Source organism: Polyodon spathula, chromosome 25, assembly GCF_017654505.1.
Source record: "Polyodon spathula isolate WHYD16114869_AA chromosome 25, ASM1765450v1, whole genome shotgun sequence".
Taxonomy (NCBI): domain Eukaryota; kingdom Metazoa; phylum Chordata; class Actinopteri; order Acipenseriformes; family Polyodontidae; genus Polyodon; species Polyodon spathula.
In genome coordinates this window covers 4563852-4708030 of record NC_054558.1, presented here as the reverse complement: position 1 = coordinate 4708030, position 144179 = coordinate 4563852, and the positions used below count along the sequence as shown (strand labels likewise).

At 42.6% G+C, this 144179-nt stretch overlaps 6 protein-coding genes across 12 annotated transcripts; 3 read left to right on the top strand and 3 right to left on the bottom strand.

The window, feature by feature from the left end:
• Positions 1-6381: 6381 nt before the first annotated feature.
• Positions 6382-25749, bottom strand: LOC121300022 (monocarboxylate transporter 5-like). Of its 6 annotated transcripts, XM_041228359.1 has the most exons (14): positions 25562-25746; positions 25179-25265; positions 24636-24701; positions 22806-22961; positions 22527-22681; positions 17515-17633; positions 16657-16768; positions 15797-15929; positions 15371-15514; positions 14649-14810; positions 13147-13773; positions 10012-10223; positions 8456-8549; positions 6382-6938 (listed from the first exon to the last, which is right to left on the bottom strand). In XM_041228359.1, exons 6-14 carry the CDS (start codon positions 17517-17519, stop codon positions 6727-6729), a joined length of 1701 nt encoding a protein of 566 aa, XP_041084293.1. In that variant the 5' UTR covers positions 17520-17633; positions 22527-22681; positions 22806-22961; positions 24636-24701; positions 25179-25265; positions 25562-25746; the 3' UTR covers positions 6382-6726. The 6 variants fall into 6 exon arrangements, with proteins under 6 accessions (XP_041084293.1, XP_041084292.1, XP_041084289.1 ...); XM_041228358.1 differs by lacking the exon at positions 22527-22681; XM_041228355.1 differs by lacking the exons at positions 17515-17633; positions 22527-22681 and having other exon boundaries at positions 25562-25747.
• Positions 25750-36250: 10501 nt separating this feature from the next.
• On the bottom strand, positions 36251-38001 carry LOC121299460 (ragulator complex protein LAMTOR5-like). The gene is made up of 4 exons (XM_041227169.1): positions 37861-38001; positions 37554-37615; positions 37288-37405; positions 36251-36576 (listed from the first exon to the last, which is right to left on the bottom strand). Exons 1-4 carry the CDS (start codon positions 37893-37895, stop codon positions 36516-36518), a joined length of 276 nt encoding a protein of 91 aa, XP_041083103.1. The 5' UTR covers positions 37896-38001; the 3' UTR covers positions 36251-36515.
• An 8792-nt stretch (positions 38002-46793) lies between these two features.
• On the top strand, positions 46794-50165 carry LOC121300349 (prokineticin-1-like). The gene is made up of 3 exons (XM_041228911.1): positions 46794-47014; positions 48166-48291; positions 49457-50165. Exons 1-3 carry the CDS (start codon positions 46940-46942, stop codon positions 49574-49576), a joined length of 321 nt encoding a protein of 106 aa, XP_041084845.1. The 5' UTR covers positions 46794-46939; the 3' UTR covers positions 49577-50165.
• A 27505-nt stretch (positions 50166-77670) lies between these two features.
• LOC121299504 (protein Wnt-2b-A-like) lies at positions 77671-92856 on the top strand. Its single transcript, XM_041227255.1, has 5 exons — positions 77671-79159; positions 86976-87196; positions 89835-90112; positions 90445-90709; positions 91336-92856. The coding sequence occupies exons 1-5, from the start codon at positions 78963-78965 to the stop codon at positions 91563-91565; spliced, it is 1191 nt and encodes a 396-aa protein (XP_041083189.1). The 5' UTR covers positions 77671-78962; the 3' UTR covers positions 91566-92856.
• Positions 92857-99746: 6890 nt separating this feature from the next.
• Positions 99747-122972, bottom strand: LOC121299991 (suppressor of tumorigenicity 7 protein homolog). The gene is made up of 15 exons (XM_041228301.1): positions 122780-122972; positions 121375-121457; positions 120697-120862; positions 120210-120264; positions 119771-119886; positions 118001-118079; positions 117558-117712; positions 116800-116897; positions 116428-116542; positions 115017-115089; positions 114121-114223; positions 108120-108270; positions 107657-107749; positions 107326-107465; positions 99747-100461 (listed from the first exon to the last, which is right to left on the bottom strand). Exons 1-15 carry the CDS (start codon positions 122946-122948, stop codon positions 100366-100368), a joined length of 1692 nt encoding a protein of 563 aa, XP_041084235.1. The 5' UTR covers positions 122949-122972; the 3' UTR covers positions 99747-100365.
• A 3290-nt stretch (positions 122973-126262) lies between these two features.
• LOC121300103 (F-actin-capping protein subunit alpha-1) lies at positions 126263-140007 on the top strand. Of its 2 annotated transcripts, none has more exons than XM_041228505.1 (10): positions 126263-126525; positions 135832-135895; positions 136190-136241; positions 136451-136514; positions 136861-137067; positions 137474-137553; positions 137782-137860; positions 138408-138479; positions 138701-138763; positions 139727-140006. In XM_041228505.1, the coding sequence occupies exons 1-10, from the start codon at positions 126487-126489 to the stop codon at positions 139865-139867; spliced, it is 861 nt and encodes a 286-aa protein (XP_041084439.1). In that variant the 5' UTR covers positions 126263-126486; the 3' UTR covers positions 139868-140006. The 2 variants fall into 2 exon arrangements, with proteins under 2 accessions (XP_041084439.1, XP_041084438.1); XM_041228504.1 differs by lacking the exon at positions 126263-126525 and adding an exon at positions 129678-129788 and having other exon boundaries at positions 139727-140007.
• Positions 140008-144179: the final 4172 nt, after the last annotated feature.

Genomic DNA, 144179 nt, shown 5'->3' with positions numbered 1-144179 from the left:
GACCTGATTTCCAGTTTCGAGGATCAGTTTAAATGTTACGCCTTTTTTTTTTTTTTTTTGTTTGTTTCTGAAAATGGAAGGAAGAGGAGTTCCTGATTTGATAGCAGTTTATTTTAAGAACCTTTTCCCTTTTTTTTTTTTTTTTTTTGGTTTTCAGTGCCTTTGTTTTGTCCGATTGGCAAGCCTGTTCCCTTGCGGTGATATTTCAAGTTTGGAAAGTGCATGCACCCTGTCGGTGTTTTTCTTTTTTTTTTTCCCCCCCAGCCAAAAAGCACATTATCAGTTCATGTAATATCACCAGCTCCTTGCTAGTAATATTGTCCTTTTTAGTGAAAAGAAAGTTGCACCTGCTCCTTAGTCGCTGTTCTGCAGGGATCCTGGTACCTCGGTGTTTGCTGTTCCCTGTGAAATGTGTGATCTCAGCTGAAGTTCCTGGGCTGAGGTTTGTACCAGCAACACAAAAAAACACAAGAGGAAGCCAAAGCAGCATTACATCACCCTGTTCTTCAATCCTTGCTTTACCGTCCTAGCTAGAAGTTAACCGATTTGTCACCTAAAGCAGTCACCTGGAGGCGTCTTGCGTGCAGCTTCTGAGCTCCTGAAGTTCTTGCCTAACACAGCGGATCACGAAATGGCCTTTAACAAGAAGATGGCTTTAAAGCAGTGTTTGATTGTGTCCTGGAGGAGGATGGGGGCTGTTTTAATGCCTGCAGGGTAGTGTGCGGGCTGGAGGAGTTTGTGGTGTCAAGCAAGCAGCCAAAGGTAAGGTAAACAAGAAAAGAAAACTCCTAATCAAGGGGCCTGGGAATTAAGATGGCTCTTGATTTTTTGCAAAACTGCGACCTGAAGATCTTCAAATTTTAGTTCAGCAGAAAAGGTTTGAATTTTGACATTTTAAAAAAGTGTTAATTGCTAGCTTTTAAAATTAAAAGCTTCTAGTTCCAGTATGTGGGGCTGTGCACTGAAACCAGTAATATCAGCTGTGCCTCAAAACACAAAAACGCATCTGTAAAAACTCAGGTAAGAAGGGAACTTTTATAAAGCAAGCCTGCACACCTATTGCATAAGGTTACTGAAATTAATTTCACTTGTGTTTTCTTATCGGTGCTTAATTTAACTTGCATTTGTAATGTGTTTTCTGAACTTCATAACCTCTGACGAGGCACAGCGGTTTACCTCCTCCGTGGCTGAATGCGCTCCACCATTGATTGTTGTTATCACGCAATGTGTGTTTTGCACATCGAAAACAATCCGTTTAGCAGCACGTCCAGGCAGGTCTGTATCTAGCAGATTAGCTGGGAGCCAAACAAACCTATCAGGACGTGTGCAAACTAAACTGTGAAAAGTGCAGGAGCGCTGTGCAAATAACTGATGCCTTTCAAAACGTGGGCGTGTAATCTGTCTCAATTTAAGAGTCACATGGTATAGGTATGAAACATTGAGATTTCTTTATTCCTGTTACTGTTTAGACTCAATCATTTTCAGTCGCCCTGGTGACTTTTAAACCCCTCAACTGATCTCTCAAACGTGTCTGATCTCTAGATGCATTAAAGTGTAACCATTCAGCTGGGCTCAAGGCAGGTTGTTGCAGGGGGGGAACAGATTAATGTCTGCACTCTGGTGTATTTGGAGATTAAACAGAGCGCTCTTGATCCCACGGGTGCTGTTGGTTATGAGAAGTAACCAGAAGCAGAAAATGATTAATTTACATCTAAGCAAAGTATATTCAGGATATCTAATGATATTTCATACCTCTCCTAAGTTTCTCATCAAGGCTTTGACATCACTTATTAATTATTTGGTTAACAAACGTAAGTTCCAGTTTGTGTACATTGTACTGACCCTAAATCTCAACACAAGCCATCGTAATCCATGAGAAGATGATACTGTCTATAGACAGTAGTTTAGTACAGCACAGCAGCTGGCTGCTTGAAGAATAGCCCCCTGTTTATTTCTTTTATAAATCTAGTGTTTAAGGGAAAGTTAAGAAATGTGTACAGTATGTGCTCTCAACGCTGCGATGTTTTAAATGCATTCGAGAGGAATTCCCTCCTGGGTAGTTCCATATGTTCTGCATTGTTACTAAACTCTAATAAGAGCAACACCATTCAGATCTGTTTTCATGTAACCTCAGAGTGCCAGTAAATGCATAGGAGTACGACCCTGGAAGTCTCAATGGGATAGGGTGATCGATCAGGGAGGTGGTGCTTTCTTTTTTAAATGTCCAGTTCCACACAACCATTTGAAAAGTTTCCCTGTAAGGGAAATTCACTTCTAAAAAGCTTTTCTTCCAAGGCCAAAAAAGCAGTCCCACAAGAATTTCCCCGCGCACGGAGGAAACTCTTGATCTGATTATGAGACGTATTCTATTGTAAGTGCACAGTCCCTTCACACTGCAAGGGCAGATCATTTTCTGCTATTTTATTTTTTGAAGCACTGCTTTTAAACCAGCAATCTTGTCCTGGTGTTGGAGAGACTGTGTGCTGGGTAGCTCCACAGAGATGCAAAATGTTGGTAGTGGTTGTATTTGGAAAATGAGTCAAGAAACCAAGATTGCCAATTGTTTTGCTGCTTTAAAAGTATGCCATCTGAGGGTGGTGAAGGTGCAGTGTTGGTTTACTTCAATAATCCTGAACTAAAGTGCCATCCCTCCCTCTCTATTCAGTCCAGGGCTGGTGCAGAGACTCCCCAAAGTGTAGGCAGCTTATTTTGCCTCATGGTGCGGTAGTCTTGTGGTGGTTGCAATCCGCCAAGCTTATATTTGACCCATGCCTTCAGATGTAAAAATAATATGCAGTAACCTAGCTTCACATTTTAAGTCTTGCCCCCTGCCCTGTGCATTCTGTGCTGGATTGAGAGAACTGTTTTGGGGGTGGGACTCGAAGGGATGGAGGCTCTTATCAGAAGTGTTTCTCATTGCGTTTCATGTTGTGCACTAACTGCTTCGCAGTGTTTATTTAACGTGCTTTTACTTCCAGTATTATAAACTGGTCTATTTTATGCCGAGGATGAAATGAGCTCCTGGGGATTTGGCTGGCAGGAGGGGAAACCAGTTCTTCTGTTCATTTTGCTTTAGTGCTAAAGAAAGCTGCCTCAGCATATTTAAATACGCAGTGATTTCTGCTAAGAGGGGCTCCATTAGTAGCAAGCAGTTCAGTGCATTATCTGTTATTCTTAAATATACCGCGCAACAGTAAGCGGGTGGAGAAGAAGATAAAGCCTAGGGCATCTAGCCAAGGGCATCTAGCCAAACACAGACAGCTTTTGATGATTTTTAAAGAGGTTTCCATTGGGGGGGTCTCTCACAGGATATTTGTTGAGTAATGATCCTTCACTGGGAGCCCATGTAGAGTAGTTGGTATAGTGCTGGTAGGATGCCCAGGTGAGTGGCAGGGAATGGGAAACGGAACCCAGAATAGCTTAAAGCAAACAAGCAAGGCTGCCCTCATGTTTCACAGGGTGTGGCTGCAAGTCATTCATCTTTCAAAGGCTTGCAGAGCAACTGAGAGCAAAGGTTAGTAATATACACACCACGTTTCATCAGAGTTGGGTAAGTGGTTCTCTACATGCATACTTTTGTATTACAATGCCTTCTGTTTTTGCTGCCCCCGACTGCCGAGTTCTGCCGGTCTCTGTGTGCTTGAGTTTATCACAGCAGTGCGTTCACTTTTGGATTTTTACACACTATAGCAAATGTTTGTTTGTTTTCTCCAGGGTCTTAACTGCGCTGGACCGGTCTTCCAGATAGCCTGACTGGATCATTGAGAGAGTTGGGTGAGTACACGCTCTCTGTGTCTAATGAAGCCATGGCTCTTTGTGTTTTAATCCCAGGGTTTCCTGAACCCGAGGTGCGATGGACACAGTCTGGTGTCACTTTCCATTGTATTTGTAGATGGCAATATCCATTTTTGTTCTATTCTTTGTATGAAAGTGTTAAATAGTGACGTTTTAGTTACGAAGGAAGTTGAATTTATCCGATTGACTTTAATATTTAATAAAGTGTTTTGAACAAAATAAGTGTCTGTTTTGTCATTACATTGTCGAATAAAGGCTCCTGAGGTTTATTACTAAAATAAATGATCGACGACTCTGGCATACTTAGCAGCCTTCAGCAGTGTCCTGAAAAGGACAAAGGGAGCCACCAGCAAGAAAGGACAAAACAATAATTTTCTACATTTTTATTGTTTCCTTGGCATTCCTTTAATTTCCAGCGCTGTGAACGCCAGGTTAGACCAAAATCACCCCGGGGACCATTCCAGACAGGAAATCCACGCTTTTTGGAACACAATAATGGCAAAATTAACAAATAACAGCCAGCCCTGTATCCAGGACCATCTCCAGTAGAGTGACCACATTGAAACCCTGTATTCAGGACCATCTCCAGTAGAGTGACCACATTGAAACCCTGTATTCAGGACCATCTCCAGTAGAGTGACCACATTGAAACCCTGTATTCAAGACCATCTCCAGTAGAGTGACCACATTGAAACCCTGTATTCAGGACCATCTCCAGTAGAGTGACCACATTGAAACCCTGTATTCAGGACCATCTCCAGTAGAGTGACCACATTGAAACCCTGTATTCAAGACCATCTCCAGTAGAGTGACCACATTGAACAAGTCCTGTGTTTACTTCCCAAGACTCCTGGATAAAAAAAAAATAATACAAAACACCCCTTGTAGACAAATGGCAATTTCAGTTGGTTACCTAAGTGGCAGATCAAATTAGGGCTGACTGTTTATCTAGTGAACATTATTAACATTTGAAAAAAAAAAAAGTTCCACACTGTAACTGGTTAATATTCATAGGCGTGTTACCCATTTCAATAATCTCATACACATTAGAGAACAGTTTGTTTTTGCAATATTATAGAATGCACAAGTTACATTGTAAGGGAGCCTGTGTTTGAATCAAAACATTGGAGGTATTTATAGGCGTTTGACGGCATGACAACTACTTGTTATTGTTTATATTCAAATCCATGGTTTATTCTTACATGATGTAATGGTGTTCTGTATGTGACATCACTTTTCCATATATCTTTAAATCTATATTAATTCTAATTAACATTATTTTATATAAACTTATATTTATATTATCATGCAATGCTGGCTCTGAGGATCAGCCTTGATATGGTCTCCCCAGCGCATCAGCATGCACAACTTATATAATAATGGCCAGAAGATTGTGATTGAGTATGGCTGTCTCTTAAAAAGTTGTTACAGTTCACCAGTAGAGGGCAGATCAAACTAAGGGATGACTTGGTCTGCAACTTACAAAACTATTACTACACTGGCCTTCATAGGCTGCAAACATGCAGCTGGAGGTACTTTATTTGTGTTTTTTTTTACATAAACTCACAACACAAAAGTAGACCCAAAACATTCTAAAATAAGCCAGCAACTGCACGTTTGAAACGGCACCCAGCAATTTACAGCTTCAGCTGTAGTCGACGCTACAGAGGGCTTGTCCGCCAATGGCTTTCCAGTCCATGGCGCAGCTCCAACAAAATGTTCTGTGCACAATCATTACAAATCCTATACTAGAATAACACCCCCATCTAGAGTTAATGCAAAATAGATATCAAGTGCAAATATTAGTGATTGCTGGGAAAGGGGTGGGTCCTCTCGTCCATCCCCCGCGGGTCTATGTAGTGCGAGACCACAGTGTATTCTAACACATTTAGGAATATCCTGTAATCATTCGGAGACGTGTATATACTGTCGTTAGTACCAGACTTCCAGTATAACAAAATATATAACCATGAAATATATCTTGCAAAGAATCATTGGTAAGAATTATACAGTTGTTGGTCTCTTACACACACACACAGTAGTAGTATGTGTGAGTGTATATACCATTACTACATCATCACTGCCACCCTTCTGCTGGACCAAAGATCATTTGATTCTTGGATTTTGAAAGGGAATTATCAATTTGCATTTGCAAAGTAAAAAATAGGGTATTCGAATGCTGAAAGCAGAGTTCAGACCCAAGTTCAAGAAACACGTCTAGTTAGAGATTCTTGTTTCTGTGGTAATTCCTACCCATTCTATAAACCAGTCTCCTTTCCCTTCCCATAATAAGCTCCAGTTCCAAATGTGCGCTGCGCTGCTTCTGCAGCAAAACATACCCCTCGTCCCAAGAAGAAACTATAGAAACAGCAAGGAATATCAGCCAATCACATGTTCAAATGATCAGTGCATCAGAGTGTGTTGATGGTGAATCTTGTGTTAGTGCTGTACAACTTTGAGCATTTCAGACATAGATATACAATCCACATGCTGATGCTGAAAATGCTTCATAAAATCACCCCCCCGGCTTTCATTAAGGCACTTTGTAACCCTATACCAATGTCACTGTCACAGCGTGTAGCACTGAAACGCTAATGAGTTTGAGCACAACTCATTCAGAGCAAACTAGAAGCAAGTTGCCCTTGAGCCCAAAACACAAACATTAGCGTTTAAAAATAAAAATAAAAGTGTGCATTTGGCTCAAACTTGGATTATAGCAAACAATGACAGATTGTCAAGATGTTCTTCTTGCATTACAAATTCTTGAAGAACGTAGCGATGGCTCTCGAATGCAGCGCGGGTGAAAGAAAGACCGCTTTTAGTTGGCCTAATCGTTGCACCAAATCCCTTGGTTTAGGCCAGTTCCCACTGGGTCTATTCGGCAGGTCACTCTCTCCCTTGGTTCTCCAAAGAGTTCAGTCTCTCGGTTTGCTAGGGCCGTGCCAGTCCATTGTGCGCAGCCTCTGAGACGAAACTGCCGTTAGTCTTGCAGTCTGTTTCCCTGGCCACAGCCTCCGTTTCTCTCTTGGCTTTCCACCTCCGTGCCAGTGGCTCAAAGAAGAGGGAGATGGAGGAGAGAAGGTAGCAGGCACCCGCCAGGTAGAAGGAACAGTCATAGGTCTGTGTGTAATCATACAGCCAGCCTGAAACAGAACACAAACCACAGGCTTTAAAAAAAAAAACGTAGTACAGCATTCCATGTTAGAATGGGAAATGTCACGTTTTTTAATGTGTCAGGTTTTCGTTAAGTATATCCAGAACTACAAAGCGGTGTGTAATTCAATATGTTAACGTAACATTATTCAGCAGGTTTCATTTGACTTTACCTTGCAAAATGAGTTAATTACATTAAGGTCCAAGCATGCACACACAAATAGATTTGTCAGCCCATATGGTATTCTGAGCACATGATGACTCGACAGGGGAAAATGTTGAAGAAATGTGCTCCTGTAGACATGCTATTTTTAAAACAGCAAGAAAAAAAAAACCCTCTAAATTAAGTTACATCTGAAACGTTTCATTGATTCCCAGATAAGGTGCTGGGGTGGAACTCAAATCTGCACATGGATCGGTCTCTGCCAGTTGCAAACAAATAAGGTCCCCTGGGCGCAGTGTGTTAAAACACATGCAGCAGAACAATTGAAACCTTAACAGCTTACTGTATTGCAAGAAGGAATGACATTTTTACCTGTGCATTATCATAACTGCTACAGCTACGGTCAAAGGTTTTGCATCACCCTATAGAATTAACTCATTTTGCTTCATAAAGTCGAATGAAACCTGCTGGATAATGTGATGTTAACATATTGAATTACGCTCCGCTTTGTAGTTCTCTGCTTTTGGCCATAGCTGTAGAGGGGTCCGGATGCCTACAGATGGCTTCATGCTAGAGGCAGAGCTATTATTGACGTAGACCCCCATCATGGCTGTGTTTTATTAGCTCTGAGCCTGTGGCACAGTAACAGATCCTCAGTGCAAGCTCTTTACAAGCTGGGAATCTGCTCCTTTAACAAGCCCTGCAGGAAAGCAGAGAGGCTTTGATTTTCAATCTTCTCTCATATGAACACAGCATCGAAACACATCCATAGTTATTTCCAGGAAGCGTTCAGCATGCTGGCTTGGATTGTATCCACATTTGGCATGTACGCAGGCAGATGGGGAGTATGAAATTCCTGCAGGTCAAATATAGGTTGTTGACATGGTCAATTTATATTACATTACATATTCAATTAAAGACGTTTAATAACAGCTACAGCCAAATGTTTTGCATCACCTACAGTTTTAGGGTTGAGACATTAAAAAAAAAATTTAAAAACTTTATGAATTTAGCTCTTTTGTTTAACATCATGTAATCAGACATTAAAAAATGATACAGCAAAAGTCTACCGAACAGTAGAAATAGTACAGTATTTTTTATTTTACGGTTTCATTTGACTTTATGCAGCAAGATGATGTAATTCTAGGGGGTGAAAGTGTTGGCCAGAGCTGTAGTTCTAGTGGTACACTTTCTTGAAGTGCTTTTAGTTTAGCCCCGAGTGTTCATTAGATATGGACGAGTTACATGCTGTACACAGACAGACTGAAGAGCAAAGTATTTTAGGGGAGGAGATGGAAACCTAACTCCGCTACCACGACCCCAGGGTCACGGAGCTCCACTCACCTGCAGTGGGGGGTCCTGTGAGACAGCCGAGCCCCACAAAGAACATGGAGAACCCCATCGAGCTGGCAATCCGGTGCACCCCAACCAGGTCCACCTGCACGGAGCACAAACACGCACCCTGCTGGTCACACCACCACTCTGCAGCAGCACCCTCAATTATTTTGGTATGTATCACTTTCACTTTGTAGAGCTGATGTTTTCTATTTTCAACTAAGATGCGCATATTAAGTTAAAAGGTGTCTTTCATTACTATCTGTTATTTTCCTATGACTGACATGCTTCCATGTCAAGTGCTTTCTGTCATGTAACCTCTTGAAGCTGACTAGAAGTGTAGCATTGAAGTCTCTGCAATGAGCAATCAAATAAAAATCCAATTCACCTTCACAGGAAAGAGCACCTGCTTCCTACAGGAAAATGTGAGCCTATCGACTCAATCCAGTTGACTGGAAATGAATCTTCAGCTCAAAGCAGTTTACACTATGCGGAGTGTGTCAGGGTCAGGCTCACTATATCCTATTGACAATGACTCACGAATAGGCTTTCACTGTTTGATGCCGTTATTTCTTTTTTTACAATGCTCTTAACTTTTGTTCTTCAAAACAGGACCCAGTGTGTTTCGTTAGCTGTTGCTGAATTATCCAGAGGCTTTGATTGATGCTTTATCTGCTCTCTCCTGCCCTTTGAAGTGAAAGCCTGCTTTTGTCAGCACGAACAGCCTGTCCTGCAGAGAACATGTTCCTATACAAACAAATCCAGATACGAGGATCTGCTGAGCAGGTGCGTGACACAAGGCAGATATAAAAGTGGGTGGGACCAGAGTTTCTAGGGTTGGAAAGCAACGCCCTGTCAGCTGAGCTGCAGCAGCCAGCCTCCGTCAGTGGAGTGATCAGACAAGTCCTTATACAACTCCACTGGAGGAGCACAGGGCTAAAGAGACAGGGAGTTTATAGTGGGACACTGAGACGGCTTTAGTGACATATGAAACATCAAGACCGCCCCACGTCTGGACTGCATGTTCAGACAGCTGAGCTTCCAACAGCGAGACTCTGTTCCCTTCACAGAGTCCTGTTACAGGGCCCTGACAGAGATACCCAACACACACACCCAAAGACACAAATATTCACAATTACAGATATAGACAGCTAGAGAGCCATACATAGATCCGCTGATATGCGAATGGAATTTTTTTTGCAGAAAGATAGAAATAGGCAAGGAGAGAGCCGGTTCACCCTTGCAGCCTCCTGACATGACGTTGTTACTGCCTGACAGGAACTGCTTATGAACAAGCTGTACTTGAAGCTGCTTCACTTTCTATTTAAAACAAATAAATAAACAGACCGATCAAATACGTGACACTGCAGATTCATGAAGAAGTGCGATCCGGGAGAAACGAACAATCTCACTTTGTTCCAAATTGTTTAGCTCGACCAAATCACACCTCCAACCAGTCATAATGTCATTTATCAGCTGTTAAACCTGGAGTCCAGGTTGAATATCACAAATAAACGGTAGTCTAACCGCAGGTCACAGTGGGTTAATAGCCAGGCAGAGCTCACCAGGACTGGAAGCAGCAGGGCCATGTAGCCCCCACAGAAGATGGCGTAGAAGACAGCGTAGACCATGAGCTGGCTGTAGCTGGTTGCCAGTGGCGACAGCAGGTTGACCAGGCCGCAGAGGATAAGGTAGGCCTTGTGGTAATGGTACTTGTGGACCACGTTCCGATCGGTCATCCATCCGGACACAAGCTGGGAGACGGTCTCGGTGATACCTGGAAGAGAGAATTCCACAGTCAACTGCTGAACTTCTCCCAGCCACTCAGGGTGGACTGAAGAGCAGCAGCAGTGGAACGTCTAGCGCAGGGCTTGAAAACCCGCCCTACCCACCAGCTCTGCTCAAGACAGGCCAGAGCAGCATCAGAGGCAATTTGGAGAACTGAGGTTTGAAACCTGCCTGGCTGGATGGATGCTGCACCTTTAAAATAAGAGGCAGCAGTACGGGCCAGAAACACTAGACACAACGGGAGGAATTGAATACACTTTCAAAACCACACTGCTGGAGCCTCTGTGCTCTTCCTCTGAAACTTTCACAGCTGCAGACTGTCTAACTGGAGATGGAGGGTTTATTTGGACTCCCCACATCACTAAAATAAAATGGTTCAACACAGAGCTGGGTTATGAGGTATTAGGGATCCACTGATATTAAAATAGACTGCGCTAGTTAATTACTAAAATTGTATTAGCCACAGGTATTTTGTCCTTCAAAACCCTAATGTGATGTTTATGTCCAACTTGAATAGGTTTGGTATTTACTCCATTGTAGAGATCCAGAGAGGAATGGATTTGCTATTTACTTGCCAAGCTGAATCTGGGTCCTCTGCTCTCTTTTGCCTTTAACTAAAACGGTCCAAGTAAATGTTACAGACTCGACTGTGCTGTTGCAATGCCAGAGAGACAGGGCCAGTGGAGAGAACTCTGGGTTTTCGGTAATGCAGATGGGCTTCCACACTGCAGCTTCAGGCAACCCTTCACTTAGTCCACTCCCAGTAGGATTGTTTCCAATAGGATAGAGTGTCAGGGAAGTGAATGTGTCGGACCCTGGCACCGACAGTGGAGCTGCTTAGCTAGCTGCTGATCCAGTGCAGTTTGCACCTTAACCCAGTTATGGTACTGAAGGAATTGAGAGCCTGCTGTTCTCACAGTGTTAGAATACATTTGAGAGCGACTCAAGCATCACGAGAAGTGACCATTTGGATCCAACCTGATCAGTGAAACCCTGTTTCCTGCACCTCATTGCAAAAAATAAATAAGTTAGCATCCTTGTATTAGTGGGACACATACGTGGCTTAAAGGGTTAATTGGGCTGGCGGAGAGGAGAAGCAAGGGTTCCACTGAATTGATCTCACTAATACTGCCTCCTGTTAATTCAGTGAAGACAATGCAATTCAAGTTGAGAGTGGTGCAAGAGGGGCAGTGTTTGAACTGCATGGGTTTATAGACAGTCCTGTATGGTTTGACTGCTGTATGTGCCTTGCTTAGTTCAGCTTTGACTGGACTTTGCGTAGTAGGCAATTAAAAAAAGCAGCAGGGTCATTATATAAAGTTCTACAGGTTTTTCCCACCTCATTCTGAGTCTACTGGCAATGCTGCTTCTCTCTATATTCCCAGTCAGTTTACTAACCTCCAGACTCCCTGTGCCCGTGTGAGCAGAGGCGCTCCGAAGCGGTTGCCTAGCAACCGTGGAAGGGAGTCAGCAGTGCCCAAAGCTATAGACTGTTTACAAACCTCTCTGCCTGGCAGCGAGGGCTGAAAGCAGCCCTTTGAGTCAGAGAGCGAGCTGGTGGGAGCGCGGAGCCCCCTGCTTACTGAAACGCTCTCTCTTGCACACAGACAGCTCATTGTGAACACCTCCCAGCCCTGGGCTCACCAGCTTCTCAGGATAGCCACCCTCCCCCTCCTAGCCTGTGCTGTATGACAGGACCCCACAGGGCTGGCCCTTTCATGCCAGTTGGATGGCACTTGCCTTTAAACTCTGTCAGCAGAGCTGGCAATGGGCACATTGCACTGGGCAGCTGTGCATGAAATATTAACCACCTCACATGCTTGGGCACAGTTTTGTCTCCCGTCTCCATAGCGGCAATCTTCAACAATGGATTAGTGCTGCATGTAGAAACATTATGGGAACAGCAAAGCAAAGTGCACCAATGCCCATCTTTTGTTCCCCATGTGGAACAGTCTCATCTAGCACTTACAGATTCATTCAAAGGTTTATTCAAAAACAAGCAAGCGCTTTTCTTTTCTTTAAATGTCAGGCCTGCACTATAGTAATTATTATCAGTATCGCTTGTTTCACATTTAGCATTTTTGTTTTGAACATTTTTCCTGTTGCTTCCACTGCCCAGCTCGTAGACTGGGGGCCACTGCAGCACTGTAAAACCATGGCAAGGCAAGGCACAATGATGCCTGGTATAAGCAATTGCAGAAGCCAGTGGCATTGATCGAAGCCAATCTCGACCCACAGAGCTGTTTCTAACTTGGAACTACGCTACACTGCTGCAGGCATGCAGAGACTCAGAAATTCATGCATTTTATTGACAAGAACAGGCTGTTGGATTTAATTGAAATGTTATACAGCGGAGAGTGTCCTCAGGGATGTCACATGTGTACTTGGCTATATCTTGAGAAGAGCTTGCCCGATTGAGAGGGTAACCGATACGGGCATTCTTCTGGACAGGTTGTTTATGGTGCCCTGCCCGCCTAAATAAATGTGAATAGCTATTATACCACGCAGAAAGGTTCCGACAAGGTGCCAACATCTCAGCGTTTTCAACGAACCTCCCTGTAAAAACTAGTTACAAGATTACTATACAATCATTAAAAGACAGTTCCTGGATTGAACCAACCTAGGATCCCCTTGCTGTCAGAAGCACTTTACAACAATGAATCGCAGTTCATTTGAATAGGCAAGCAACGCATCTACCTTACTGCGGCTCATCAACACAGAGCTTAAAGCAGGGAGAGAGACACTGGCTGGGAGATTGTGTTGAGTTGAAAGAGGCTATCTATGCGTAGCGGCTCTCCAAAACCAAAACCAACACACTTGCGACTTAAAGTCTACTGGTACGGCTCTTTGGCACAGTGGTAAAGGCTTTTCCGTTAGGCGAGTGGTAAGGAACTCCTTTCCACTTCACTCACCCGCCACCGAGATGATGAAGGAGGCGTCCATGGGGTCAATATCGAGAGTCTCAGCCCTGGCAGAGAGATGGAAGTAGGGGATGAAGTAGGCAAGCTGGCTAAACACCACAGACCAGGTGTAGATGCAGAAGAAGGGGTCCTTCAGCAGGGAGAAGTCTAAGATCTTGCTAGCTTGCGTAGGATGCTGTGGGTTTGCGTTCCCAGCCAGGAATCCATTGGCATTCTGCCCCAGGAACACCTGGCTCTCTTCTGAAGCGAGGTCTCTCTTTTCAGCCTTGCAATTGTTATTGCTGACGTTCTCGTCCTGCCCAGGGCTGCCACTCGGGCTCAGCACTGGGGTCCGGGGGAGTTCGGGGTCCCCAGGCTTTTCCGTGGCAGGGACGACCCAGCTGGTCCCCGAGGTGGTACTGTGGGAGGCGCTGCCATTCTTTACAACGCCGCCCCTGTTGAGGCAGTTCTGAAAGTGGACCTGATCTTTGACCAGTCCCTTGTATTCACTGGGAATGTCTTTCTGAATAGACGGGGGAGGTGGGCTCCAGGGTTCACTCCCCTTGAGATTGATTGGCCGCAGCAGCATCGCCGTGGCAACTAGGTTGAGCATGAGAGCACTCAGGATCAGCAAAGCTCCTGAAAATAACAATAAAAAAAATAAAAAAATACAATAGTTATTCGCCAGATCAGTGGAAAAGACAGCAGAAATCTTAAATATAATGCCCTTTGCCCATATTTGAACAGTCGGATTAAGCCCACGCTATAATATGCGTTTTAGAATAAAATACTTAACAGGCTTAGTTCCAGCAAAATGGGTTATATGGAACCTGAATTTATTTAAATTTGGCATGGCCTCAATCTGAACAACACATTGGAAAGCTGGGCCTCTTACTGAAGCAATATCAGCGTATGAAACAGTGCAGAGAAGCACACGAGAAGGAATTCAGCCCTGGAAAGCAGGACCGTAACCATGCTTTTGCTATTCTTGAATGAATCAGGTTGATGACAGGGATGTCAAGCCACCCGAGCCCTGATCAATACTGAATCGCAGCAGACAGCAATGCGATCGATTCCATAGCTAGTCCCACCCAGGACATTGTCTTCCTCGGGGCAGGGCAATTTGTTTTTCTGTGAACTTGGCTCTGCCTCAAACCCCACAGGCGCTGTTGAAATAAGGCTCTGTTTGTCAGCTTGTGGTGGATCCTGAAGATCCTTTAGCACCATTTCAGTACAAGTCCACCTCAGTTCATGAGGGTTAGAACTAGACCCACCCTCTTTTTCTGTACTATTTGCAACTGCCTTTTAGCTACAGATTGTTTATCCAATTGAAACGAGACAGTTGCATCAAACAGTGATGTCACTGCGCTATATGGGGGTACGTCCTCATCACCAGGCAGTGACATCATTGTGTGGTACAACTCATTTTCGTGATACTGACACCTGACTGGTATTGAAGGCTACATCTTGGAATCAGCTTGGGCAGTTTCACTGTGGCACGCTTTGCCCCTTACCTTGCCAACCGTACTGCTCCAAAAGCAGCTGGGTGAACGGTGCCAGGGCAAAGGTCAGGCCCATTCCAGAGCGGCCGATAGCATAGGCCGTCGCCAGCCTCTTTTTGAAGTACCGCGCCGTCATGACAGAGGAGGCCTGATACAAGAAAGAGAAGCCGATGCCTGAGGGATAAACAAAGGGAGGGGCGACAGGGTAAGCATGAAAGAGTCATCCTTGCAGCAAATATTTCCAAATGATTTGCTTAAAGGAGTCCTGTCTGTCTTGTTTATTACAGCGCTACGGTCGTGCCTTTTTAAAGATGTCAAAACCAAACTACAGAAAGCTTCATGTCAGAGCTGACCTACACTGCAATTCTGACAAGCTGTTCCAATGCGATACCCGTTCCTCCTGTTCTTTACCACCCTCACTCAGCATGCTTCACTGACCTGGGTGCTCTTCCTCAGAAATAAGGCTTTTGTTTTTCATGCTAGGTCTGTAACCTCAGTAAATGCAGACTACTTGCTGGTTTCACAGCCTTGGGCTGCTTTACCTAAAATAACATCAGTTGGTCTGAGGTTAGCGATAACGGGGAACTGTGAAACCAGCCTAAAAAGGTTATCATGTCCAGTAGTAGAAGACAGTATAAGGATAGTTTCATATGCTAAGATTGGAAAACCCAGTTTTGCTATGCGGACCGTTCTCTTCAGCAGAAAACTGAACTGGCTTCCGTTACCATACTTACCTACTATAACCCCCATGCTGACGCAGAGGAACACAATGCTGGTAGCCAGGAGGCTCAGGAGGAAACCGGTACTGACCAGGAGAGCCCCCACGATTGAGGCCCAGCGGTACCCCAGCTTCCCACAAGCCACCGAGGCAAGAGGTCCTGAAGAGGAGCAAGAACAGAGTCATCATTGTGGGGACCACAGAGGAAGAGCGATACTAGAGCAGGCTTGGTCATGGAGCAGGGAATGCTGGGACAGTACTAGAGCAGGCTTGGTCATGGAGCAGGGAACGCTGGGACAGTAGCAGGAGTGTGCAGCTGAAATGAGAGCGAAGGGATTGCCACCAGCATGGGAAACACAGTCCTTTGCACTTGAAGACGGCTCCATGTTTCAGTTCAGTGAACCAGCAGGTGGGGTTGAAGACGGTCTGGTGATTGACTCACCGGCGGAGAGGCGCAGGCAGGACATGATGGAGCCGACCCAGCTGATCTGCTCGGAGGAGCCCCCGAACGCGTCCTGGAAAGCCACGAAGAAGATCCCAAAGGTCTTCAGACTGCCCATCACCAGGACATTGACCTGCAGAGCAGCAAACCACCTCGAATGACATGGAGCAGGCAAGACGGGCTCCCACACAGCCGTCACAGACTCAACAACAAGATAGAGAGAGAGAGAGAGAGGGCAAGGGGGGCTCCCACACAGCCAGCACCTTGTCTGTCTGGAAGGGGTAAGACCAGGGCACAGCCAGTGGTTCCTGTTTAAAGGGTTTTTTTTCTGTCATGTTACCTAATTTATGTATTATTGTTTTAAAAGAGCCAATTCTACATTAAACTACAAAGCCTAAATGAACCACAGCCATAAATGCACACTGTATAACAGGTAGTCATAATGGATTAAATGAAGTTTGGTATTCATTAAACTTTTCTAGACTGGAATAGCTTTCTTTAACAGCAGAACAACTTCGTGAATATGAAACTTTATTTTTGTCATCAAAAAAAAAAAAAAATCTTTAAAAAACTCAGGTTAAAGTTTTTTGAATAGGGCTCACAGTATTTATTAGGGAAGTATAGCGCACCTGGACTATAGCCTTTACAACCAGGACCTCCAGCTGTCTGGCCTGGACCCTGGAAACTGATCTGAATCTCTGGAGCTGCTGGCTACACTCATCCTAGTGTTAGCAGGTTAGAGGGTGTACAGGTGTGCTGTGCAAAAAACATGTTTTAAAATCATGAGTTCCCAGCCCTGCCTCAGTGTGTAACTAGCTTGACCCTGTCCTTCCACGACCCCACGGTAGAAGCAAACTTACCAGAAAGCAGTGCACCACGATCATCCAGCCCCAGCCTCCATCCGGGGGGTCCACATAGCGAAGCACCTTCATCTTCGTCTCACACAAAACCATCTTGTTCTGCTTCCCTTCGCTACGGCAAACCAAGCAAGGCACAATGAGAACCCAGTGAGCTTCGAACACACAGCACAGGACATCACCGTGACTGTGCCTTACAAACCCAGTCACCCCTACAGGACATCACCGTGACAGTGCCTTACAAACCCAGTTACCCCCTTCTGCGATGCTCTCTGTCTTACTGGTTTAATCTCTTTTTAAAAGCAGCCTTGTTACATGTTTTCAAAACAGCAACGAGTCGGGATTACTGGTGGATTTCCCATCGCAACAATGTCATTCTTTCTCAGGGTACGTGCATTGTACAGAGACAGGCTTGGTCTGTGCAGACGCAAGGAGAACACCCTGCTGTACTGAGGGAACTCACACCTTGTTCTTTATCTAGTGTCATTTGTATATAGTGCTGTTTGTAGAACAGAGCTGCCAAATAACCACTCATATTGGCTAAAGGCTTCTATTCAAATATACACAGTGTTTTCAATACTAAGTTCCTGCTTGCTAGTGCTCCCCTTTCAAGTACTAACGAAGCTAATCAATTTAGCAATGAATTTAGGGGCTTAAGCCTCTGAGTTTAGTTTATAAGTGAATCCATTTTCTATATCATATCAATTAACTTGATTGTTATTTTTTAAATACAGATTACATCAATATTAATATTATTTGCTCCTAAAATGCTTAAACAAAAGACATTAATAGAGCAACGTTGCAATTGCTACTGTCGTCCACCAGAGAGGTGCCTCTCCCGTATTAAGTGTCCCGACTCACCTCATGCCAAGTCTTATAACCCCAAACGAACCCGGTGTTTATTAGTGTGTTTGCCAGGAACATGGAGTGAGACTTGCGTGCTAGTCCGGTCACTGCTTTAACCGCTGGCAATGCTCAACCTATAAAGTGATGATCAAAACACATTTCTGTACACAAGCTAGAAGTTATATATTACACTTTTTTTTTTTTTTTTTTTATGTTTTTTGAATGATCAAAGTCTAAACCAGAATGCGAGGACACAATCCACCCTGGTAACTCTTTTAGCTTATATTTCAGAGACTTGAGGCAACATGTTCACTCGATCAATTCATTTGCTATCAAACATATAATGCAGCATGCAGAAGATGCATCTCCCCGTGTCTCCGATGGGGGGGGGGGGGCTAGTTGAGAGCAATCAGCTGACAGGTGCTTCTATATTGACCAATGTTTTATGAGCAGCAGATTCAATGTGATATGGGCTATTCTAAAGGACAGCACACAGTGACACAAAAGCCACAATTTGAGACTAAAATGCTGTTGGCTTGCCTTAAAAGCATAAGATGCAACAAAGGAGACCACTCAGCCAATGTTCTCCTGGTTCATTAAGGACACTAATTATTCAGTGTCAAGACACATGGCCTGCTGGAAAGCTGCCTGTATTGGATTGCCGCTATTTAACTTGATGGCTTTTATACCTAGTATAGCGTTGTCTGCATTGAAATGGTCTGTAATATCCCCGTTATTCTGTATTGAAATTGCCGGCACACCCAATACCAAGCGCTCCCTATTATCTGTATTCAATGTGCCGACTCCGAAAATAAACACAGACTTAAACAGACAACATAGGAGTAATTGCAAAGATAACCACTTCAGATGATATCTGGGTAGCCTAGGGGCATTTTCATATTGTAACATTCCATTGGACCCCCGCGTGCTGGTAAACACGGCCGTGCCAGCGTGCCAGTGTGAGGGATGTGTTCCAAACCCACTGCGGTGCCATCGCCGGCAGTGTCGGGGTACGGCACTGCTACCCCAAGACTACACATGTTTTCTGCAAGAGTCCTTATGGAAATGAAGCAGCATTTATGTTCCTTTCACACGAGTGGGTTTAAGCTGCAATATCGAGGCCCTGTAACCTTGGGCCTTGATGTCCCTAAAACAATGTGTCCGTAATCTGCTCCTCCATAGTTTCAATGCATTTACTCAAAGCGGCATTTAACCAAGCGACTGCCTTAAAGAGAGCCTTTAAGAGAGAAGATTGTCCATTACTGCCGCGTTAATCAGCTCGTTAAAACGAAACATGACATCATCCAAAATAATGACTTTAACGAGAGCAACATGACCTTGTGTGCACCCGGGACTGTGCTACGGCAAAGTTAAAGATTATCGGTGCTCAGTTTAAATTTAACTATATCTGTGTCTTATTTCTTGGCATTTCAAACCATGTCTGCTAAATCCATACAACAGGTTGGACGTGCATAAAATTAGTCAAAAGGTGGCAGCTTCGTTAATCGTACATTTCTATCATTTATTGGTATAGTTTAGATTAGGGTTACAAATCATTCTCTCAAACGGCAGTTTTGGAAATTATTTTTCCTAAAAGAATTAAGCTGCATTACCATTAAAGCCTTTCATGACAGCAAACCTTTAACAGAAGAGTAAAATACGGGAGAAAATCTGCCCCTGGAGTTGACTGGGAGAAGTGTCCAAAAAAACAGGAGAGTCCCTGGCAAATATGGGAGAGTGGACAGGTCTGCATTAATGAATAGTCTTCCTAAAATTAACAAGTGGTTTTCCCATAAAATCCACAGCATCTTTTACCGACGCATCTTTTCAGCACGCATGCCCTTACCCCCACAACTCTGTTAACACGACGGAAGGAAGTGTCATTTACATTTCGTTTGCATTGCTAGGCACAGCAGAGACACAGTGCATCTGTTCGATTCTTGCAAGGTGTGTTAAATGCAAGCTTTGTTACACTGTAGCGAATATGCATTAGTGATGCACTACAGAAATATTCTGCAGTACAGTCAGTATGCCAAAAATAAATATTTAATTATGCTTTTAGGACAATGAACACAGTGAAGAAATCGATCACTTCTAAGTGTCTCTGTTGCTGTTTGGGAGCGGTTCCCTACAGAGAGGACATTCCTCTTGCTGGCTTCCACACCCAGACTGGTTATGATGACACAGAGGTTTTAAATGAAAAATATTGTTTTAAAAACACACACACCCTACACACACGCACATGAAGGGACGCTAGTCTAGATGTTGCTAGAAAATGTAGAATGAAATCTGTTGCTTCTATATTGCTGCTTCAGATTTTGTATTAGTAGTATTTACCATTACCCTCTGAATTTGGTAATTTTGGCTTGAATGTTTTGTTTTATGTGTGTAAATAAAACTAAATTGTAAACAGAGAAGTTGAAATGTGATTATTGCTGTAGTTAATTTTGTTATTTTCAACAGACTTTCTAATTTTGCCAGGTGAGGTTTGTTTGCTTTTTTCTCTACAGATCAGTAGCTGTAACTGCAATGTTCAAACGCCACAACATGTGGGACTCACTTTGTGCATTACTGTTAAGCTCTATCAAATGAAAGCCTTTGAGACAAAACGGCAAGTGAAAACACATGAGACTATAATGCCAACACAACACTGTGTTTAAAACTGTTTATAATAACAACCCCCCCCCTCCCCCAGGATTATAATGTTTTAATAAGTGTATTTCCCATCATCCTGCTGCTCACATATGTAACTGAGCTGGATTGAGCAGTGAGCAGGAGGATGATGGGAAATGTAGTTCTGAGAGGTCCATGTGGGTACATGGGGAGCCATCTTGAGGCAGGGAATGCAATTTAACTTTAAAAAAGTGGTCAAAAATAAATAAATAAAAAACACACCTTACACAAACAGTTGTAGCAACACATGGGAACATGTAACACAATAAAATAAAAAAGGTCCTTATGCACCCTTTAACTTTCACTGTGAATGAAGAGGCTTGCAAACTAGCATTATGAGGTTGCTAAAGAATAAAAAAAAACAATTAAACAGGTCTACTGGCGCCAGAATTTAATGTTGCTGGTACCCCAGAATTGCAGCCCTGAGCGTTGTGTGCATGTAACAAACACACTAAATCTCTCAGCAGTCCGGGTGAGTGTGGGGACCCCTAAAGGGTGGGGGCCCCAGGTGGCTGCTTCACATTAAGGCCGGCCCTGCACACACATTATACAAAGTATAATGTATCAATACGAGAAGACCGCGGCCAGCGACGCTCCCTGCCAGGTTTTATTTGACGCTGCTGACACTTGCTTGACTCTGACTGTACACTTCCAGCACGTCTCCAGAAGCTGTACCAGATACCCTTCTCTTGTTCAGACTTGTCCCACTCTCTACCTTCCCTGTGCAGCAACTGCATCCTGGCTGGCTTGTTTCTTCTCCTGCCACGTCTAGGATGCCATCCCCGATCCGTTTTGACTGGAGTGGATTTCTATACAGCCAGAGCTGGCTGCCAGTTAGGCAGAAGCTGTTAAGTGGATTAGGAGGGAATGAATCAGGGCTCTGTTTTGCTGCAGCTCTGCAGAGTACATGTGCTTTTCACAGGGGGGTGGGGCGCTTTGAAGAAGGCTGGATGGGGTTGAGGAGGGGGCAGGGAGAGAACACAAGTGTTCCCCTCTCATTTAATGAATACCAGCTTGATACTGAACGTTCCTGGAGCTGCAGTGGAGTATAGATTGTATACGCCCCCTTACCCCAAACATGCTCTCCTGCCTCCCCCTGAAAAACAAGCATGCTGGGACACTGGCTTATGCGATCTGGAATACTTGTAGTTTTAAGTTGCTGTTGTTGATTTTTCTAAATTATTTTTCCTAAACAAACTACATTCATGACCTTCATCCGGTTGTATCTTTAGAAAACTAGCAACCAAAACCCCAAAAAAGTTACCAAGCCAGAAATGAACAACTTGGGTCTTTGGAAGTAGTGTTAATGATTTTATTTGTTTTAGAAAGAGTTCTCCTTCTAGATCTGAAGTCAGTTCGGGCTGCCCCTGGCTGCTGCTGCTGCTGCTGCTGCTTGTTGGAAAGAGTTAAACGTTATGAGGTCAGTTCAACTCTTTATCCCAGCCCTTATAGTGAAGTCTCTGCTGTTGAACATTCCAGTCCTTTGGTATGTAATGAATGTGTGTGCTACCTTTCTTAATGGCTCAGCAACAACACCAAGCCGAACTGAATAGCACCCAAAGCACACAGCCAAAGCTACACTGGAGTGGCTAAGGAACAAAGAGGTAAATGTCTTTGGAGTGGCCCAGTCAGAGCCCCGACTTAAATCCAATCGAAAATTTGTGGCATGACTTGAAGATTGCTGTCCATCAACGCTCCCCAAGGAACTTGACAGAGCTTGAACAGTTTTGTAAAGAAGAATGGTCAAATATTGTCAAATCTAGGTGTGCAAAGTTGGTAGAGACCTATCCCAACAGACTCACAGCTGTAATTGCTGCCAAAGCTACTTCCACCAAGTATTAACTCCGGGGTGGGGGGGGGGACTTATCCAATTATGATCTTTCAGTTTTGTATTTAATATATAATTTTTTTCTCAATAAAATTTTTTTTTCCCTTAACAGTGTGTAGATAAGTGGAAAAAAATCCTCATTTAAATGCATGAAACTCTGAGCCACTGACACAACAAAATGTGAAAAAAAAGTTGAAGGGGGTCAAGACTTTCTATAGAATTCCCCCAGAAGTGTCAGTTTAAGTATGTGGAAAACTACAAAACAGTGTGTAATTCAGCATGTTAACGTAACGTTATTCAGCAGGTTGTATTCGACTTTACGAAGCAAAATGATTTCATTCTATAGGGTCGTGCACAACTTTTGGCCATAGCTGTATATTAGACTTCTGTTTAAAACATAAATTCAGGACGGTTCAAACTGTAATAAGTATAATTCACACACAAAACCTGTGACAAATGTCATGATTCATCAACTTTCTCTTTTTTTTTCATTGAAATTACTTTAAAAATAGTTAATAAAAGTTACCCTGATAACTTTGTTTTTCCTTGGTATGTTTTGGAAGCTGATAAACAATGCTGTCATTCTCCCTGTAGTATCCCCCAGTGGACATGCGTGTTCTGCCTGTCCTCAGCCCCACACGACGACAGAGATCAGGCACAGCCCGTTCTCTTTAGACAAACCTGCGAGGAACCCGAGCAGAGGGGAACCTGTTTCAACAGGCAATCTGAACGAAAACACAACAGTGCGGCAGCTAGCACCTTCCACACACTGCAATACACAGGAGAGCGTCTTTAAAAGACCTACCTGTTGTGGTCCTTCAGGAACATGGTGCGGCGTTGCAGTGGATCTGGAAACTGGACCTGCTTCAGAGTTTCTTTTCTTTGTATCCTCTGAGTCAGAGGCGATGTGGAGACAGCTCTGATCAGCTTTATGACTGCGGCCCCCTGGGATATCTGAAAACTAAAGACCAGCAGTGCAGGAGCAGGGTTACAGTGCGCTGCTGGAGGACTCAGCCAAGTGAATGAACATCAATATGAAAATGGGACTTCAGAGGGAATTTTAAAGGAGGAGATTAGTTTAAAAGCTTGCAGGCTTGCACTTGTTGGGTTGTTTGGGGCTGGAGCTTTAATTGGTTCAGCACAAAGTGATGGACTGGAAGGGTCGTCTCTACAGCCAGCCCTGGCGTCTGGGAGTCAGTACAGGTAGAGCACTGAACTAGCGGAGGAGAGCGGAGTGCTACACTGTCACTGTCAAAATCAAAGCCCTGGCTTCCGTCTCTGCCCCAGAAAACCTGGTGAATTAGCAATCAGCTCATTTACAAGGACCCATGGAACAAAAAAAACTAGAGCAAGTTTATGCTGTAGTACAGTCTCCGCTGAGCCGAACCACTGAGACCAGTTCACATTAGTCACGGAGACCCATCTGTACCCGACTGAAGATGCCTGGTCTTTAGTGGGATGTTTTTGATACTTGTATGCCATCAATAAATCTGCAGTAGACGTTGTTTTCTATAGTTCAGTATGACATTGAAGTTTGCTGTGGGCATGCATTACATCAGTGTAGCTCTGTTTGGATTATAGGGCAGACTGGACAATATCGGCTCGGATTAGTGAGATGTGATTTACAGGTCCCCCCCCCAAGTCAGGGGCAGGCAGTTCTGCGACGACACCCCCCCCCCCCCACCCCACCTCCTTCAAGGTACATAATTGTAATTGTAATTAAAGGATTGAACACTGGGAAGTCTCTAGTTGGCCCAGGCTGATTTTTATTTTGAATGCTGTGCTTGTTATCTTTCCACCTTTAACCGCTGTCCAATATCTGCACCTTTTAACCTTCGCTCCCACACCCACTCCCACTCCCTTCCCATGTCCTGCGATCTGCAGTGCCAAAGTGGTTGCCATATTATTGTAAGGGCCCTGTGTGGTGAGGTTGGATCCCTGGCAGGATTTTATTAAGCTGAGTTGGAATTAATAATTTGGAATTCGGGAAGACATTCCGATTTCCACTCCCCTTTGAAGGTGTAATGAATGAATCTTGAGCTGAGTAATGTAGAAAGTAATGCACCCTGTTAGCTGCAATGTGAGCCCAGACGGAACAGTCTTTTCAGATAACTCAGACTGGAAATGATCCCGTTAACCCTCTGTGCAAGGCAGTCTTTTTCCACTAGGAACCCCATTTAGCTCAAGGTAATTAATGCCGCTGTAAAAAGGAGCAGAACGTTGGAACCCACGTGAGTTCCAGGGATACACCCGGCGGATTCTTGCAAAGCAGCAAGCGTGTCCCGCTACAGTAAATCTCACTGACCACCCACGCAGCTGCATCAAGTAAGGGATGAAAAAACCCTTGGGCAGGTTCACGCTAGACTCTGCCCTGAGACCCAGTCAGCGACCTGAATAAGAGTCACCACGAGCATGTTGTCATCAGACAACCAGAAAGGAAAGTTTCTGCATCGTCACTTACACTTATAAAACACGATATTCCTGTTAGTGTTAAAACAGTCCCTTTAACTTCACCACATTGTGCCACCCTGTCGTAACCCTTTCTATAACTCCACCGCTGGTCGTGTGAATTATTTTCAATTAGTAGATTTGTCTATTTTTTTATGGAAAGAGAGAAGGGGAAAAAAAAACTTACCAAAAAGTTTGTACCGCGCATGAGCCTCCTCTTGTCCGCTGGCCCAGTTCTCCTGAAACAACTGCGCTGCGTAAAAAACACAAAGACGCGATCATTACAAACACGATCAGCTGAGTCACTCCAACCCAGGCGAGGATCTCACACAGCCATTAGACAGGTGAGAATGAAGCAACCACGCACAGCTGCACTCCATTTATACGAGACTTTCCAAAAAACAAAAAAACCTTCGGAAAGCGGTAACTGGCGCGCAGTTCGCCTCCGCACCGCAGTGTTGAATGGCAGGGAGCCGCATTGCGAGCTGCTGCAATAATCAGACACTGTTAGCATTGATGGTCAACCATCTGTTTTAAAAGTGCATAATATTGTTTTGTACACTGCGCTATGGGATCCCCGTCCTTTTCAGTTTTGCCACAACTCTGTGCTGTGCGTTCAATAGACTTTGACGATCCTTTTTTACGCTGTTTGCATAAAATAATTAAACATTCCATGACTTGACAGAAGTGAAATTGAATTCAGCGACCAGATAATAAGTAAAACACATACGTGCACTCAGTCAAGTCGGCTTAATTCCTCCATATGCCGGGTTCCTGCAAGTAAACTCCATCATTCACAACCAGACAGGGCGAGCTGCTGCAAAACAATGTTGTTGCGCTGTATAAACAAGACTTCAACTACGTATTCCTATTGCTTTATTCAGGTTTTAAATAGACTGACATTATTCTAGTATTGCGTCATAATAATAATAATAATAATAATAATAATAATAATAATAATATATTTAATCAATAAATGAATGTATAGTCAAATACTTGCCATTGCAAACGGGTAAAGCCCATCCACCTTTCAATGGACATGCAGGAGACGAGTACCTTAACAAATCGTATATTCTTTTTTTTACAAAACCCAAATATAATTAAAAAACGCACCTATCTACTGTATCTGTACATATTTTAAATGTGGTTGTGCTGCAAACCTCTCTCTCTCTCAAGTTGCAAAGCGGTGCTGGAGAGCTTGGGATAAGTGTCCGCATCGTAGCCCGTGTATGTTTTTTTAAGTAGTGGTGGAGATGCGGAACTCTCTTTCCTGACTGGGTGGTTAAGTTGTTGGTTTCCTAAACATTTACTCAGGAACTCCATAAATGCAGGTCAGCTTGACAGCCAGGTTTGTCACGTGACAGCGACATTTGCATAAATCTGAGAGCAAAAAAGAAACCCCGTGTCAGTAACCCCGATTCCAAGTGCAGTTTATCTACAGTGGTATAAATGTACCATTCATGGCTTCGTGAACGCATGCTGAGGGCAACGTAGTAGATACATGGAAAAAATATATTCTGCAAAGTTTTACAGATAATTTACACGGAGTTTGTTAGTTTTATTATTATTATTATTATTATTATTATTATTATTATTATTATTATTATTATTATTATTATTATTATTATTATTATTATTATTATTATTATTATTATGGCAAATGTTAAGTGCTTATTACGACTAATGTTTGCCAAAAACGGTTTTGTTTATTCATTTATTCATCAATTTTTGTTCAAACAGTTAACCTGACACTCCAATGAATGGGCAGAATTGAGGTAGCTGCTATACAATGAATGGGCAGAGTTGAGGTAGCTGCTATACAATGAATGGGCAGAGTTGAGGTAGCTAGTATACAATGAATGGGCAGAGTTGAGGTAGCTAGTATACAATGAATGGGCAGAGTTGAGGTAGCTAGTATACAATGAATGGGCAGAGTTGAGGTAGCTAGTATACAATGAATGGGCAGAGTTGAGGTAGCTAGTATACAATGAATGGGCAGAGTTGAGGTAGCTAGTATACAATGAATGGGCAGAGTTGAGGTAGCTAGTATACAATGAATGGGCAGAGTTGAGGTAGCTAGTATACAATGAATGGGCAGAGTTGAGGTAGCTAGTATACAATGAATGGGCAGAGTTGAGGTAGCTAGTATACAATGAATGGGCAGAGTTGAGGTAGCTAGTATACAATGAATGGGCAGAGTTGAGGTAGCTAGTATACAATGAATGGGCAGAGTTGAGGTAGCTAGTATACAATGAATGGGCAGAGTTGAGGTAGCTAGTATACAATGAATGGGCAGAGTTGAGGTAGCTAGTATACAATGAATGGGCAGAGTTGAGGTAGCTAGTATACAATGAATGGGCAGAGTTGAGGTAGCTAGTATACAATGAATGGGCAGAGTTGAGGTAGCTAGTATACAATGAATGGGCAGAGTTGAGGTAGCTAGTATACAATGAATGGGCAGAGTTGAGGTAGCTAGTATACAATGAATGGGCAGAGTTGAGGTAGCTAGTATACAATGAATGGGCAGAGTTGAGGTAGCTAGTATACAATGAATGGGCAGAGTTGAGGTAGCTAGTATACAATGAATGGGCAGAGTTGAGGTAGCTAGTATACAATGAATGGGCAGAGTTGAGGTAGCTAGTATACAATGAATGGGCAGAGTTGAGGTAGCTAGTATACAATGAATGGGCAGAGTTGAGGTAGCTAGTATACAATGAATGGGCAGAGTTGAGGTAGCTAGTATACAATGAATGGGCAGAGTTGAGGTAGCTAGTATACAATGAATGGGCAGAGTTGAGGTAGCTAGTATACAATGAATGGGCAGAGTTGAGGTAGCTAGTATACAATGAATGGGCAGAGTTGAGGTAGCTAGTATACAATGAATGGGCAGAGTTGAGGTAGCTAGTATACAATGAATGGGCAGAGTTGAGGTAGCTAGTATACAATGAATGGGCAGAGTTGAGGTAGCTAGTATACAATGAATGGGCAGAGTTGAGGTAGCTAGTATACAATGAATGGGCAGAGTTGAGGTAGCTAGTATACAATGAATGGGCAGAGTTGAGGTAGCTAGTATACAATGAATGGGCAGAGTTGAGGTAGCTAGTATACAATGAATGGGCAGAGTTGAGGTAGCTAGTATACAATGAATGGGCAGAGTTGAGGTAGCTAGTATACAATGAATGGGCAGAGTTGAGGTAGCTAGTATACAATGAATGGGCAGAGTTGAGGTAGCTAGTATACAATGAATGGGCAGAGTTGAGGTAGCTAGTATACAATGAATGGGCAGAATTGAGGTAGCTAGTATACAATGAATGGGCAGAGTTGAGGTAGCTGCTATACAATGAATGGGCAGAGTTGAGGTAGCTAGTATACAATGCATGGGCACACCTGCCTACATGCAGTGAGTTAATACGCAATAGAATGATCACTGAAGACTAAATAGCCGTGATACCAGTCAAACTGCACCAGCACGTTTCAACAATGCATGCTCTCCATTTCCTCTTTCTATTAAACCTCTTGCTATAGGCGCTACGTTAATCCCGCTTAATCCCCAAACCTGCTCTGTTTAGTAAGCGAGCAAGGGGAGCTGTGAATTCATTGCAATGAAGGCAGAGTTCAACTGCCCCAGAAGCACGATACTGCATGTGTCTCCCAAGTAGATCTAAATATAGACGCGTTTCAAATGGCAAACACTCACTTGGAGAGCGCTTCGGAGACCTTGGGTTATAATAGGCTGCTCGTGGTTTGCTTCTAGTTCCTTAAATATAACAGTTCATTAAAGACTGGAGTAAAATAGACCCCTTTCTATCCAGCATAAAATACGAGGGAGAAACACTAAAAAAATAGAGCCCCAAAGAAGAGGGCTGGAACCAGCTGGCCAGTATGCTAATGGAAGCTCTTGGATCTCCTGTGAAGTTTGTGGCTGCTGCTTCAGCACATGTTCACATTCATCGCGTTGATAAAGCGCCCTGGGCATGGTGATGCAAGGCTAAGTGCTCTTGCATTAAGGCGTTAGCCCCATGTGATTCACACAATTTTCAGTATCGAGAGCGCAGCGCCATAGCATCCATTCGACTTCCACATTGCTGAGCTTTTAACATAATGGGATTCAAACTCGAGTTCTGTCTCAATGCTTGAGGAGGCTCAGCGGTCCAGTGGTTAGAGAAAGAGACTTGTTACCAGGCGGCTCCCACTTCAATCCCAGCTCGCTTAACCTCCCTGTGCTCTGTCCTTCGGGTGAGACGTAAAACCGAGATCCTATTGGAAGTGACTCTGCAGCAGCAGCAGTTGTGATGCACAGTTCACCCCCCTAGTCTCTGTAAGTCGCTTTGGATAAAAGTGTCTGCTATATGACTAATTCATATTATATGTACAGGGAAACCTGAGATTAGGAAACTCTCCTAAAGGTAGTCCCCGAAACTCAGTTAATAAGGGTAACTTTATTGGGTGTGTTCCTGTTTCTGCTTTCTGGAAAAATGTGCTCTTGGTGATGTGGAGTAAATAGATTTGAGAATTTAGCCCACTTTAAAAAAAGTGTGCGTTTTTTGTTTTTGAAGCTAATTTTGCAACTGGCGCAAAAGCTTATCTTTGATTTCCTCCATCGCAAATTGAAGCCTTGATCCAACAATGTGTTGAGCTCAAAAAAAAAAAAAAAAAAAAAACCCTGTATTTGTATTAGGAAATTTGCCAATAGAAACGAAGCATGTGGGATGTTGCAATTCCTCTGGTTGAAACAAACACCTGAGCCTGTAGGGGTGACTTTTGACCTGCTCTTAAAACAAACAAATATTTTAACAACATCCTGGCCGCTTCTTTACCCCAGAAAAGATGCACTACTGTATTTATCTCGCTTCCTTGAATCGATCAATGCTAGAACAAAATCACATGTGGTAATTATAATGCAGCGGCACACACAGTTAAAGCTTGTTGTAGCTTTTAGATGTAAAGGATTCAAACAGCGGCGTCTGATCTGTGTTTCCACCCAATCCCACATACCCTTCAAACTAATAGTTGATCAACACATGCCTCCCGGACTCACAGGACTTCAACGACACTTTTGTGAAGGGTTGTTTTTTTTTTTTTTTTAAAGCACCTTTTTGAAAGCTTGCAATCTATGATGTTTCAAAGACGGTTAGAATCTTTTTGCAACTGTTTTAGAGGCAGTTTTATTCTATGGGTTTTTCTTTCAAAGCAGCGTATAAGCAGATGTTCATAAACACTCTTTAAAAAACAGTTTAAAAAAATCCTTAAAACTTTGCGTAAAGTTTTCTGATTGGGATCCACTATCTCACTCCACAAAGGAATTCCAGTAAAAGTTAGGTGAAAGAACAAAGATGAACCAATGACATAAAACTCTGTATCTATACATGAAGAACAAAGAGCAACACACATTAAAGCGCCAACACAACAACAAACAAACACAAAGTTTCAAAGACTAGGGTTTGCATTATTCTTTATCACATTACACAGGGCAACATTAAGCTTAGTGTGGTAACAGACCCAAGGGTCAAGGTTAACTCAAATCCACAATCTGCTGAACGTGGTTACCCAGTTACAACAATCAGCTCTTCATTTAAGAGTGAAGTCCAGCGCAAGCCACGAGAAAAGGATAACAGCAGAACATGAGAAAAACAGGATTAGACAAAAGTGTTAATAATTCAGTAGTCAACTCGAATGATTAACACAACTGAAACTTAAAAAAAGTCAAATCTTTAACAAATGATACATGTTTAGTACCCCCCCCCCCCCCCAAAAAAAAATGTTGAGCAGGTAACCAAGACAAAGAGAAATCAACCAATCACGTTACAGATTTATTAACGTTCCAGTACATCTTATCCTGTGTAGAGATGTCATCCCATGTGCACAGCAGGTTGTTGTATTAAAGCAAAAACTTAAAGCAACAGCACTTTCGTATGTTGAACAGAAGTTATTATTTTGCTGTTTGGTTCCTCTGTGTGTGTGTGCACTGGTTATTATTTTGCTGTTTGGTACCTCTGTGTGTGTGTGCACTGGTTATTATTTTGCTGTTTGGTTCCTCTGTGTGTGTGTGCACTGGTTATTATTTTGCTGTTTGGTTCCTCTGTGTGTGTGTGCACTGGTTATTATTTTGCTGTTTGGTTCCTCTGTGTGTGTGTGCACTGGTTATTATTTTGCTGTTTGGTTCCTCTGTGTGTGTGTGCACTGGTTATTATTTTGCTGTTTGGTTCCTCTGTGTGTGTGTGCACTGGTTATTATTTTGCTGTTTGGTTCCTCTGTGTGTGTGTGCACTGGTTATTATTTTGCTGTTTGGTTCCTCTGTGTGTGTGTGCACTGGTTATTATTTTGCTGTTTGGTTCCTCTGTGTGTGTGTGCACTGGTTATTATTTTGCTGTTTGGTTCCTCTGTATGTGTGTGCACTGGTTATTATTTTGCTGTTTGGTTCCTCTGTGTGTGTGTGCACTGGTTATTATTTTGCTGTTTGGTTCCTCTGTGTGTGTGTGCACTGGTTATTATTTTGCTGTTTGGTTCCTCTGTGTGTGTGTGCACTGGTTATTATTTTGCTGTTTGGTTCCTCTGTGTGTGTGTGCACTGGTTATTATTTTGCTGTTTGGTTCCTCTGTGTGTGTGTGCTGGTTATTATTTTGCTGTTTGGTTCCTCTGTATGTGTGTGCACTGGTTATTATTTTGCTGTTTGGTTCCTCTGTGTGTGTGTGCACTGGTTATTATTTTGCTGTTTGGTTCCTCTGTGTGTGTGTGCACTGGTTATTATTTTGCTGTTTGGTTCCTCTGTGTGTGTGTGCACTGGTTATTATTTTGCTGTTTGGTTCCTCTGTGTGTGTGTGCACTGGTTATTATTTTGCTGTTTGGTTCCTCTGTGTGTGTGTGCACTGGTTATTATTTTGCTGTTTGGTTCCTCTGTGTGTGTGTGCACTGGTTATTATTTTGCTGTTTGGTTCCTCTGTGTGTGTGTGCACTGGTTATTATTTTGCTGTTTGGTTCCTCTGTGTGTGTGTGCACTGGTTATTATTTTGCTGTTTGGTTCCTCTGTGTGTGCACTGGTTATTATTTTGCTGTTTGGTTCCTCTGTGTGTGTGTGCACTGGTTATTATTTTGCTGTTTGGTTCCTCTGTGTGTGTGTGCACTGGTTATTATTTTGCTGTTTGGTTCCTCTGTGTGTGTGTGCACTGGTTATTATTTTGCTGTTTGGTTCCTCTGTGTGTGTGTGCACTGGTTATTATTTTGCTGTTTGGTTCCTCTGTGTGTGTGTGCACTGGTTATTATTTTGCTGTTTGGTTCCTCTGTGTGTGTGTGCACTGGTTATTATTTTGCTGTTTGGTTCCTCTGTGTGTGTGTGCACTGGTTATTATTTTGCTGTTTGGTTCCTCTGTGTGTGTGTGCACTGGTTATTATTTTGCTGTTTGGTTCCTCTGTATGTGTGTGCACTGGTTATTATTTTGCTGTTTGGTTCCTCTGTGTGTGTGTGCACTGGTTATTATTTTGCTGTTTGGTTCCTCTGTGTGTGTGTGCACTGGTTATTATTTTGCTGTTTGGTTCCTCTGTGTGTGCACTGGTTATTATTTTGCTGTTTGGTTCCTCTGTGTGTGCACTGGTTATTATTTTGCTGTTTGGTTCCTCTGTGTGTGTGTGCACTGGTTATTATTTTGCTGTTTGGTTCCTCTGTGTGTGTGTGCACTGGTTATTATTTTGCTGTTTGGTTCCTCTGTGTGTGTGTGCACTGGTTATTATTTTGCTGTTTGGTTCCTCTGTGTGTGTGTGCACTGGTTATTATTTTGCTGTTTGGTTCCTCTGTGTGTGTGTGCACTGGTTATTATTTTGCTGTTTGGTTCCTCTGTGTGTGTGTGCACTGGTTATTATTTTGCTGTTTGGTTCCTCTGTGTGTGTGTGCACTGGTTATTATTTTGCTGTTTGGTTCCTCTGTGTGTGTGTGCACTGGTTATTATTTTGCTGTTTGGTTCCTCTGTGTGTGTGTGCACTGGTTATTATTTTGCTGTTTGGTTCCTCTGTGTGTGTGTGCACTGGTTATTATTTTGCTGTTTGGTTCCTCTGTGTGTGTGTGCACTGGTTATTATTTTGCTGTTTGGTTCCTCTGTGTGTGTGTGCACTGGTTATTATTTTGCTGTTTGGTTCCTCTGTGTGTGTGTGCACTGGTTATTATTTTGCTGTTTGGTTCCTCTGTGTGTGTGTGCACTGGTTATTATTTTGCTGTTTGGTTCCTCTGTGTGTGTGCACTGGTTATTATTTTGCTGTTTGGTTCCTCTGTGTGTGTGTGCACTGGTTATTATTTTGCTGTTTGGTTCCTCTGTGTGTGTGTGCACTGGTTATTATTTTGCTGTTTGGTTCCTCTGTGTGTGTGTGCACTGGTTATTATTTTGCTGTTTGGTTCCTCTGTGTGTGCACTGGTTATTATTTTGCTGTTTGGTTCCTCTGTGTGTGTGTGCACTGGTTATTATTTTGCTGTTTGGTTCCTCTGTGTGTGTGTGCACTGGTTATTATTTTGCTGTTTGGTTCCTCTGTGTGTGTGCACTGGTTATTATTTTGCTGCTAGGTTCCTCTGTCTGTGTGTGTACTGGTTATTATTTTGCTGTTTGGTTCCTCTGTGTGTGTGTGCACTGGTTATTATTTTGCTGTTTGGTTCCTCTGTGTGTGTGTGCACTGGTTATTATTTTGCTGTTTGGTTCCTCTGTGTGTGTGTGCACTGGTTATTATTTTGCTGTTTGTTTCCTCTGTATGTGTGTGCACTGGTTATTATTTTGCTGTTTGGTTCCTCTGTGTGTGTGTGCACTGGTTATTATTTTGCTGTTTGGTTCCTCTGTGTGTGTGTGCACTGGTTATTATTTTGCTGTTTGGTTCCTCTGTGTGTGTGTGCACTGGTTATTATTTTGCTGTTTGGTTCCTCTGTGTGTGTGTGCACTGGTTATTATTTTGCTGTTTGGTTCCTCTGTGTGTGTGTGCACTGGTTATTATTTTGCTGTTTGGTTCCTCTGTCTGTGTGTGTACTGGTTATTATTTTGCTGTTTGGTTCCTCTGTGTGTGTGTGTACTGGTTATTATTTTGCTGTTTGGTTCCTCTGTGTGTGTGTGCACTGGTTATTATTTTGCTGTTTGGTTCCTCTGTGTGTGTGTGCACTGGTTATTATTTTGCTGTTTGGTTCCTCTGTGTGTGTGTGCACTGGTTATTATTTTGCTGTTTGGTTCCTCTGTGTGTGTGTGCACTGGTTATTATTTTGCTGTTTGGTTCCTCTGTGTGTGTGTGCACTGGTTATTATTTTGCTGTTTGGTTCCTCTGTGTGTGTGTGCACTGGTTATTATTTTGCTGTTTGGTTCCTCTGTGTGTGTGTGCACTGGTTATTATTTTGCTGTTTGGTTCCTCTGTATGTGTGTGCACTGGTTATTATTTTGCTGTTTGGTTCCTCTGTATGTGTGCACTGGTTATTATTTTGCTGTTTGGTTTCTCTGTCTGTGTGTGTACTGGTTATTATTTTGCTGTTTGGTTCCTCTGTATGTGTGTGCACTGGTTATTATTTTGCTGTTTGGTTCCTCTGTGTGTGCACTGGATATTATTTTGCTGTTTGGTTCCTCTGTATGTGTGTGCACTGGTTATTATTTTGCTGTTTGGTTCCTCTGTGTGTGTGTGCACTGGTTATTATTTTGCTGTTTGGTTTCTCTGTCTGTGTGTGCACTGGTTATTATTTTATTATCTTGGGAGGTCTGGTAGCAGAGATGTTGCTAATATACTTTGGACTTTCTTAAATATCGTTATCAGTGCTACAATGCAAATCTCCCAGGCATGTTAGTTAAGCCCAAATACCAGTTTTGTTTGCAAGTGTCCAACAAAAGGGCGCTGTGAACTCACTTCCCCGCTGGCAAAGTTCAACTATCCACAGACGACTACACTGTGTATCCAAGCAGATCTAGAGACACAAGAGCTGAACACACAGCACATGGAGGGCCCTGTTTCCAAAGTGCTCACTCCTTTCTTAAATGAATTTTCAAAAGGAGAAACATTCAGCTTTCTGTTACAAAATGGAAAAAGCCTTGAGAGTGCTGAAGAGAACAAACTTGATATTACTAAGTTGTTCGGTTCTAGTTTCAGAACGTAAACAGTTCTTAAATATCTTAGCACTGCTGCACAGGCCCATCTCCCACGCTGGCTCTTAACGAACCCCTGCACTAGAAAGGGCTGCCGTGCATGTCAAATATTACAACAGCCACAGTGAAAATGCAGCTCTTTGTATTCATCGCCATCTTCCCAAAGCTCCTTTTTTGTTTTCTAAGGTTTCCAAGGCAAAACAAGAGATTCTCCCCTGCAGGCCAACTCAGATTTCCAAAGAACCCACAGCAAGGACATTCATGAAGTAAGAAAGGACCCATGTTAGGGTAAGAAGCTCCTGAATGGGGTTTGGCATCACTTGCAATCGCCAGCAATTAAAACAGCACAAGAGGTGGGGATGGAGGTCAAAGTGAAAATGCTTTAAGTATCAGAAATAAAGTGACTTCCACGATTGATTTGAAAAAGGTAAACCGCACTGCAAATACATACAAGTGTTGCAGTAGTAGTAGACCCAGCTTGGACCAAAAGCTGAGAGAAAACTGGTTTCCAGAAGTGTGACACAGTTTAATTATATATCTCTATATATATTTATCTTAAACTAAGCAGTTAAACATTGGATCATCTGTTTTGTGAAGCAAATCACTCAGCTTCATATAACTTATGCACCCCACCTGTAAAAATGGCTTGGACTGGACGACACTATCCTGGATAAACACCCAATACAATAATCAATAAAGAAAGAAGTGGGTCTGGAATGTACTCCAATCTAGCGGATCTCGACCAGGTTGAACCTGAGCTGATTCCTCTGGGCGGCACGGCCACAGGCAGCTCTAGCCCAGCCGGACAGGACTGCTGCTCCCTCTTGTGGTGAAGGACGAGTTACTGACCCCATTTCACAATTCCCTGGGGCAAAAAAAAACCCGAACTGCTCAGTGCAGGCGTGGGATACAACTTGCAATACATTAGCCTGGCTTTCTTCTGTGCCAAGCAACCTCCCAGTGCTGTGCAAACTGAACACCACCCATTCAAATGTGCAGTAAATGTAAAAGCGGGCAGAAAATAAACCACACTGTTCCTGAAAGGGATTCTACATGTTTTTATTATTATTATTATTATTATTTTTATTTGCAGATGCATTTCTTTATATTAGCAGTATTGTACCTCAGCAGAATAATACAGAATAAAACTAGCAGTGTCCTGATAAAGCAGTCCTATTCGTAGCATGTACAGAACAGCACAGCAATGCTTCAATGACCATCACTCTGAACAGCACCTTGTTATAAATGGCCAATGTGAAATTTCATTAAATTCATGCAAGTGGTTCTCAAGATAAGAATTCAGCTGTCACTCGCCCAACCAATCACAAGCCAGAACCTATGCTTTAGGAAGGCACTGTGACCAGGATTCTGAAACCCTCGTGAGCTTCAGCTAAGGACTGTCCATACCAAGTTCGATCACAATGGCAACAGCAGCTCTCTAGATTCACCATGAACACAAATGTAAGTATGAACGCATGGGAGCCTCCAGGAAAACATTACTGCAGCAACAAGAACACAACACCACTCGATCACAGAGAGCGTAAGATTGCATTTTACAGGTACACAATTCACACAAACACGTACGCTGAGGAGTTGTTTAAGGGGTGGGAATAAGGCTCCCATTGCATAGCAGTTTGATCCATTCCTGGTTTTACTCTGAGTTTAATAATACACACCTGAGCTTGTTACCTGTACACTGCAGCCTATCAAGCTCGTATTAAAACCTGGAATGGGTGAAGCTGCTGTGCAACAGGAGTCTCATTGCCAGCGCTGTATTATTTTTTCCTTAATATCATACAGCATACCTCAGGGTTTACACTTCACACCTTGTTGTACAGCACTACTAACAGGTACAGTATACTACAGCTTCTAAAGGAGAAGCTCGCGGACAACTTGCACAACAAAACCTGCAGGAGTGAGGAAATCCAATGCAGACAAGAAACCAAAATGCTTTTCTGCTTCGAGACACGGGAGGATTCTCAGGAAGACATCTTGTGCACTGCTACCGTGATACTGTCGTGTGTCCGGATCAAGATATTCCTGCACAAGGAACAAAGGATTTTTGTTAGCGATATGTAGAGGAGCTGAACAGATAGATTGAAGAGATAATCATGAAAAGATACGTTGCTACTGGCCCTCAGCCAGCCACAGCCCCAAACATTAACAGAACATAAACAAGCAATCACAGAACACTCTCTCTCTCACACACACACAATATCTTGTCTTTAACCCATGACATCACAGGAGAGCAGAAATGAGTAAACTCTGTATCCGTTATATGAGAAGTGGGTAAACGCTATATTGCCCAAATTAAAAGTTCCTCTATCCAACTTTGCACCAAGTTTCAGGAGGTTTTGTGAAAATGTGCAGAAAGTTACTGCAGTAAAAAAAAAAAAAAAAAAAAAAAACTAGAAACGCCATTCCCTTATAATCCCAGTATCCGCTAAGGTGCCAGGGATTCCTGTACAATGTTATCAGAGGGGAAGGGGGGCACACAAAACGGTTTTTCTTCCTTTATAACACAGCTTGAAAATGTTGTGCATAACTGCTGCTGCTGCTGCTGCTTTTGGCAGTTTTTCCTTTCCTGTACGAAGGGGGAGATTTGCCCAACCTGCATCCCGGTTTTAGCCACAGCTGGATCGCATCAACCGCAGAGGTTATCCTGGGATCACCGCAGTGAAACGCTCTGATGAAATCCAGCTGTGGCTTTTCCTGGCGGGGGCCCAGGTTGGCAAAATCAAGTCCTGTTACCCTGCATCGGACTCCAGGCACACTGTGGGGCAGTCTGTAGGATCTCTGGTGAGTTTGGCAGCGTGCTTGGCCAGCACAGACACCACACCTCCGTGCTCATCAGAGAGGGACCCGCGACCTAGAGGAGGGAGGGAGGGGTGGGGAGGTAGAGGGAGAGACACAGATACAGAGAGGGGGAGAACAGAGAGAGGAGACACGCATTAAAGAAATGCTTCTGTTAATCTTACATTGCAAGCTGTCAGACGATCTAACTGCTCGCTACTTACAGCCCAAGTTGTGTCCCTGTGCGTCAGTGCAAAGAACGCCGACCACCGCAGGATTCTTCATCCTGTGAAAGAACAATGAACAAGAAAGGGGTTTCACCGCGGAGTATTTACAACCACATTTTATAAGATCAGCATTTACTATTATTATTATTATTATTATTATTATTATCATCTTGTGTTTACCCAAACACTGTTCTTGTTACATTAACCAGGACATACTTATCCAACACTTCACGATAACAATATAGAAGTCATTTACGGTCTAGTGTTTATTTATTTTTAACAAGAGAACACGTTTTAAACTCACGTGTCGTCCAGGTGTTGTTCTAAAGTTGACTCCATTGCCCGCCTGTTGCTTTTATATCTAATAAATCGGGATTGCGTTTCTTTCCCCCGCTCCCTGTTCCTTGGTTTTGTAACTAGTCAGCTGACACGGCTACACGTGACCGAGATGGAGCACTTGCATGGACGGGGTCCTGCGAGGGACGAACTTAGCGAGTCCAGGAAGGTCTGTAAGTAAATATATCCTGCACTGATACATTTTGGAATTAATATTTACAACCTTAAAGATCTGACATTTCTATATTATTATTCGATACTATGGTCATTTATGGTCTACTCTAATCTGTAACACTGATCTTTTAAAAAAGGACAACAATAATATTCTTTGTTTTTTTAATAACTCGCAGGACGTCCACAGGAGGGCGGTGTTTGCAGCTACACTGTCGGATTATGATGCGGTGTGCTGTCATATGGGCAACAAGTAAATATTTCAAGCTTGTAATGTCACACCCAAAACAGAACAGTTCAGAGTTCTCTAAACATGAGTATTATGCATAAGCAGAGCCTTCGGGGAGTCATCATACCATTATGGTGTTAAACAGGGTAATTATAATGATGACTCACAAGAGGTTCGTGAATATATCAAATGCATTTATAAAGGTCATAATGATGATGCATACTGTAGAGTGAGTTATTGGCATGGTATTGTATTGTATTGTGTAGACAAAAGCGAAGTATAGTGGCTATTGTTGCTGAAATGTGCACGAATCCATTCTCGCACCACGCGGTTCATAAAGCGGGGTGCACGGGGTGGTAACTCTTTTAAACCCTTATCAATGTACATTTACGCATCCTTATATCACAGCGGCTCCCACAGACCAGACCCCAGAGTGTAGGATACGAGTAATTGAAGTCGCGGACATTTCATATTCACCTTTAGTTAAAATAGTGTATATTATTCGAAATGTCAGGGAGAGACGCGGGCTGTCAGGGCTTTGCGGCCGCCCGCTGGCGCGCAGGTTTCGGTAGATTGTATGAGAAGGGGAGGCTTGATTGAATTCTAGATTTTCAAATATGAAATTCGATACTCGTAATAATCAAGTCGCATCATCGAGGTTGATGTCAAATGTGTTATGTGATCTCAACCGTAACAGAATGACAAGTTTAAAGAGATCCTGCAATCATATATCTTGTGTACAAGCAACCGCGCCCTTGACATGGTCTGATCGTGCGCCTTTCTCGGCATTACTGATAAAGCCGTCCTGCACACACTTAGATTTACCTTCAAAGTCCCCACAGGGAAATCTGCAAGAAAAAAAAAAAAAAAAGCATTTTGGCGACCCCTGCTGGCGAAGGCAAGCATTGCTCTCACGTATTTCTATGTAAATCTATTAATGCGCTTGTGATGTCATTTGCTACATTGCTAATAATGAAGTTACAATAAGAGTCCTTTCTATGAAACCCTCCAGGCATCACCGTATCGAGTCTGTCCAATTATATCACATGATTCTACTGTCTTGTACATTATCTAATTTTATTTCTTCTAAAACTACAAATTGTTGTTCATTCATGTTATGGCCATTTTGTGTGTGTGTGTGTGTGTGTGTGTGTGTGTGTGTGTGTGTGTGCGTGTGCGTGTTAATATTTATATATCACGATACTATAGTGGTCTCTACTCCAAAAAAATACTGTATTGATACAAAATATACAATTTATTGCCAGTATTACAGTAAACCACATTGGGAATATATATATATATATATATATATATATTATATATATATCGATATATTAATATATATAATATATATAGTATAGCAGACTCTGTAGTATTGTCGTACAGTAGTTAGGTATAGGGTCAGCAGACTGTGCCTTGAGTCTCATTACTATTCGCCTTGCGGATATATAGACATTTATAGGGGGAGTGCTCACCTTTAATGAGATTATTGACAGATTAGTTTGCCCAGCAGTCAATCATCTGAATCATCCAAGAGACACTTCCCCCTCGATCTGCCAGGAACACCGTCTATTAAACTGAGTTAATGAAGCCCAAGGAGCTTAAAGAATGGGACTGTTTGAATGAAACAGTGTTAGTGAGGAAGCGTTGCAATAACATCCCCCCGTTTCACACTGGTAATATGCACACTTCATTTCCATACACACACACAGTTTCTTGTTTTGGGCCTCTGCTTGACTGATGGAGGTGGTTGTAAGAAATCCATCAGAAATGTTGCATCACTTTGCATTTTTGTAATGAGAGATTATCCTGAGATAATGTAAAAGAGAAGTCATCAATATCTTGAATTCTAATTACTGAGAGTTCTGGATTTTGAATCAGAGAATTTGCATTTCAAAGGGATTGCAGAATGAAACGGAAACAAAGGCTTGTTTAATGTTTCACCTTGAAATACATGATCAGGGTGCAGACTGTTCCGTTAAAGGGGTCTGATTTCCCTCTGGGCTTTTCAGTGAACACAAGCCTTCTTTAATCGCTCTGGACATTTAACTCTGGCATTTTCAAAGTGTCACACAAGAGCAGCAAAATCTCTGTTTGTGTGCCTGGCAAATTAAACCACGCGTCGTACAGCTGTAGAGCAGTGCTGATTGCTGAATTTAAATGAGCTGAATCGTTTCATTGAAATATTAATTTCTCTCTTTGAATTTTACCTTCAGTGCAGAAATTAAAAAGTTCTTTTAAAACAAGTCACAAACGGACAGATGGATTTCTGCCTTTGCTAACATTTATTTGCTTGTAATTTAAATGTGGATTTGGAATATTTTCAAAGACAACACTATAGAATTACAAGCTGCTGCTGCTTCCTGTTACGATATAATTTCCTGGACGGTAGGTGAAATCATGTCAAGTGACCTACAGCGCAGGAAATGATTCCGCTTCAGGAGTTAAGCTTTGGTTTTGTCTGGATTTTTCTTGAAACAGCAGGATATCCATAAATAAACAGTGAAAAGCAAGCAAAGACCACAAAGATCTTCCACGCATTGCTAATAAGAGGAAGGAAAATGGATTTGAAACCCTCCTTCAAGAGAAGAGAATCTCCATCTTTAGCCTCCCAGAGTAAGGGCATGAGTTATAGCCTGCCGGATGCATTTCAGCAAGGGTTAGCATTATGGTAAAAAGGCTGGCGGATCTGATTTACAGGAACATCAACCATTCTGCTGCTAAACGTAGCCAGACTGTACTGGATCCGGTGATGCTGGGTGACTAAGCCACTAAAAACAGCTATGGGAGTTCCATCAAACTCAAAGACTGTCATGCAGACAGTCAAGCTAATCGGAACAGGCACTGAGTGCTTTCCTGCTGGCTGCCTAACCCAGCCCGGTTTATATCAGATAGGTCTGATGCATCTCACAGTAAATTACGCAGCAGCTGATGTACGTAATATAAATGATACCCTTGAAGGTGTTTTTGTTTACCTTTAATGGGGTCTGCGTGGTGACCTGGTGACCTCATATTGTGTTTGTTATTGTGCTGTTGTGGGTTAAGGATCAGTGGGAAGGGATTCTTAACCTCGTTAAATAATGTGCCCGAGTCGCTTGGCATTGGAAAATGCCTCGCTTTAACCCTTGCATTGCCAGGGTTTGCTCAGCACAGGAGAGGAGGAGTGAGTATCACTTTATTGCCTCAAATGAGAAGTGGATAAACTCCTTTTACCCGCATTGCCTCTGCACTACATTACTGGATTAGCCCATCTGGGAGAAACAGACCGCTGTAACTTCCTATGATGTAAAGACTCTCCTCTAATCAATACCCTCTTTTTGAAAAGGGCTTTTCTGTTTCCAGCACGACATCCTGGAAGGTGTTGCGTCTACCAGAGAACACTGTCTTTTTTTATCAACGCTGTGGAATCTTGTAGGTCATCTGCTCTGAGAGAATGCATGCCTTGTTCATGACAGACTCGTATCAGTGCTGTTCGCTGTCAAGCAGTGAAAACTCAAGCCCTTTGTGTTGGATGCCGGTGCCCCATTGTGTCGACACTCTCCGATCTCTTATCAGTGTCCAATAGGATTATCTAGGAGTTTGCTTTCACTTGCAGCTCTGATGCATATTCCTGTTGTGTTCATCTTAACCCTTTACCATCAAAACCCATTTTCACACAGCCATCCATCACCACTGTACAAAATACTACGAGTTTAAGTGCTCAGTGGCTGTTAGGAGTTTAACTTGTAACCATTAACATCCTGTAATAGGGAATGATCAATGAAGTAAGACATCGTGGAAGGGGTGGAGTTCAGAAATCCCAGTAAGTCGCTGTCTTGGTCTAGCGCAGTGGCATGGGGTCCCTTTGACATTCATTAACCCTATACAGCAATGCCTGAGGGAGATTCATGGCTTCCTGCAGATATATAGAATAAAAAGCTACCAAAACACCACCATAGAATTATACTGTTTACCCGGGCGCTCATTTTGCTGGCCAGCATGTTTAGCGGACAGTACCTCTCTTTAGCAGATAAAATGAAATTACAAGCGATGAATAACGGCTACTGCAAAGATTGGTCAAGTTGATGAGTGTTGAAATGGATCAACAAGCCATTTTCAGAGAAACAGAGACATCAAGTCGGCTGCTTGAATCAATGCTGCGAGCCTCGGATAACCAACATAAATAAAGTGAGCTTACAAGAGCTTAGTTATGTATCGATCCCTCAACATATGAGATAAGGATTATGGGGGGGGGGGGGGGGGGGGGGGTAATCTAAGTTAATCTCTTAGGCAGAGACCTCCAGCACCGGCTGTTAGATTTCATTTGAGTTCTGTGTGACTTTGCAGTCAAGTTCTGCAGGTGAATGCCTTGTAGAAACATTTGAACAATACCTCTGAGATGCTATTAAAAAAAACGCAAAAGAACACCAGTTTGTTAAAACGAAAAACTAAACAATTTACCACTACCAGTCCAACGATGTCTAATAGATACTTTAAATTAGAACTCAATACCATCTCTCAGCCACTGCCAGATAAAAAGACTGACTGCATGGCGCTAATGAAATACAGATAGACACACGGTTAGCCGGAGGGAAAGCTACAATTTATTTCTTCATATTTTACCACAAGCAACCGATTTCTGATATAGAATCTGCCACCGCGGTGTAAAGCAATGAGTCTGTCTGCTGACACCGCTGGAGCTCCAGCAGGGCTGACGGCACAGACTGAAAAATCTATTACACGCTTTCCCGGCCTCGTTAAGACGTGTCTAAGGTGTGAAATACATTCTTCTACTCTATTGGCTCCTGAGCCGTTTCATATCTTTGTGAGATTGCACTATTCGTTTCTAATGCCCTTTCTTTACTTTGAAAAGTGTACAACACTCTGGAGCAGTTTGATCTCTAGTGCAGCCACGCTGTGACACTCTTTCCTTCTGCAATCTCCTTTAAACTCAGCGTATCAGGCCTTTGTCGATTGCTATCCAGCCCTTCCCGATATGCAAACGACGCTATGATCACTCACACCGTGTCACAATGTCAACCCCATTCAACCACAGACTCTAGCTGTGCGGAGTGACTGATTTCCTTCTCTCCGAGTGCGCTCCGCTTTGCTGATGCTGCAGAAAGGGAAGTGTAATTATAAAGCGCGGCGTTGCACAGATTCATCAGCCTGTGGACAGCCACACATTGCTTTGCTGACGAACCACCTGCTAACAACGGTTCCCAAATAAAGAGCGGTCTTCCTTCGAGGAGCTTTTTCTATTCTGAGGGGGAAAAAGCTAAACCGCCAGCCAGGGCTAGATAGAAACAGCAGATTAATATTTATAGCTGCATGTATAATAATGTTTTATATGCATCACACCATGTAAAAACATCCTGCAAAAAGACTGTGAGTTGCAATTGAGGCGAGACTGATCTCTGTAGAAAATAGGTTTGAGGTTAAACAGTAACAACACAGCGACCGTGCAAAACCTGCGATCTGAACTGACAATCTTAATGGCTTTCAATGGTTGCTCCACTTTTCATAGCTTTGCTCCAAAATACAATTTCATGAGCCTTTTTTTTTTTTTTAACGCAAAGCAATCACTTTCTCCACCGACGCGTGTATCTCATTATCTCAGCGCACCTGGCTCTGAAGTCCAACATTCATTCTGAAGAGAGCCGAGGCGTCTATTCAGCCCCACTATTTTCAATCTGAAGAGAGCCTGGGCGTCTATTCAGCCCCACTATTTTCAATCTGAAGAGAGCCTGGGCGTCTATTCAGCCCCACTATTTTCGTCCTGTTTTATGGTGGTTTGAAACGAAGAGCCAGCTGTAAAGCAGGGTTATCAATGTAAATCAATGCGGACTGTCCACAACGGCTTTCCATTCGATTCAGAAATCCCAAAATGCACTTTTAAATGATTTAAATTTCACAATTTCCGAAGCTAGTTACAGGGATGTTCTGTTAAGACTCGGAGACCTCTCAAAGATTGATTGATTTAATATCTGCCAATAAATACTTCTTAAATGCCATTGTGAGCCCAGGTCTCAGCACACCCTGGCCTCTGACATATTTCAGAATAGTAAATAGCGATTTTATTTCCCTTACAAACTAAAGCTGTGCTAACGGAGCTTTGGAATAGCTTCCAGTCCTACGAGGGCTCGGGTGGATGTCTGTTCAAGAACCATGGTGCTAAAACGCATTTCAGCGGAGCCTCTTCACCACTCTCCTGCCCTCGCGTCTTTTCATGAGACGAGAACAGCATCCATTATTGATTAATGTTTGGGTCTTAACATAAGAACCTCGCTCCAGTAAATGAACGAATTTTGAACTGAAAAGTGCTTGCAGAGCCTAGTTCATTTACCTTGCAGTGAATTCATTTAGATAACCGGGTTTGGCCCCTGACGCTCATGCCTCTTCTGTCTCTGTCACGTGTTATTAATAGTACTAATATTTGTCAAACGGAATGAATACGAATTCTTCAGTATGAAAGACTGTAGGTAAAGGGTAAAGTCGGGCAGACAGAGACTGTAAATTATATTGCCGCTGCCTCTGGAACAAGCCCGGCATAGCTAATACTGTAAAAGCAAAGCAGTCTATTGTTAAACAAATATAACTGACCCGAGGGCTGCACCGATAGAGATCAGATGTGGAGTGCAGCGCTGTGTAATAATTCAATAGGTGCATTTCAATTTGGAGGTTGTGTGGAAAATGCAAAGTCCTCTGGACCGCTACAGCCTTTGAAATGTCATGCGGAGGTGTGCAAACGTGGAACCTTATTAATTCAATCAATTGAAATGAAATGCGTAAAGAGGCATAACCATGCATCACCGAGGAGATGCCGCATCAGAGCTTTTGTACCGTACACACCACAGGTTCAGATGTCTGTACACTGTGTATAGAGTCTTCAAGAGTGAAGTGTGCCCGCCCCTGGCATATTCCCAAGCCAGGAAAAAAAAAAAAAAACACTTTTTAATGCTGTATCAAACGTCCACACAGCGCTATCCACTCCATCTTCTTCAGTGCACTGTCTGTTCTGGGGGTTTGAAATAAACACTATTGCAAAAAAAAAAAAAAAAAATCGAAAACGGCTGTAAATCTAAAACTTTTGAAGTGATGAAAATCACATTTTCTGTTTCATGCATTTCTGCCAGTAAAAATGTGTCAGACCACAGAATCCTAGGGATTTGCCACGGCTGAGGTCCTCTCAATAGGTCTCATTTGCACCGGGACATTCCGAGGCTGTATATATTATACTGAATCGCATGGCAGTTAGAGCCACTATGACCCGCTCTTATTCAATCTGTGGGAAGCAGCTGTCAACAGTTTTGTTGAGACTGATGAAATTAGCTGAAGTTCGTTTCTTAACCCCCATCTATGACTCCCCGACACTGCATCACTTTAGCTCTTCATACAACTAAAAGAAGCTGCAGGACTGAGGCTCTGGCTGTAACTCCTTCAGACCCTGTGGTCCCCTGTCAGTGGGGTTTCACGCATGGATTTAGCCTGCATATGGGAGGCATATAGCTGGAACGCTGCTATAATTGAAGCAGACTCTTTCTCCATCCCTCCGCTGCCCTGATTAAGCATATGAAATAGTAGACTGTCTTGCAGTAGTGGTCCTGCAGACGGCAGCCCAGCGGCTGATGAATAGTATCATAGAGCCTCAAGCCTAAAGAGACGCCGCGCTGCCTAATTCCCAGTATCTATCACCTCGCTTGTCAGAAACCGATACATCATGCAGGGCAAGGAGGCGAAATCCTCCATGCAGGCATTTAGGAAGAAGCTGTTGGGTATTTCAACCATTACCAGCGACATGCTTCAAAAAAATAAAAGGCAGTGTTTAGGAAAAGTGTTAGATCGAGGGCACAGATCATTTTTGCTCTCTGAAGAATGACACATAGATTCAATAATAACCAGCATGTGAAAACAATGCAACCAGTCAGGGGTCAGGCACTTGAGTAAATTTAACCCTAAATACACATTTCTTTCTTTTTAAATTAGGGCTTCATTAAAGATTCAAGATTGAGAGCACTGGACATTTTTGCCAGCTAAAAAAATGAATGCATGGCCAGAATTTTTCTTTAAAACCATCTGAACTGTAAATACAGTTTAGTTTCATATGCAATCCACCTGTCTATCGACTTGTCTGCACAAGAAATACTCTTTCAGATCATAAACTGAGAGTACAGGTCTGCCCGTCTGTCTGTCCGTCTGTCCGTCTGCCTGTCTGTCTCTCTGTCTGTCTTCAATGACAGACAGACAGGCAGACAGACAGACAGATAGACAGATATATAGAGATTTAACTTAAAACAAAACTGGATTTAGAGTAACAGTCATGTGGTTGTCTGTCTGTTGACCTGCTATGCAATGTCTTGCAATGTCACTTCAGTTGGCCTGATCTGTCAATTTCTGTGATCATCCGCAGAGCATCACATCACCAGTTTAGAGGGAGGGGCTGGGGGGGGGGGGGGTAGATTAAATACCGAGAGAGCGGAGCACCCTGCGATCGCATCTCATTGAGAGAAGAACAGGGAGAGAGAGAGAGAGAGAGACAGAGAGAGAGCGAGAGAGAGAGAGAGGGGGGAGACTGGTCCAACACATCCAGCTTGAGCATCCCAACAGAGACTGAGCAGCACTGGGAGAGACTCTCCACCTTCCAACAAGCTCCTGCCAAGGTGCTGCAATGATGAGGATCGCTCTGCTATTCACTTTCCTCTTGGCTTTACTCCCTAGCACCAGGTGTGCCGTGATCACTGGGGTAAGTACTCTTCTACACTGATAATGATCCCTCCTGAGTTTACAAACCCGCACCTCATGTGTGATTCTGTGTTGTCCTCATGTGTGTTGTCCTCATGTGTGATTCTGTGTTGTCCTCATATGTGATTCTGTGTTGTCCTCTTTGTGTGGTTCTGTGTTGTCCTCATGTGTGATTCTGTGTTGTCCTCTTTGTGTGGTTCTTTGTTGTCCTCTTTGTGTGGTTCTTTGTTGTCCTCATGTGTGGAAGACTGGAAGAGGTTTTAGTTTTGGATTGTTTCAATTTTTCAAGCTGTTATTGCATTTTCTAGAGTAATGTATAAATAACATGCACATACATACATACAAGTACGATATATAAACTGATGTAGGCTGATGTACACCTGCCATATAAAATTTAAGGATATTGTACTATTTTATTACAAAGCAGAATTGGCACTTGATTGTGTATAATAAGTAATAGTATATCAAACTTATTTTATGTGTTTGTTTGTTTTTCTGATAGCGCTGTATCAGAGTAAATCAATAGGCAGGAAACGTATGGTGCACTTTTTCAAGCTAGACTGTTTTAAAGGGACAGAGGTTTTCCATAGGTGTAAATATTTTTTACTTAGGAAATCTATAATACAAAGCATGTAAAGCATCACAACTTTTAATTAACTGATGGATTTGTATTTATTTCTCATGTAACTGTTCTATTCAGGGATGCCCTAACTGCCTGTTGAGTGGCAGATCTCTGAATTGGTCTTGTTTAAAACCACGATCACTATGAAGCGCAGGGCAGAATCCAGGCACACCCTCTCCTCACCAGCTCAGTAATGCACAGCCAGCACGCGCTGAAACTGTGGGGTTGCCTTTCTCTTCGTTCACAACCTCAGCGCGTGACGATTTCACCATTATTAAATTGTGCGAACAGGGAACACATTTTATTTTCAGAAATACTGACAGAAACTTCCAGTGCCGTTCGAAGACTTTCAAAAAATACTTCATGTGGAGACTTGTGTCAGTGCTCTTTTCTTCCTGAATCTTTCTCAGCTTCCCTTATAAGAAGGTTGTAGAATGAATGTGTTTCCATATGCTGTGAAAATGTCTGGGTGTAATTTGAAGAACTACAGGCCTCCTGTAAGAGATGTGTGTGTGTGTTTGTGTCCCCAGGCCTGTGAGAGGGACTTGCAGTGCGGACTGGGCTCGTGCTGTGCTGTCAGCCTGTGGCTCCGGGGTCTACGCATGTGCACCCCGAGAGGGAGAGAGGGGGACGAGTGCCACCCCTTCAGTCACAAGGTACGGGCAAGAAGATTTCATTCTAGTGAAAAACAGCTTTTATTTTTATATGAGAGCAGCTTGGTCTGAAATGTAAGTTATCGGAACTGTGGCTTTGTAAAAAGTTTTCTCCAGTCTTTAATTAAACTCGAAAAGAAAAAAAGAAAAACACCTTTAGAAAAAATGAAGACGCAAAACCGCTTGAGAGAGCTGAAGAAAACCTCAGTCAAAAAAAAATCAGAGTTAATCAGAGACCGGTGGAAACGCTGGCAGAACACACATTACAACAGCATCAGTTCTGCCCTGTGCAAGTGGAGGAGGTCATTGACCCAACATCAGAGGCCAGATCTTAAGTAGACACACATTCATTTGTCTGTTATTATATTCGCCTCAGCTGTCAAAGTCAAAGATCTCATTTTATTCCAAGCCGGCTGCTTCAACAGGAGCCCAATCAGCACCGATCTCTGGTGTGCTTTCAGAAACGCTGCTGATAAACAGATATTGAGCAGCGAGAGATTCCCTGAATAATACATCACTTCCTGGCAGGGATTAGAGTTCTGTGAAAAGAAAGTTAATAACAGCGCTGAATTTCCCAGGAGAGCCTGGGTCTGCCGAGCTCTGGAAGCCTCGTGTTTATTGTGACTGGGCTGAGTGGCAGGATTAGACAGGCTCTCAATAATCTCTGGCTTTAAGGAGTAAACTTCTGTTTGGAAACTGTGGGTGTCATCTGGTTGAGTTACTCCAGACATTTTAAACAATGTGTGTGTGTGTGGTGGGGGGGATCTAGGAGATCTATAACTTTACCCTTAAAGATAATTGAAGCAATTACAACATTTGGCCACACGGAGGCACTGTGCGCCATAGTAAACATTCAAGCAAAAATGCACTTACATTAAAAATCTATTTGAAATATCCATGTTCCCAAAATTATTAATATTAAAAAAATATTAAAAAATTATTAATTATTAATATATATATGCAAATGTATATGCAAAAGGCAACCAGGGATGGAAATATGAAAAGATTTGCTGCAGATAAACTAAACCTTGGTGTGAAATGTGAAGAGCAAAATTCCAAAGGTAAAGTCAATACAATCTAATGTAAACATGCTTTTTTTGCTGGTTGGTTTTGTATATCTCGATTTCCGGCTGGCATGACATTGTTTTCCTCTGCTTGCTAATTGCAGGTGCCCTTCTACGGGAAGAGACAGCACCACACCTGCCCATGTCTGCCGCATCTCACCTGCACCTGGGTTATGGACAGCAAATACCGCTGCTCTGACAATTTTAAAAACATAGACTTTTAAATAACAGAGAGAGAGAGAGAGAGAGAGAGAGAGAGAGAGAGAGAGAGAGAGAGAGAGAGTATGAAACATATTTCACTGTTGTTGTAACAAAGAAAAAATATATATACAAAACTAAAATCAAATCATTGCATAACCATCTGATCAACTTTATTATACTAATGCAGCACTAGCCTAGATAAAGGGAACTGGAGCTACAGCTAAGGCCAAAATAATGTTACCATCGAGACATAATTCTTATATAAAGATCTTTTATTACACCATGTAATCAAAGAAACTACAAAATGATGCCATGAAAATTCTACCAGAAGACATAATTGAGACCCTTTCCCGCTAACATTGTGGATACAAAAAAAAAAGAAGGCAAGATATTTTTAAGTTGACATATTAAATACATACTTCAGTAAGGTCTGTTGCTGTACAGCCTAGCCCTGTTCCACGCTGTGTCTGTAAACTTAACCTGTTCCTGACTGGAATGCATTGCACAGGGCCGGACATCCAGCATGCATCACATGTGTTTACATTGGGGGGGGTACTTTGGTAGCTGACCAAATTAAATTGATTATTTAACAATTTATTTATATATATATATAGTAACTTTGCATTGTGTGTATTTGTTCTTTCTCAAAATAAAATGATTGCTGATGACATTTTGGAGGAGATAACGCTGAGAATCTCGCCTTTGTTGTTTGTCTTAGCGGCTGATTTCCAGACACTGTTACCGTCTACTTACTGCGCATCACGTCACAACCCGTATTCGACACAAGCGCCCTTTTTAAAAGTTTCAGGGAAAGCCAGGTTATTATTATAAAGAAAGAAAAGTGGTGTTCAATATTGCACACAATGCTTTAGGAAGATTTGGAATAGCTTTGCAACTTTGTAGAGATTTTTTTTATTAAAGATATAATATGAATTTTTGCATTCTAACAGACTGGGTACCGTTGGAGTCATCGCTATGGGAACTGTTTTAAGTGTACACGCAATAGTTTTCCAGCAGAGGGCACCAGAGATCTTTTACATTTTGTTTCTGCGGGACTCTGTATTAGAAGCACTGATAGTGACGTAGAGATCTTACTTTTTCATTAGTTATCATTAAATAACCGCTTTTCTGCACAGCGATGTGTAATAAAGAATAGCGAAAGCCTTGTAAAGCCCAGAGAGGTACAGACAAGCATGTACATAAAGCCACGGTAAACTGTAGTAAATGTATAGTATAACCATGGACAAAGATAAATGATCACGGTAAAGATTAAAGGAAACTGTAATGGATTCCCCTTTAAACAGTGCTGAGAACAGCCAAGCCAGTAGTGACAGGCTCTCGCTTCATTGTGTCCTGCCATTAAACACGAGGGTTCTGTCTTCCATTGAAGAACTCTCTGAACGAGTAGCGCAATGATGAATTTTGTCCACAAGGTGTCGCCAATCGCACACACTCTCCAGTGAGATCTGAGAGCATTAGAAATTCGAATCTCAAATTGCCCGTCAAAGGACAACAGGTCACACTGAGCACAGTATTGTAATCGGGTCCATATATACACAGCAGTTATACGAAACCGTGATGCACGCAGGTGATCCTTCTCTTGCGTCTAGTGTCTGTCTTAAAAAGTTACTGCAGCCCCAGTTTGATACTGGAAACGAGACGAGATTTTACAGACTGCTTTCATGATACAGAAGGAAATGTCCAACAAAAAGCAAATTAATAATGGAAAACAATGGAAATCACTACTTGAACTGGGAGGTTTTTTATTAGTACAGAGGAAGATGAATCATGCTCTAGAGGTCACAGAATAGCATCTGCGTGCGGTGTAAGGCATGCTGGAAGTATGACAACTCTAGAAGTGGAATTTCCCAGTTCGTATTGGATTATGCATTCTGCAGCTTTGCTTTGACTGTATGCAGCGGTTTCAAAATGATCAGGTTAATCCCCCCCGTTTAATCGCGTATCCCGTTCAGGGTTTGGAATTAACTCATGTCTCAAGCGCCTTCCTCACTTGCCGTAAAAACGGATGTCTAAACTTGGAGGGCTTTTAAAAAACAACCCAGGTGTGCTGTGAGGCAAGAGGCGCGGTGTCTCAGAAAAACTAAAGTCACACTTCCCCGTGCGTTACTGTTTACTTAACTGTGCTATCAGTGGGTTTGTTCAGGCCAGCATCTTGCATAAAAAACACTTATCCTGTTAGCTTGAAACTACAAACAAACGCGGAGGTTGTTTACCAGAATATGCGTGCTATTAAATACCGAATACTTTCCAGGAAAATAAACAGAGAAAAACCAGCACAACAATGAATGTTTAGCAGAGTTCTCCAATGATGCGATTGGGTGCTGTCTCTCTCTCTCTGGTAAACAGATACAGCAACCTGCAAAATATGTAAATAGAGGCCGAGTATGAAGAGGCTGTGGTGAGGGACACTCAAATGATTTATTATTATTATTTTTATTTAATAAACCACCATGCCCTGTGTGTGTGTGTGTGTGTGTGTGTGTGTGTGTGTGTGTAAAAATGTCAGCAGAACTGCCTTCATCTGCCTTTTGTCCAGGCAATCCATTGGACCTGAAGAGTTTGGAGTTTCTAAACTCTTAGAAGGAGTCGACAAAGTCGAGCACAGGACCGGAGCACACAGCTGGAAATGAAGCGGGTTATCGTCCCGTACAGGAGGTGGGCACGGATATTTTGGGATGTTTGGGTCAGCTGATTGACAATAACTGTGCGAAGTTTTAGGCGGGAGACTCTAGATCCTAGTCTAGTCCTGGATCATTGCTGGAGTTGGAACTCCGTTTGCAGTATGATAGTGTCGCCTTGGTGCAGAAACGGCTCTCTGATTGTGAAGCACAGGCTTCTCCAGCAGTGGCGCTAGCTGTCTTTATTGCATGCACCTGGCAATCAGCCGGGCTCACAGGAACCTGAATCATCATTCCTCTTCTAATATCACATGAAAACAGCTTCCTGATGATGATCTAAGTAACTTTACAGGCAAATTGAAAATGAGCAAGACTGATCCACTACAGCCAATGCAAAAGTACATTATTGCTATTCAATAATATTAATCAGTCATTTAGCAGATGCTTTTATCCAAAGCGACTTACAGAGACTGGGGGGTGAACTCTGCATCATCAACTCCTGCTGCTGCTGCTGCAGAGTCATTTCCAACAGGACCTCGGTTTTCATCTCATCCGAAGGACGGAGCACAGGGAGGTTAAGTGACTTGCTCAGGGTCACCCACAGTGAGTCAGGGGCTGGGATTGAACCGGGAACCTCCTGGTAACAAACCCTTTTCTTACAGCACCACTTCACTCTGTATCTTAATTGACATGTTTGTCCGCATCCTTTCAATTAACAGGAAAGGCTTTCTCAATAGCAAACCTGTGTCCGAGGACATCAGAAAGTGACCGTTAACAAACACAGACACATCTGAAACATTTCCACGCTTTCTTTAACATTCCTCCGGGTCAGCGAGAGGCTCTTAGCTGAGCTGTGAGTTCAAATGTTCTAGCTGCTTTGACATGAGAACTGTGCCAATGTTATTTCAAGTTCTGTCTCATTGAAAAGCAATGGGACATGTCGAGCTGATCCGCAAGTCTCACAGAGGTCCGGGTCACGTTTGTTTAAAGGGGATGCAGTCGCTGTTTAGAGAAGTTTATTTTTTCTTGCTGTTCGTGTGTACAGAGGAGGAGTGGGAGGGTATGCAATGAAGGCAGCCAGCCCCAGCAAAGCAGAAGAACCCCTTGACAAGTTTGGATTGCAGGCTGATGTGATGAGCTGAGAGGTGGATAGTTTGCAGATGCTGTCTTTGCGAGCCCAGGACCCTATTCACAATACATTCTCCCCACCCAACAGAATCATCTCCGTGCATCTTTCCATGCCATTACTAAGCTGTCAAATGGGTCGTTTTGAAAGCTAGCTCTGTTTTAAGCAAACACAAATGTTTATTTTGAAACATGTTATCTAGTACAAATACTAAGTTAAATATTCCTGCCTTCAAAGCACGACAGGAAAGAAAGCCTTGAAGGGGTGGGGGCAATGTCACTCTCCTGGTGAACTGGCTACCTGAAAGCATGCCTTGCAAACAGAGATTTCCTCACCTGAGTGTAGTACCACACAACATGTTTTAAAACATCAATACGTTTCCTATAACACGTGTTGTTTGAGAGCAGTATAGCGAACGGCAGTGCACAGCAGGTAAGACTGATGGGATTCTTGTGCTGGCTGCACGCTGGTAAAATGTAATGGATGATATTCTTTAGCATGGATCCGAATGCTCCCCATACCTGGGCATTGCTGTGTTTCAAGCACACTGAAGACCTGGCTAGTGTGCTTTCCTTTACAAGGCTTTTATTTGGTAGATTGGACTGTGTTGTAGAAAGTTAAAATCACACAGCTGCAGGTTTAATTGAAGTGATATACAACGGCCCTATGGAAGTAAGGTAATGATAGGAATGCTTTGATCTTATCAAAATGGCAAATCATGTTCTAATGGCACTATTAGAAAGTAATCAGCTGAGTCAAGAGAGAGCTTTTAGTTCTGTATGTGATCATTAACTACTTTTCAATGTTGTTGGGTATTCCATTTCTTTACAAGTTGAATTGCAACTCTGATTCTCATCCAATGCAATCCAATTAGATAGTTAAGGAATTCAAATAAATACATAACTACAAAGACAGACTTGGCTTGTTGTATTTGTATTACCATATGCACCGTTCCCACCCACGATTCAAAATGCTTTAACCAGGGGCGAAATATTGGCCAGGTGCAGCTAATGGAAGTGCAGAAAGAATAAGATGTATGGAATCGTGTTGTCAGCCCTTGTCACTTTGAAAGAGAATCGTGATTTTTCCAAACTTGCAGCAAGTTGCTCTTTCAGTCCTCTGGTTTAAGGGTTAATGGTTAGTAAGTGACCCTGACATGGGTTCAAGACCACAGGATTATACAGTTAGCAGCTGTTCTGGGTCACTGGAGTGAAATCCCCTAGGTGAAGCACGGGCAGCTTTGATGGCCTCAGTAAATGTAGCTGCTGGTTTGGTTGTTGATGCTAATCTCCCCTCTTCCCTCCCAAGGCACTTTGAGTTCCATGCATTTCCACTAAGCTAATTCTCCCTCTGCAACCAGGGATTTTGAACTCTCCAGACCCAAACACCCCAGCTGCAGCGCATTCTCCTTTAAATCAGTAAATCTCTCCCGTAATAGTTTCCATCTCTTTCAGTCCAGTAGGTCATCTTCTGTGTGACTGGCTGGTGACTGTGCACTGTGTTGTCATCGCAGGCATGAGGAGTGCAGAAAGTAATCTGCATTAAAAAATGAAAGCATTGCTTTAGTGTTCCAAATCCTTTTCTCACCCCGTGAAGATCGACACTTTGCACAGCCACGATGCGAACGGGCTCTCCCCACTCTGTCGTGCCTTTACATAAACCTTTAATAAACTTGTGTAACCATATGATTTGGGAGTGTGATAATCATTGCAGTGGAGATCAGCCAATCACAGCTCAGAGCCGCAAAGGGGCATTAAAACCCGCAGACCTAGCGACAGCCACTGTGCAACCTGCAAAATAAAAGGCTTGTGCAAGACCACAGCTTGGGAGATGCAACAAACTGATTGTCATTATCAGCACATGATTGGATGTGCACTGCATTCATCGATGGGCTCTTAATTCAAGTTGTAAATTATATCATTTAAAATGAACCATTGTCGTCGTTCTCTTTTTCTTTCATTAGTTCATCGCTCATTTGCATGAAGCCTGGGACCTGTGCAATGTTCACTGAAAAGGTTTATTATTATTATTATTAGTATTATTATTATTATTATTATTATTATTATTATTATTATTATTATTCAGGATTGTAAAAAGGGTTTAGATTCCGCTGAGCTTGAAAGATTACAAGGTGTTCCTCGTAGATGCAAACTGGGCCTCCCGGCACCATTTCACAGCTTGTTTGTAATTAGTGTTCGAAACCCTGATGAAATCAGAGAGGCACGAAGTGGAGTTGGCAGGGGTTGGGGTAATTTAATAATTCTCAGGTATTGCACTTGCCATAATGAATGACGTGAGGGGGGTAGACGTTTCATTAAAACTGAATTAGATTTAGTTGGCTGAAATAGCGGAGCAATTATACGGTATGCCTCCTCGGATTACAAGAATGTTTAAAAAAATGTGTAAAATTTGTTGTAGGTACTGTACCCCCTACCTCTACCCCCCCTACCCCCACCCCTCCCCCAGTCTGGTGCACATGGGTCAAAACTTTGGGAATGAAGTGGAGATAGACGATGGAAAGCAGGAGACCTCTTTACACAGGGAGTGGTGAGGATATGAAATGGGTTCCCATAGGTTACTTAGCCATGAATCATTTGGATCCTTTAAGTCTCAATGTTTTGAGATCAACCAGCTACTAGGAACCAGGCAAGCACTGATATTCTTATGAGGCTTTCACTAACAGGTCAAAAGCATTGACAGCTGAGGGAAACTCAGCACATTTTGGAAATTATTTTTTTTGTTTGTTTAAATCCTTGGTTATTGAAATTTAAAAATCCAGCATACTGTTAATACTGGCTGACTGGCTTTCAATCACTTTCCAAACGGCAGACCTATTAAAAGCACAGACACATATCATTCCAATGTTTTACAACCTTCCGACAGAGAAACTCGGCATTCAGACAAGGTTTCAAAAGCAAGGTGAGGTAACAGCATTGTTCTGGAGACCCTCAACGCTCCATTCTGGGAATGTGTTTAAAGTATTGGGTCTTGCTCGTAAATATCTCAGATTAAGTCATAAACTGAGCTCAGTGTCGAACAGCTGGTGGAGATGCCAGTTTTTCAACTTTGAAAAGATTTTTCTTATTTTTTTCCTTGGTTATAATAACTCAAAGATCCGTATGAAGCTCTTGGTCAAACTTTATAATAGTCAGTGATGCATAACATATTCAATAAGCTGATATGAGCTGTTAAAAAAACATTGAAAGCAGACAGTGGGGCATTGTGCTAACCATTCAAATCTGGCAACTGAAATGCATTTAGTGGTGTCAGTCCCAAGATGACTCTAGTGGTAAACTATCCATGGATTAATGCAGTGCCTGGACACATTCAGAATAGCATGTGGAATTATGGGATAGTTTCGCCGAGGGGATATTGAGGCACGGACAGCAGTCAATGTGAAGTGTGATCACCCCCACGTTATCAGGTGGTGCTGCTTCATTATTTCATTCAAGCAACGGTTTGGATTTATAGTTTACCTGTGAGGAGTTTCGGGGGGGGGGGGGGGGGGGGGGCTGTAACCCTCAGTATTAGGCATCCACTCCCTAAGAAGCTGCAAAATGAAGGCCGGGACAAAATATCAAGGCTGAAAACCGGGACAATCCCAGTTTTTCCGGGAAATTTGGCAACCATCGTCCCAAAACCTGAGGCGACACATTTTTAATGGTAAAATATAAACTGACTAAGTTGTCGGTATAAGCAGGTGATGTCCTGTTCTGAGTAGTTTCTTCTTTGTTTTATACTATTACAGATCCTTTCTGATCGTGGAACTTGTTTCAAAGAGTGATTTAATAGTTTAAAAAATGTAACTTTAAATAATCTGGCCCAATGAATACATAGAAGAAAAAAAAAGAAAGCAATGTTATCAGAGGAATCATGGAACATGCAGGTTTTTTTAAATACAGATATGCATTTTTTTCCCCATAACTAACGCATATTTTTTTGAAGCTGAACAAACTAATACAATGATTCACATGCTTTAAATCTCCCTTAGCTTAAAAAGCTAGTATTCCCAGGGGAACTGGTCAGGACCGAACGGAAAGCCCAAGCTGTCTCTGGGTATGATTCTCTCTTTTCTGTACAGCAGAGCTGTAATAATAGAGCTGGTATGAACTTGATGTTACAGGAGAGGAGTTTCTCTGCTAGTTAATACAGAGGGCATGAGATTCCCATTGCAGAATGATTGAATAATATTTGCATAGTCCAAATGCAGATTGAGTTGAAGATACAACAGTGCTTTACAGCAATCCTGTTGCTCTTTAAATACAGGTTATTTAAGCAATTATTTGAAGGCACAATCAACCTAATCCGAGCAGTGTGTTTACTTTCCCTGAAGCAGCATCCCCTGAGAAAGGGAAATGCGTGCTTGACATTGGGAATGGCATCAGCGTGTTCAGAGGTTTTGGAAAGAAAACACTCCTTTGATATCTTTTTTTTTTATGCCGCGATTGTACTTGTTGCTAATTTGGCAGCAAATATGCAAACGGGATATCTGATATAGATCTTTCTTGGAGGAAAGCTGGATTTGCAAATCGCTGTTTTGTAAGATATGCGTGTTTGCTTGTTCAGTGGGCTTTTCGGTATTGTGTTTAATCAGGAATGCTGTTGTAATGAACTGGCAGCGCAGTCCATTGCATTGAGCAGAAAGGCTATGGCTGGACACGAACAGCAAACTGTAAAGTACGAAGACAAACATCTTACCATTCAACTGAAGAGCAAGCTGTGCCGTTGAGAGCTAAGCACGTCTCTTCTACTGATGTCAGTGCGATTACTCATCAGCCACTAGGAGGAGCTCCATTGCGCTGTGCACATTAAAAAAAAGTCTTTAAAATGGCAGAAGCTTATGACAGAATTCGATACATCTTACCTCTTTTACTGTGAGGATGGAACTCCATGCCTGAACATGTATTTCACGTGGTTTCATCTTAAACAGTCCCCCAGTAGAAGCACAGCTGTAGCCCAAGCTGTTACATTTGTGTCCATTAGGCCCTGATGAAAAGTATCTGGCTGAGTAAGCAGAAAAGAATTGCCAGGCTCCGACATGAGACCCGCAGATGTGGGGGGAGACGTTTTGAAAAGGTTCTGCGAAGAACAAAAGGTTACCTCAAATCAGGTACAGATGACGATGAAGAAGGAGAAGAGGAGGGTTATCCGTTCGCAAACCCTTTTAATCTGTGGAGAAGCCATGACGCTAAAAAAGCGTAAATGACCAGATGAGAGAGGATTTAAAGTTAATGACTTGATTTGCAGCCTCCTGTTTCAGATTTGAAGAGGTGAGTATTTTTGATCTGCTGCAATTTGTCGTTCGTGCAGAAAGGTATAGAGATGGCTTGACCTGCATCCACATTTAACTAACACCATGGGTGGAGGCCTCTTACCTCAAACTAGTGGCCACGAGAATTGCATCAGCACACCTTCCAGTAATTCTGTACCTGCCGGTTCTCTCTCATACATGTGTTCTTTGGCTCGTCGTGGGTATGGCTTGACCTTGGAAATGCTGCCGGCTTGTGTTTAGTGCAATTCAGCTGAAGTTCAGAAAGTGCTTGAAAACCAACGCTGTTGAATTTGTGGACTGGTAGCAAACACAATTCACATATGAAACACCGGGGACAAACATCTGGAACCTGATGAGGTGCGGAGAGCCCTAAACATGTATTTATAAACAGCTGTTGGGATCGGGTCCAGCAAAGTTCAAAGCACAAATCTCAGCCCTCATTGAAAATGACTGTTGAAAAAGACCTTTTGATTAATCTAAACAAAGACAGCGTTTGCTTTGGGATCGTCACTCCAAGAATTATAAAACAGAACTGTCAGGGTTTTTTTTTTTTTTTTTTTTTAGGGATTTAGATTGACTATAACTGAAATCCAAATTTGCATTTACTGAAATATACAAAAATGGCTGGAAAGGAGCATTGATACAGAGTGTAGAAGGAATCGGTGAGCAATGATTTGCATGTCAGCCCATTGAAACAGAAGGGCACCTCAACTCAGACTTTGCAGACAGCATCTGGGTTACAGCAACATGAAGCGCTGAAAATGATTGCAAGTCATGTGAAGATCAGATGAGAGTCTTACCTACATGCTGGCTCTGCCGGGTCTCTTTCTCCTGCTGCGTGCTCAGCGTGCTGTATTTGCCTGATTCTAATAAGAAATGTCTGAAAAGTTCTGGATTGAATCTGTTCCAGCGCTCCAATCTTTAACCCCACATGCTTTCCTCTGATTGCAATATTGCAGATGATTATACATGTACAACTGCATTGGGAGAATGATTGATAATTGTATTTATTAGAGGGTAGTTCATTAATTGTGGGGGGCCTGGCCCTCCTTGGGTCTGTTCTCGGCGCCAGAGCTGATAAAGCACAATTTAAAAAAAAACTCTAAGTGGGTGGAAATGGTTCTATTAAAACACTAAGGGTCCCTGAACTAATAGCTTAGTCATGCTGCAAATCTCCAAATTAGTGCAAAGAGCAGAACTTAGGGTTGAATGTAAAGTCTTGTCTAATGACAGGTAAGAGTTAAAGCCAGACCACCAACAAACAGCTCAGGAACTGTATTGGAAACACATGGGCAGAGGTACAAGAGCGCCTTGTGATTCCCAAGAGGCTGGCGTTTCCAGATAATCGCTGGAACGGGCTTGATTAATAGGAAAAGCCCACTTTTCCCAACAGCATCCGAGAAACCCATACGGTCTAATAGTAGCTGCATCTTATCTTCTGCTCCGATCGACGCGTTCCCTCTTTTCTGGGAATGCTGCGTTCTTTACAGTGCAACTGGAATGCACTTACTGCCTGCACAGCCTGGTTATAAAGTGTGCAAGCCTGGGTGACGCCGTGGAAGAGAATGGCAAGATTTATCGAAGCAGTCATTTCAGCGTGAGGTTTCAACTTGCTCAGGATGCAACCTCTGACTGCACATCCAATTTTTTCACCCACTGATCCCCAGCAATGAATGTTGTGTAGCCACTGAGCCCTGGAGGTGAGGTCCAGCCTGGCTGGCCCGTGCTGGTTGGGCTCCTGGCCAGTAGGGGTCATTGAACTGTCTTTCCCATACCTGCTTGGGTTGCGAAAGCCAATGAAAATCTGCTCAACAACTCGGCATGAGCGGGATTCGAATCAGTAGGCACGATTCACCTTGCATGCCATGCAGCAGTGCCCTTGCAAAGTGAGCTGGGTAGCCCCGTGTGCAACTCTGCAGTTTTGATATGAAACTCTGTCTCAGTGTAAACTCTGTAAACACGGCAGCATCGAAGAGAAGAGGAATAAAGAAAAGCATCCGTGCTCCACTGTATACAGAGCACTGGACTGCTCCCTAGCTGTCCTTCAGCCAGATCCCAAGCCTTGTACTCCATCCCGGGGGGGTAGTATGCAAATTAGCTTAATATCACATATGAACTCTTAAAGAGGCAGGCTGGAAATAAAAAGGATTTCTGATATATCCTTACCTGTTTATATACCCACTTTAAATTGTATAAAACCTAATGCTGAGCACTCAACAAGTGAGCTGCTTTTAAAAAAAAATCTGAGGGTCTCTGCACTTAGAGCTATTAAAGTAGGGATATTATGTACTAACTGCTTAATGGGCTCAGGGAGAGTAGTCTCAATAAAGCCGGAATCTCATTTTTCTGTAAGTACTTAATGTTGAAAACTCAATGGCAAACATCTGTGGTGGGAACTGACAAGGCCACCTCATTTAAGCAGACATATACATTGTAAATTACAGAACAAAGGTGGCCTGGCATGAGGCTGGGGGGGGGGGGTCCAGCGGGCAGGGCAGGGGTGTGGTGGTTAGAACTCTTACCAGTCAGCTCAAGGTCTTTGTTTCAGCCTCATGTGGATTCAGTACAGGGTCCTACCCCCACGCAAGGTGGATTTTATAGATTTCCACCACCAATAACAATCCTGAAACAGGCAGCTGTGCAGGTATAGAATGGGTGATCCATATCATAGCCACCCTGTCATGCTCAGTGATTCAGTTGTAAAGTGGTCGAAAAGGTGCTGCATAGTACGTGTCACAACTTACTTCCGTCCATATATCTGGAAAACCCCTCCTCCAGCTGTGATGAACGTTATTCAGCAGACAGAGCATCAGATTTAGGGGATGCTTCAAGGCCCCTGCCTGTCTTTATATGTGTCCATTAAAATGGGGTGAAACTTAATAAGGCCGTCACTGGGAGTATCAGACTGTGCTGTTCTGTTCTTACTGCTCATAGACGTCATGGTCATTGACTTTGCCGTTGCACTGATAGCTCTAGCTTTGAATTTACAGCACGCCCAGGGAAGCAGTGTTACTGACAGATTTGTTTGTTTTTTTATGACAGTGAAACCAGCTGATGCCTCAAAAAGTTTTGCTTGAACAGGTGAAACTGTTTGTCTGGTTATCGTTTGTGATAATGATGATAATGAGATATTCTTACAACAAGTTGGCTGTTTTATATAAACAGCCTATCACATGCAACACTTGTCTACACATGTGTATATATATATATATATATCATATATGTAAGATAGGCATATATAGATAATATATATATATATCTATATATATAAATATATAATATGTGTGGCTAAATAACTAAACGTCCTGTTCAAAACATTTCAGATGTGGTCCAGGGTGCCATTGATTGGGTCGTCTTGCTCTTTGAAGACATGTTCTTTGTGTAACGTGATAGTTACACTAAATGTCTTACAGATGTGTGTGTGTTTTTATTATTATTTATTAAATGTAATTTTTGTAATTGACTTCATGCTGTAAAATATAACGTAATTATGCAGCAACTTTACACAACATTGGCTGCCCTTCCATTTCAAAATGTTAAGAGCCTCTTGTGTGACCCTGCGACCTTCTGACTTAGGGGTTGTTAGATTCACCTTCAAACAGCAAATGAAGTCAGCCTCTCATAATGTTTTACGTTCACAGAAAAACGACAGTAATTGCCCGCGACCCCTTAAATAGCAAGGCCCGGTGTTCTTCACTTGTACTTTTTCAGTCCAGTTATTTTGAAGTCTTTTCCAAACAGCCAGGATGGATATAAACACAGAGAACTGTAAAAGAGAGAGCTGGGTAACATTGTCCCCGGCTTGCCTGCCCTTCTCAGTCTCAGTGCGAGGGTCTGGGTGAAGGGAATAGTGCTCTCTCTGCACAGCCCCATTAATCTGGGTTTGGACAGCAGGATAATCCATCTTCATTGAGCTGACAGCCTTGCTGCAGTGCCCGGGATGATATGGCTGCAGCACCATTAACAGAAAGACCAGCGGATTTTCAACTAGAATAATATAGCAGCTCCTTTTCTATCCTTGCACTCGCTTGTATTTGGTCTTTCCCGTACTCTATCAAACCTGAAAATATACGATCATATTACGATGGTGTTGGCAGGCCTAGGCTGGCTCCTAATTCGATACAAGATTGATTTTAAAGTGCTGCTCCTCACATATAAAGACTGGTCCCATATATTCCAGGACAGCCCCTCTGATCCCAGGATTTACCGTTCCAAACATTTTAAAAACAAGCACAGAAGGCAGAGCGTCCGGCTATGCTGCCCCAAAGCTATGCAATGAATCCCCGGTTCCTGTTGTAGCAATCTTTAAAAGTAGGCTAAAGACACATTCTTATAGTTTAGCATATTTATCAAATTGACTTTTTATTCATCGTCTTTTATATTCTATGGTTTTTTTTTTTTTTTATATATAGTTTATACTGTTTTATTGTATTTTTTGTATTTATTTATACAAAAATGTTTTTATTTTTAATTTTTATTGTGTTTATCGCATTTTCCTAGCTGCCTTTTTATTGTAATCTCTGATGTTGTGCAGGTGTTCTTTTTGGCAACTTGTTTGCGGAAGGCGCTATACTAAATAAAGATGTGATTGATTGATATTGCATTCTACCACGGTGAATTTGCACGGTAATTCTGCAGGTTTCCCGTGCCTTCCCCATGGCTACACCGCGCATTTATCAGTAAACCTTTTTATGATGATCGACGGTTCGAAATGCAATTTCTTTTTTCAGTGTTTAGTCTTTTTTTCAATTTTTTTATGAGTAATTGAAATCACTTTAAACTGCCCTACCATTATGGCTTGGTCAGTAATTTCATTTACATTCGTCACAGAAAATGACTGTGTGTTTATAGCTTTTACAAGCAATAAAATTATCTTGTACAAAACTCTCTTCATATTCCCAGAAAGACCCACCCACGGTCAGACACCAGTGACTCCTTTTAATAGATCAAGCTTCCTACAGACTTTTAAGAGCATCCACACCAACCATCACAGTTTTATCTTAACTAATGTATTCCTCCTGTTTTTTAGAATCGCTTTGTAGATCATTTTCTATTTCAGTCAACGCATGTAAAACAGATGTTTTAAGCACCCTGGTGACTTCAATAGAGACCTAACAAATACATTAGTAAGACAAACCATAGCAGCAAACGTGGCATATCAGTAACACTTTACATGAAGTGCCTCTAATTACTGTGTATTTACATAGGAGTTACTTAGTAAATACATGGTTACTTACTCATAATTACAATGTTATTATGCACAGTTCCAGCATACTTGATGTGTAAATCTTTTATTAAACCCGCACACCACTTGATTATCCCTGCACGTCGTTATTTGATGTTAAAAGTTGAATTTATATCGTTAAGATTTCCCTCAAATATATTTTTTCGCCTGGCTTCAAAAACAGCCTGTTTGCGGGCCGTGTTGGCTGAAGCCACGTATGACAGAGCCCAGCTGAAGTCATAATTCACCAACACAGGTCATAGTTGGGAAGCTTGTGTTTTTCAGACCTTATCTGCAAAGTTGTAGGCGGTAAAAGGGGGCTCTGGGAAAAGCAAGGACACATCACAGCGTTGACAGCACACCAGCTGATTTTTATTTGATCACACCATTATCGGCTCATCAGGGATTGTTTTGCTCTGTTTGAAAGATGGATTTTTTTTGCCTGACCCAGCGTGCGGCCCCCCTAATGTTCCACAGACGGCTCATGTTTGTGGAAGAGCCGCCCTGGTGTGTGTGCAATAGCAGAGCTGGCGATAGCGTCATGTTTACAGCAAGATGTTCGTCAGGACAAATAAATCATGCACTCAAACAGCACATGGGAACACGTTCAAGAAGCAACAGCCTTCATGTTAGTATCGTTTGCAAGGTTATTTTTTTTAAAATATGATTTCTCTCTCTCTTTCGGTTTCGCCATACTTACCGTTAGAGGAGTGATAGGCGGTAACACTTCACATAAGTGTCTCTTATTACTGTGTATCTACAGAGTCGTTGTTTACTAAATACATGTTTGCTTACCCATATTCACAATGTTATTATGCATAGTTACAACATAATCAATGTGTACCTCTTTTTGCACAATATATGTAAGTACACAATTGTATCAGAAAAGAGTTTTGGGGGAGGAGGGTTGGGGTTGGGGTTGGGTTAGAGTTAGGGTTAGGGTTAGGGTTAGGGTTAGGGTTAGGGTTAGGGTTAGGGTTAGGGTTAGGGTTAGGGTTAGGGTTAGGGTTAGGGTTGGGTTAGGGTTGGGGTTGGGGTTGGGTTTGGTTTAGGGTTAGGATTGGGGTTGGGGTTAGGATTGGGGTTGAGTTAGGGTTGGGGTTGGGTTAGGTTTTGGGTTAGGGTTGGGTTAAAGTTAGGGTTAGGTTTAGATTGAGGATGGGGGTTATATCATGACAGCATTAAGTACATTGTAATAGCATGTTATAAATCAGTTTGCTTCTCATAAATGAGAAAGTGAGAATAGAAAAACTGAGAAAGGCTTGGAACAGCTGCAGCTCCAGTACTCCAGCATCACTAAGAGCTCCTTTGTTCTTTAGGGTGCTGTTTCATTATTGCTCTCAATCTCCGAGTAGCATAGAGGGTGCTGGTCTATCATTGTGAAGGATTCGGTTTTCAATGGATTTATTTGTGCAGTATGAGAAATACTTTGTAAATGGCCAGATGTAATCTAATCCAGATGAGTGGTTTTGTAGACATCAGAATATTATCCGAACCTGTTATATTGGTATATATAAATCAATCTGGGTGTGTTTCACTAATAAGCGTTACCGTGGAATAAAACAAAAAACCTGGAAGAACTCTGTACGATTCACACTGATGGAGGAGGAAGCCACACGCGCCTCCAATGAGAAGGGCATCGGAGGCGGGTTTTAAAAAAATAAGCAGGCTGAACATGAACGCTGTAAATATATCATACTATCAGGGAAATAAGAAGCACTTTACAATGTGTGTCCCTAATTGCTGTGTATGTCCACTTAAATACACGTGTAATTACATATAATTACAATGTTATTATGCATGGTTACAATGCACTTAATGTGCTAGTGATTGATAAATAGCGCTTTTCTAAAACCTTGATGCATACAGGTGATCCTTTTCTTGTGTGTAGTGTCTGACTGTGGAATGTAGGCTGCAGATGGAACAGCCCCAGTTTGATACTGGGAACGAGATCAGAATGAGTTTTGCAGTTTCCTGGTGCAGTATGGATATGTGAAGCTCCTGATCATCTGATTCTGTGCATAGAAGGGAAAGTCTGTCTGCAGATCCATACATCATTATGTCACACTTACAGACATGTGAATCTCAGAATGGACTGGGAATTTGTTATATTTTTATACAGTTGGAAATGCTTGTCTATCATAACCAGCACAAAGTTTGTGCATTGACCTTATTCAGAAAATCATTATCCGCAGTCAAGTTCAAAACTGTTATTGGAGGATAGAGTTTCTCTGGCTTAGGAGGGCTCCCTATTAAATCTCTGTTTATTACAAGTGACAGCATATGGAACGGAGAGCAGTTGTCAGTTTACAAACTGGTGTTCGTAAATGGAGAGGAAAACACGGTTAACAGTGCTGGGACGTTTTTTATATGCTCTCAGCAAACATGAGCCATATGTTCCTGTCCTCTGGGAGTCTGCCTGGGTGGGTTTGGGGGGGGAGGGAGAGGGGTATTGTTCAAGCAGAGGATCTGGGAAGGACAATAGCTTAAGATAAATACAGTAGAAATACAAAGGAATTTATTAACAACAAAAGTCTGAAAAGAGTTTGTTCTTTCCTTGTTCCTAATAAGGACGTGTCATTTAGTCTGATAAAAACTTTTTTTTTTTTTTTTAAAGCTAGACCTTCTATCTCAAAGTTGTTTTTCACGTGCCCCTTTCAAAACTAATTGAAACAAAATGCAACTGAGCTGTCGGGCCGATGGTGGCGTGAGGTCCTTCGGCTGCAACATCAAAGCCTGCCTCCCAGTTCAGAAGAAGCACCTGCATCTTATTAAGGAACGGTGTCATCGCTTGTTGTGCTGAGAAGGCCATTCTCATTCAGCCACCCCAGAACAGCCTGTCCCCCTGATACCCAGCATCCTTGAACTGCTTCCTCTGGCCCAGGGCTGGTCAACCGGGATCCGAAGGGATCAGTTCCTCCCCAGTTTAACAGCTTTAAACCCATATCAGAACATGGTTGGAAAAAAGACCAGGACTGTAACTTTGCCCACTCTAGCCAAAGACAAAATCAGTGTGGCTAAAATAAAAAGCAGACATTGGATTACAGTCAGTTCCAATACTTGTAGTAAAATAAACTGAGATTGAGTTACGATGCAGGGTATTAATACCAGGATACAGCAGCAACTGCTTTTATAGATTTGTACTCGAGAAATGACTCTGTCCCAACGTGTTAAAAACAGAAGCTAACATGCTGGTTGTGGCTTACGACACACATGTAAACTGCACTCAAGTATAGCACATGTCACAGCATGCATTCTGTGTGTATATCGTGCCGTAATGCTTTTAAAATCTGGAAAAGGGTGTGTGTAAAAGCTTTATAATCACCCCCCCCCACCCCTCTTTCATTTTTGGCCATCAGAAGTTGTTGGATGTCCAACTGGCTCCCCACCTCCTCGCCTATCTCTCAGACAGGGATGGGCGCCAGAGCCAAGCAAGCCAAAATACTGATACATGCGTATATCAAGTGCTTTTATTCTCTAATAAAAGAGCATCCAATCAAAAGCGTTGCCGAGTGAAAGCAGAGCGCAGGGTTAACATGGGAACAGCAACCAAAAGCGGAGCGAGATTATCATGACCTTACAGGCAAGGCAGTACACGTTGCTTGAGTATACAAGAACAAATGCTTCGCTTCTAATCAGGTGTAGGACTATAACAAAGTCAAGGCTAGCAATGCCATGCTCTAATCTCATTTCTTCCCCTTTGCTTCTCTTGGACCGTCGCCCACGAGTCTGGTGTCTGGGGCCTGTGTTCTTTGCAGGCCTTTTGCAGCCAGCCCATCACGCTGTGATTAGAAAAGGACATGACAGTTCTGCTGAAAGTGCAGTTTGGAAGCCTCCCACAAACAGACATCTGAAAGAGGATTATTACGTTTAGATTTAGTTTCGCTTGTTGCTATTTTACAAAACCCCATGGAGGAGGCAGGCTCTCCGGTAGGCCGGTTTGTCATCATTCATCATGCAGGGAGAGGAATGGTCTCCCGCTGCTGCAGCGATCCCAGAGAGCGGCTCTGATAGTCTTGTGTGTTTAACCTTCAATCAGGGGGAGGCGTTTATGGAATTGTGTTGAGAGACCGAGCTATTCCGTTTGGCCACTTTATTAGGACCTGTGCCCAATATCGGGTTGGAACACCTGTAAGCAACGATGTTACAGTGTTTTCAGTCCTGTGCCTTTAAGACACGACAGGTAATGCGAGACTCTAATGAAAGAGGGAGTTCGGTTTAAATGGAGGGTGTGTGTTGTGATGCTCCGTTCCTCCTTTGTGTTATCGATGTAGAGACAGCACGCTCAACGCCTGTATGTGTATAGGATCGACACTGCTACAGATGGGAACAGAGTCATGTATGACTCGTGAGACATAATAAAAGTCTTACGTTGGATTCCATGAAACTCTGCCTGTCTGTGTGTTTGAGGCCACTCATCGAACCTGCAGCCGAACCTCTTGCTAATGGACGACCGCCAAGGACCACTTGTAGCAACCCCATGACAGCAAATCTATTAAACAAACAAACACCAGCTAAACTTCAAACACAGACACTCAGACACCCCAGGATGTAAATATGCGTGACTCGATAGGCTACGAAAGGTGACAAAAAAAAAAGAAGGAAGGCCAAATGTTTACATTTTTCAAGTGTGAGTTACCACTGCTGTTGTGCAGGAATGTGTACTATAATCACACATGTTTCAGTGAACTTGTTAGTCATATGCCTCAGTCTTTCACTACTTCACAAGCTTAGTTTCCTTTCCACCTACACGTTTGGCTTCATGTTTTCAAGACTTAATAAATCATTGTAGAAAAACAGAAAGAAAGATCTCTCCTTCTCATCAGCTTTTAGATCAACATTTTCCTGGATTAGCCATTGAGGAAAATAACTAAGTGACATTGTTCATATGCATAACTGTAACCCTAAAACGGGATGTGCCAGAAATACATGTCTAGCCTTTAGATTTGAGAGACCTAATATTGAAATGTTTTAACATAACACCATTTTCTATTCACAGAACTCACAAAAACACAGTTGTGCAATGCTACATTTGGCAAACCCATTTGTAAAACTGAATTCCAAGCCACCAGTTTAAAATTATGTTTCATCAAGCTGGTTCCCCTTAACTTCAAATTACACCTGCTTGCCATGCTTATACATACAAACACACGCTTCCCTAATAACTGTCATGTTAAAACTTAAAAATAAATCAGACAATACATATTTTTCATAAGCTTGTAGATTGGCCTTCTCTAGCATGTCAGACTGTCAATTTCAGAAAGCCTGCACAACTACTATATGGCACGCATATGTATATTCCCACACAAACAACAGGCTTAGAAATAAACATGTTTTGCATCTAGGGCTGGTGGAGAGGAAATTATGTAGCTTGCCTTTACTCTTTTGTTATCACAACTATGCTGCACTGGAATCCCTTAAGATCTCTCCAGTGTACCTGCTATTTTCAGAAGTGTTGCTTGTGTTCTGGTACTGATGGGCTCAATAGGACACAGACAAGCCCTCCACGAAACTGCAGGATTCAGACATCAAGTAGCCTAGCGCATGTTTCGATAGGGGAATGAAATGGAGGGAGCGCTGTGATTGGCCAGCTTTTCACATCATGTCCGACGTGTGCCAGCATTTAAAACAGCTAAAATGTTGCTTAAAAAAAACAAAACAAAGAGGCTGAAACCAAAAAATGAAAGCGTAGCTCCCAAAGTGAGATGCCAGCGTGCCACATCTCCACCAGCCTCTTTGATTATGAAGCTTTGCTTGGAAGTTATGCCAGAAGGTCTAGAAAGAGAGCTTCTGCAGATTATATAGGGCACGGCCATCCACGATTTATGGAATTGATTTCTGCCAGGATTTGAATTGTTTTATTCTTTACATAGTTTACGCAGAAGAGTTTAATACCATCTGGTACTGTCGAACCAGGTGCTTCATGATGTATGTTACTTTCATCCAGGCGTCTTCAAAGTAAAAAGCACAGGCATGCCCAAGTGAATGATGTGGGTTCTTTTTTTTTTTTTTTTTTTTTTTGGTGTACAATATTAGGCTGTCCAAGTCAGATTCATCAGGAATGATTGTATCTAGAGAGTGGACAGAGAACATTATCAAACGAAATCCATGAAGGCAACTAAAAGCAGCGAGAAAGGAATTGGCTAAAACCGCACAGATCATTTAAAACCAGGAATAGCTGTCGATTTCCAACAAATTTTGTAACCACAGTAACAAGAAAACGTGAGGAAAATGGATAATTTTGAAATATTTCAGACACATTCCACAGTCAACCAACACAGCAGTGTTTCCAGTTTTTTATTTCACATTATAAACTGCTGAGGATCTTTCGGCCAATCAGAATGCACAGTTTGGCTGCTGCATGTCAAGTGACATTAGAATGGAACCCCTTTGATGACATCAGTATAGTTGAAGTCACCTGCTTGACAAAGCCACGCCCAAAGCACCTCTTGGAATATGCTTCCATTGCAACGTCAATTCAAAATGTTGACATCACAACGGGACATGAATCCCAGCCTTTAAATAACGTTCTCTTTATCAGCCGTTTCCCTGCTTTCAGTGAAAATCACTTTGGACTAGAGAAAGGCTGGCCAGGACTAGAAAAAGAAACAGAGCTTGTTTATTAACAATAAAGCAGTTTATAGTACAGGCATGATGAGCTATCTCTTGTCATGCCATTTATAAGGCACTCAAACGTCCAAACCCAACGCAATCAGGAGCTGTGAAAGGAAACAATATAGCAGCTTGTTTTGTCTATGCAACTTGGCATGTTTTGTCAACATTGGGAGAGTCATTAGCTTTTTGACCTGCAGTTCTCAGAAAGGTATCAATGCCCGTTCCTTATGAAGTCCCCTCTATTTCCAGCCTCTGCACAATGGACCTCCTTTTAGTTTGTTTCATAGCACCGGTAACATCTAGGTCAAATGAGGTGAGGAGACAAGTGCACAAAATCTCATTAATCCCCTTCTTTCCTCAAATTGCCTCTGGGCAAGAGGGTGCTCCTTCCCATATCTATCATGGCATCTGGCTTAGAAGACATTAGACGCAAACCATTTTTAATGGTCTTGTAAAACAAAGAGAATATGAATGATTTTCTGAATGCCACCAAGCTATAAAAGGGTGTTAACAGCCCTGACACGACCTCCTCCCTTTACCCCTTTAAAAGGTTTGCAGGGACATTCAGAGATGCATACTTTCTGTTTGAACAAATATCAGTTCCAGCGAGGGGCACTGTATCGGACCGGGCGATGCTGCTGTTGCTGGGCACTGTGTTGTTGTTCAGTGTCACCTCTCTGTCGTGTCACATGATCGGTCGCTTGCCTGCCTGGCCCTCATGACTCACAGGAAGTGGCCGCACTCACCCTCGTGAATTCTTCATTGTGAGAAAATACTTCACTAAAGCCTCCAGCTGGCATGTTTGCACATTCTATGGGCTTGTAGAAGACTGTGCAGGGCAGCCCTCTGAACAGATACAGGGATGAGCAAGCTGTTTGGGTAAAATACCCACAAAACTGCGAAAGTGTGTTTTGCTGGTGCTGAGAATCATGGGAGTTGATAGGGGGAGCCCTGGCACAGTAATAATATATGTTTTGGGTAATAACTATTTATGAATGTGCTGATTTCAAAACAAGAAGCGCTGCCCTTCCCTCACCTTTACAATGGAGTAAAGCAGCACACACTAGCCCTCAGCCTTATACAACACAACACGTGGGGAATGTGGCTGCTGTATAATTGTGCAGATATGTTCTGTGTAAGGTATGTGGTAATAGAATGTGGTAAAAGCTGGACTGAATGTTCTCAGAACTGGCAGAGAAATGTATACTTTATAACATAGTTTACTGGTTTGATTATAATAAAACGCAGTTGCTTGAAGGGAATATGAAGCTGACCTTTTAGCACATGAAGCACACTGCCTTCCCTTGCACAGCACCACAGTAAATTTGCACTGGGATGCTGTGGTTTCCTCATTCATTTCCTATGGTTATACCATGCATTTACCATTACCATGTTTATTAATATTTATTACACAAATATAAATATTAACTCACCTGGTCGCTAATGTTCGCGAAATGGTGGATGTTCTAATACACCACACTTGAAACGGGGGCATCGCAGAGTCACTTACAACAACGTCTCACCTGAGAGACAGAGCACAAGGAGGTTAAACGATTGCTCAGGAGTGGCAGTCAGTGGCTGAGGCTGAGCTGGGATTTGAATCTGGGACCTCCTGGTTACAAGTGCTTTACTTTAACCACTGGACCACACAGCCTCCTATAATGTGTAGACGTGCTTAACTACATCTCTCTGAGCTTTCCAGTGCTTTCCTGTGCGCTGCCATGCTTTCGCTACAGTGAACTTTTATAAGGGATAACCCGACTGGAGTGGTGCCATTTTATTTAGCGTAGCAACGAAGAGGTGAGGAGATACGTCCAATAAGAGCGCACAATAAATACAGGATCCTGCTTCCACCTGCACCGTTCTGCACCTGTCATCCAGTCACAGACAGCACCAGAAGGATGTCATAAACAGAGCATTTTAACCCTTTATTGCCGGGTGTTTAACAAACGGCTCCAGCCAATAAAATAGAGTGGCCTGTGTTTAAATCTAATCCAGACCCTAAATAAAGCAACGGTCACATGCATGCCGGATTAATCCACAGGTGATGTCATCGAAGCTGGAGAGCCGGGCATGGTCAGCTCTGTGAGCAGACGATGCTTGTGGCTGGCACGTGCAGGCATATTCTTGGAAAACGCAGAGGTCACTGAGCTGCAGAATTTATAGCTCAGATTTTTTGGAGTGTAATATCTCTGTCGACATGCTATATATATAGAAGCTAATAAATTAGAAGCTACAGATATGACGCCTGGTGGATGATCGAATCGCAAACAGGGATGACAGCGTGCCGTCGGTTGAGGTATTTTTAGGGTGTTGCATTGTTTGTGCCCTTTTGTTAGGTTTATGACTAATGCCACTGGATTTGTGGTGATTAATATAAATCTGGGCAGCTATGCATGCAAAATACACCCAAGCTAGCTTCCTGCAGACGCTGCTCAGAGAAATATCCATGGAAAGGTTTGCTGAGTACTGTATGAGATTGTCAGTACTGGGCTTGAAAATGATTTTAAAACTTGTTTGAAGGTTAGCAAGTGTGCTTTGAATGTCCAATCAGATTTATTGATTTTATTCTTCTTAAAATGAGAGTCTAGAATTACATAGGATTTTTCATCAGTCTTATTTGTGATTTAAAAGTTTTGTGAATCAGGTGGGTTGCTGTTAGCTAGTTAGCTAGTTAGTTAGTTAATTAGTTAGTTAATTAGTTAGTTAGTTAGTTAGGTCCCTTCTTCTTGTACTGATATTACAATCATAGTCGTACAACCCTTAATCTTCTTATACTCATGCAAATAGAACCGCAAGATGAATCTGGGGAGAAAAATAATGCAGAGGGAGCAAAGGACACACAGGCAGCTTAGCATAGAGTTTGGGACTGAAAGCCGCACTGGAATGATTTGAAGCCCTGTTCGGTTTCTCCCTCTCTGTAGGTAAGCTGCCAGGCTGATCTCATATGTGGTGCTAAGATGCAAGCTCGTAAACTTGTGATCCACAGCGTCATTGCGCTGGCCACACTGCGGGACACACTCATTCTTTACTCTTGTGAAGCAGTGTGTAACAGGAGAAGCTTGTATTCGTGGTGTGTTCTTGTCCACAGGGGTAACTTGGGACCTATGTAAACACAAATTATTTTTTGGCCATCTGGTCTTAGTAAACTGCTAAACATAGTTTGTGTTTTCAATGACAGAAAATGCAACGGCCTGTCTCAAGCAGCCACACGTGTGTCTTGGTGACCGATTGAATCAGATTTCATCTAACCAAAAGGATATTTTGTAAACTGTCTAACGGAAATTACTGTGGCTGAAACTAATTTGTCAAATATTTTCAGTGTTACTGTTTCATTGTAAATGAAAGCCTTATGTGCATAGACAACTTAGCAGATACATAAAACACTGCTGCACAAACTGATAGGAAGACAGACAGACAGATAGATTGCAGATGAAATATGAACTATAAATACTCTTGTCTAAGTTGGTTAATCAGACTACTTATCTTGCAATTTCGACACCAGATGCATGAGGATCACAATTAAGAGTCTCACTTTAATGTCACATCCAAGAATAAATGAATAATGATGCTCTCTGAATGCACAATGGGTTCTGTCACATTCTAAATAGGTGCAGCATGAGCTAATCTCTTCAAGCTGCTTCACTCGTGTCAGTATTAGGTTACCTTGGGGACAATAATTATTACAAAGTTGCTCGGTCATTTATTTTTTTAATGACTGTCGTTTTCTGTAATAATGCCAGTGCCATAATATTGCGCACACCCACCGATTCCTGGAGAATTTACTCATTTCATACTGGTTAAGCTATATATATATATATATATATATATATATATATATATATATATATATATATATATATATATTGTAGTAGTCCATGTCAGGCTGGTTTCACTGACCCCGATAGCACCTGTCTTAGATTACCCAATGTTAGGTTAGATAAGACCAGAGCTAATCCTTGTGAAACCAACTGCTGGTATACTAAACTTATTTCCTCTGGAGTCCCTGGGTGTACAGGAAGCTGGCTTGGTCGTGGGACCGGAGGACACCCGCTGAACCTTCAGTTCCCCAGAGGTGTGTGGAGAACGGCAGTGGTACCTCAGCTCTTGACTCCCCAGTCAAGATCTGCAGCTCTGAATTCAGACTGAATGACCCCCCCCCCCCCCCCCCCCCCCCCCCCCCCCCCTTCGCTCCACGGGGTAGTGCTTTTATTGGGGGAGCCCCTGGGTTCTTTATTATTATTTGAAATATACATTTTCAGTACAGCGAAACAGATTTGTGCTTCTAGCCCTTCATTACAGAGCTGAGAGCCTAAACAGCCTAGACTCTGTCACATAAATATTTATAGTTTTCTGAAAAATAAACAAAATAACACATACTTCAAAACTTGATTTTTGGACTCAACAGCCGCTTTTAACCAAGAAAATCTTGGCAAGCACCATTTCAGAGATAAATACACACTCATGAACCAGGAGGCTTTGCGAGAAAGGGGGAACGAACCTTTGATGCGAATGAATGAAACAAACAGCGTGTTTATTTCCATTATGCATCCCATAATAAGAAACGTTTTTATACACTCTTTTGGTTAAAACAACACGTCAGTTATATGTAGGTTGAGGTTGATATTTACCATCTGGACCAAAATACAGAGAAATACGTCAGCGATGAGTTGGTGTGCAATTAGTGTTAGGGCTCTCAAACTATTTAAAACAATCTTGATCAATCTTAACATTTAAACAACATGTTGTTTGTTTGGTAGAATAACTGTATCCATCTGTATGATTTTACAACCACCCAAGTGAACCGCAAATTGGCATTAAACTGTGCAGACCCCAGACAGTCAATAATCACCGCTTTGGCTTTCTTGTTATCAGCATGTGATTGCATGTGCACTTCACTCCTTGACCGATTCTTAACGCTAGTTGCAAATGATATCATTTTAAATTAACCAATGCTGTTATTGCCTTTTCTTTATTGATTAGAAATGTGTGTGTGTGTGTGTGTGTGTGTGTGTGTGTGTGTGTGTGTGTGTGTGTGTGTGTGTGTGTGTGTGTGTTAAATCGTTAACGTTTAATCGCGAATAATTGACAGTTCCCTCTCTTTGGTCTCCTTCTCAGAGCACACAAACAGGCACACACGCACACATACACGCACACAGAGAATGCTGGCACTATCGCATTTCAAGGGAAACTCATTCCCATAGGTAACTGGTGCTTTTGTCTGTTTACAAACCAGAAGCTTATCTGATTGTTATACCAATTAGCCCGCAAAAGGTATCTCTTCCCTATCTCTTTTAATTGCCATGTTCTGGTGCAGTTTGGCGGGTGCAGAATCGCAATGGATTGCATCATCAACGCCCTATGCATGGTTACCCTGGGATTACGCTTAAAAAGAAGCTTCTTGATGCAGACCAGGATGATTCCACAGAGCTGCAAAATGCTCTAAACATAATCCAACTGAGAGTTAGCGAGGTATAGGCTGATCACACCGCCTCCTTTGTGTTCCTGTAAGCAATGCCACATTTTCAATTCTAACGCAACTGGTGTCGATCTGCAGCTGACGGAAATGAACGAGTCTGATTTCAGATCACTAGAGATGGATTTGAACCCAGGCCTCGAGAGACGAAACTAAAGACCCCCCTCCCCTTTTATTTAAATCCTGGCTGAAAACCTTCTTTGCTTTATCAAATGAATCAGTCAAGCCTTTGATTCAGGATTCCTGCTCAGTGAAGTGTGTTGTAGAAATACAAATTGCATAGTAAATTGAATTGTAGACCCGGCGTGCTATTAGAACTGTAGCTTTAACCTTAACAACTCCGCTCTGTGTTTACTCAGATCGCAGTGACTCTAACTTACAGGGGCGAGTCTACAACCGCCATGCAGTCCCTGAGAATAAGATAGGAACAGCAGGGAAAGCTGTCCAGCATGACTGCAGTAATCAGACCTCGGGGTTCCCTGCTCACCTGTTTAACTTGGATCAGCTGAGCGGCTGAAATCCAGTAACCGTACAAGCTCTGACTAGTACACACCGGTGCTAGTCGTTGCTGGGATTGTATACGCTCTATCCGCTTTTTCAGCATTACAGTGTGTTCTTGTAAATGTGTTTCTTTGGTTTAAACGTTTGGCTGTGTGTGCTCAGCACTCTGGATCCCGAAAGCTACAGTGTTGCAAAGCAGCGGTGCAACGCATAACAGTGGATGGGGCAAAGTGGGTGACATTGGCTATTTTTGAGGACTTTGACGGGTTATACAGAAGCTCCATTACAGCGCCTTACTATATATATATATATATATATATATATATATATATATATATATATATATATATATATACATGAGGACTTCTCAGCTGTGCTGACTGTAGGAATGCGGCGTATGGAAAGAGAATACATACAGTAACGCACAGGAGCCACACTGGCGTTTGGAACGAGATTACGCGCAGTAACGCACAGGAGCCACACTCCGACGCAAAATAATTGGTTCTAAACTTAGAACTGAAAATGATGTTGTTCTTTGATGTTAGATCATTTATTACATTTTTTTTTTCATTTGTGCCACCTGTTGTGCTTACTGACAGAGTAACCCTTACTATAAATATTGCATCGTTTATAAATAGAAACAGCTTTATGTGAATCGGGTAGCTGCTTATTATAGACCCCATACCTGTATGGAATGTACAGATGTATATGGTAAGTCTGGAAGGCGGTATGATACAGACACAGCATAGGTATGCAAAATGGTATGCAATAATTAGTTAGGTGTCACTGAGAGGGGTTTGCAAATATACAGTACATCAAAATCAAAATGAAAAAATATACCGACTCCGTGTTTAATTCCTTATGCAATGATTTTCCATCTACCCTCAATCTGTTCATTAGTTTAACATGCATGGCGTTTTATACATAATCTATTATTGAGGCAAAACATGTGCTATTAATATTCTATATTATCTTGATTAAGATAAATAGCATAAAGCATACATATTTGTAAATCTGATAATATCGTTTAAATTTAATAATTATTATATAGGTTTTCTTTTTAAATGTGGTTAATTAAGCGTGTTTATTACAAATGATTCAAAATGCAATGTTTTTTTTTTTTAAAGAATGCCTACCTAGGCATTGGTAACAGGTAGGATAATAAAATCGACAATTCATTGCATTTCAATTCATCGTATTGGTTACGTTTTTGGTCTCATGAAGTCAGATTTAATTGTTTAAATCACCGGTGTGACATACAGATCAAGAATATAATTCAATAGGTATTTTACATCGTCTTTTGTTGGTTGTGTGACCCATATAGTTTTATGACGTCAGTCAAAGTAAGAACTTATTTTTGTTCTGTTAAACGATGTGGGTATAGTTGGTATATCGTAGTGATTTAATGCATTGAAATAAAGGTTATAAGTGCATAAATGTTTTACAAAGCAACAATAAAGCCACAACATATATGATTCCATTTCTACACAGTGTACATACAGCCTTATATACACGTTTCTCATGGTATGAGCAGAGCAAAGTGAAGCACAGTGAAAACAAAGCAAAGAATAGCGAGGTATGATAAAGCACACTGATGATCATGGCACACCGGGGTACACCAGGATAAATGCATCTAAAACTGCAAAAAAAAAAAAAAAAAAAAAAAAAAAAAAAACATACCTTGGTAAACTTTTATGAGGACAATAGCCTAGCAATCCTCAATGCAGCTTCTGTTTTATTTATTTTGGTATTTGTGTATTTATTTATTGTGAATACTAAACACTGTGAATGCCGTCTACAGTATTTTTAAATTCATATCCTAAATGAATCGCACGATGTGCAGGCACACTAAGAACCCGTGCTGTTCTAGAGCGCGTTGAATTTCTGTATGGGCGCGGGCGGGCGTTGGGACCCAGTGGTGGCGGCGGCACGTCAGCTCTGTTATACCTCTCGAAAGATGCATTTTTGGTCATCAAGCTATTGCATATCATTTAACAGCTGCAGGTGAGGTGGGCAGCTCGCGGTGCCCTTCTTTGTTAGACCGACAACTTCTGCGAGTTCCAATGTGGAGCACGAGGAGGAGTGGCAAGCGCATCTCACACCAAGACATCTCTCCCTCCGCGTCCACTCTGCTCAGCGAAACAACAGAGGCAAAGGAGCAGTCAACGTTTTTTGTCCAGTTTCTCGAGAAGCGCGTTTCAGTTTATCTGACACGCAGCAAGACCTTCTTGAGAGTGAAATGCTACAGACGCTTCTTGTATAAGGAAGGACATTTCTACAGCTCAAGGAGCAGGACTGTTTAATCACTTGGATCGGTGGAGCTCTCTGTTGCGTGCGGACCACAGATAAATCCCATCGTGTTTGGATTATACATTAATTTAAAAATAAGAAACCAGGTTTTTATCCAATAACATTTTACTACGGTAAAATAAAAGCGACTCGGGAGAACAGCTTGTAGTTTAGCGGCTGTTACAGAGAGCGCATTTGGGCGTTTTGAACGCTTTCTCTTCGCATTACGCAGCCTGCATTCGTCTTGCTGGAGATCTTTGATGCAAGATGTTTGGTTTGAGTAGAGTTCAGGGGTCTTCACGGATCCTCGGCAAGCCGGCGCTGGCCCCCGGGGGCTCGGGATTAAAGCAGCTCAATAAGAAAGGGGCATCTTCCTCGGATGGGTCCAATGCCACCTCCCGGCTATATTTCGCTTTTATTTTACTTCTCCTGACGCTAACGCCCATGGCGGACTCGTCTTGGTGGTAAGTCCTTCACTCAAACATTCACTCACACACACTCACACTCACACTCACACACACGCACACACACACACACATACACACACACACAAACGCACACACACTCACACAAACACTAACACACACTCACACACACACACACACACCCTCACACACACACACACACTCACACACACACACACACACACTCACACACACACACACACACACACACACACACACACACACACACACACACTCACACACACACACACACACACACACACACACACACTCACACACTCACACTCTCGCACACACTCACACACTCACACACACAAACACTAACACACACTCAAACACTCACACACACTTACACTCACACAGCTTTCAATCTTCTTTCGTGTTTTTTTCAGAGAAAGGAAAGGATTGTTTTAACTACGATGCTAGCTGTTTTTGATGAGATTAAAGCTATCCTGTCTCTTTGAAATCCCTCGACAGGGGGGTCGTGTTTAATTAAAATATCAAGGGGAGTTTGAACCTTAAACCGAATCTTTTCTTTTCCATTTTCTTTCTTTGCTTCTTTTTACATCCTGGAATGCGCTCAGATGTTATTTAAACTATTTTATTTGGGGGGGGGGGGGGGGGGGGGGGGGGGGGGGGGGGGGCACTTTTACCGGATCTGGGGGGGGGGGGGGGGGGGGGGGGGGGGGGGGGGGAAACATAATTAAACGAAGAATGTTGAAGGACCATCCATTTGCTTTCTCGATTGTTTTTTAATACGATTTATTATTATTTACTTATTTTCACTAACTTGTATTCAATCTTATTTATTTATTTATTCTTACTCAGTGTTATTTAGCAAAGTTCGATCATTTCTGATTTATTAATGGGTTGGTTTGACTATTGTCCTTTTTTTTTTTAGAGATCTGTGCAGATGATCGGCATCACATCTGTGAAACAGCGTATTTCCGAATCAATGTGTTGCTTGTTTTCTCCTATTGAAGGCGGCTGTTACATTTCAGCCATTCTAAAGCAATGCGTGCTTGTTCAAATGTAATTGCTTTTGAAAAGCAAATGATTTACTATTGAATCCAAATGTAAATTAATACATAACTCAACCTCCTAACACAAACACAAGCACGTAAAAACCGCCACTGTGAGTAAATATTCAACGTAGCCTGCATTTATACTTAATAAAAATGAAATATTTTACACAATTATTATTTGTGTTGCACACAGACTATAACACGTAGAGAGTTTAAAGTGTGTTTGAAGTCTAAAGGCACGGGTTCGTGTAGCTAACACCTGTTCTTAATTGCGTTGTTGGTTGTGATAATGTAAAAATGGGATGTTTCTGAGTTCATTTGTACAATTATGTAACAGCGACTCGGTTTCTAGGCTATACTGCGTACACAGTAAATTGCTAGTGCTATACATTTCATTTTGATTTCACCTGTATCTAGTGGGGTTTTTTTTTTTAGATCTGATTTATTGTCTGATTAAATATTTCTAACGACTGATCTTTCAGCTGATGTCTATATTTGTAAAATAAAATATAATAAAATAAACCAAAAACATAATATTATTATATAATATTATTCAATTAATAATAATAATAATAAAATAATAATAATAATAATAATAATAATATCTTCAACTAACGAATCATATTAAACAAACTGCCAATTTTGCGACTGTAACCCAAATATTGAAAGCATTTATTCTAAATATTTATAAAAGAATCAGTTTACTCACGGATATGAATGATGTGCCAAACGTTGTGATTAATACAGTGTATTGTAACTTGTTTGGAGCCGGCTTAACTGCACAGTGTGTAATGAGGCTGAAGCGATATGAAGCTCAAACAGTGAAGCGGACAAACGCTGTTCACCACAATTTATTTTGATGCCTGAAACAAATGACTCTTCTAATCCCTATTCTTTTTGCAAATGCCGAATCAATTAAATGAGATGCATGCAGTAGCCTTAAAACATACCTGGAAGACCGATGCAGAACTGTCAGTTCCATGTGTTATGATAAATACACAGTTAGACGACATGTCTACTAGTATGCGTGTGGACAGTGTATGTTTCGTGCTGTCAATGTTTGGTACAGACATGTATATCATTAATAGAGCGCACTTTTCCATAACTACAGAAAAGCCTAAGAATAAGGCGGGGTTTATTTTCTGAAGTGCAGTGTGCTTTCAGAGAATTCGATGATAGAGTCCGTTTATAGAATATACCCGCACATTCTTACATTACCGGATATTATACAATGGTGAATATGATAAAGGGTCTGCTTTATTCACGTCTTTACATCAAATTGCACCGTTTTTGTGCATGCTATATATACACACACACACACATACACACACACACACACACACACACACACATATACACACAATCACCACTTTCAGGACGTTTCGGACAAAAACCCATCTTGGGTTAGATGTTGCTGTGTTGCTTCTTGCTGTGTAGATATAAACCCGCTGCTGGATTTATACAGCACCCCCCACCCTCCAAACCCGTTAAGAGATCTCTGCTGTTTTTTGAAGGAGGGACAGATCTGATTTCTTCACTCAGACCTTTGCTTCCTAAATATCTTGGCATTTCTGCGTAAATGACTGTCCCTTTAGAAATAGGCAACATGCTGTAATGGTTTAATGGTAAGGGTTGCAGGCACCATGGTGTTTAGGGTCAGTTTGTGCTGCTGCTGTCCTTGTGGCAGTTACCTGCAGACCGAAGCGACTCGGCGGTTTTGAGTTCTATATGCAAATTAGCCATGTGCTTTTGCGCACGCTCTGTGCTGTGTAAGAAGGCGCATCAATCATGAAGTGATTCCTTTTTGAAGGGTGTCGTGTGCACGGATTCATTATAAACGCGATGCACCGTTTAATCCCTCATATTAGGAGTAGTGTTTATTATTATTATTATTATTATTATTATTATTATTATTATTATTATTATTATTATTATTATTAATATCTCAGTAATAATTATTGAGAAGGCCTCACTCATCAATGAAGACCTTTGTTTTATTTTCCTTCTTCAAACTGTACAGCAATTAAAAGCACTGAGCGCATGCTGTACACGTGTCGCCATTCTGTGGTTAGAATATTATTTATTTTAAACTCTCTGGTCTCCGCAGTCCACTGATTCACCGCACACGTGTTTCCTGGGATGTGGTGCTTGGAATATAAACAGCTGCATGGCTTCTGTACTCAACAGCCAGCAAACAGACCACAGAGTCTTCCTGTTCTTAGGGCGACCTTCCTCCAATGGTCTGACTGCAATCAGATAATGTGACCAACCACGCAGGAAGTGATTAGGTACAAGGAAGTAGAAATTAGACGTTTAGTTAATTAATGTAAAAAAAAAAGATAAGGAAATAATAATAATAATAAATAATAATAATAATAATAATAATAATAATAATAATAATTTGTGGTGGTGAAAAGCATAATATTAGAAAGTTTACATGTAAGATGGCGTTTTGAAAAGATTCATAGGTATTGGATACAGCAAGTCAAATATATGTTACTCTATAAGTGATAGACAGTGGAAGGGATGTATGATTACAATTAAGTGAATCTGATAGGACAACCCATGTTCTTTTAGTAACACTGTCTATTCTGTCATTGAGTGTTTTGCAGTTATAGTGAAAGGGGTATACTTATAATGCTGAAGTAGTGAGCTATTTTCAAAAGTTGTAATCCACAATAATATTTACTTTGGAGAACCTTAAACTATAAATAGAGCTTGGGTCAGCGAGGGCAATCGCTCAGCGTCCAGTACTAGTGTTGCAAAGGGGAAAGAAAAATCAAATGCCCCATTCATTACTACCGCCATCCATCTTCTCAGAGCACTTCCCAAATTAACCTTTAGCCAACATAACATAAGACTAAGTGCTAGAAAATTGGTCTAACCTGATGTAAACAGTGGAGGAGTGTTTTGCTAAAGCCTCTGGTGTACCGGGGTTATGAAAATCAAACGTGTAACAGTGTCTCCAGTGCACTCCTGTCAGCAAAGTTCGATTTCAATGATTAAAAACGATGCCAGTGTTTAGTGCCGCCGTTTAAATCACTTGCATCGACCTCGACCTGGAAAACAATACTGAATCTGAGTTAGGATTGCGGACCGGCAGAACCCTCCAGCTCCCACCAACGAGGAGGTAACCCTCAGGACCAACGCAGAGCAAGCAGCATGCAGGTTGTGAATTCATTCATGTTTGTCTTGTGTGTCGTGTCCGGTTGTGGATTGTAGACTAGATTGAACTTGTCCCAGTTTAATACTGGAACGAGACGAGATTGAGTTTTGCAGACTGCTTTCCTGCAGATGAAGCGCTAGACTATTGTTTTGTAGTGTTGACTAGGTGGCTGTTTTTTTTTTTTCCCCCCAGCAGGCCTTAGTGTTCATACTTTGCCTCTGCTGTATTGAAAGTAAACACCTTGTAAATAGCCCAGACATTTACAGCATGTTATTGCAAATCTCTCTACTATCAACAGGGATTTATATCGGCTGTAAAACTCCTTGAGCTTGCTCCACAGATGTGCGATGGCGTCCTGCTGAGATCTGGTTATTTTGGAGGGTTTTTAAGGTCCTGAAACCGTGCAGTGACGTTCCCTGGAGTCTTGGGCTTTAGGGATTCTCTTGGGGATTGTACAGTGAACCACTGTAACAGTCAGTGTTGCCATCAATTACACAGCTAACTAGTGGTGATTTTAATACATTTCAAAACATTTACGTGCCTCTGATCAGCATGATAACATTCTGGCAGCAGGCCAATTTTTTTAAATCTCATTTTTCTGTAGTTTAGTTTCCCCAAGTATATGGAACAGAATTTCAGTTGTTACAATGCATCATCAATCATATATATATATATATATATATATATATATATATATATATGTGTATGTATATATATATATATATATATATATATATATATATATATATGTATATATATATATATATATATATATATATATATCTTTATTCTTTATTAGAGCCATATATTAAAACCCAAAACGTAGTTTAATTTCTATAATGTACAGCTATGGTCCTTACACAGGAGAATAAAGGGATTTTAATGTTGATGTTAACATGGATTAACAGTGAATGAAGCGAGTGAGTTATCACACTGTAAAATATCGAGGGAGAACCGTAGGGCATTGAAAAGATTATCCAAGACCAAACTGTCTGGGGAAAATAATGTATTTATAACTTGCAATCGCTTGTTTTAAACTGCCTGTGATTTGTAAAAAAAAATCATCAAATACTTGCAAAACATGGTTTCTGAAAAAAAAATATAGTTGTTTAAACATTTTATGAAAAAGTTGCTTATTTTGTGTGATAAAAGTAGCAGGTCTTTTGATTCAAAAAGTGGGACCTCAGAAACGCTTTACAATTAAAGCAGCTGAGAGACGATCGCTTGTATTTAATGAATAACATTTCCTTTGAAGAATAACATTAAACCCCAGAACTCAGTATGGGTTTCCCCCGAGCTAGCATTGCCTTTTTATAACACACCCTGTAAAATAACAAAACATTTTCTTTCACCTGCCTGCACAGTTTTTAAAGGTTCAGCTTCTTTCTGTACAGCTTAATAAAACTCAATGGAAAGCAGCAGCGGGCCATGCTTACAGTTGTAAATCTGCTGCCCTCATTACCAGAAGCAGGGGCTGTAGAGACACGCGGGTGCAATAAGAACTGGGAGTAGAGCCCTCGGAAAGACAGTGACCTCCATTTAGAATTGGGGTTCACAAAAAAAAGAGGGGTCACCAAAAAGGAACAGGGACGTAGAAATGATCCCAGTGCTCCAGACCTGCTGTAGGGAACGGCTACACTAACTGCTGCAGAAAGAAATAATTTTTTGAATTTTTTCAAAGAGTTTACTCCAGTCAAGTCCTCTGAAGGTGTTTTTTCTTCATTTTGTAACAAGATTTTTTATTTTTTTTTGGTTCTTTTTGAAGAAACCGGAAATCATTAAAGAACAGAGGAAAACGCTTTGAAAATATGGCCCTTCCTTTTTCACATTTTATCCAAAGAAATATTTATCAAAAAATGAGTCACGGTGCATTGGATCGTATTTGGACACACGAGTTACATCGTGTTGCCTCCTAGTTTTAAAAAAAAAAGTTTGGTAGTTTAACAGAGGCTTAAGGTTAAGGATTGCAGATGGTGGCCTTATACTGAATACAGGGGTGACCTTAACACTGAAGGTAACCTTGCTGAGCTGTAAACTGAAGGAAATCTGGGCTGTAAATATACTGTCAAATAAACGCAACAACGATTCCTACACGTTTGCATTCAAGTGTGTTTCTTAATTGCAATATATTAAAAATGACTGCATTGGTCATTTCATCACATCACACACAAACGTACGTGTTGGATTTGTCTTCAGTGAAGCCTCTCCTGTCTGCTTTACAGTTATTAACTGAAGAGAGAAGTGTGCAACTGTATATAGTGCAGCTCCCTGCAATAACACACAAGGATTTGTTAAAGGGGGTGAGAAAGGCCTGTCTCTGTACGTCCCCTGGATGTCAAAACTGTTGTGAATTCTGTCTTTCTGAGCAAGCGGGAGAGCGGTGTTTGAAAAGAGCGTGACGGACCGGGCAGGAGGGCGTCTGGCCTTGATAAAGCGGCCACACATTTACCTCTAGCTGTGGTTACAGTCTCCGTGTTCAGAAGACAGGAGTAGATGTCCTCACTTCCTTCTGCTCTGTGTGTGTCTTTCCCTCCTGGGCTTGGCTCACTGCTGTGCTGAGTGAATTTCAAAGCACTCTGTGCAACAGCTCTCCGATCCTGCTTAAACCCTGGCTTTATTTGACCTAAACGTACAAGAGGCCTGACTCTCCTGGGTATCACGATCAAAGAGCTGCCCGGTGCCCACATCCCCAAACCCCCCCCCACCTCCGGGGGGCTTAAGCCTTTAATTGCCGCTCCAGTCTTCAGCTTATGCATCAAACACATACATGTGTTTCCTATCTATGGAAGTGGACAATTTCCAAAGTTTCATTCAGGATTCTGAAGTTGTTTCTAATCCCACGCAAATAAACGGTCACGGCAACTACTGTGCAGGAACTGAAAACTCAAAAGCGTGGTAGATAGGAAGCTCGATATCACAGCTTTGGAGGGGTGATAGTGTGATCTAACTAGTGCAGTGGACAGTGTTGTGTGGTGCCCTGGCGTTACCAGTTCTGTCCCCTGTCCGTGAGATGAGGTTAATAGCACCACAAATGCAAGTGTGCAGATGAGCTATTTTGCATAGTGGTTAGGGAGCTATCTTGCAGTGTGCACGGTCGCTGGTTCAAGTCCTGCATCCATCCTTTTACACTAGTTTGCATAACTATCTCCTGATGCAGCTAGTTACCCAGTAACACATGCGCTCATTGCGTGCTGCTATATTACTATATTACTATGCATGTTTTCAATTTGTATTTGAAGGCATTTGTAAAGAGTCATTGCTTTTGAACAATAAAACTTCTCAATGCATCAGTCTGATTGTTACCTGCCCCCCCTCCACACGCACACACGTGACATCACCTTTCAGTCAAATATAGACTGACCCATCACTTACCCCTCTTTTAGTTCAATTGATTTCCATCCCTCCTCCTCCCCCATCTTCCATCTTTCTTCAATTACCCCTAGTTAACCACGGGGGGTCTCTTCCAAATGGTCAGGTGATGGATCCTCAAAACAAGAGGGTTTCAGAGCAAGTGCTTCCTCGTGAACTATTGCAGTTCTGTGCAGGCAGGTTGGTGAGGGAGCGGTCGGGAGATGGAGAGGCTCCACATGCCCTCGTAATCTGAAGTCTGCTTGTGATCCTGCAGGTATATCGGAGCTCTGGGAGCGCGGGTGATCTGTGATAACATCCCGGGGCTGGTGAACAAGCAGAGGCAGCTGTGCCAGAAGCACCCAGACATCATGCAGTCGATCGGGGAGGGGGCGAAGGAGTGGATCCGCGAGTGTCAGCACCAGTTCCGCCATCACCGCTGGAACTGCAGCACCCTGGAGCGAGACCACACCGTGTTCGGCAGGGTCATGCTGCGCAGTGAGTGTCCTTGTTGTAAACTGAACCAGACAGAGCCAGGTCAGGATGAACAAATGTCGAGCACACTTAGTTACCACCTGGAGAACTCGCTATACAGCTCGGGCCACAAGTTTAGCATCGCCTAGAATTTTAGGGTTGAGACATCATTTGAAAAATACGATATGAACATAATTTAGATCTTTTATTTAACATCATGCAATTGAAAGAAACTGCAAAATGATATCACAAAAGTCTACTGGAAGTAGGACAGTATTTCATGTTAGATTTCAAAACGTCAATTTTGGACCTATATTTTGTGCACCACCCCCCAAAAATAAATATGCACCCAAAAGTGCAGGCTCTTTTGTTTTGAGTGTTCCTGAGGTTGCAAGAGAATAGGATTACAGTCCAACCCCATCCAGCTGCCCTGCTCACTGGAATGTGTTTACAGCAGATTAAGAAACGTCAGCACACATCCATACGATCTTGAGACCATGAGGGGAGCCCTCCACCAGGATTACATCAAAGAGCATTCCTTACCAGACAGTCCGTGAAATAACACAGCAGATAAAAAGAACCGTTACAGTTCATTTAAGCCGTGATGAAACCGAACCTGCGAGGTCTGAATCACTGACAGCTCTGTGCACACCATCATAAACTGGCTTTCAACAAAATAAAGGCCGTGCCCTTTGTTATTCCTCCCCGCAGTATTCCTTTCACTCAGTTAGGAGAGGCTTCTGAGGGGAAAAGGCTTTGTGAAAATAGTCATTAAGACAGGCGAGGTAGCGCTAGTCCGAGAGGAAGTCAGGTTTAACAGCGATAGTGAAGCAGCTAACTGTTTATGGATGGAGGCATAATTGTTTAACTGGAACACAGCTGGAATAAATACTCAGTCAGGAATAGCCAGAGGTGCCCCGTCAGGTTTAAAACAACAACTTACAGCCCATCCTTTTAATAGCGCTTCAGTGCTTTATCCCTCTCTTATCTCTGCTGTTTATTTCACTATAAACAACACAAAGCTATCCTCTCTGGTTTCTTGTGCGCCTGCAGGGGAATTCACACACAGGCTGTCTGTGAATGTGGGAGTCTGAGGTGCAGCCTGCTTTTAATGCTGACATGTGAGTGGCCCAAGCTCGACAGAGCAGAGCTGTCACACACTTCTGGATTGCTAGACTAGCAGTCAGTTTAGTTATTAGCGAAAGCAAAACCTGACTTTCACAATCAAGCATCCTTCACAGGAGTAATTCTTGAGTCACTGGTTTGGTTTTTGAAGAAGCAGGTGCAAAGGCTAAAGGAAATGTTCCTGGGACGAATGCATCAATTGTGGCTATTTAAAACGAGTTAGTAAAAAATTCGTGTTTATAGAGCTTTTAAAACCATCTCACTGACAAGTGACAGAATCCACACCGGCAGTGCATCACACAACACAGCCCGTCACACACTCTCTCCCCCCACCTTTAACCTCAGCGATCGGCTGCAGACTGTCCATGAGATGATGCCTCTTACACGAAGAACACGTTACCTGCCACATGTGATGTTTTTTTAAGGCAGAAAAACTGTTTTTAATACCGTTGTGGTTTAAAACATGGGTCAAGACTTCAAAAACCCAGAAAAACATTAGCGCAGGAAGGGCAGATTAAAAAAACGAACAACAAAATGTAGCTGGCTGGATGTTACCTCTGCCGTGGTGATATATCATATAGTAATCAGATATGTAAATATTTGGAAAGCAGCTCTGGCACAGACACAAGCTTTGATTCCTTGAATTATAACCGGCATTACCCTTGTGTTTATCAAAGCCTCAGAAATACGAAGGCAAAAAGAGGCCTGAAAACCTCTCGATCGAGATCTCGGCCTTAAAAAAACAAAGTCTACCTTTGCTGAGCGATCCGTTGCCTGCGTGTATTAAAGGCTGTGTCTTGAATTTTTGTCTTGCATGCTTGTTTAAAGATAAAGCCCAGAACACAGTATCCTCCTACCTGTTGTCTCCGAGCGCGCTTGCGACTGAAAGAAAGCATGGTTTGTGTAAGAGGGCACAGTGTGGGGGAGCTTCACCCCAAGGACACTTTTTGGCTGTTTTGCAGCAAAAAAAGGAATACGATCGTTTTATAAAATCAGTCGGAATTAACTTGCTGTGGCATTATCCTTCAAACGTCTTTGACTATGTGAAACTGAGAGAAAGTCAATCAGACAAGCATGTCGCTCTATTCCTTCTTCAGTGTACTAAGAGCTGTACAGACGGGTGTTTCTTTATTTCGCTTGGGAAGGGGTAGCCAAAGTCCTTTCTCTAAGTTCAGTAAGAGAGAAAGAAATAGAAAAAGAGAGAGCATGAGATTAGGCTTTTAAAAAGTACGATCCTGTCTTATACCACCAACGAAGCAGATACCAGACCAATGATACAGCAAATGTTAAAAATCCGATTAGCTATAAAGTCAGCAATCAAAACGTTGTATTTTTAAAGCACTGCCACAGTGCTTGTTCTGTACAATAAACCGCATTGAAGATGAAGCTGTTATTCTGTTCATTTGAAATGGTTATAAGCATCTAGCAGTAAAGTGAGTGAGACTGCAATACGCTTGTGTCATTTGCACTTGTGAAAGGGATGGCTTTCGTGTCTTAAACAGCATTTTTCTGCGCTTCTCTCTCCCCGGCTCGGCAGGCAGTCGGGAGGCAGCGTTTGTGTACGCCATCTCCTCAGCCGGGGTCGTGTACGCAATCACGAGGGCCTGCAGCCAGGGGGAGCTGAAGTCCTGCAGCTGCGACCCCCACAAGCGAGGCCGGGCCCGCGACGACAGGGGGGAATTCGACTGGGGCGGCTGCAGCGACAACGTCAACTACGGCATCAAGTTCGCCAAGGCCTTCGTGGACGCCAAGGAGAAGAAAGTGAAGGACGCGCGCGCTCTCATGAATCTGCACAACAACAGATGTGGGAGGAGTGTAAGTCAAACCGGCATTATTTATTATTTCAAATACAGGCGAAAGAAGGGAATTGGCGGAGGATTCCACGGGCAATGGCTCTGGAGCTCGTTAGGGAAACATTAATGTAGTCATGTCACATGCGAGATACTAGACCTCTGTAATCTGATTTGAGGTCAAGAACAGTTTACTGGTCTGCTGCTTTGAGTGGCTACTCTACAATCTGAAGGGTGAAGCTAAAGAGAATTGCGGTTTTCAATAACAAGAGATTAAGCTTCGCACAGGTATTACTGCAGGTAGGGTCATGTCTTCGTGAAGGGCATAAGTCAGATTGCCTTTGCTGTATTCAACAGGCGGTGAAGCGTTTTATGAAGCTGGAGTGCAAGTGTCATGGAGTCAGCGGGTCTTGTACACTGAGGACTTGCTGGTTGGCTATGTCAGACTTCAGAAAGACAGGAGACTTCCTGCGGAAAAAGTACAATGGGGCCATCCAGGTGACTATGAACCAGGACGGGACCGGCTTTACTGTGGCAAACAAGAACTTCAGGAAGCCCACCAAGAACGACCTGGTGTATTTTGAGAACTCTCCTGATTACTGCCTCATGGACAAAGCAGCAGGTAAATCACAGCGACCCTCTAAAATCTTTGGTAGAAATTTTCTGACCTCGACTGGGTGGGCTAGGGTCATATCTTCTCATCCAAATACAGTGGTCTATTGTAATCATCTAAACAAGGTTTCAGTACCTCTATAAGAACCCTGCTGGTGTTTTCAACCACTTATTCACCCTTTCCTAGCATCACTACGGGGCATACAATAAAAACACAGGATACCAGGTCTCAGAAAATCAGGTCTAGGGTGGTAGTATGAAGATGCATCGCCACCGTCATGGCCCCAGTCGAACAGTGGTGCTTGTTCTTAACCCCACATGTGTTTGCATGCCACTGTAGCCTGATAGAACATATTAAAACAAAGAAGGCCCATGTGGACTCCTTGAGCAATGGCACCACTCTCAGTTTGCAAGTACAGTAAACCCTGGCTGGCTGTTGATTGCCCCACAGTGCAGACTACGGGCACCAGTGTGGGCAGCCACCCCTAAAACGAGTCCCGTAGCTCTGTAGGGAGCGCCACAGATAATGAGCAAACAGGGGGTCCAAGTGGGGTGACTCTCCCAAGCATGGCAGAGCTCCCAAATTTTGTTTTGCGGTCAGCTGCTGACTCACAATGGTGCTCTCTCTGTTTCCAGGGTCGCTGGGAACAGCAGGGAGAGTTTGCAACAAGGCGTCGAGGGGGACGGACGGCTGTGAGGTCATGTGCTGTGGGCGGGGCTATGACACCACCAGGGTGACGCACACCACCAAGTGTGAATGCAAGTTCCAGTGGTGCTGCGCCGTCAAGTGCAAAGACTGCGAGGAGACCGTGGACGTGCACACCTGCAAGGCATCGAAGCGGGCAGAGTGGGTGGACCAGACCTGAGAAAGCTCGTCCGCCCCTTCATCGGGATATCGCTTCAGGCTACGGCATTCTGGGAGTTGTAGTTCCATTGCATGGCTTTTATTTAACTAATGCGGCAAAGCACTAAAAGAGAACTACTTTTCCCAGAAGACATTGTGGATCCTTGCACATGCTCAGTAAATCTCTTATTATCCCTTCTGAATGGGGAACTTGCAATATGTGCTTAAACTGTGAACTGCCCTATTTTTTTGCATTGTGTTTTTCTTTTAAAGTGGGACAGTGCAACTGCTCATAAAAATAATTTTTTTTTATGATACTTTTTTTTTTTACGACTTCAGAACGAGAAAGAACTATATTATTCTTGAAAATATTGGGTACGGCGAATATTTTTATAATGCTTTTATTTATGCTATTTTTTGGAGACCACTGGTGTGGACCGAAAAAGGCTTTTAGTAACAATATGATCTCGTTTTTAATGAATGGCTAGTGCTGAATTAAAAGAATCTGTGTAGAAAACTTCATTGTTATATTTCCAATTTCTGGTCGCAGAACATCATGTACAACACAATTCAAGCTCTTGGGTAGCCTGTCCATCGCTTTGGCGTCTGTTGGATTCTCAGATTAAGAAACCCCAGGTCGGGCTCTGAATAGCAGCTCCTCAAAACCTGAACCTGATACTATTCCAACCCCTCCACTGACTCTCCAAGCTTCAGGCTGCTAGAACCCAACGAGGCCCTCGTGGGGAAGCAAAGCCTCTTGTGACTCCCAATTCCCCCGTTTCTCGTTTGAAGAGCTGCACTAAGGATGTAAAGAAAGAGCAAAACAAAACAAAAAATTAAAAGCAGCTGTTGTGATAACTCTGCAGTGCGTACAGGACTCTCCCAACAGCTCTGTCTGGATCAGAGACCCCAAACCTCGTCCCACAACCTGGGAAGCTGAAGATTAGTTCAGCAAGGGCTTTGTGAACCTAGATTTCTGTGTTACAACTTGCCTGTGGTTGTTGTGTATACTGCTTTTGTTATTTCAAAGAAACTTCATATAAACCTATGATATTGGTCTGTTACTAGAATCTCTGCTGTTTTCTGTTTTTTTTTTAAGAATCGTGGGATTAAGCAATGTCTTCCTGTCCAGGCGTGGGTTAAATCTCTTTGGGGTATTCTTCCAGTGCAAGAAGGGCCACAGTCATGGCAGAAATAATGTACAATGTCTTTCCCAGGCGGGTTGCTCTCTTTCTGTTTCTGCAGACTCAGTCCTATGGAGAATGCAGCGTGTAATGTGGTTTGACATCATCGCCCCCCCTTAGGAAGTTATATCATTATTTCTTTACACTCTAGAAATAATTCCAAGACAACAAGGCATATTTTAAAGATGATCTGCCTTTTTTTCAAATAAAAATGCATACCTTTCTTTTCGCATTGAAATTTCACTTTGGGGAAACATCTACAATGGCTGCTGTTTAATTCAAAAGCCAAAAACTGCTTCGCTCATTCAACTGTGGTCTGATAATACTTTAGCAAAAGCTATTGAGGCTAGCAGAATCCCGGGGCATGTGGAGGCTGTTTCTCAAATCTTGAATGGATTGATTTTAAAGTTTGAGGTGCCGGGACGTTCTAGCGGGTATCTCATGTCTGTCAGAAGCCCGCTAGAGCTGGGAGCCGATTGGCTGATGGTACTCAATCGTTTTCTAATACATACTAGAGACCTCATTATGAAATTATTATGAAAAAAGCATTATTTATCAGAATCTAGAGGTATATGGAGGCAGGCCATCCTATATTATGTTATTACACATAGGTAGAGAACTGAATTTCTTTTATCATTACCCCCTGCAAAAAGGTACAAAATAATGACACAATATAACAGGCAGTAAGAGCATGATTTTGTAGTTTGGAAAATAACACAGTGAGTTTTTGTTTTTTTTCTAACTGTTACAAATAAACAGCAGCTCTGTAAATCTTCAAAAAAATCATTTTAAATGTGTTTTAAATAGAAAGCACGATTCCTCTCGTCATACTCCCATTGCTATCGTCTCTACGTGATGTTTCGGGCGTTGCACAACCCCCTGCCTTCCCGCTGGCTGAGAAAAAATAAAATTGGAATTTCTTCAAGCTTTTCAGACCTGTGATGTGTGAGCCCAGTTCAGGTCTGCCCAGTGAACCCTTTGTGCTGCGCTGCAGTGTTGAAAATTGGAAATACCCACTGTTTGACTCATTTTGGCACGACAAGCAGAACGGCACTAATCATGATTTCTTAAATCTGTCTCACAGTCCCTGCTGCAATGACCGTCTCTGCAGGATATCCGTGCAAAGTGACATAAGCACTTGCTAATGGGGTAGCCCACTGTGCTATGAATTCTCTTCAGCGCAATCTGTGTGCTAAGAAGTTTGGCCATGTCTCCTGCAAAGGATTGTTCATCTTCCAGCACTCCTAAAAAACCTATTGATTGCACATGTGCAACTATTCTGAGAGCGTGACTCATATCGCCTCTCCAGCACAATGGACCTGGTCTTGGCTGTCTCCACTGCAGATACTGAAGAGATAGTGGCACTGTGGTAATAATGGAACAACCCGCTCAACAAAGCGTTATTTGAAATATTTCATGAGCGGGAGAATGGGTGGATAAAAAAACAAAAAAAATCTTTTACAAAAAATGAAAATATATTTCTTTTTAAATCTATTCCTTTGAAGTCTATATGAGTTAATAACATATACTGCAACCTCAGAAATATAAGGAGGGGTGGGAAGATCCTAACAGAATTTTTGTTTTAAAAATCAACCAAACCAGGATTGATATAATTACAGAGCTCCGCTGTGTCACCGTGACTTACATCATAGAAGGATCAGCAATCTTACACAGTGAATAAAAAACGACAATGCATCGCTGAAGCTCGCACCCTGCGACTGCTGGGCTGGAAGCTCCTCAGTTTCCAAGCTCACTCTCTGCAGAACATTTTACCTGGAATCGTTAAAAGGGCTTTTTTCTCTGGACGTGCTTCTCTCCCTTGACTTCGTTTTCGGCATCACTGTATACATGTAACACGCCAGCTGAAAAATATTCTGGACGTAAAATCAATCCAGTGTTTTCAAATTAAAACACACTGTTTTCTCCGTCTTTATGAACTATGACAATACCTAATGGACATCTACCGAGCTCACTAAATTCACTACCTTTGATTGAGACTCAGGCCTCCAGAGTTAATACAGATGAAAGGCAGTGAATTAGCCCCCCCAAAGCACACACTGGGCCTCCTTGTCTAATATAATTGGAACTGTCTGTCACCGTGACGGTGTATTCCCTGCGTGGGAGGGCTAGCAGGGAGGATTTAATTAAAGTAGCTGCCTCTCTCTCACCTCCCAGAGACAGGGCCCTGTCAGTGGACTCTTGAATGAGTATTTATGGGGGGGTCGACTTGGAATCGCATTCAGTTAATAGTTGATGCGGTTAACATTTGGGCGTGGTGTTGTGTTTCGGTCCTCACGTCCCGGTGAATTGCTGGAACTCTGAAGTCGAAAGCACCTCTGTGACTTCAATGAAGCTCTCACTGTTTTTTGACATACATTTGCTGGTAACACTTTACATTGAGTGTAATTCCTGTGTATTTCCATAGCAGTTACTTAGTAAATACATGTGTACACATCATTACAATGCTATTAAGTATAGTTATATATTTAACATGTATATATTTCTGCATGGAATATGTAAGTACACAATTGTATCAGAAAAGGGTCAGGGTTAGGATTAGGGCTATATCATGCAAAAGCAATGACACATTAAATACATTGTAACTATGTGTAATGACATTGTAAGTACACGTGTATTTGCTAAGTAACTACTATGTAAATACACAGTAATTAGAGACACAGTGTAAAGAGCTATCCAGAAATGTCTCTCTCAGATGTGGGTGCTGTTGACACATACTGTTTATTTTTAAAGGGATAAACTGTAGTTATCCTTGTTGCATTGCTCCCAGAGTCATTCACACTGTTGAAAATGTCTTCCGGGGATAATCCAGTTTGTCTTCGTACTAACAAAACTCCAGTGTTGCAAAGCATAGCGCATAGAAAGTCTTTATCATAAGATGTTTTTATTTCCTTTCTGAAAAAAAGGGGGTTTAGCTATCAGCTAGTGACTGCCCTGTGGTTGCTATGGCATCAGAAGGTGGGGGTGGCATGTGAACCAGGTATTTAGGAATTCTCTCAGTCGAAAGGGTTGGCTGGAGCAGGTGGGCAGGTTCTGGTGTTGAAGTTCATCCAGCAGCCTGAGTATCGTGTTACAAAGAGCCCCAGCAGGCTTGCTCATTAGCAACAAGATTTAATCTCCAAGCAGGAAAGAGCAGCCCGGCCCATTTGTCTTCATTACCTCCTCGTCTGCCAGCAATGTTCCAGCTCATGGAAGCCTGAACAAGAACCAAAACACTGGAAGAAAACAGCCCGCCCCCAGAGGCCTCTGGGATAGGGTTCCGTCACCGCATTGGCCTAACAAGTGTGAAGAGAGAGAATCTTAAACTGTCACACCATAGCCCCGGGGACCAGTCTGTGAGCTGAAATGCCAGCACAGAACCCTCGATGAATGAGCAGAGACCCTACACAGCGCACACAGTCATTTATCTTTGTTAAACACAGCTCTGTCAGGAAGCATTTCCTCCAAGCCTGTGTGCTTTGGATGGTTTAATCCGCTGGTCTCACCCTTACACCGCACGCACATTTGGTTAAAAACTTCAGTTGTTTCTAACTGTACTAATAGCTACAGAAGGAAGGGTTTTGTTTTTTTTCTGTGGGAATGTGGTTTGCTCAATTTTCCAGCAAGTGTGTTTGCCAAGTGAGTAATGTTTTACAGGTTTCCGAAATTTCATTCTCTTGCGTTGAACAATTCCACAGCCTTCGACGCATAATCAGTCCATATTTAAGGCAGTTTACATTAGATACCGTAGCGATCTGACAGACACCAAGACTTCGCCGTTTCGGTTTACCATCCATTACAGGGGGCTCAGACGTGTCGCTTTGAAAGAAACACATGCTCTATTTACTGAATGTTATAACGTGATCTCTGGCACTACACTAGGTTAAAGAAAACAGTTTGCAAGTGAGGCGTCTGTTTGTAATAATAAAAACATGTTTGCTACACGTGTGTTTCTTTACAAGCTCCACGTCTGAGATGGATGGAATTCTTTTGTCAGCTGCGATTGCTTTCAGGTTCATTTCCAGTGAAGCTGCATGAAGCACACTCGGTTTTATCAGCTAATTACTCAGTTCCAATCTGAATCATAACATTAAAGATGTCTGCACAATTAAAGAACCTGGGGCTACTTTAGATTAGAGAAAATTCTCAGTTTCTATGCCTTATTTTCAGTTCATCTGTTACACTTCCTGGGCAATGTCTTCCGAGTCAATGCAATGTTACTGGATGGAAATAAGGCTCCTATTCCACAGCAGTTTAACCCATGCAAGGTTTTAATGTGCTTGATTAGTCCCAGTGTTCAGGTAACATGCTCAGGTGTGTCTTATTAAACTCATTACAAACCCTGGACTGGATCAACCTGCCATGCAATGGGAGTCTTGCTTCCATCCCTGTGTTTTAGTTTGTAGACCGGAGTGAGGTGCGGAGGCGCGTTTTGTTTTCGGTTTCTGTAAACAAGTCCTTTTCGCTTTGCTTCAAAATATCTTTACCACCTCCCCTCTCAGAAAGAATAAACAAGCCAACCAAAAGCCTTCTGGCTAAGGAGGGAGCGAGCAGGGGAGCTGCAGGTCCGCTTCCTGGGGCAGATTGATTGAGTAGTTGGGACTAATATTTATGTAACCTGCTGGGACCCCTGTGGGAGGCTTTCAGATACGACCACAAGTCCATTAATACGGTCTGTAGTGCGAGCGAGCAGAAGGGGATTACTGCATTAAACCTTTATCGGGTGAGTCAGGCTCGGAGAATGTGGTCCTCTCAGTGATGTCTTGAAGCAGAAAGTGCGGAAAATGGGGAGCGAAGAGCTGAACTTGTCACTTGGAACGTTCAATTTCCAATTCCAATTCTAATTTCCAATTCCTTTTTTAAAATGAATTCCCAAATCAAATTCCAATTATTTCGAAGGAACTGGAATTGATGTTTGAGTAAGAACTGTTGCGATTGTTCAGCTGCTTTCATTTGAAGCCAGTTTAACTGACTCACAAACAAACTTCAATTGAAGGCATGCGTGTTGCTACTGTGAGAATCTCGTTTTAACAGATCTCTGCTAAGTACAATGAAACGGGGATTGGAATTGTGAATTGATAGGCGTGGAGGGAAGAGGTCAACTCAAAGCACAGCACAGACAGCAAAGGGAGATTTAAATGCACCTGACTTGAACACTGTTGGGAGCGGGTTGAATGTGGGAGTTACCTCCACAGCCCGCTTGTCTTCTGGGAATGTTTGCATGCGTTTCCCTGCCTGGCTAACTACGATATCTGCAGGCGCAGTAAGAGGTTTCCTGCCTGCAGCTCCAGCTGTACGTTCTGCTGCTGCTGCTGCGGCAGAGTGAATCGAAGCAGCAATAGGTGGAGTGCGGTGGTCAGATTTTCTAAAGGGAATTAGGAGCAAGGAAACGAGGGATGGGTGCTGAGGACAGGGGAAGCTAGAAAAGAGCTATTGCCAGCGAGTTAAAGCACCAAAAAAAAAAAAAAAAAAAAACGTAAAACAACCTCCAAAGTAAGGTTTAAGATATAAAAATGAAACTGAAGACCATGAATGATACTGTTTATCTTTACAGCTACACATGCATTCAACGAAGGCAGAAGAATTTCCATTTAGGGCACTTTTAGCTTTAAAAAAAAAAAAGTTTTAAAAAGGACTTAAACCTGACAACACCCCCCCACCCCCTCCATTGATCAATAGATGAGGTTTACAAATACATCCTGCTTTAAGAAGCCCCCACAGTCAGAGGCCCTGTTCACAGCACTGCTATTGCCAGCGTTTACTGCTCTTCACAGTGTTACAAGCAGATGTGTATCTGAAGGAGTCCGAGTGTATTTCACAGCTACCGTGAGCGCTGATAGGGTTACCATTAGGGTATACATATAGAAAGCAGCGCTCCTGCCCACCTGCGGAGAATCACTTGGAGAGTGGGGAAAGTGTGCTGCTCTGTGTTCCTTTCCCGAGCGCTCTGCCAGCAGGACTTTCACTCGACGGGCTCTGTTTGTTTTCCTGGGGCCTGCCATGAAGCTGACATTGATTAAAACCAGCTCAGGCGATGATGCATGCGAGAGCCCTTCCATTAATAACCTCACACGAAATGCTGGAAAGAGTTCAACCTTAATAAAGCCCAGTGAATGCTTACCCAAAGGGCCCCCTGTTGTTTGCTAAACGTGCAAATACTTGAGCTCTAAACGTCTCCTAACCATCTCACAGAAGATCCTTGGGATTAGTGGATACCATGCTCGCTACTATTAATACCTTTTGACGATCTGTTAGCTGCGTGCCTGGAAAGAAAGGATACTGGACATTTCCAGATGATGGCCTCATTGATGATTTAGGAGTCTGGGATCCTAATGCAAGCCTGGTTTGATCTGTAATGTAGCCTCCTCTATTGTGTCAAGAGACAGGCTGTGTGAGATTACTTCCCAGCAAAATACAGAAAACATTTTCACTGCAGTGCAGTTTTTCCTTCTCATTCGTGATGTGCCCCAGTTTTCTTTTGGGGGTCCCCCTATTACCCCCAAAACATCCTCACCCGAACCTCAAAAAAAAAATCGTCGATTTGAAGTGACTTTCCAAACTCAGATATGGATCACCCCCCTCCCCAAACAAAAGACCTTCCTGCGCTTGAGAAGGTAAAGAGAACAACAACTAGGCTGATCCCACCATGGCGTTAACGTACAGGAGAGGGAAGAACAGCACACATGGAAACGGCTGAAACAGGTCCAGAGAAACCCAAGCCACTGCTTCAAATTTAACACAGAGATTAGGATGGGAAAGCATCACTGGATGTGGAGCAAAATGTCAGAGCAGGAGGCAGGAAGAGAGACTGTACATTCAAAACAGAACTATTAGATTGAGTCCTATTGAACTGGATCCACTTTGTGAAACAGCCTTGATGTGCTCAACACTTATTTGGTTCTATAAGTCATCTTTTAGGAATTGTTTAAAGCAATGCGGGGCACAGCAGATTTAAAGACACTATACCAGGCAGTGCAATTAAAATGAACATAAAAAAGCACATGGACTTTACTGTTGTAAGTATCGTGGGATTTTATTATGAAATGCAACATTTCCTTTCAAATATTAGATATTAAAATGCATATGAACACAGTACGAATGAACAAACCTGTACCATGCAGTCTAAATTATTATTATTATTATTTTGGGTGATCTGCAGAAACAATTTCCGTTCAATATTTCATGAAATCTTTAAATCACAGGTCAGGTGGTTACTGTTTCCAAAGTTAATTTCAGGCCACAAAACTGGCCACAGTCGGCCAGATGATCTCTCCTGGTGAATTTATTCATCTGTCCCAATAGTTATGGAGTGTGTATTGTATTACTTCAGCAGGACAGGAATCCTACATTGTAACTCATTGAAGTTAACTGAAAAGTTACACTTCAAATGTACAAATATTTTTTTTAAGTACTGTAAGGGTTAATGGGGGAGGGCATTATTTTTAAATAATCCTTGGGTCACACAGAGTTTATTTGTCTTCACTTGCACAGTTTAACTCACAGGCAGTCCATCTACTCCAGTGTATAAGCTGTGCAGATCCTGTCCGCTGCTCTGGGCAGGGTTAGTGCGCTCTGCCTGAGTGCCTGCTGGAGCTCAGACCTTGTGTTGCCGGGGGGAGGTTCCTTCCCGTCTGTTTAGTGTCAGATTCGGGTCAGCTGGTGCCAAAAGCTGGACGGCATGAAATTTTCAATCTTTTCCATGGCAAAGTTTAGGGGAGCGAACAGGGTGCTGAAGAACTGCAAGAGACAAAAAAAAACAGCAGAGAAAATGAAATCCTGCAGGAGAAAAAATAAGCCAATCTGCCTCAGGGCGGGTTCACTTGTCAAGAAACCCATTTGGCAAGCAGAGCCGTTATTTAATAGCTACGATGCATTGAAGCAGGTCTTTTAAAGAAAGAAGAGTGTGGTCACAATTAGAACACTACAGCAAGTCATTTTGCTTTGTCGTTCAAATACTCCCTGTTTATTCTAAACTAGATTGAGATATTCTGGTTACTCTTTATAACGTACAGTAGCATGCCAACACTTTCTGAAATGATACCTGAAGATCGACCTGTTTACCTGAATTGCTGTCAATACTGCAGTACATATTTATAAACACTGTCTATCTGCACCAGACTCACAAATAAACGGTATGCATAGCAGAATTAGAGGAGATAAAAAAAGGAGATGCTGCTACAGACTGATCGAATGCCTGTGTGACGGATTGACGGATTGCAGCTAACGCAGTCGCCCTCCGTGTTGGTCACACAGGTGAAGTTTGATCCACCTTTAGTCACAACATGCAGTAAAATCTGCCTCGCAGCACCCTTTCGTTCATACTGCAAGAGAGGCGGTCAGCTGTTGCCTAACTAAGGCCCACCTTTTCATTTACAAAATGAAACTCATTTTCCTTTAAGACTCTGACCCACAGTGACCCAAGATACCCTGTGAACATCCCACTGACTCCAGGCTGCAAAACATCCCACTGTTCCCTTACCCAGGCCCCAGGCATCCCGGCCTACTTCACTGCACTGCTACTTCTAACTGGCATGCAATCGCACATCGAACAATGTTTAAACCTAGAGTTTATTCCACCATAAACAAGAGTTTAATGTGTTTATCAAGCCATTAACGGTACAGCCCCACAGCTGCTCACGACAGAATATGGAAGAAAAGGCCTAAAAGAGTACAAACTGATAAAACTCATTTAACAGACCGACTGACTCTTTTTTTCTTACTAACAATACAGTAAAACAAAACTGAAAAGTTAAAAATACTGCCTGACGTTTTGTCACCTTTTACCACATGTATTAACACTTGCTGGGGGTTCAAAAGAGCAATACTATACCATTTTCAGCTTCATATGTTCTTTCCTATAACTGCCAAACAGATGGGGGTAATTTGCAGACTACAAAACAGGTATTTCATACCTCTTGTGGCTATTTTGTTTAAAAAGCGTTGATTGTGAAACAAGATCCCTTTCTGTTAGTTTTGTTCTCCCGTAATGTGAGTGACACTAGGACTCCGTTTCACTCGTAACGTAACAACGTGTCAGCTTCTGAATTCACAGACTCGTGTCTCCCCAGAGCAAGGTGGCCTTGTTTACATGTAAACACACACTGGCTGAACGAGCCCTCACGTCTCTGTGGGAGAACAGCAGCTCCTGAACTGCCCTGAAAATAAAACCCACAGTATTTTGAGCGACTGCAAAAAACAAAAATCACTCAGAATAACAGCAAACATTATAAAAACAAAACCGCCGTTTCAATCTTCTTTAAAATGCATGAAGTGGCAAGGACTCAATAATACTGGATCCACGTGCTTCCCATTCGTGGAGTTTCTCTCCATGTATGAGCTAGCAGAAGTGATTTAGGAGGTCTGTGGGATCATTTGTATAAATAACAGTATTCAGTTTATATAATACATTTACAGATGCAGATACAACTAGCGTATCAGTCTAAACAATTTTATAGATGGCACCATTAAAAAAACACCTTCAGCACAATTCAGCACCAATGATTTACAGAGCTGGGTACAGACGTCTAAATCATGGTATAAATAGCACCATGAAAAGCACCATGCCAAGAATTGCAGCGTTACTGTGTGCTTGAACATTACAAACACAGGCGCTCTTAAAACGATGCAGTACTGTGTGCTTCAACCTGCTTGAACATTACAAACACAGGCGCTCTTAAAACGATGCAGTACTGTGTGCTTCAACCTGCTTGACCATTACAAACACAGGCGCTCTTAAAACGATGCAGTACTGTGTGCGTCAACCTGCTTCAACATTACAAACACAGGCGCTCTTAAAACGATGCAGTACTGTGTGCTTCAACCTGCTTGAACATTACAAACACAGGCGCTCTTAAAACGATGCAGTACTGTGTGTTTCAACCTGCTTGAACATTACAAACACAGGCGCTCTTAAAACGATGCAGTACAGTGTGTTTCAACCTGCTTGACAATTACAAACACAGGCGCTCTTAAAACGATGCAGTACTGTGTGCTTCAACCTGCTTGAACATTACAAACACAGGCGCTCTTAAAACGATGCAGTAGTGTGTGCTTCAACCTGCTTGACCATTACAAACACAGGCGCTCTTAAAACAATGCCGTACTCTTGAATGGGTGTGTACTGCTGAGCTTGGTGTTCACCAAACACCATATAAAGTGTGAGCCATCAGACCAAGACCAAGATGCATCTGGGGCTGACAGAGCCAAAGGTAACACTGTCACATGACTCGAATGGAATGAGGGAAGGCTGTTGCTGTCCCGGCAATAAAAGCTCAACACGAGACAGATCTGGGAGACGGGTGATTCATACTGAACACTCTATAAACGCATAAGGAAGTCCATTAACATGAAGCCACTTATAATTTCATATAAAAAGTGATATGATAGTGGGAGACAGCATCATTAAATCTTGATATAGGACTGTTTACTATGGAACTGAGAAGCAGCTTTTCCGACGACAGTAACGTGCTTCAGTGAGAGGAGTTCAGTATCAACACAGACCAAGAGGCGGCTCCAGTCCACACCAAGAACGAGGCGTTTATGGCATCGTGTCCAAACAGGTCGTAACATTACTTCACGGATTCATAACACTTTATTTTCAAGTATATAAGCAAAAGGACTTGACTCCAACCCACGCTTTCTAGACGACTGCGTGACTCAGAGTTCAGCTTGCCTGTCGCAGAGATCCCTTACACAGACAACACCAAACGAGGTGTCTTTTAGACACAAGAGCCAGCGCCATCTAGTGAACAGCTAATGCATCTGTTGTAATCAAAACACAGCTCTGCACTAGACTATGTATTGATCTAGCGTACAATACATATACCTATCTGTGGCAGACCACTTGAACTGAACAGCATCTCCTGAACTCCTGAGACAAGCACAGACCCATTGTTTCTGTGACTGCAAGAACGGCTGTACACGTTACAAAAAGGGAAGGAGACAGCGAAACAATGTATCTTCGAAGCTTACTCTTTCAACTGCTTACAAAACTATGAGGGGACACCCCTGGGAAACCGAGTGATGTGAAGCGCACAGTATCCCAACTAGAACAGGGCTGCGAGAGAAGAGACTGAGGGGACAGGATCTCCCGCTTTATAAACAGCAGATCAGATCTACTAACGCCTTGACGTTTCTAATCTTTCAGATTACCCCTGGAATTAAGGGCAGGAGTCAGAAGACAGCTTATCATGAGTAATTCAAATAAGCACTGGGATTTAAAAGAGCGTTTGGAAGACTGATAGGACGGTTTAGTCAGCTCCCCTAAGCAGTTCCCACAGATCTGCAGCTTAAAACATCTTGAATACCAATACCAGGGTACTCTTCAACCACTTCCTGTGCTGTAGGTCACGTGGTCTGCAGCTAGATGCTAGAATGGAGTTTCGGTGCACAGCAATTGCTGTACACACTAGAACTCAAAATGATTCTAGGGTCACCCTCTTAAAAAGGTTACTCAGACTGTACAATGATGCAACCACACTGTATGTAAAGTGCATCTAGAAATAAGAAGAGAAACTAGAAATCTGTCCTAATATCCTGTTTGGACCAACAGATCATTTTAAAAGGCCACCTGCACAGGGCACAGACCCCATGCAGTTTGTATTTTCATAGCAGTGAATGAAAGACAACTTGACAGCGAATGCACCTGCAAAACCGATTCCTTTGATCACTCAACAAGCTACATTACAGAGACAGAGCTCACAGTTCAGAATATTTTGGAAACAGACACCTAGAAGAAGGAAACGTTAGTAGCTGGACTGTGCATACATTCCAGCAAGTTTACACTAAACACTGTCTGAGAAATCCTCACCCGAGACAATGGCTGGAGGGATTTCTCAAACTGGAAGAAATTAGATAGGAAAAGCCTTATTTTTTTCCTCTGCAATGTGGTGCATTTATATTTTCAGTGTTATAAGGAATAATATGTCCAATAGCTTGTATTACTACCAATAACCAGAACTGGTACAATAATACCGATTCTGAGTGACAGGGTTTTTTTATAAGCGCCAACACATTTCTGTGAAATAGTTTTGAAAATAAAAAACAAAGCTAACCCTTGGAAGTACATATCACTTTGCTACAATGCAGAATATAAGCCTGCAGATTTAAAATAAAAAAATGCACACTGGATTTTACACACACTGATCTTCCAAAACAAAGAGAGTTCAAACCAAGGAGCTCGGTGGCCTTTGAAACCTGACCTCCTGTGTTGCCAGTCTCTCAGAGAGCTAGCATTGCTAGAGGAGCTGCCATTTCAAAATCAACTGGGTCTCAGCTCCATTTGATTAAGGGACTCCTCAGCCTTACTCAAGTACAGTGAAAGACGTCGCCCCGCAAGCTTTAATACATTAGGAGTGAATCTGCTGTCTTTCAAGACCAGTCACGGTGCCAACAAAACGTGGCCTTCCTTAAGAGACATAAAATGTCTATTAAATATAGAAATACTAAACAGACAGCTAATAAATTCAACGAGGCACATTTCAACTAGACGTCAATGTACTCAGCATTGAGAGAGGCCTCCAGTCGAAAATGCCAGGGTTGTTAAATGCACTACGTTTCTTTTAGCATTCCCAAACAATTCAATGCCACGTGATTTGTATTTAAGAGGTTTTGCTGGTTATCAAAGATTTCTTCCTGTTCTTAAAAATATTACTTACTGTAGCCACAATATATTCCTTTGTTTTGGATCTCTGTGAAAAAAATGGTTTCTGCCACTTTATGTCATGTTAAACAGCAGAGTGGATTGTCCCACTTCAAAAAGGAGATCCAACACTATACCCGCTCAGTACAGAACAGGGAGATCCAACACTATACCCGCTCAGTACAGAACAGGGAGATCCAACACTATATACCAGCGAGATCCAACGCTCAGTACAGAACAGGGAGATCCAACACTATACCCGCTCAGTACAGAACAGGGAGATCCAACACTATACCCGCTCAGTACAGAACAGGGAGATCCAACACTATACCCGCTCAGTACAGAACAGGGAGATCCAACACTATACCCGCTCAGTACAGAACAGGGAGATCCAACACTATACCCGCTCAGTACAGAACAGGGAGATCCAACACTATACCCGCTCAGTACAGAACAGGGAGATCCAACACTATACCCGCTCAGTACAGAACAGGGAGATCCAACACTATACCCGCTCAGTACAGAACAGGGAGATCCAACACTATACCCGCTCAGTACAGAACAGGGAGATCCAACACTATACCCGCTCAGTACAGAACAGGGAGATCCAACACTATACCCGCTCAGTACAGAACAGGGAGATCCAACACTATACCCGCTCAGTACAGAACAGGGAGATCCAACACTATACCCGCTCAGTACAGAACAGGAGATCCCAACACTATACCCGCTCAGTACAGAACAGGGATACCCAACACTATACCCGCTCAGTACAGAACAGGGAGATCCAACACTATACCCGCTCAGTACAGAACAGGGAGATCCAACACTATACCCGCTCAGTACAGAACAGGGAGATCCAACACTATACCCGCTCAGTACAGAACAGGGAGATCCAACACTATACCCGCTCAGTACAGAACAGGGATACCCAACACTATACCCGCTCAGTACAGAACAGGGAGATCCAACACTATACCTGCTCAGTACAGAACAGGGATATCCTCTGATAAACCCAATGCGATCTGGTTTTACTTTTTAAACCTCAGCACAGCTCAGCCTTGTGCCACTGAATGAAACCGAACCCCTGACATGTAACACTTGATAATGAAAGTATTATTCAAACTGAGTAAATCTTGAAGAAAACCAAACCAAGGCTGTTGCGTTTGAACCCCAGGCACTCTGCAGGTTTCAAGAACGCTGCCAGTTACACAGAAACAATCGGTTGTACCCGCGAAAGCGGCTCATCTTGCGAGGGGAGTGATTAAAGGGAGTGCTGGGGTTTAAAGCACACTCTCAAGGACTTCTTCAGAGTGAAACAGAATCCTTAACCATTACTGATGGACTTTCCTTTGAAGAACTGTGCAATCACAGAAAGCATGCGTGCAGGACCGACACCAACAGATAACGCAACAGTGAGACTGACCATGCGCCTTTGTCTCCTGACAGTAAAAGGAGACAGTGTGTGTGAAGGGAATGCTAAAAACTGTGCGAGTTTCATACTGAATAGCCAGGAAGAAAGATGGGCTTTCTGTGCCAAAACAACTGCCTTTCCCCTCCATTCTGCAAAACGGCAGAAAAGTATTACAATTTGATTGCACTGTGCCGTGGGACAGCAGCCGGGTAACTAGGGGTTACATTAACTGGGACACCTGGCAGTGATGGGGGTTCAGATTTGGGTTAGCAGTATAACCCTGATTGGACGGCATTAGCGCCCGGTCATTGACTGCGTGGGTAAGGTACCGTTCAGCTAAAAGATAATGCCTGATAATCACAGTTTTGTGATTGGAAACTATTCAACAGTGATTTTATTGCTATTAAAAAAAAAAAAAAAACTAATTTACAGATTTATTTATCTTTTCAATGTTTTGCACAAATGGAATAGTGTTACTTTAACTATGCAGAGTCACTTACAGCAGGACCTCGGTTTTGCGTCTCACCCGAACTGGCAAGTTACTTACGCCTTTAGCGAAGACTCCCATTAGCTCAGGGAATTGGTGTGTGAGCAGCGCTAGCATTGCAGTGAAAGAACACAGGCCTGCTGTGAACAGGATGAAGAAAGGAAGCTCCTTCTTGGGGTACACAGAGACTTCATGGAAGGCTGCAGAGGGGGGGAGATGTTGAAAACAGCAGATTATTACAAACACACAGCGTGGGAAACTCGCACTAGTCAGTGTGTTTTATACTTGGTATGGTCTTTTAATAAGATATTTCAATAATATAATCTTAAAAACGGTTTGAACTCCAGCACTGAGTGGGGTGCAGGGACAGTGCAGGGTTTCAGTAACTTACATGGCAGCAGTTCTCTGTCGGCCGTCTCTGTACAGCCTGGGTATGGGTAAAAGAGATGCCCCTTTTCTAAAGGATAGGGAATCATCCGAAATGCTGAAAAACACAAACCTCAGCTTTAACAATATATCCTGAGGAGACTGAACATCACCATCGCTAATAGTGGGCTACCTAATATTAACACAGTTCAAGAGATCAGATATATTTACAATCCCCAGGGTCCCCGAGCATGACTTGGTGGTGTGTAAGAGGTGTGGGGGGGGGGGTCATTTAGTCAGGGGAGTGCAGGTTCCATCCTGGCTGTGCAAAGTTGCAGATCAATATGAAGTAGCAAGCTGAAATGGTTTACAAGATATTCGCAGTTGTCGAATTAAGCAAATTGATTGGAGCAGCTTCATGTACAGACGCAGTCTCTTTCAGATCATGTGTGGCGTTTAGACGGTGGCGTTGATTAAGAGATACTTACTGCCTTCCCATGTACAGTGCAACAGATTCAGGGCTCCCTCTACCCTCTTCCAGTGCTGCAGGTGAAAGAAGGCGTAGGCCACCGCTTCACTGTCTCCTCTCTTCAAAACGTGCTCGGGCGGCAGTATCACACTCTTCATTTCTAGTAAATACTGCAACGAGAAACAGCAGATTGATTCCCGGGCAATGCTCTTCACAGAGACTTCAAAAGGCCTCTAATAATCCCAGCTAGTGGGATGGACGAATGACCAATGAGCCCACGAAGGGTTTGGCCGTGTGGTTTACACTTGTCCTCATGAGTTAAATACCCACGGCACCCCTTGAGTGTTAATGGAGTCCTCCGTTTACATCCTCGTCCTCGCTGCATTATCACTGTGCATGCACGTACATTAATGACATAAACTACAGAAACAACAAGATTCACAGCAAGTCTAGGGATTTCACTGCCTAACTCACTCACTTACCAGGACCACTTACAAAATCCTTTGCTGTCTCTTCTGAATTGTTTATACCAGCCCCATCAATTACAACAACAGACAACACATCAAAACGACACTTTGTCCCTGATTATGCGAATTCTTTAAACTGTTAACAGCCTGTGCCTCAGTGTAAACTTTGTTACACAGTGAACATGAAGGTATAAAATGAAGCACCCCATGTTCAGGTGGTGTAGTCAGTACTGCACGCTGCTCTGTGAGTTTGAACCGTTCCAGATGGGCTGGAGCTGGAGAGTGACAAATGGATTTATACCAAACTGTAAGATTATTTACTAATCCTGTTTTGCAGGCTGACCTTTTCCCCCATTCACTTTGCTGAAAGAATGCACCCGAGGTTGTGCCCTCAGTGAATAAAGTACAGTTACTGCCTGGCTGAGTGGCTTCTCCCTCCGAGCAATCTGGCCTAACACGTCCAGGGTTATCCACTTGCTAATCCCCAGATAATCCTCTCGAGTCCATTTTTCCAGAGCAAGGACCGCCGGGACACACACACACAGGTCCTGTTGTGGGAGAGCTGGCTGGGAAGCATGACCTTTGACACAGCTCCTCACCCAGCTAGTGATAAAATGGACACATTTAGAGACCCAGCATGTTATAAGTGGAGTTTCCCTGCCATTCACTTTCATTGCTGTTCCAGATCCTGTTATCTTGTGATAACACGACAGAACAGAAGTCCCCGAGGGACCGCAGTGACAGCAGCCTGTACCTGTTACTGTTTGAACTGCTGCAGCAGGAAATACCTTCGTTATAAATTTGGAGGACAATACACAACCTTAAAAATCCCTTGACTTGTCTGCAGATACAATGCTATAGACTAGTTTCAGTGGACTGGAGCTGTTCAAATTGTAGTACGGCTAACCTTGTGTATAGATGCAACCCCGTGCCTACAGCATATGACAAAATACTAAAGTTACACTTTATGTTTAAGAGCAGAGGTGTTTGTGACTTATAATAAGGCAATACGCAGTGTGTAGGGAGTCTCTTATTAGAACAGAAACGTGCACAGTTTTGGCCGCCAGATCCTAACCAAACTGGACAAGATAACATCTCTTCTAATATTAATACTGAGAGACACCCTGCGTAAGACAAATTAATAATTTCTAATAATAATAATAATAATAATACGAGGTGAAGATTCTCTTCCATGTATTTCTTTCATGAGAATTTGTGAAGTCAGCTTAATGTTTAATGCGCTTTTTCACGTTCCACCTTGGCTGTGCCACAAGGTAAACAAATGAATCCTATTCAATACTTGTTCAGTGCCTCTTGTGAAAAATGGATTTCTATTCCACTGCAATAAAAGCAGACCGGAAAATAAAAAGACAGAGATGGATGCATTGCTGAAGATAGGGGGAAAGTTAGACAAATGAACCGGTAAATCAGACTGGCAGACAGATAAATAGACTGGCCAAGCCAGATATTACAAATATTTAAAAGGCAAAAAGAAATAGAAAGATATAGCCATGATGCCCACCCTTTTGAGGCTCTGGTTGGGTTTGGAATCTACCTTCCTGATTTGATCTCTTTCCCCACTCCCCGTACAGCCTCGACTGCGGACTCAGATTTCCTTGGCACTTGATCAGTCATGCAAGCAGACTATGATTTCTTCCAGCAATTAACTTGCTCCACATGAACTTTATTAAAACGGACAGGCATGCTTAAGAGACCTGGAGGAGAAAGGCAGGAGGTTACAGACCCTGTTACTGCTAACAGCTGTATTCGGGGAGGATTAAGACCACTCAAACGCACCCTTCCATTATCAAAGATGTAAAGCCTATATATAATCACTGCAGTCGTTTGACAACAGCAGCTTTAAACTCCCTAAAAGGGTCATGAAGACCACCCCCCTTGACCTCCCAGTGTGTTAAGCTGCAGATCGTAAATTTGGCTCCTTTACGCACTCAGTCTTGGGGTATTAAGGGGTCACGTCATTACTGGAGGAGATCTTCTGATTTTTCATGAGACCAAGACACAGCAGACAGAGGTGCAATCAGTGCCCAGATGAACTTGGCTTTTTCATTTACAATTTAAACATGTATCCTCATTTTCTGCCAGCCAACAAAAGCATCAAGTCGTACAGTATTAAAGTCAAACGGCAAACTAAACCACGTTTCTGTAGAACACAAACGTGGTCATTTTTTTCCATGTGCACAAGATCATTTATTTCAGCATGTCTGGGACAAGCGCCCTTCTTCAGCTGTGTAGAAAGAAAAGTAGACACAGCGCAGTGAACCTGTTCAAAAATTCTGTGGATGATGTCATGATGATGTCAGAACAGAACGTTCATTCCGAGAGGTTCCAGAGTTCCCAGTTTGCAGATAAACTCGCGTTCCCTTTGTTTCCGAGGAGCATTCGTTCCACAGAGCCGACTGATCCCACAGGGGGTGATGTCTTCAGCAGTGTGATTACAGCCGTGTAGAAAAACGACACCCATAACCTAATACTGAAATCAGGCTTAATGTTTACACTGAACGTCTACATTTTCATTCAGCTACAAAGCTGAAGGACGGCTGTTGTCTGAAACGTCCTGAAATAAAACATTAAATAAACTTTCCATATATAAAAGTTTCTGTTTAAAAGCGCCAACTTCCCAAAGTTTTGGTACTTTAAACATTTTGTGTGGAAACGTTACCTTTCACACAAAACTTTTGTGGTCATACTGTATGTATATATGTAATATGCTTATATAATAATATATATATATAATATATATATATATATATATATATACACATATATATATATATATATATATATATATACACACACACACACACACACACACACACATTTATTTATTTATTTTTTTAATTATATCTCAATCCTAAAATTCTAGGTGATGCAAAGCTTTTGGCCCGAGCTGTATGTATCTCCTGGGTGTCCTAGGCTATATTTCTTATGGTCACGGGGAACTGTAGAAATAAACAAGACTCAGTACTTGACGACAGCATGAACTCGACTAAAACAAAGCAATTCTAGACAAGGAACCAAAGCAAGCAACTGCACGAGCAATCAACGCTAATGCAAGAGCTAACGACCAATTCACAGCCTCGAGATATTTATTTGATGTTTCTCCATTGAGCCACTAATAGTTTCCAGCTTCCACAAAGTCATGCACAGGCCCTTGCTCTTTCAAATAGGAATGGAATCAGACCAAGAGCTTCACTCACTCAATTTGCAGCACAGCCCCCTCCGCATGAAATGGAGTGGCTATTAGCATACAGAACAGTTCAAGAAGAAAAGTTTTGCTTTCCCGAGATTGGTCATGTCACGACGTATTAGCTTTGGTGGGTTGATGGGCCTATAGGGGACCGAGGGAGCGTGACCCCGGTGATGTTATGGAATGTATTTAATGAGATAGTTTTTTTCAAGGCAATTACAGCCCTGACCGAACAATTATACACAATTGTGCTATGGTCTTTTTTTTTTTTTTTTTGTGCTAAGATATTTTCTCCTGTGTTCGGTTTGCAATTCCATTCCACTCTATTTTGGTTTAAAAATGGTAAGCGTTACAGAATCTCTTGCAGGGTTTACAAGTCTGTGACCTGCACACAAACCACACAATGTGTGAGCCGGATACTCCACGATCCCGAGAAACGTATTTCCCTTCCCCAAATCATTTACGACCCGGGATTAAAAAGTTCAAAAGAGTCGTTACTATTATGTTTGCCTTCCCTGACTATCTGCTTTCACCAGCAGTCAACAAGTTTTTCATTATTGTCCAACATCCCCCCCCAACTAAATGTGACACGATGCAACTTTTCTTGAGGCAGTGATCACATTTCAACTTTCAACCCTTTATCAAGACTGTCTAGGAAGCGGATTCACACGAATCGTGTAATATTGTTTGCCTCCCTGACTCCTAGTGTCTTTCGACCAGAAGTCAAACAGTTTGTGAAAAACCTTTGGACCCGTAAATGTGGGCAGTGCACGTTTCACGTCAGTGAAGATCACAGCAGATTCACTACACACACACACACAACACACACACACACACACACACACACACACACACACCGACACACACGCACACACACACACACGCTCCTGGTCTTAGCTAAACGAACACAGCACCGCAGCGTTATTTTACACTCATTGTCACAGTTTTAATCACTGTGGGAAGACGCCTATTTGGATTGAGCCCTCTATTCAAAGTGACTGAAATCACTTCTACCAACTGGGTGAGAGAAACAATTAAAGCAAACAGAGTCCTGAGCGCACATCATGAACGAAAACGCCCAACGCCATGTTTTCAAAACACGTACTTACCAAACCCTTTCCAATCCATTCTCCTAACTCTCGATAATTAAACCTGCCCAGCGAGCACACTATAAACTTACTTCCTGTGCAACAGGTAATAGAGCTCTACCTGCTGCCTCGTATCCATCTGCAACACAGTCCTCAGCTAGTCTTTATTTCACAACTAGAGCCCTCTGGGCAAGTTAACTCCTATATCGGCCACAATGTGTTTGCGACTTGTGGTCGTAACTCAACAAGCTAAAATAACTGGCCGCTTAGATTGCAACACTACTAATTTAAAAAGTCAGGAGAAGTTGTCTGAGGGCCGTTGCCAAGTTATAAACACATTACCATGCAATGTGCAGTGCTTTCCCAGTTTAACTGTACTACAACCAGGGCGCGAGAATGGATTTGCACGGATCAAGCCAGACTAGACAGCTGTTGCCAACTTAGAAGGGTGTCCTGCCAACAAATGAATCAGGAGAACTTCTTCCTGAAGATGTGCGCCTCTCCTCTGCCGGGACGTTACACAGCATGAGAAATCCGGTCAGGAATTAGAAAGTGGTGCTCAGCATGGATCCCCCATGTGTCTCGTCCAATTAGTTTCAGCACATTAAACTGGAATTGAAGGATTGCATCCCCGTTTAGCAACAGCGGCTTGCAGAGTTCATAATCAAATGGTCAGGGGCCTCGTCTGATGCAGTAATGGTTTGACGCTGCAATGAAGCAATGGAAGCTGAGCTCACTCATTAAAATATAAATTCTCCAGGCGTAGCATGGAATCAAACACGTTTAACAAATGCTGAAAGAAACTCTAAATCCATGGCAAACGTTTCCACTAGAAGTCTTTTCTTTTGCCAAGGAATATTTTTCACGTTGGAAGTGCAAGCATGCCCAAAAGCAAGGCTTGCAAACAGACATTGCTATAGTGCGCTACCAGACAGGATGCGTTACAATTATGTGTTTCTTTCAAAACTGCACATTTAGGAACTCTATAGCAAAGTGACTGCCAGGTAAGATTTAAGGAGTTATTTTGTTAGCTAGAAGTCTGATGGCTGCTTGTAGCCTCTCTGCTATCAAAAACTGCTAATAAATTAAAATGACAGCATGGTTTTCTTATTTTAGACAGAGACCGCCATAAAAATCACAAAGCAGCAGCCTGTCCTTTAAAACGAGGATAGCGGCAGGGAGCGAGTTCATACGTTCCGAGCACGGGAAGAGTCTGGAATGCTGACCATTCCTCGCAGGCACCCTGTCGGCTCTCACCTTTGGTACGTGAGGGTTAAACTCTACCGCTCGGTGTATGGCTTCCACGGCATTCATTTCCGCTGTGCTCAGCCCTCTTCTCGAGGCTGTCTCTGGAGAAAATCTGAAAGGAAAGAAGACAGCGTTTCTCAGCCTTTTTAAAACCAGGGACCAGCGCAGCGTCGTTCTAAATACCGGAGGAGCACTCTGGACCACCGCAGCCTTTTATATCATCAATAAAAAGCAACAACTTTCTACTGGACAGGACAGCTGGGTTGAAAGCATACTTAGCATTCTTTCAGCTTTCGAAATGAAAGCATATGGCATTACCAAAATCACTGCAGTAAATATCACCTAGTACAGATCATGGAGCTCACATTTTCCTTTGTGCTTTGGGCGTTCTTTCTTTTTCAGAGGAAAGAGATCTTTTAAAATAATAATAACGCTACATTCGGGAAGAGAGTCGTCGTTTTAAAAAAACAGGACTCCAAAAGGACTCTGAAGCAACTCGCATGCTAGCTACGTTCCTTCAAAAGAGTGCAAGGGCTATTCACATCAAACGCTATGAAAATCAAACGCCATGAAAAATCAAATACAGGTCGGACACAATCCGCTAGGTGCAATAACACTGGATTGCCTACTGTTACCTCAACTAAATCAAGATTGTGCTAGTCAGGGTCTGCGAAATCAGCCAAACCTGGGCATCTCTCGTACAGGAAAATGCGAGCTCCACTAGGTACTCGTAACACACAGTAGATTGAGATGTACTGTAGTTATTTCGTTAGCTACATGTCCTTTAAGCCACGCATGTTCTTTCTTGGTAGTTATCCAGTTCTCTTTCATGTAGGATCCGAGTGTCAAACTTCAAGCTAGACTTGCAAGCAACGTGCAACACAGTAAGCACTTCCAAACCTTACTTGTCCGACACAGCCCTGGCTTTGAGGAGTGCTGCTGTGTAGCATATCGTCGCCGACTTTGGCAAACTGATATCTGAAAAGAAAAGAAAGGCGGCAAGCTGCAGGTTTATAAGGATCAATACCAGAAGTCTGGCATCAGGTGTGGAATGTGTTTTCAGCAAAGAGCTCATTCAGATCATTCTGATGCAGAGTGAATTGTCAACAGGGAGTGACTGCCTGCTCTAACATTCTAATCAGTGTAATACAGCCTGACTTCTGGGACCCCGTGCACACTGGGCTACCAAGGAATTACAGTTAATATATTGTTAACGGGGCACTTGGCCAGCAGGGGCTGCTGTAACACTGAGAGGAGAAACAGCGTCTCGACATTCCCTCTGGAATCCCCAGCAAACCACGCAGCCGTGCCTTTACCAGGCGAGCGGAAACTACAGGTGCACACCCCTGGCGGTCATTTCTCAAAATCTCACTTCAGAAATCATTACATAAATAAGATCCAGCAGCAACATAATGAGCACACCGTACAGTGTGAAATATGGATCAATTTAATTATAATATTGTATAGAAAAGAAAGAAAAAAGACTTGTATGCTTTATCTCTTATTTTTATTCCTGAGGTTTCCGTTTTCCACTCGGGATCCACTAATTTGGCAGCCAAGTGCTTGTTCTTGCAATACTTTTGCAGAAATGCCCATAAGTCTTACAATACGGTCCTCAGCCAAGTGCATGAAATAGATTTAACGCTGGCCTTTGACCTCAAAAGAGCGCTAAAGAACTGACTGGGGAAGAAAAAACATGCTGGTCTTATTTCTGGGAAAATTTGGCACAAATTGGGAGATGAATCTGCACGGTTTAAAATACACTTTGTCTAGAGAGCAGGACCTGGTTACATAGAAGAAGCTAGACTGGTCATGAAATGATTGTATATAAAAAAAATTAAAAAAAAAAAAAAGTAAATCTTATGTGTTGTGCACTTGCATTCACCAATAGGTCTGAAAAACATATTTTTCTTTTGTATTTTAAAACAGGATACCTAGACTTGGTTAAAGGAATCGCTGTTTGCTAGCCTGGCTTTCAGTTAGTGTTGCGCTTGCTTGGTGGTCCACACGTGCATCGCGTTGAGTTTACACCAGGTACTGCTTTAACTGGAGCCGCAGCACTGTCGTCGAGGGAGACCGTACAAATCTAAGCAACACTTCAAGAAAAGAACCAGTCCTTAATTTGATATGAACACCAAAGCAGCAACAGGCATTTAAAATCATATTTAAAATGATCATCAGCATGTTTATGGGGCACAACAGAGCATCGCGTATAAAACTGTATAAGAGGCTGGATGCCTACAGCTCCTCAGATCTCCCAGCCTCTACTGTGTGATTGTGACTTGCCCTGTATGAGACACAGGGTACACTTCTTACCATCATATTTGGCCAGGACAGTTTGCACATCGGCATACGCTTGCAACTCCAGCAGAGCTTCTAGTAAATTCTCATGTATGTTTAACATGCCAAGCAGAGGGAACTCTTTCATTAACTGCAAAGACAAAAAAGCACATTCAGCGTTAGGGGGAGCATCTGATTGGTTACCGACAAGGAAAGAAGGTGTCGGATCAAGGAAGTGCAAGAACTGCAGACAGAAAGCAAGGCTTGCAAACCGAGCACTTTCTTTAAATCTGGTATGGTACCAGCTACAATGAAAATGTTCTGTAAAATGTGCACGCAGCAGGTTTATTTAAAAAGCAGGCAGATTTTCACAATGATAAGCATGCAAAGCTTTTCTGCGTTACTCACATCTCTCATGATTTTTACTGCTTCACGAATTCTTCCCAGCTTGCGCGCACACATCGCCAATCTTCGTTTAATGTACACCAGTACATTTGTGTCTCTTCCTGTAAAAACATATTAAAAAGAGATTTTCTTTCTCTATGTGATGGCGTTTGCAGTTATATTAAGCCTAAGACCCAAAACTTTAAACTTACAAAATTTTTTTTTTTTTTTTTTTTTTTTTTTTTTGCCTTTAGCAGGCTTTGAGCTTGTCTGGGGAATCCGCAGTGCCAGAAGAGAACAACCTTCTTCATTCCATTCAAATCAATTAATCATTCATTCACACAACAGCGCCAAAGCATCGCAGAAGCCAACGGCAGACCCTGTGCCTGCCACACACTGTCTGGCCACTAGCGGGCTGTTCAACAACGTAACCATTTAAACAGAACTGAAAACAATGCAAAACAACCATGCTGTGCAGCTTACGAATCGCCCTGCGTCAACTGACTTTAAAAGGATTGAGGAAGGCTGTGCCAGACAAGCTCAACAGAACATGGTAACACAGTTGTGAAGCAACAGAGCCCATATCCACTCAGAAAGACTGGGATCACCATAGTAATCATTTCAAAGTCCTTTCATTAAGGCAATGACAGCTTAAGATCTTGCGGTGAAACCCCGCCTCTGACGTGCAGTGCTGACGTCACGGTCTGGGGCAGTGGCAGGTGGTCACCGTAGCGTCTTGGTTTTTGATGACACAGCCCCTTTATTTGGTGTGCTCCTCTTACTGTGCTGTGTGTCCTGCTGTGCCCCGTGGTGCTGAATCAGCTGGCTCCGCCTGTAGCTCGCCTCGCCAGCTTTCAAAGCCTGCTTGAGCAGTCGCTCTGCCTCTGTGATGGTCGTGGCCTCTTCCTCAGCCAGCAGGACATAGGCAGCGGCACACCTGCAGGCAAAGCAAGCTCAGGGTTAGGAATCAGAGAGAAGGGGCTTAAAAACGCTTCTCGGGGGATGGCAACAAGTCTCCCACTGCACACCAGCTTGATCCATTCCTGCTTTTACTAGGAGTCGAATAAGACACACCTGAGCTTGTTACCTGTACCCTGTGTTGGAAAAGGAACACGACCCCTGGGTAGGGAGTCTGGCCTTTTACACACTGATGATGGCACACGGTTTCTTAACCTTGAGCACGATTTTAAGCAAAAAAGAAAAAAATTAGCTATTTGGTACTCACTCCTGGTTTATTTCGATAGCCTGGTACGCTGCCTTGATCCTGGATTGTGTATTCCTCTCTCTCCATGCTTTCTGAATTGCTGTGGGGGGAGAAGACGGGTTTGTCAAAGCACATCCTGGTGTGCAGTCCAAGAATTATCCAGAACCCGTCTCAGTGTAGCGAGAGGTCACCTAAAGCTTAGCAAAGACAAACTGTTTTAACCACTGACTTGACAGCTGAGGAAACAGTGCCACCTAGTGGGATACAAAATAAACTGCGCAAGCTTGCTTTCACCGGTTTCTTCTACTGCAGTCAAGCTCTCAATCTGAGTGTGGTTTGTTCCTCTGCAGAGCTTTCTTGTGTGCCAAAAGGGACAATACATTTAAACACCGTGGATACATAGCTTTACTAACGTTACTGGAATGCAAAGGCAGGAATACATCAAAAGATGTCCAGCAAATGGTGCAGGTGAGTTTTTAAACCCACTTTCAGATTATTTCTTTTCTGTTTTAAAGTATTTTTCAGCAACGTCCATCCCCCTTCCACAGCTTTACATTCAACATGCACAACACCGATGCCCGTGATCTACAACAGCAGGTACAGGAGAGAGCAGAGTAACAAATGACAAACGCATGGCTTCATGAAAATGGAATCAATGCTTCGATCCGACTTACCGCATGTGTTATTACTTAATGTGTTCTCTAGCTGCTGGCAAAACTGTACACACGGTACAGACGGACTGACGTACAGGCAGACTCGTCCATGTGCCCCATAATCAGATACTGCCCGGTTTGTTGGTCAACTGGAAAAGCTTTCGTTTCCTCTGTCAGCTCCAGGAGCTTGGGGGCTGTTTTAAGAATGCGAGACTGTGGCAATGTGAAGCACTAGTTAACAATGAGCTCATGACAAGCTAATCCTCTGGACTCGGTAATTACTGTACACACTTCAGCAGGCTTGCCACTTCTCTCTGACTGGCTTTTCGTTTTGTTGCTTGAATGATACAGTGGAATGAGAACTAATACATCACTGATCTTGTGACTAACATCACTCAAAACGGTGGACAGTTTTTCTGGTTTCCTCATCTCACTCCCACCCTTCTATTACAGATATTTTTAAGCTGTTTTAAGAGAAGCTCTAAAATCAAACTCGCATTAGTCCCTCAGTCGATGCGGCAGCAAAACACTGAGATCCAATTACAGCTCAGAGACTAAACTGCCAGCCGAGAAAATTGTTACTGAGATCCGTCCTCAAATAAAATTAGAGGAGGCCAGCAATATGAAAACTATTTCAAAACACATTACAGAAGGGAGAAGAGGTATGTGAAGCAGAGTCTACTGCAACAACGTTGGCTATTGTCAATCTGCACTAAAAACCCGTCCCAGTGAACAAACTGACGGCCTCATTAGTGAAGCCATTCTGTACGCATTAACCCTGGCTGTTTGGATGTAATACATCTTGACAGTTTCATCTTCAGGAATGCATGAAGCCGAATCAAGATCTGTACTGTGTAAGTGTATACTGATGAACTCCTGGCTGATGCACTAAACCTTCACCGCAGTCAGGACAAAAGCATCTGGGTGGCTAAAGTTCATCTGAAATCAAGTTAGGTCAGTATCCACAGCTGCAGTTGCAAGTTTGAGGTGACAGCATGGCATTGCTAAAAAGACGGACCTCTATCTCAGTGGCACGTGGAAATGTGGTTTGAATTGTATGCCACTCCGCAGCTGTAACCGTGGCGTAGGATGGGGCCAGCCCACAGGTCATGCTGTCACAGTGCGTCTGCAAACCCACCTGCATCAGCTGGTCGAAGCTGGTCTGTATCGCAGGTGAAGAAGGTCTGGTGGTCTTGAGCTGATAAATTCATGTCATAGTAAGTTAGAGGCTCCTTTCCAGTTACCCACGTGTACCTTTTGAAAAAAGCAAAGCCTTATTCACAGAAACAAGCCCACTATTCATTTACGATTGATCGGCCCACTTTTTAAATTCTGAGTGCCCAGTTATTGTACCCCAGTTTCTCACCCCACTGACACAATCCCCATACCAGCTCATAAGCCCCGACGGTCAGAGGGTGTCCTCCGATCCCCAAGCCAATCCTCTCTTTAAACCCAGGAGCTCAACAGCAGGTGAGGTCGAGCGACCTGCCTCTGCAGGACAAGGGCCAGAACTTCAGCTGTCTGCTTTGACCTCAACAGGCCAGCAGGGTGCGCTTTAGATGTGAAAATGAATTTACCTGCTGTATTCAGCTCCTCTGAAAAGATTGAGTGGGTTCCTCCAAACTTTGCATTCTACAAAACACAAACAAGTTATCACTTATTATACAACGCTAACAAACAAACAAAAAAAAAAGAAGGCCAGTAAATGTAATATCTAAATTACCATCGCTTCGTAACTATCACATTTTCCTATCGGAAAAAGGCCTATTGGATTTTAACAGATGTTTTTTTTTTTTCTCCAAGCATTTGCAAACCAGTCTTTTCCATACTGCGCTTCCCGTTGAAGGAGCGAATCCGACATGCCAGGGGTACCCAGGTATTTAGTAAGGTGTCTTAAGTGCGCGAGGAAAAATTAGTAATAAAAAAATCGCCACCCTTAGTCTTACTGTAAATTATTTGCTGTTTCCATAATCTGTGTCGGTACTGCATATCACTGAACAGATCAAGAACTACAACTGGTTGCTGCTTGCACCTCTAGCCTTGGCTGAGAACAGAAAGGCGTACCTGAGACACTAGGGTGGCCAGGTTCTGGCTCTCCGTTAATGGAAGTGAACAAATTGGACGACGCGCTGCTGCTCTCCACACCTCCGAGCAGCGGCCGCAGGTGACTCACAGACACCTGCTCGATGAAGGAGGTGCCATACTTCCGAAAGTACCACCACTCAAACACCTGCAACACAGGTCAACGAGGGAGAGATGCACTTGAGACCCGAGCATGAGCCATCTCCTGACGTGCAAGATGAAAAGAAAGGGCTGAATCACAGGGTCCAGCTCATCTGTATTGGTGCACGCAGGTAATCTTTTTTGCTTTTTTCTGAACATGACATTTGTGTTAATAAAAGGTATTAGCCTTATTCTGTTACAATCAATCGGAGTGCAATGCTAGATTGAGAGACATTATAATAATCTGCCCGTGACTAGTTTGGATCTTGCTTTAAGTGCTGCACTGTACAGCCGTCCTCGTTCTATTCAGATCATGCAACATTGTGACCTTGGAACTGTGCCTGTCCCTCATTCTCTCTATCTATACACATGAAGAGTAGGTGGGGCTGGCAGAGTTGTAGTACTGGTTTTGGTCTAGTTTTAAAAAAGGGCTTGCTTAAGGAGTTGTGTTTTGAAAATATCCTCACAAATGTCTTAAACAGACAACAACAACAAAAACACAATTAGCCTGTAACTCACCAAAATGAGACCGGAGATTAGAGACGAGGTTCCAGTCAAAGCCACATAAAACTTCGGGGTGAGTGTGTTCAGAAACACGGTTACTGAAAGAAATAGGTTTGCAAGTCATATTTACATTAATTAGTTGATATATATATATATATAATATATATAATATATATATATAAGATATAATGACAACACACTTTTTAAATGATACTTATGAAACTTGTGCAACTATTTTTTTAAAAACTGTGAAATAAAGTTAACAAAATTTTTTAAAACTGTTAAATAAAGTAACAATTGAATTAATGTCAATATTTTTGAATCCATCAAAACTTAACGTTCTTAAGGAGAAGCGTTGCGATACGGCCCCCAGTCAGGTATGATACTGACCCTGCACTTCTGTCTAATAACCACTAGGAGGCACAACACGCTGTAAATAACTCACCCCTGTAAACTACAAGCTTTGACTGCAGTCCCTACTCTGAAACCTAAAATAAAGAGGACTACCGGTATGTTATTAATAGCTGGTTAGTAAAAAGCACAGCAATGCTAATCTTAAACTGCACCAAATGAGCAAAACCTATTTACTGCAATGCAATAAATCCGGCTTCCAAACGGTTCCTTTCTCTGATCACGGGCCGCTGTTGGACTCTGGAAATCCATATTTGCCATCGATCAGTGCTTAACACGGATCCGATTTCACGTTTAAGCAATTGATATTATCCAAAGCATTGTTTAAAATGCATTGAAATACACAATCCCTCGTCATTTCAACAGTTTTCACACACTGCACTTCCCAAAGCTTTCCTTGCGTCCACCTCGTTCTGTATCACAACCTAACAGTTACAAGCCAATATAATGTGCATTGAACTGAAAACACAGCCAAACGCTCTGTGCATATTCGTATTCATATCTGGCATAAAGCACCAGAAATGAAGCACCATCACAACACGCGAGTACACCGAGTCGGGATTCCGCTTGTAGCTTAATTATTTCAGATCGCGTTCACCAGTTTAACCAGTTTAAACTGGAAACATGAAGCGTGTGTTTGCCAGAATTAACGTGTTACCCTGGGAATCGTATCCTTAAAAAGGGAATAAATGAAGATTTCTTAACTTTTTTTTAATAAAAGGATTCGGACCACCCTAAAAGGAAACAGCACGCACACGTCATAACAATTCTGTTTAAGGGCAGTTTGGTTTCTTTGAGTGTAAATCAACTACGATCCAGCTTTTGACATTGCTACAAAATACAATTCAACAAACGAATACATGCCGACAGGATGGGTGTATATCTGAGCTACATGCAGCACTAATGCTCGTGTGATTATAACATGCAGCAGACTAAGCTGTACAAACTTTCCCAGTTTGAAGCCAGCCTGACAGTTGTAATATCAAGTGTGTTTGTGTATTTCTGTTACCTGTGGTCAGGCTTTCCTGGAGCTTCAGCGGGGTTCTCAAGATGTAGATCAAAAATAAAAGCATAATAAACCACAAGAGCCACAGGTACGTCCATGACCAGGAAAGCCACGCTTTTAATTTCTCTGCAAAGCCAGGAGGCTGGGAGCTGCTGTCACTGTCGCCCGCCATCTTCCCTGGGATGATAAACACAGGCACGCCGGGACAGCGGAGGACTGCGAGCTGCGCTCTCTGGAGGAGGAGAGAGAGGGGAGAGGGAAGAGAGAGAGGAGAGAGAGGAGAGGGGAGAGAGAGGAAGAGAGAAGAGGGAGAGAGAGAGAGAGAAGGGAGGGAGAGGGGAGAGGGGAGGAGGGAGGAGAGAGGAGGGGGAGAGGAGAGAGAAGAGAGAAGAGAAGGGAGAGAGAGAGAGGGGAGAGAGGAGAGGGGAGAGAGAGAGAGGAGAGGGGAGAGAAGAGGAGGGAATGAGAGTTTTCTTATGAAGGCAGAGCGAGAAAAGACAGAAGGGAAAGAAGCAGAGAACAGGAGAGAAGATAGAGGAGACAGGGAATAAGAGCAGGAGGGGAGATGGGAGAGGAGAGAGGAAGTAGAGAAAGAGAGGAACAGGAGAGGAGAGGAGATAAGGCAAGGGCGAGAGGAAAGGAGGGGGGTTCTGGACGGAGAGACTTCGGAGAGAGAGCGAAGGAAGAGGGAGCAGACAGGGGAGAAGATGCAGAGAAGAGAGACCCCTTTGAAGAGAAGATAGAGAGAGTCGCAGAGCGATGAGAGTCCGATTGAGCGGGAGGAGAGTTATTAGATGTAAGAGACAGAGGAGAGCGACGGGGGGGGAGAGAGAGGGGCGAGGGAAGGGGATGAGAGGGAGGTATGGGGGAGGAGGGGAGAGGGGAGAGGAGAGGGGAGTGGAGAGGAGGGGAGAGAGAGAGGGGAGGGGAGAGGGAGGGGGAGAAGAGAGAGATGAGAGAGAGGAGAGAGAGAGAAATATAGAGGGAGTGAGAGGGAGAGAGGAGAGAGGGGAGAGGGAGGGGAGAGAGAGAGGGGAGACCTGGATGTCTTGAGATAGGGGAACGAGGATTAGGGGGGAGAGAGGAGGGGGGAGGAGAGAGACAGGGAGAGAGGGAGAGAGGGGAGAGAGAGAGGAGGGAGAGGGGAGGAGAAAGAGGACGGGTAGAGACTTCAGTTAAGAGGGAGAGGAGAGAGGAGAGAGGGGAGAGAGAGAAAGAGAGAGAGGAGAGGGGGAGAGAGGGTAGACGGGAGAGGGGGCACCCAAACACCGCCCGACAGACCTCCTTTAGAGAGGGGAGAGAGACGCACTTTAAAACTGTAGAACGGGACTTGCGTTTATTTATTTATGTATTTATTAATTGGTTTAAACGGTTCATACAGTCTGAAGTGGAATTCTGTCGCCAAATTCTTTTAATGACAGTATATTCGGATTTGCAAAGGATTTTGACTGTGTGCTGAAACTAGGTTTCTTTAAATTGCACTGCACTGAACTGCCGAAAATGAAACATTAACTCTGGAAGTTGTTTCACCTTTAATGGAACGGGGATATTATTTGCCGATATAATATATAGTAAGGTGCCCCAGTTGTGCTCATTCATATTTGTGTTTTTATGTGAGCCCCATCTCTGTAGAGCGCCAGTCTCCAGCGACCTGCCTGACATCACGGGCTGCGACAGCTGTGTGTAAAAGATGACACTTAAATGGCAAATAGCATTGGATGCAACGTTGGTGGAAAATACCTTACAATGATCAAACTTGCACAAGACCTGCACAGGATCCGATGCGAATGCGAATGCAATAAATGAATAAATGAATAAATGAGATTGTGAAAACAGACGAGATGTTTATGCAAATTTTATTTCTTGGTATTTTGCCTGTAGTCGATAATCACGTGTTTGGAACTGAGCAGGTGGTCGCTTAGAAACATAACCTGCAGATAGTAAACAAAACTATGAGGGTAAGACATGTTCCTTTTTGGATGCTAGGTGGCGCTGTAGGGTAGTGTACCACCAAGCACTTTGGGAGACCTGGGTTCAAAAAGCTTACTCAAGTCATGGGAGAGAAGAAACAAAAAAAACACCACTGAGCATAAAGGCCCGCCTCGCTCTTTAGAAGGGCAGCAAAAGAGACATTTAATAAAGCTTGCTAATAAAACCTGTTGCTCAGTTTTTAACTCATTCACGACTAAGAGTCATGTGCCATTATTCATGAACTGCTCTCAGTGTCAGCCAATGAGGAGAGACCATGAAGCAAAAATTCCAAATAAGTAAATATCGAGCCCCGCCCATTTAAAAAATGGAACGCCCTTTATTTAAAGCTGCAGTAACATATATTATAGAACTGGAGTCAAGCAGACAAACGTTTCAGTGCTTCTTCAGAGGAGTCTATTATAGTGTCAGGGGGATCTGTTGAATTGATTTTTAAATAAGTATTATTCCATCCATACTATGACTACTACATACGCAGTAAAAGACTTCTTGTCAAAACGCTTGATTTGCCGTAATCTTTGTACAATCATAAAAAAAGTTTGCAAGCACATGGGATTTGAGGAGTTTGGGGCTGTGCAGTGTGCAGAGGGCCATTAGTGCTTTCTTCCCGGGAATTAGAATTGAAGTGTTTTCCCATTACCGACTAAGCATCCATACGGACACACACACGCCACAACTCCACGGAACAAATGACAGTAAAGGCCACTGTAACCGTTGTGAGCATGGCAAAGTGTAGCAAGGCATTGCTGTGCCTCGTAAGTCCTTTCTCATGAATGTATTGCAATTGACTCTATGTACCTGTCAAGGACAGTCTGTTGGTCTCTTGACTGGCATTAATATCCAGGTTTCATTACTGGTTTGATACCTGTGGATACCCGCAGGCTAAAGCAGGTACTAGCGAATACAATGGTTTTTATTACCTACACAAGCTAATATGCGAAGCTAGTAAGGATTCCCTTATTAGAATAAGGTTACACGTGGTCTTTTTCACAGACCTCGTTCAGCACTAATTTGCAGCGTTTCCCCTTAGCGTTATCAAATGCGGCTGGCTAATCCGCTTTATCTGCGATAATTAAGTCATTATCGGGTGATTAACTGTAATTAATTTAGTTAAAACCAGGGGTATGTCCATTTGGCTTAGTGCTATTCAGTTAAAAAAAATCTGTCCAGATAGTTTAATTGTGATTCCAAACGTAAAAATGAAACATGTTTAAACTAGTTTTAAACTACCTGTATTTTAAACTGAAGCCTGTTCCACACCTTTTCACTGCAATGCTTCTGCACGACTGTAAGCGCAGCCTAGCATCCTGTGAAGGGGGCAAAGGGGCAAGGGGGCAAGGGGGCAAGCGGGCAAGGGTGCTGCATTAATTCCCACTAGATAAACTCGAACACGCATCTTTCACCCCGCAACCTCGTTGACGGCTGCCACTCAAACACGATCAGAGACTCACGCTGTAACTAAACTGAGTGACTTGCAGCAGTGAGACTCCCGAGCAACCCGGGAGCGCCATTCGCGTCTGGGAATCCCGCAGCGGCCGGGCGTGTTTGCGTGCTCCCTATGCAGACCGGGCGTTACCCCGTTAGCAAAGCCCGGTTGTTTGGCAGGAGGGAGGGCAGTGGCCGCTCATTTTCTCGCCGCTGATTGCTCCTCTCTCACCCGGAGCGGGGCAGCTCCGCTCCCAGCGTGCACCGCTGAGTGGGTTTGCTTCACAAGAGCCAAGATGGCAGATTTCGAAGAGCAGATTACGGACGATGAGAAGGTAGGGGGCTCGTTTTTAATTTCGCAGTACCTACATACACAATAAACACATTAAAAAACAAAGACAGGCCAGTTCCCGGCCGCCACGGGCGTGGGCGTTACGCGATTGGTCTGTCCGGCGGTAGAAAAGGGCGCGACGCTGTTTCGAGCCCGCCTGCCCGCCCCGCATCCGTGCTACGCAAATTGCTGAGGCTGTATATTTATTCAAAGAATAAGACTGCACTTCTTAAAATGTGTTTAGCATTTTTTAACGCGTGCATGTATAATATATATATATTATAATTTCATTTAGTGAACCGCTTTTGTGAGTTTCTTACTGTGGTGTCCTTTAACCTTCCAGAAGCGTGCTGTCAACATTCAGTCTGAACGGCGTTGAGTTTCCTTCAAATTAATCTCCGTTGTAGCGCCACAGGAAGAATATATGATTGAATGTTATTTAGGCAGAAATGAGTTGGTTATTATTTCTATTAATATATTCAGTTTTAATGTGTGTCGACAGTAATAGCTGCATCGGGCCTGTTTCGTGTTTGTGTTGAGACTCGAGCTACTTCCTGTTTGCAAAGTATCCCCTCAGACAAAAAACTCTGAGCTAATAATAATAATAATAATAATAATAATAATAATAATGTAAAACTGTGGATGCGAAGGTTAGTGCATTTACTCTGTTTATCAGCCGGCGTTATTCGCTGCCCTCGGCCGGTATGATTTCAGTGCATTAACACGATTATGAGGTTGGGAATGTGGTTTGAAGCGCGGATCCGAGGCAGCTCTGCAGTAACTTCGGCTCCAGCGTCCTAACTCTTGCTTTCATTAACAGCAGTCTGGCGTGCTGGTGTCGTTTTGAACGATGCATGGCGAACCACGCTAACAGTTTGCGCCAGACTTTTGTATTCTGGTTTAATCGCAATGTGATTACAATAAAAAAAAATGCCATTAAAATAGATATTGTATCAGCAAGCTGGATACTGTTTAATTGCCTTTCAAGTTCAGGAAATGGCATTGGCTACACCTCTTTGGGGGGGTGGACGCAAAATACTATATTGCGCAACAATGTAAGAATTTGAAGAGGTGGGGGGTAACTAAATATGTTTTACACCGTGTTTCTTTAAAACACGGTGAAAAACATATTTACGTATAAACGTCTAGACAGCTGTGAGGCCAAATACAGCGGGGCTGTTGCTTGCAGTCGGAGAGTTTCGTTCTTGCTTGTCAGCTCAGTCTGCTTTGAAATCCAAATGCGGTCAGGGAGGCAAGGGTGCGGTAGGTTCCCTGCTCTGCTATTGCTGACACCGAGAGTGTCTGATTGCAAACTGTTAGCGGCAGGCTGCAGTCGGAGGGCTTGCACGAACAAGCAAGCGGACTGGCATCCTTTCCAGGGGTGTTATAGATACGCCGCTGTTTATTAATACCCTTCTGTAGCTACCTGACAAGGGGTGGGCGATGCGTGCGTAACTGTGCTTTCACACTTTGCCGTGCTTTATAGAAGGGTTATACTGGCCTTAAAGCAAGGTGTGCTGTAATTGTGTTCTGTGCAGCTCTCTTCTGTGGTTGTCCTGATGAATGTTAATACAAAACTACAGAATGTGTGTTCAGTTTTCTTGGAGTTGATGCTGATGATATTATTATTACTGTAGAATGTTTCTTTGCAATTTTCTGTACATCTTATTTTACTTAGTGTGGGGTTGCCTGTCAGTATAGAGATCTATTAAACAGTCCATAACATTACCAAACAAATTATTAGACTAAACGGAATTTTCATTGACGTTTATTTGCACACTCAAGATAAGTCAGAGATGCATTTTCTAATGCATGGTAACTATTATTCATTTGAAAGTATTAAACTGATTTAATGTAAAATACTTTCTTTAAACTGAGAATTGTGATTACATTTATAACTATAGCCTTATGACAGCCAATGGATTGTGAAAACGTTGATTCAGAAATGAAACAGCATGTGAAAACGTTGATCAGAAATTTTCCAATATAAATGTAGATGGCATTTTCTTTTTTTTTTTTTTGCCTACAAAATCATAAACTGAGTAACGGGGTTGCTATAAAGTAATTTATTCCAGGAAAGAAAGAAAAAAATAATTATTCATAAAGGTGTTACTGATATCAAAACATAGTCTGTCGCAACATCTTTGGTGCACCTGACCCTACAGGGCTTTTGCGATTCTTCGTCTTTCTTTACACTCAACACCTCCTGCCTTAGTCTTCCTGTGCACGGGGGACTGATCATAATCTTAGACTAAAAGCTAATGCACGGGTGGTACTTGGTGAAGACCTGACTGGTTGTGTGTGCAGGAGAAACACTCGGCTTCTTTAAAATCGTTGCAGGATGTGAAAAGTCGCAGGCGCTTTCTTATAGAGGTCAGAAAGGGGCTCCAAATTGTAGCAATTATTGCATAATAGTTCCTGATTTTAATAAGCTTAGCTAATGCAGAAAATAGCCCAGGTGTGACCGATTTAGCTGTATACTAAAGCCTGAAGCTTTATCCCAGCCCTGAATTATAACTGTAGATGCAAGAACACCAGATGACCATGCAGTAGCAGTATGCAATGAGACAGGCATTCATTTAAATCTGGGTGATTTCATAGCAGTGGAGGCAGCAGCAGTATGTGCTGTGATTTATAGTGAAGCTCAAGCCAAGGTGTCTCTTACACAGCTGCACATGACTCCTGCTACCCCTGGGCACAGGTTTGCAATGCTGGAATAAATACATCCATTTCACTTGCTCTACCCTGTGCCAGTCACTTCAATTATGGTTTTCTTTTTTGCTCCCTCAAGGTTCTTTTATTCCTGCAGTAGTCGTGTCTTGAAGCAGAAGCACAAGGGAGGCTTCCTGCATTCTGTCTGGGATACACCTTTTTACAGCGCTGTAAAACTGCTGCTGTTGAATCACTGTGTTGAAACTGCTGAATCCTGGAGGGTGGTGACCTGGCTCTTATCATGTTTCTTTTCTGGTGACCTCTCCCTTCCAATAACAGAACAGTATCACACTCCATGGAACTCGTTTCAATCCGCTAACTCTTTCAACAGTAACTTTTCCAGAAGTGTTTAACTGCTTGTCTTAACAGCGGAACAGAACACATTCATCTGTGAAGTAGAAGTTGTAAACCTGTAACTGAATTGAAGCACGATTCAGGTAAAGAAAGGCGTGGTTTCTGATGGAGACGTTTCACTCCCTGAACAACGCTTTATCCACCTGGCATCGGGACCTCCTGACGCCTGTTGACGTTGTCTGGGGTTGGACGCAGTGGAAGGCAAGTCATTCGTCTGTGGAGACGAATCTGCTCTGGCTTTCTGCAGATTCACTGTAATGAACGTGAGCAACATACAGAAGTAAACACACGAGTCTTAGTTAATAGTTCACACACAGTAGATCTCGTGTGATCATTTAGTGGTAATTGGAGCTAGTTAAGTTGTACTACAGATAGGCTTATAAGTAGGGGGTCTACTTAAATCGCGAAATCTGGAAATTGAAGGGTCACTGCGAAATTCACTTAGGGGCCAATGCATACCGGACAAATATGGAAAAGGGAAAAAAAAAAAAAGAAACCTTGTTTTAAATTAACTATTGCACAATGTAAGAGACTTAAACTAGCGCGACGCAAACTTTATGACGAGACGACATCCTTATCCCGAAAAAAAAATAAAAAAAATAAGGAAGCGACATTACAGCACGTAATCGTGATTACCGTTTTTTGTTTTTAGGAATCTTTGCTCCTTAAATATTTGTTATATGAGGTTTCGGCAGTTAACGTTCTTGTTTACTGTTCAGATGACAACAATGTTTTAATCAGCCTATCAGTGCGTCTGTACTGGCTTTTCTGTGACCTGCACTGTACAGCAGGGGGTGGGACAAAATCAGTGCTGCATTGTTTTGATTTAAGTTGCTAAAATCTAGTTTTCAGCATTGGAGGTATAATGCCAGATATGGATGACAAAGCGAAGAGTGTTAAGTATATTTTGGCTGATCGTGTCAAGATATTTCCCAAAGAAACTGTACATGCAGATGGAGGTAATTGTTTTGCACATCTTGTAATGTGTCTTTGGAGAAAATACGATCGATCGCTATTTAGCTTCAGAATCATACATTAAACGAAAGGGATGTCTCGACGACTTTGTCTTGCATTTTCGTTGTCGAAAGTCTTTTGTTTGACCTTTCTCAGCCGCGTCTGTTTTTCATCAGGACAGCCAAAAAGGTTCAATTTAGACACACGCAGACAAAAAGTATTCCTGTCGGTTGTTGCCAAGTTAAATCCGCACTACAGGTCTGATCCAGCACAGCCACCTCGCTTCAAACAACCTGCTGTGCTTGCTTTTTAAACGCAGTTAGAATTTTAGACCCGAATAGGCACGTTTTCTTTGTTTTCACTCGGTACTAATAAAATGAATTTTTGGATGGGACAAATAACATGACAAACATGCTGCCTTTATTAAAGTATGCCAGATGCCCTTGGGTAGCCGAGTTTTGGGGCTGTTTCTAAGCGATTTCCACATCTGTAGAACTTGGCAAAGCTTTGCCTTACACTTCCAACCAACTCAGTGGATGCAGAAGGTGCAGTCTCAATGTATGGGCAAGTCCACACTAGACAGAGAATGTCAGCAGCAACTGCAGGGGGATGCTGCATGCATGCCTTTAACAAATGACAGCACTCTGTTTTAGTAAGGAAGCAAGTACTGCTATTGTTAGGCTTTTACGGTGGTCTGAAATATTGTCTGGGTTTATTTAATGTTTAAACAGGTTCGCAAATCCTAATTTTATAACATAACCTACCTGCGAAAAATACGTGAGTTTACTGCGGTTTAAGTAGACCTCCTTCTCATAAGGGATTTGTTTGCATTTATTTACTGTTTGTTTTGTTACACTGTACTGTGGTTTCACGTCTGTGTTTAAAGTTACACAGCAGATGAGTAGCTTAGGGTATAAACTGAACCTTTCCTTGCTAGTTGCTTTTGACATTTCTTCTGATCTAGGCAACTTGTAAAAAAATGTCCAGAATTCACTTTGAAGCTGTGGACGGCAGTGGTGTCGCACCACACCAGCGCTAGTAATTTTCCCTCGTTTAAACCCTGTGTTTTGCCCGGTTAAACATACACAGGTAAAACTAATTCCCGAAATGAAAAAGCAAGTCTGGTTGTCACACAGTGTGTGGATGCATTTGCACTGCTAGTCCCGTGCTTTTCTTTTAAGATTTTAAAACATTAGCAGTTTCTGTTAAGAAAAATAAATGGTGCACTCATTGCAAGTTGGAGCAAAGCCTTGGTAAACCTCATCCCTACAGAGAAGCAACTGCTGCTTTGCAAACGCGACGTGCTGAAGAGGTATTATATTGTGCCGTATGCACGGGTGCAACACCATTGGGTGGTTGCTGGGTTAAACTGTTCATGACTAGATACGGTAGTCCATGCAGTAGGGCTGCTATTTGCATTCAGAATATCCCTTTGTCTAATTGTTTTTGCACAGCATTTTCAGCAAGTTGCATACTTTGATTTCTGGTTTTGATAACTGTCACTGATAACTAAACAGCCTCCAATGGGGATAGCAATGCGCAGACTAACTGCAGATAGAGAGAATTAAGGGGTAATTCTATCATTCCAATTGGTCTAGGAAATAAAAAATAAGTTTTTGTTTTTTTTTTATGAATCCCCATCAGATCCCAGTATAAAATTACAGCTTTAAACATTTCCTGTCTTTTTCATTTTATTTTTAAATAGTTTTGATTCTCATTATCTTTCAAGTGTGGCATATTAGAGAGGGTGATATCATTTCCATATCAATATTAATTATAAGTAGGATTCAGTTATGAAATGAGTGCTTCTGTATTTATTATATATCAAGCATTAATAAGAACTTGATGCTTACCTACAGTGCTTGACAGATACAATCATAATGCATCCAAGTGGTTAATATTGTCCCATTCGTCATATTATCATATCACAGTTAACACTCAAGTTGTTTTCTTTCATAAAGCTGATACAAGACAGAAAACCAGTGAGAGTTTCTGTCAAACCCAAGCCAGTACTCTGTTTCAGATCAATGTGCAAAGTGAGCAAAAGGCAGATTGCAAAGTTAATACCTGTTTTGTTTGAAGGAATTCAAATCCTTTATGTGGGCTGGAAGTACAGTAAAAGGCTTCGCTGTCAGCGTGAGAGGAGGAGGAGGAGGAGGAGGAGGAGGAGGAGGAGGGCAGCAGTGTCTGCAGACTTGTCTAGCAAAGCATCCGTTATCCGTAGGGTTTAGAGACGTTTCATCTCTTAATTGAATTCCATTTAGCTGAAGAATTTCCAAACCATTTAAAGGATTGTGTAATACAATAATAAATCTGCAAACGTGAACGACATTCTTCTGAAATAAGCACCGGGTGAATTATGAACAACGGGCCACAAAAAAAACAAACCAAAATCCGAAACCTGTTTGAGTCGATGCCTTTTACCAGCTTCCTTACAGAGAACTTTATTCACTGAAGATTTAAAGCTCCTTCAGTGCTTCTGTACACTCTTAACAGAATCAGAACCACCTTCCCGCAAGGAGGCAGTGTGGTCCAGTGGTTAAAGTCCAGGGCTTGTAACCAGGTGGTCGCCAGTTCAAATCCCACCTCTGCCACTGACTGACTCACTGTGTGACCCTGAGCGAGTCACTTCACCTCCTTGTGCTCCGTCCTGCGGATGAGATGTTAAATCAGTGTCCTATTGTAAGTGATTCTGCATGTAATGCACAGTTCACAGCCTGCCTCTGTGAAGCGCTTTGGGATGGTGGTCCACTATGAAAGGTGCTGCATAAAAATAAAGATGATAGTGTTATAAAGGCCTATACCAAAGCCAGCTCAATGCAGTTTTTTTTTTTTTTTTTTTTGGAATAAACAAATTACTTTGATCAAAAATGACGTTGTTTCATGCCATTACAATGGTTTAATTCCTCTCGTGGTAGTCCGGCGTTCTCAGCTAGTTTAAATCCTAGTACTTCCTGAGCAGAGAAATCTCATGATAAGGTGATCTTTTAACTGGATTTTCTGGTAAGACCAGGTGGGTTCTGATGCAGAGAAACACTAATTCATTATTGGATACATGTAACTTGAAGAAACCACTCCGTACTATTGAAGATATTGTAGAAAGGGGAAATAAAATAGCATTTCTACAGGGGGGGGGGGCTTTCAAACCAGGGCCCATTAAAAAGAGATTGTTTGCTCTGAGTATTTAAATGTGTGAGCAAACAGGCATGTCAAAATGAATTGTGTGTGTGTAACCCTATAAACAGTATTGTAAATGGGCACTGTTGCACTGCAGTGTAAAGAATGCAGTCAGCTTACTTCTGACTGTCTTAAATGAATAAGGAAAACAAACAGTTTCTCTTTGACATCAAGTTCCAGCATCAATCCACCCGCCTTTCTTAAGTCCACGGAGGCAGCTCTAGTGAAAGCGTTCTTTGGTATTAGCAAGGTTTGCATCGCAGTTTGGTTGTATTCGGGTCAGGGTGCTTGGAGCACAACTTGAGAAGAGCGTGGGTCTGTCCCAGAACAGTTTTACATAACTGTAATTGATCGCAGCTGCTATCTGAAATGAGGCTTGCACGGGAACACCCTAGCCGTCTGCTACAGTCGAGTCTACCTAGTTTATAAAACCATCTGTTTGAAATTTTTATGGCTGTTGTGTTAAAAGCCTTTGGTGTTTTGAGCAGCACGGGAAGCTTGCACCGGTTCAGAAACGAGAAGTGGGGACTTCCGAGTGCAGTTCGTTGACTTAAAATGGTAAAAGTAGCTGACTCTGAGAGAGGCAGGAAGTGCTGCACTGCTCGGAATCGCCTTTTTCTCGGCAGTGCTTGTCGTGCAGGCTTTTTTTGGTTCAAGATTCCTAGCTGTGGATCCTAGAGTATATATAGTTCTCCATTAAAAGAGGATGCTGCTTTACAGTGCAGTACATTCACTTTCAGTTGCTCGCCTGGATATTCTTCAAAGCTAGTCATGCAACGTGCTGATCCTGCTAAAAGACGATTACGAAACTTTTGTTTCGTGGCTGATCCTACAGTTTCTATAGTTGAGACACGCAACTCCACTTTCCCTCTTTACGTGGGACCTGCTTTCCGCACTGATTGTGAGACTGAACTGGAATGTGTTGCGGCTGATTTATCCTGGCCATTTACACTTAAGAGAATTTTAAACAGGTTGATACTACTGTCAGCTTCAATTGGGCTGGGAGCAATATGCCATCGGAGCTAAACAAAATAGATTCTACCCCTTCTCGTAGCCTGTGGAAGACGGGAAAGGGGTGGGGGTCTATCTGGTATTTAAATCCAACATCAGAAATGCTGGGTGAATCGCACCGTTCTAGACGTCTTTCCATTGCCAAGCATAGTAAGACAAACTTTCCCTGAAAAATGGGTAACTGCTTTTACTGTTCATTTTGGATGCAGGACAGCACCTTGACTTCAGTAAGATGACCTCAACCTGATCCCCACACAGTCGGAGAGCAGTAGCCTGCCACAGGCTGCCTTTAGAGTCATGTGCAACCTGTGCTGAAGTGTCTTCGCTGGCAGGGTGGCAGTCGCACTGCCTGCTGATGTGTGCAGTACTGCCTGCTAAGAAAAGCACAGGCTAGGGTTCCTGCTATCTAGGGAATGGCATGGCTGAGGAATCTGCTGAGCAGGGTTTAGTTTCAACCCTTCCCTGCAACCCTTTCTTTAATGTTTAAACCACTGCAGGGTGCATGTGGTGACTATGTGCTGCACCTTGGTTTAGTGATCCAATTGTAAATGTTGTACCAGAGCTTTTTTCCCTGGTTCTCATGTCTTCGGTGAGCCAGTTCAGCACTGTGCTTTCTTGTCCCTCCTTTACTTGCTTCGCTGTTGCGTTTTGTGTTGTGCGTTGAACTCCGCTGCACGATTGTGTTGGAACTTGCGATGGACATGTGGTAGTAGAATCTGGGTCACATGAGTCACGGTGACCTACTTGAGTTTCTAAATATGTTTCAAAGTGAAAAATTGAGCACTATGGTTGGATAAAGGGTAAGACTGTGTTATAACACTGCAGATTGCAATTATAAACCTTCTGTGGAAACTGGCATTTACCATTTAAGCTGTCACACGTTTTTCATTTGAAAAAAGTCGCCTTGATTTAGTATTTCCTGTCATCTTTAATAAAAGAAAGGATTTTGTTTCCTGCTCCGTGCGCTCTTTAATGACATTCCTGCTTGTTGCTGCTGTTGGTTAGTTGTGAACATGTCAGTGGAATTGCTGTGTGTGTGTGTGTGTGTGCTGTGCTTCAGATATATTCGCAGTGTTTTAAATTCTGCTATTCTTTTGTACAGGTGCGCATAGCTGCCAATTTTGTCTCCTATGCGCCTCCAGGAGAGTTTAACGAAGTCTTCAATGGTATGTGACCCCTGTTACTCCTCATGAAAACATTTGGGTTTGAACCGTGGGGTGTGAACAAGATTCTTTTTGAAATCCCCCTGTGTTCAGTCACTTTGAGTTTCATTGCAAGTCTCGCTGTAAAAGGGAACACTATAGTGGATCTGTACCCCTCCCATAGCAGGGAGACTGCATATTAAAGTTAGTATGTCTCTGCGTGTCACACTTCTACATATCTAGACCACCAATTTGCATGGATATCTGATGTGAAAAAGCTTCAGAATGAGTGATTGAATCCTGAAATGTTCTTTTCAGATGTGCGGTTACTGCTCAACAATGACAATCTTCTCAGGGAAGGGGCGGCGCAGTGAGTATTTGTTGCTTTTATACCAGCAGGGAGGCTGTTACCCTTGCCTTTCTGCAGAGTTAACCCTCTTTTATAATGTAACTGAAATGGTGGGGCGGGGAGAGACGAACCCTACAGTGTGCATGCTTCAGATTGGGTCTGGGGGAAAAACAACTTGTTTCACCTCTGCTGAAGATGAAATGTCAATTTTTTTTTTTTTTTCATTGCAGCGCATTTGCCCGTTACAACATGGATCAGTTTACCCCTGTCAAGATCGAGGATCATGACGATCTGGTAAGTTGCACATGTCTAACAGTCGGAACGATATCAGAGAGAAATCGATACGCGCAGGCCAGCGTTTTATAGACAGGGTGTCATGCGTCAGTGCCGTGCATGGTCGGCAATGTCTTCTGCTGATTTTGGTTAAGTCTGGTGGCCACCTCCTGTTGACTGTCTGCCAATGTTCAGCTTTGAATTTCACACCTGAAGGAAATAGACAAGCAGATATTAACGACTATGCCTGTTATCCCTGACTTGCGGGACACCCCATGATTTTAGGATTTAGCTGTCTATGGAAATCCCCCCCCGAAACAAAATCCCTAAATCCACTGTAGAACTAATTTCTCCCCCCCCGAGACAGGTCCTGATTACAGAGCACGGGGATCTGGGCCATGGGAGGTTCTTTGACCCGAGGAACAAACTTTCATTCAAGTTCGACCAGTTGAGGAAAGAAGCCAGCGACCCCCAGCCCTATGAGGGGGAGGCGGCTCTCAGACCCTGGAGGGATGCCTGCGACAGCGCCCTGCGAGCGTACGTGAAGGATCACTATCCCAACGGAGGCTGCACTGTACGTACACCCACAATCCAGTCAACACGGGACGGGGCAATTCCTGTTTATCAATTGCAATTCCTTTTTAAAATCGTTTCCACTTCCTTCGAAGGGATTGTAATTGATCGCTTTAGAGACGTTAGTAATTACTGTGTAATTCAGCTGCTTTTCATTTGACGCCAATTTTAATGGATTTAACAGTGACTTCAGTGTAAGTAATTTGTTGTCAGTACAGTTAATTGCAGTGCTTATCAATGTTGGAATTGATTTATAAGAGAGTCGGACAAAAATGAACACTTTACTATGGAAGTTAGTCCTTCTTTAATGAAACTGCCATATAGTGTGTGTTTGGTCTACTGCCATGTTCTTATTATTGCATGTGCATTGTAACAGAAATGTAAAAGATTGCATTGCTTCCTTATAGGTTTATGGGAAAACCATTGATGGACAGCAAACCATTATTGCCTGTATCGAGAGCCACCAGTTTCAGCCCAAAAACTTTTGGTAAACTTTTTTTTCTTTTAACTATGTTCTTAATTACTTTGATCTGGTCTTTGTTCACAAAAACTTCTAAAGGTCTTTTTTTTGTGTTTTGTAAAACAGTGCTTTTGAAAAACTGGGATGAATTAATTATGAAGAGGGTTTTATAAAGAGATACATTTTAGTTAGAAAATGGCTTTTCCTGATTTCCAGTGTAATGCCCACAGTGACTGTGTACTGTGTCTGTTCCAGGAATGGCCGCTGGAGATCTGAGTGGAAATTCAACATCACCCAGTCTACTGCTCAGGTGGTGGGAGTCCTCAAGATTCAGGTGGGGAACCTCTTTTAAAAAAAGCAAACGAACCCTTGTGTAGAGTGGCGTGTATCGGGCACGGTGTGATTCTGCATGGTGAGAACTTACCGCCGCAGCGTTCTGTTGCGTGATGACTTTAGTGGCTGATGTTATACACAAGTGCTGCTTGCAGTAGCTGCATGTATTGTAACCCATGGGTCTGGAATACACAATGGTGTTTTAGACTGTGCAGTTGGGAAGTGTGCATGCTTCCCTTATCTCATTGGGGTTAAGTCTTTTTATAAAGTAGGCCATCGTTCTTATGCTTGCAGCAGTCCTGTTCTCTTGTATATGGGTATTTTTCCATGTGACTGGCTTATTTTTAGAGCAATCCAACATGTGTTTCATGTTGTGGAGATTTACATTTTGGATTTGCATGATTAATTCCTATCGAAGCCTGGGTGTAGTACAGAGCACTTCTGTTACTGTTGTGTGTTTTGAATTGGCAGGTGCAATTTTGAAACAGTCAGCCCTGTTGTGGTTTAACATCTGTCAGAGCTAAGCCTTGCTGTGTTCTTGTGTTTAGGTTCATTACTATGAAGATGGTAATGTCCAGCTGGTTAGCCATAAGGATGTACAGGAGTCCTTGACGATCTCTGTAAGTATATCCTGGCACACCATTGTGCTGGTACGTGCAAGAACTACCCATGAATTCTAGAATGTGATATTCACCTGGGCATTGATTGAAAGCCAAACCATGTTTGCAATGCAAGTGTTAGGACAGGGCTGCCACATACAGTAAACTGAACCTTTTGAAACAGTTGACTGGTGTGTTGCAAGTTTTTGTAAGGAAGTCTTAATCCTGTTTCCTTTCCACAGACGGAAGCTCAGACTGCAAAGCAGTTTGTTAAAGTTATTGACAGTGCAGAAAACGAGTACCAGGTAAGACCAAAGCTATTCCTGTTGGCTGGTCAGACCGTGAGATTTTATACTGTTCTTTGAATCTGATCATAGTCTTGTAAACCTGTCCTGGTGTTTTCTGCTTCTCTAATTCCCCACAAGCGAAGTATAAATATGATTAAACGCAAGCCTAAAGGGTGTGAAGTCAGGTTGGGTATTTCTGAAATGACCCATTTCCTGCATGCAATGACATTTTACATGTATAGGAAGTGTGGGAACAACCCTTATAATAATGTATTGACTGCTACCTTAATCATAAAGATTAATGATTGGCCAAAAGAATAGTACAACTCTTTATATATGGTCACCTGTGTCAAGTGACAGAAAAAAATCTTGAACAGGTGTTTTGACTCGGCTAATTTAACCATTGTTTGAATTCTCTTCTCTCCTGTACGGAGTTTCTTTGAGGCCATTGAAAAAAATTTAATATATTATTTATTTCAAGGCAGACGCCCTTATTCAGTGTGACTTACAGTTTTTACAAAGTATCACATTGCAAATCATCACATTATGAAAAATCACATTACAGATAAAAGCAGTTATAAAATACAAGAGTCAGAAGTAAATAGGAGCAAACTCAACAAAGAAGGAAAAATACGGTTAATAATTCCGTTTGAGAGCGATTTTGATGAAGAGCAATCTTAAAGCTCTCTGTGTCGATCACAAGATCATTTTCAGGATCTGTTACCATTCCTTTTTCCTGTAATCACAAGATCATTTATCACAGGATCTCGAAAGTGGAAGGGAGTTTTTTTTTTTTTTTGTTTATGGTCTGAACGAGTCAGTGTAGTTCTGCAACAGACACTTGTATGTTTTGGTTTAGAAGTCTTGAAAATTTGCCGTGTAATTTGTATAATGTTTTGTGGTTTTATTTTTGTGTAGAGATGAGATGTTGTAGGACAACCCTGGTCTCTCTTTTTCATTTTTTACTTTACCCCCCCCCAGACTGCCATCAGTGAGAACTACCAGACCATGTCAGACACCACGTTCAAAGCCTTACGCCGTCAACTGCCTGTCACTCGCACCAAGATAGACTGGAACAAGATCCTCAGCTACAAGATCGGCAAAGAGATGCAGAACGCTTAGTGCAGACAGAGCATGAGATTGCTGCTCTGACAAACGTGTGCAAAGAAAAAAAGAATCGAGGTGTGGTCTCACGAAATGTGTGCTCTGACTTGAAACGAAATCCAAGAATATTAGAATGGGTGGGGGTTGGGGGGGGGGAGTAGTAGGGGTTTGCGTTGGCCCCGCACATCGCCCCCAAGTGGAATAGCGTATTCCGACAACCTTAATCAAATAGCAAATTAGGTCGTGCGCGGCTGTAGCAATTGTTTAATTCGGTATGATCACTTGAAAAATCCCAACAACCACCGTGAGGGTTTAATGTAAGACTTTAGGGTTATGCACTCCCAAATTACATTTTATATACGTGTATAATATCTATAAAGATATAGATATATATATATATATATATATATATATATATATATATATATATATATATATTATATATATATATATCTCTATCTCTGTCCCTAGCTGTGAAAGCCCTAACACACAGGACTTGATATTGTTTCCCCTACTCGAATGGCACTCAAAGCAGTTAAACAAGGCAGAGATGAATTGCTTTTCCTAGTGCATGGGAGGCTCCACCCCTGGTATAGAAGTGGCTTTGCGGTATGCGCTCATGTATCAAAGCTGTGCTGTTCTTCAGTAAAAGTTTAAAACCTCGTTTCCCTCGTCATGTTACGTTCTTTTAAAAAGGCGGTTTGATTATGCAATTTTTTCGGATGGTTTTTCTTTGTGTTAACACAGCGTTCCTCCTAAGACTGCACCATGTTTACTGGGGGGGGGGGGGGGGGGTAACTTGCTGGGTAAATATCCAGTGTGAATGAGATTAATAGTGCTTCCTCTATACAGAAACACCTCCAGTGTGGTATGCAGCATTAACTACCCCCTCCTTGTGTTACAGGTGTTAGCCCTTTTCTGTCCTAAACTAATCACTCTCGTGTTTTTATAGAGCGACTATAATAAATAAAAACAGTTAATAATCCCAACTGATGTTTTTGTTTTCCCTTTAGTTTTTTTTTTTTTTGTATTCAACTGTATGAACAAAAATATGTAATTCAAAAGGAATAAAAGATTTGCACCAAATTAAAATGTTTTTTTTTTATACACATAGATTTATTTTCTTGTTTTTGGTTGTACAATGATGTATTTCGAATTGCTTCGGAACACTGGTCTTAAACTAACATTCATGTATACAACTGTGGTCCCTTCGCTTCGTGGGTTATCCTGGGAGAGGAATTGAAAATCTCTCTCCTGTGTAAATGTAGGCTGGTCCTGGCGAGTTGTATGTGTTTGGAGTGCTTTATTAGGTGGTTTTAATGTGTTCTAGGGCTAGTTGTCTGACTCATTAGTGAGACCATACCTTTCTGAATACTGTGCTTGGGCCAAACCCATTGAAAAGTCAGTACTGTGTCTCTAAAGCATCTCTAACTTATTGCATCTGTTTTGGAATGAAATCATCTGTATTATTTCATCAATGTCATCCATTTATCTCGTGGGTCCTAATGTGTAAGATCATTTCAATGGACAATACACTGCGAGTTATTCTGTTCTTGTCAATGTCTTTTTTTTTTTTCCTTTGTGCATTCTGGAAGCCAGTGTGTTGCCATGGTTCCATTCTGGAAGCCGGTGTGTTGCCAGTGTTCCATGGTATAGGTGCCATAAATCGTATATAAGAATTTTATAAGTTTTATTCCAGTGCATTTTATCTTGTGTAGAGATGTATTTTCATGCATATAGGGATATTTCTTGTGGTTAATATTCCTGAGTGCAGGACAGCACAGTTTGAGCAGCTGTGCAGGTCTCTCGCCCCGAAGCTGCACACAATGACGTCTCTTGTATCAGTCAGAGAAGCCCTCCACACCCAGCACGTTGCCTGATGTCTTGCAGCACTCGGACGCTGGTCTCCTGCTGATTCCTGTATCATTCAGCAGTGCTGTTATTACTCAATACTGGAAAAGAGGAGTCATTTACGACACCTGTTCTAAAACCACAAAAAACACTTTCCTGAGGCTTCACGGGGACACGCGAGCGCGCCCTGCTCTCAGAGACGGTAACCCTTTCAGTGCACTGCAGTGATGGCTTCAGACCAGCAGAAGGAAATCAGTACAGGACTAAAGTTGTAGTACAACTGTGATAACAGCATTCCTGTGGGGCGTTCCTCTAATAACGCTTTGTTGAACCGAGGAGTCCCCTACCGACGTGCCACTGCAGTGTCATCACACAACACGCTGGCTTGCACCCCGGAGACCTGTGTATAAATCATTTGAAAGACCTTCGTGTTTGAGCCTTTCATTGTCTAGCTAAAAATGAAAACATACTGAGAAGAGATTTGTAGCAGAGAAACAGTCTGCAGCCATACACTTCCACAAGCAGTCAGAAAACTATTAAAGAGAACTGCAGATTTGTGTTAAGAAGTTAAACAGTGGGACTCCAAGACTTGAAGAAAATATAGATGCCAACATAAAGATGGGATAGAGTGCCCCCTGGTTGTCTGAGTAGTTAATTCCTGTAAAAAAACAGGGTTATTTGGTAGTTGTATTAAAGGTGAAACAATTTTTATAGTAAATATAAACTCAAACTCTTGGAGCCGATATGGCTGATCTGCGCCAGTATGAAGGCGTTGTTGCCCAGTTTTGTTTTAGTTCACATGTGAAATGAATTGGCCCTCGTTAGACAGTAGTCTGCAGCGCATGTATCCCTGGTGTGCAGGAGACTGAACTCTCGCCTCCAAAGAGAAAGGGTGCTCCATCCAGGACAGGCTTGAGGTATGGACACTGAACAACTTCCTCACATTCCTAAGAGAAAGGGTGCTCCCTCCAGCCTCCAGACCAGGACAGGCTTGAGGCATTGAGACTGAACTGCTCCCTCACCTTCCTAAGAGAAAGGGTGCTCCTTCCAGTGCAGGGCAGGCTTGAGGCATTGAGCCCGAACTGCTCCCTCGCCTAAGAAAGTGCTACCTTCAGTCCAGAGCGGATTGTATAATATGCAATTTCCAGTGCCTTTCTTGTCAGGACCTCAACCTCACCACCAGGGGGCATTAGTTCAACTCACAAAACAAACCTCAGCAGATTGCTGGCTCTGCTTGACCCAGGACTGAATGGCAGGCCGGGGGTGTCCAGATCAGGATTTGGGTGCGCTTTCATTTTTGCAGAATTGGGACGGGACCATACAGAATTTAAAACAAAGCGATCAACTTTAAATGTTGGCCAGATAAGGCTACAGCAGGCAACAAAGATAACAGCGCTGTGGATCAGGAGGGGCCCCAGCATTTTACACACAACTGGGTGAGAGGCCTGGCTGAAACCATAAATTATGTAGTGACCAGTCCAAAAAGTTATTGTGAGTTCAGAGTTAGAGTTAGACACCGCCACACACACACAGACCACTTACTAAAAGCGCAGACACTAGAGTCCAGGGTTAGACTTGCAGTGTGAGAAGGCAAAGGAAAAGGGTGTTAACTTTTGTAAGGGTGTGTCAACCAGCTATTGTACATTTCTGACTGGAGAGATGTTGTGTTAATATTATCATATACAATGCCTATTGCAGTGACGGAAAACAAGGATGGGCTAACTTATACATATGCATGTCTGTAAAAATGTAAAATGGACCTTAGTTGGTTGAATTTGTCAGCAGGTTATAACACACACACCTACACACCTTGTCAAATACAAATGTATAGCTTTCTGCTATGGTCTGGGATTTCTCGTGTTCACATCACATTGTGTAGTTTCTGTATGAAAACAAATATCCCGCTGAATTAGACAAACAGTTGATAATAAATAAATACATAAAAACAGATATGATAAAAGAAAAGAAGGAAGGGTGACGTGGTGGAATCGTTTTATTCTAGACGCAAGTATAACCACACCTGTGTGTGTGGTTTCTTCAAGCCTCCTACACTGTATCATATCGGTGTAGAACAGCTTCGGGTCCTGTATTAATCTCACTTCACTGTTTGAAATTCATTTTTATAACAATTACTTCTTTGTATAAATTCATTAATTTAGGAGAACACGCGGGGTGAACGAAAAATACTGACTTTTGACCCCACATTGCTCGGGTTGTCACTTGGTACTGAATGAGTTAATTTTATTTCTGCTGCTTCTCGGTTCTGAAAGAAAAACGGAGCAAACATAACTTAAAACGGTCAGACCACAACAAAAACAGCTTTTAAAAACGCCGGCTAGATGCTGCAGAGAAATAGCCAGCAGTATAGCGGCACAAACAGCACCGCCTGTAAACGACGTGTCCCGTTTTAATGATACCGCCTCTGAGGAACCCCCTTTGTCCCGGGAACTCTCGTTCCAGGGAACCCCGTTCTCAGCAG

Coding starts and splice junctions, on each gene's coding strand:
- LOC121300022 (XM_041228355.1), bottom strand. CDS start 22,828: ATGTTCCTGAAGGACCACAACAG. Junction 16,769..22,805: donor TTCCTGAAGGACCACAACAG/GTAGGTCTTTTA, acceptor GGTTTGCCGTAG/CGAAGGGAAGCAGAACAAGA. Junction 10,224..13,146: donor CTTCATCATCTCGGTGGCGG/GTGAGTGAAGTG, acceptor TCTCTCTTCCAG/GTATCACCGAGACCGTCTCC.
- LOC121299460 (XM_041227169.1), bottom strand. CDS start 37,895: ATGGAGTCAACTTTAGAACAACACCTGGACGACAC. Junction 37,616..37,860: donor GAACAACACCTGGACGACAC/GTGAGTTTAAAA, acceptor GTTCTTTCACAG/GATGAAGAATCCTGCGGTGG. Junction 36,577..37,287: donor TGCCTGGAGTCCGATGCAGG/GTAACAGGACTT, acceptor TTCCTTGTGCAG/GAATATCTTGATCCGGACAC.
- LOC121300349 (XM_041228911.1), top strand. CDS start 46,940: ATGATGAGGATCGCTCTGCTATTCACTTTCCTCTTGGCTTTACTCCCT. Junction 47,015..48,165: donor GGTGTGCCGTGATCACTGGG/GTAAGTACTCTT, acceptor TTGTGTCCCCAG/GCCTGTGAGAGGGACTTGCA. Junction 48,292..49,456: donor GCCACCCCTTCAGTCACAAG/GTACGGGCAAGA, acceptor TGCTAATTGCAG/GTGCCCTTCTACGGGAAGAG.
- LOC121299504 (XM_041227255.1), top strand. CDS start 78,963: ATGTTTGGTTTGAGTAGAGTTCAGGGGTCTTCACGGATCCTCGGCAAG. Junction 79,160..86,975: donor ATGGCGGACTCGTCTTGGTG/GTAAGTCCTTCA, acceptor GTGATCCTGCAG/GTATATCGGAGCTCTGGGAG. Junction 90,113..90,444: donor ACAACAGATGTGGGAGGAGT/GTAAGTCAAACC, acceptor TGTATTCAACAG/GCGGTGAAGCGTTTTATGAA.
- LOC121299991 (XM_041228301.1), bottom strand. CDS start 122,948: ATGGCGGGCGACAGTGACAGCAGCTCCCAGCCTCCTGGCTTTGCAGAG. Junction 115,090..116,427: donor TGTCCTGGCCAAATATGATG/GTAAGAAGTGTA, acceptor TTTTCTTTTCAG/ATATCAGTTTGCCAAAGTCG. Junction 107,466..107,656: donor CGACAGAGAACTGCTGCCAT/GTAAGTTACTGA, acceptor CCCCCTCTGCAG/CCTTCCATGAAGTCTCTGTG.
- LOC121300103 (XM_041228504.1), top strand. CDS start 129,693: ATGGAGACGTTTCACTCCCTGAACAACGCTTTATCCACCTGGCATCGG. Junction 136,515..136,860: donor TCGAGGATCATGACGATCTG/GTAAGTTGCACA, acceptor CCCCCGAGACAG/GTCCTGATTACAGAGCACGG. Junction 137,554..137,781: donor TTTCAGCCCAAAAACTTTTG/GTAAACTTTTTT, acceptor TGTCTGTTCCAG/GAATGGCCGCTGGAGATCTG.